Consider the following 144,179-nt stretch of genomic DNA (forward strand, 5'->3'; position numbering starts at 1 on the left):
CGATGTCACGACGGATGATTTTTATTAACTCCCCAGATCCCTTGAAGGTTGGGGCAAAGCAGGCTACCTTCCGGCATATCAATTCCGCACGTTACTCGGTGTTTTGTCTTTTCCCCCACACGAGAGAAGGGTGATGGGTAAAGATGGCCCAAGGGAACGAAGAGAGCCAACAGTCTGGCACAGGCGGAAAGAGCAAAGCCCAAACGCAAACGCTGGGACTTCGGGCGCGGGGCCTGAGGGGCCTGTGTGCACCGGCCGTACGCCCGGGTTAACGCTTTGGGCGCCCGGGAGGGGTCCCCGCTGTCCGCGGGCCCGGAGCTGGGGCGTCCGGCCCTCGCGGGGAGGCGGCGGGCGCCCCTCTCCTCGGGGGGAACGAGCTGGGAGGCGCTCCGGGCGTCGGGCGCGTGCGTCACGGCGCGGGACGGGCTTCGGGTCCGGTACCGAGTGCAGGGACGCGGCGAGAAGCCGTTCACATGTCCGCTGACGAAGGGTCAGCCTTCAGCTGCGTCCCCGGAGCGCTCGCCCTCCCGCGCCCGCCGGCCCTGCCCCTGGGCCCGGAGGGGCGCGCGTCGTAGGTGGCTCGGGCGGCGCCCCAGGTGAAAGGCGCCCGCGTCCGCCTGCGGCAGTCCGCGCTCTGCAGCCTCCACGGTCGCGGGAGCGGCCCGACCCCGCGCCGGCACAGCAGCTGTGACTGACGTTGTTACCGCCCCGCACGCCCCAGCCACCCCCTCGTCCCCCCGCCACCCCCCGCCCCGATACGTCATGGAAACAAGGACGTCAGAACCTCCCAGCCAATCGCGCGCAGCGGCAGAAGGAAAGGCGCTTGAGAGAGGGGGCGGGGGCAGCGGCGAGCCCGGGCGCTCGGCGAAGGAAGAGAGGGAGGGGCGGGCGGAGGCGTGAGCCCCGGCCCCGCACTCCAGCCGCCCTTTCCAGACCCCGCGGCAAGTTCTAATCGCCGGGCGCGCGCTCGCCGGCCGGGGGCGCGCTCGCCGGGTCCTCCCCTTAAACACCCCCTCCGCGCCGCTCGGATCCCAGTCCCTTTCCAAGCCGCGCTACTACCGCGTGCGCGCGCGCGCCCGCCCGCCCCCAGGCTCCCCGCGGGCCGCGTCACGTGACCGCGCCCAGCCAAGGCGGCAGCGGCGGCGGCGCGAGCTCCGGCGGCGGCGGCGGCGGTGGCAGCGGCAGCGGGAGCAGCTGCGCCGCCAGCGTGGAGCGGGAGGCGTGTGGGTGTGAAGAGAAAGGAGCGCCAGACCGGAACGGGTGAGAGTTCTCTTCCCCTGCCTACTCCGACAAGCTTGCGGGCCACCCGGTGCAAACGGGGCTCATGCCCTAAGCTGCGCGCAGCCCCCTCGTGCTCGGCCGTCCGCCCGGTGGCCGCGGGCCCCGCCCCTAGCGCGCCTGGCTGCGGTGCTCTCCGAGGGGTCTGCACCCCGCCCGCCCGCCGCCGCTGTTGCGGATGGCGGCGTGAGACTGGCGGAGCTGCCCGTGCCGAGCGCGGCGCGCCCTGTGTGCGGCTTTGCGGAGCCTAGGAGGCGGGTCCTGCGGGGACGCGGGCGGCCACTCGGCGGCTGCCGGGCTCTGGGCGGGGGCCGAGCCGGGTGCCGCCTCCTGCTCCGCCGCCTCTTCACTGTGCAGCGTGAGTAGGGAGCCCCGGCTGGTGGACGCCGAGCCTCTAGGCTCCGCAGCAGCCTCATCTTCGAGGTGCAACCGCACCTCCGTGTGGCGCGCCGAGCCCTGCGAGCCGGCTGCGGACGCGCCAAGGACCGAGCCCCAATTCTCTACGCTTCCCGCTGCCCCCCACCCAACCCCCGGCCCCCCTGCAGCCTCCCCTTCCTTTCCTCCTTTGGAAAATGGTTCCTGCTGCCGGGCGAGGTGAGTGGCTGCCGCCGTCCGCCCTCGGCAGGGGCGATGGGGCAGGTCACCTGCGGAAGGCCGGGCGGAACACGGGGGTCGGGGCGTCGCGGAGGGGGTCCTGACAGCTGGGTGCCCCGCGGATTGCAGCGGCTTCAGCGGGTTCGGGAGAAGTTGGCGGGGCGTTCGGGGGTCCTCTTGCAGGTTGTCTCCTGCCGCGCCCGCACCGGGAAATCGTAAAGGTGAGCGGGTTATTGGGAGTGCGCCTCAGCGCCGGCCGGAGTCCCGCCCAGGACCCGAGGGACCGGGCTCGTTGGGGCTTCGTCGGTCTACCCGCAGCTCTTCTCCGAGCCTCCTCGGCAGAGCGGTAGCTCATCCCGTCGCCAGTCGCCCCCGCCCGGCTCGTGGTGACCTTGAGGGCAGCGGTGCCAGGCACTCTTTCCCCTCGCCCCGAGGGGGTCACCCCTTTATTCCCCGGCTTCGACCCCACTGGGTCTCCGACGGGAACCCCTCGTTGGCCCCTGTCCGGGGCTGGTTGGTTGATTCGTATCGCACCGGACGGTGATTTCCCCGGGAGTTGGAGAGCCGTCTCGCCTTTCTCCTGGCGTCTCCTGTTTTCCTCTACCCTCCTCTCCTGGATGTTCCCGGTTGCTTCCGATTCACGTTTTTCGATTTAGTTTGGGGGGGAGGGAGACACGCTGTGTTCTCCACTCCCTTTTGGAAAGGGTCAGTGAGAAAGAACCGCATTCCGATTGCGGGGTTGGGGGCGTATGCTCCCTTTATTCCGTGCTGCGGGAGAACCCTGTGGCTAAGCTAGTTAGCGACCCCTGCCTGGTTCTGCGCCGCGGCCACTAGGCAGGTTGGTCTCTGTGCGCATTTCATTCACCAGTTTTCTGCGGGACTCGCGGCGCTGGAAAGTGTGCTCGCTCGCATCCTGTGCGGTGCGGCGAACTTGACGCCGAGGGCAGGGGGCGCTCGGGGTGGGCTGAGGGATCTCTCAGTCCGCGACGGGCTGGACCCTCCTCCGCAGGCGTATTTTTACCTTTCCCTGGGGTTAGATCGCAGCAGACAGCCCCTGTGGCTGCAATGCATTCCACTTTTCTGGGTTTATTAATAATCTAATGGCTCCTGTTGGTATCGATTGCTGTTCCTGATAAGTTATGGATTTTTTTTCATACGCGTGTAGGTATACGCTTGTCTCTGGACTGTCTGTCTTTCAACATGGAAGCCTTTGTTGTGTTTAACCTCCTCCACCTGAGGACAGCCTTATTTTAAAACAAAGCTCTTGTACAGCGTGGGTGTATTTTATAATAAGAGGTACTTGTAAGGATCTGCTTTGTATGAGGCTCTCCTCGGGCAGGGAGGGTGTGTAACCCTTTGGATGGTGGCCCACGTGAGTGAATGGAGGGCCTTCACCGCTTGCCCTGCCGCTAGCCTTCCCCAGACTCCCTGTCCTTGTGTGTGGCACAGGCGGATTGGGGGAATTAGAGGGATTGGAGGAGAGTCTCTTTTTGTATTTGGACTTTGGGCTGGGTCCCCCTCCTCTTCTGTTTTCTTTTTCGACCTGGTGAGTTCAAATTTTAAGTAAACAGAAACATTTTCTTTAAAGGGGGCCTTTGAAAACTAGTATATAAAATGGGCTTGTGTAGCCATGATTTCAGGGGGACGTTTTACTTTCTACCTTGCTTTGGATGAGACAGTTAAATTGCTGTAATTAAGGGTGGATCTCTGTCCTGATTTTGGCTTGGGTGTAACTGCTAAGATCTTTGAAAAGTAAGTGTTATTGCCTACCATATAGTCTGCAAAAGTGAGTCACAATCGGGTGAGTTGAGGACAGAGCGCCACCTTTAATTTAAAATTTCATGATTTTGTTTTATTAAAATGGTGAAAATTCAGAGTACGCCTTCTTGATTTTTATTGCAGTTGTCTTTACTGGCACCCTCATTTAGATGTATAAGGTGATTTTGTCTTCATTTTTCTGTAATTCCTCACTCTTTTAGGGGGGATTTCTGCAATTATATGGGAAATCATGACTTTCAAATTGAAGCTTGGGGTTTAATGTAGGATTCTGGAATGAGGCAAGAAACTAGTTTTGATTTGTGCTTATGATAAAATCATAGGAGTAATAATATCTGGACACTTAGGGAAAGAAATAAAAGTAATAGCTGCAGTGTAAGTGACAGCGAGCCATTGCCACCAAATAAGGGTACCTATCAGCATAATAGTAGTCTTTTTTTTTTTTTAACTTGTGTGCTATTAACATTCTAGAGTAAATATGTAAAATTATTAACCTTTGCTTGAATAAGGTATAGTGATTCTTTTTCTTATTCATCTTCCAACAGCTTGCCTTTTATGGTTTTACTGAGAGTTGCAATTATTTGTTTTTAAATAATACAAATGAGGACTTGCAGCAGGACTTACATTCAAAGTTAGTAAAGACCATGTTGGAAAAAAGTGGTTTCTATATGTGGCTCCTCTCAAATGTATCACATATAAAAATAAATGGAGTTTTTAATGCTTAGAAACCAAATGCTGTAGTGACAGTTGAATTGGTGAGATTTCCTTCCCTTGTCCACTTGCTCCCTCCTGTCCTCCTCCTCCTCAAATAAAAAAATTAAGGAACCCTATCTCTTTAAGCACAGAAGAAACAAAGATTTAGCTCTCAAGTAATGAGTAAATTACTATGTGGATATTACCAAATATAGTTTTAATTATAAACCACAAGCTGTTACTGCCCTTCTATCTGCATTTAAGTTTCAACACTTGTGATTCCTTCACAAACTACTATAAAACATGAGCTACTGAGCTATAGATACATTTTATTAAGTTAAAACTGAACAAATCTGCTTGAGGTGAAAGGTGGTTTATGCTTTTTCAATCTGTGGAATATGGCCCCAGGTTAAAGGACATTATTTGAGCAATTAAGTTGATGTATGCAGAGTAATTGTACATTGTTATACACACTTTGATAGAATCCTTGATTTGGGGATTTCATTTGTCTGACAGACACATTAACTTCATTTTGGATGAAACAGTCTCTTACCATGTTAATTGAGTTGTATAGGTCTACAGGTTTTAGGAGTAGTGTCTAATTACAGCTCTTGCTGGTCTTTTTCAATACTAGCAAAAAAGAGTATTTTCCCTTTTCTTTCCCCTTATGTTTTTACACATACATGCAGTCGAAACTGGTTGTTTTCACTTTTTAATTTTGGAATTTTTTAATGAGGAAAAAATAGGAGTAAAGATCAGGAAGTAGAAACTTAAGAATTATATTTTTGCAGTTTGGGTAAGAATATTTACTCATCTAGTTAGAAAAGAGTAATTATTTTCCAGTAGGTGTCATGATATAGAAGGGTACTGAGAGCAGCTTACTTTGGAACTTACAGAATCTGAGATAACATAGAAGGAAAATGATAAAATAGTTATGGGAGTAATTTTCAAAAAAAAGAAATAACTTTTAAAGAGATTTATTTTTCAGCTTTCATAAATGTTTCGTATACAAACATATACATTGTTTTATTAAAATTTATTAGGGAAATTGTAAAATACATGAAAGTATAGAGAATGAAAGCTGACCAGTCGTGACAATTATCAACTCATGGCCTAGTTAATACCATTTATACCTTGAAACAAGAAATGGATGTTATAAATGGCAACATAGGACAGGTAACCGCATTGATTTCTTATGTTTTATACTTAAAATTTACAGAATATACAAATAGTATTCTATATTTAATTGAATCTGAAGGGTCAGTTTTTATGTTCTTCATTGTGTCCATAATACTCTATTTTGTAGCAGGCAACTACAGACTGACTCTCTCAAATTTTGGTCTCTAAATAATGCCTTTTGATTTATAAAGTGCCTTACAATATTTCAGAATGTATTTACATACTATATGATTTGATTCTCACAACATATGATCCTGTGAGATACTGAGTAAACAGTTACCTCCCCCACGTCACCCCCAAGGTAAAATGATTTGTCTAGTCCTAAGGTCATATAGCCACCAGATTAGCCAGAACTAGACTTTAGGTGGCTTCTGGTTTTTGCTCCATTGCTCTTTCCATTATACATGTTTATATAAGTTTGTTAAAGTTACAGAAATTTATGAAAATCAGTTCCTGACCAGAGTAAATTTTGTAGTAGAATATAAACAGATTTATTTGGGTTTAGCTTTATAGTTTAATCATTGCTTATATTTGGTATAATGTAAATAGTTCATACCCTGATTTACTTAACAGCTGAGTAAATGAAATTGAACATATTTGAAATACTGTGCTTTAATTTAGCAGTTTTGTTTTCAAAGACCCATTGGTCTCTGAAATTATTTAGGCATGTCTTAAATCTTGAGTTAAAAGTAAAATGGCCTATAAGTTTCATCTTTTAATTCCTGCTATAATATTTTTGTGTACTTGTTTTTCTTCCACAACATGTTTATTATCTAAATCTTTTTGAAATACTAATCTGTGAGTGAAATTTAGTTTAAAATGGTCTCAAGCCAGGAGATTTTAGTTCTTGAAATCCAAAACCTTACTATAAATCTCACAAGGAAGGTAGTGGTTCTCCAGCATCAGTGTGCATGATCACCTGGGGGAGTTATTGAAAGTGCAGATTCCCTGGCATTGCCTCTGCAATTCTGATTCAGCAGGTTTGGGGTGGGGCCTAGTAGTCTGCATTTTGAAAAACATTGATGTTGAACTTATAACTAGGTTAAAATTATATTATATGGTAGAGATGCTTTTATAAATTAGGACATCATTGATTTATTTGACTTTGAATATAGTCGAATTAGTGTTTTTAAATAGTTTTGACTATTATAACGGTTTGATTTATGGACTTGGTTTTGTGACAATTGTAAAATTGATAAATTGAAATTATTTCTGTTATAGGTGTGCATTGTCTTCTTTCAGGAGAAGGTCCACCTGTGGTTATTTACTGTTACTTATTAAGCACTGTATGAACTCTTAGAGAATGTTCTTTTTTTGTTTTCATGCCTCAGTGTCTGCCATTTCCAAATGACTTCAACTTGGGAGCTTATTTTTGTAAAAGTAATGCATACTGTGTCAGTACAGTACTGTATATTTATGCTGTAGTCTAGCTGTTATTTTTTGTTAGCAGGAAAGACATTGGTTGTTCCTTCAAACTAAAAGTACATAAATTGGTGAATAAGTAGTGGTTCTTATTAGCTTCAGTTAACAAGCAGCAATTCCTTCAAAAACAGCAGGTTAGTGCCTAGTAATCTTTAAAGACTATTGATATAAGACTAATTGATAATTTCCCATTCTGTGCATTAGAACAGAAGTTACTGCTATTCCACTTAAATGTAGTGGAATACATTTGTTATAAACTGATCTGACTTTTTGAATTGTTTTATCTAATGGTATATACCACATATGGGTTATTTCCTACTTAAGACCAGTTTTAAAAGGCAGTTGTTTTTGCTTCATTTATAATAAATGAATACTTATATTTATAAATACTTATATTTACTATATTATTATATTTACTATGTTATTATTAGTAGTATATTTATAATAATATAGTAAATAGTTGCATCTGTATTTTAAACACATTTTATAACGAAATTAATTTCAAAGCAGTTTCAACTCAAGACTGCTTTTTTTGTTTGTTCCAAAAACTTAGGTTTGTTGGCTAGGCTTTGGGATATTTTTAGGAATCATGGGTTATAATTACAAATGATTATAGAAATCTAAACTAATAAAGCTTCTGGCAGTGGGATCCAAATAAACTATGGGTAAACTTTTCACCATATTCTTTTAAAGTTTTTTTGTTGTTTTTTTTTTAAGTTTTTTCTAGGACAGTGTTACCTATTCTATCTAAACAGTATGCAGTGTTCTTAGTTACCTCTTTAGTAAGAATATTATTTGGTATTTCTAAGTATAGTAACTCCCAACAAGATGGTTTCTCAGAATCTTGGATACCCGCTTTGTGTTAATATTACTGTCACCGGGGCCTCTGGGGGAAGGAATAAGGATAGTTTTGAATGGACCAGTGCTTGCTTACGCTGTGAAATCTGAGATTATACTGCTTGACTGTGAACTGGTGTAACTACTGTAAAGACCTGATAAATTTAAGAGTAAAGGTTATTATTTTTTGAAAAGTAGATATTAAAAAGGATTTGATTTTTAAAAAATGCTTTTTAAATAAGTTGGTTATTAACAATGTAGGTTTATTGTTCATTGTATTAACTCAGTGATTTCACTCCCAGGAGGATTTTAAACAATCTTTTACTCTCAAAATTCTCAGATCTGCTGCTTTAATCTACCTTTCTTATTTGTGCCAGGTTTTTTGTGTGTTTTTTTTTTTTGGTAGCTTTCCTGCTGTCATTTCTTCACTAAAACTTTCAGTGGTTCCTCATTTTTCTCTTTATCAACATACAGCTTTACTCTGAAGGTCTTTTATAAAACAGCCCAGTGTTTTCTAAAGTGTGTTTTAGAACACTGGTTCTAAGAAATATTCATAGGGGCTTCATAGCAGGAGAGGGGCAAAATCCAAATCCAAGACATGCTGGTTCATGCATTTTTCCCCTTTGGCACTTTGCCCATCCTTTGATACGCTAATAATAGACTCAGTCTATCTAAATATATTTAGTGTTTTGCTCCCCTATTTCACAGCATCCTTTTTTTTTCCCATTGCTTTTCAGAGAGAGTGGAAAGAAGGGAAGAAGGAAAGGAGAGAAAGAGAAACATTGATGTGAGAGAGACACATTGATTGGTTGCCTCCCACATTCGCCCCAACTAGGGCAGGCGATTGAGCCCAACACCAAGGTATGTGCCCTTTACTGGAATCGAACTCGGGACACTTCAGTCAGCGGGCTGACGCTCTAGCCACTGAGCCAAACAGCTAGTGCCACAACATCCCTTTTAGTCCGACATCTCACCTGATACTTTTCTGTATTACCTAACCAGGATCACCACTTTGCACACCTCCACACAGAACACAGTATGAATCATGCTTCCTGGAGTACTGCTGACTGCGTGCTACATGACAGTCATATAATCTGGCAGTGTCCTACATACATCCTCCTCATTCCCTTTGCTGTGACTTTATGTGTGTTCTTTCTATCACCTGATAGGAGGACCCTCCCTCTTCTTGTCCATGTAAATGTTTCCATCCTTCTAAATTCAGCATTAGTTTACCTTTCCCAGTCATCATTCATTAATTTTTTTGTTTGTCTGAATTTTTCTACATTTATGGTCTAGATCATACACTTCCCATCTATTATATATCCTTTTGTTTTGTTTAGCAGTGTTTAATCAGTATTTTTTTGGCATATCGGTTTAGGACTTAGACATTGTATAGCTTGCATTGTTAATGTAAAGCAGATGAGGTTAAGGAATTTTTCTTGGAGAATTTCTAAAGCCTTTTTGCCTTTGAAATTTTAACTTTACTCGGATTCATAGGACAACCTGTTTTACTTCTGGAGAACAGTACATTTCATAGAATGTTGCTAGTATAATAGAATTTAGCTTCTGTATAGGAAGTTTTTTCCATTTCTGAATTTCAGTGTAGTGAGTAATTTGTCCACTTTAGAATTTATTCTGATACTATTCATTATAATAGCCAAAATTTATATCTTAAGATGTACACTTTCACTATTTCCTTGCCTTGTGACATCTTTTCCCTTCATCAGGATTGATGTTCTTAAGATGTGCTTGTTAGATCTGTAATCCATTAGCACATCGCAGGATGTGAAAATACCATAATTTGAAGCATATATTATGGTTTAAAACTTAAAGTATGATATTCTTGTAGTTGCTGTTCATTGATAGGAATACCATGGAGCTAAGTTCTAAAATGTCTGTTTCCTGCAGGTTGTGATTTTTTTGAGTTCTTTCCCATGAACTGAGGGTGAACTGTTGGTTAGCTCATGACCTGGTGCAGAATCACTATAGGCATCAGGAAGAAGTGTTAGGTATATGGTCGCTTAAAGCATGTGATGTGGTTTTGCTTCTAACTGCCTTCCTTAGGTCCAGAAAGGAAAGCCTGTACTTTATCATTTCTTATTGAATGCTTATGTAATTTCAAACATTTAATGATTTATGTAGATTTAGTACATAAATTATGAGTTGTAATTTTAAACATGTAAGTAATGTTTATGAAAGTTTAGTATGTAAGCCGTTATAGTAAAAAAAAAAAATGCTTGAAAAGGTTGTTCTACAGAGATTATTTTTCAGTGATTAGCATAGCTGAAACCATATAGGTGCACTGCTGTTGAATGTTCTCCCAACCCTTTTAAATTTTATAGACCTAATTGTTGATTGGGTATTATAGATGGAATTCTAAGACTTGCTCTTTCTTTAACATTCAATAATAACCATAATAATATTGTTGATTGAGAGAGGAATGTAGAGTGGTTTGGGTAGTGAAAAAATAAAAAGAAATCTGAAGGCAGACATTAGTGGAACCAGCAGAAGTGAAATGGGTTAGAGCACGATCTTTTCCTATTGGGTTTTGATCTTTTCTTGTTTCGACACACAAGAATGATTGGCATATACTCTGTGCTACCTTGCTAATACCTAGAATTATGCAAGATTTTAAGTTTCTTTGCTGTAATTCTTTCCTTTTCTTTTCTACCTATACCCCAAATCAAATGAGTGATACTTGAACTATGCTGACTCACAAACTTCAGGTGCTTACTTTGGACAGTCCTGACAACTAATACTGTGGTGGAGAACTGCTGAGTTAAAGGGCACCAGTGCTAATAGGAGGGCTGAAAACAAGGGAGGTCAGTCTGTGAAGTGGGAAGGTGATGACGCATCAGGAAAAGGAGATCCTGTAGCATCAAACCCTCTGGATGTCAGGTATCAGAAAAACAAACATCAGTCATTCCCTGCATGCACAATGGATTTAGGGTAAAGTTTAAATTCACCTGCCTTTGACCTTAAACTCCTCTATTTTTATAAATGTAATTGAGCACTGGAACATACCCGATTCTCTTTTGCCTCTGGACCCCTTGCCACAGCATTCCTTTAGCTAATAGGAATGCCCACCTTTCTCAGAGCCTGTGTGTCTTTATGGTATTCCTATGTGTGACTGAACCTAAAACTTCTGATTTTGGTTTTTACTCTGTATTGTTATCTTAAGTTCTCTCCAGATTTAAATTGGAGTTTGATTCTCACCACTAAAAAGCCAAATGACCTTGGGTAAGTCACTTGGTTTCTTTGTTACTGCCCCCCAAAGTACAAAATATAAGTCAGGGAGTTTTATTAATATTCTTTCTTGGAAGATGGACTTAAAAAAAAATTGTATGGACATAGTAGGTCTTCTTCACACACCCCCCCCCCCCCGAAATTTTCAACCATTTAATTATTTTATGTTTGCCTTCTAGTACTGTCTTTTAACTAGCTTGTCATTTGATATTTAATCTTGTGGTATGCTGTGTGTCATTCATGAAGATAATTTAGCTTTTCAATAAATGTATTTATCTAAGATTTCCACTTAAAGAAGTGGCATGTAACTGGCATTTAACTCTGCTCCTTGCCAAAAGTATACTCAAGTGAGACTAAGTGGAGTTTACATATTTATGTTAAGATTCCCCACCTTCTTCCCTTCCTGAGCTTTCAGAATGTTGGCCAGAATTTGTCTTCTCTGAGGACTCTGACCAGCAAGAGGGAAAGGACCTAAAGATTCTGACATTGGCTCTATGTTTGTGTGGCTCAATGGTTGAGCGTCGACCCATGAACCAAGAGGTCATATGTTTGATTCCCTGTGAGGGCACTTGCCCGGGTTGTGGGCTCTATCCCCAGTGGGCCCCATCCCCAGTGGAGGGCATGCAGGAGTGATCGATGTTTCTCTCTATCCCTCTCCCTTCCTTTCTCTCTAAAAATCAATAAAAACATATTAAAAAGTATATATATTTTTGTAGGCGTGTCTTTACAATTGACCATATTTTAAAATTTCACCCCCATCATTAATTTCCTGGCTTCCCTTTGAGGACCTTGGTATTTGACTGAATTTCTTCCTCTTGCTTTCTTTGAAGGAAGTAGAATCTCCGAGGGAGACAACAGTCATCTCTTAAAAGATGTTAGAATTCAGAAGGGGGCCCGGCTGGGCGTGGCTCAGCAGTTGAGCGTCGACCTGGGATCCAGGCGATCAGGGTTCGATTCCCGGCCAGGGCACATGCCCGGGTTGCGGGCTGCAGCCGATCAATGACTTTCATCATTGATGTTTCTGTCTCTCTCTCTCTCCCTCTCCTTTCCTCTCTCTGAAATCAATAAAGATATATATTAAAAAAAAAAAACAAAAACACAGAAGGGGGAAAAAAATTTCATGCCAAGGTGCTGTGAAAAATAGACTAACTCTAAAACACACTTGTTACTTTGACCAGGTAAAGAGGATTTAAAATTATTGAAAATTTAAAATTAACACCTGTGTATCTACTTTTTACCTGTTAGGTACTATTCTAAGCAACTTACAGATATTAACCTGTTTAAATAAGTGGATTTTGTGGAATTTGGGGGAGAGATATATTCTCTACTAAAAAAGATGAAAAGGGTTATTAATGATTTTAAAGGGAACTACAAAATACATTGACTTACATAATCTTTTTACCAATTTAAAGTGTAACAATACCGATTATTAATGTTTGGAAAATAGAGAACAATGTAAAAATGAAACAAAATCACTCATAATCCTATCTCTGAAAAAATAGCTTTAACATTCTGATTTGTTTTTTATCTCTTAAAAAATGTAGTGACATGCTTGAGATAACGTAGGTATAAGTGTGTACTTTAAAAAAGCATTATATCATTTTCTTATGTCATTAAATTTTTTTCCTCAATATCATTTTAATGAGTGTAATATTTCATCCTGCGGCTCTTCCTTTGTTGAATGTTTGGGTTTTGAATTTTTTTCTTATGTTAGTAATCCTCCAGTGATCATCTTAATTTGTGGATGTTTATCTTCATTCATCATTGTTTCCTTTTAAATTACTGGGTTAAGGGATTTGGGTAGTTTGTTATCTTTTGATTAAAATTTTCTGCCAGCCTCTTTTCTGTGGGGATTCTTTGTCTTTTGCTGTGTGTACAGTCAGGCTGCTCATTTCTAGGTTTCTGCCTTACTTTCTCAAATTATAGTACATATAAAAATTTGTATTTTGCTGTTGTTTATGTGTTTGATACCTCAAAATGAGATGTTTAGTTTGAGAACGGACTGTTAATCTTTCAGTCGCTTGCCCCTCCCCTTGCACAATGCCTTATACCTGTGAGGTTCTTAAAGCTCTTGAACGAGCATCTTGTGTCCAGTCTTGAATTTGAATCTACTTACATTGGACTCCAGCATAACACTTGTTTTGTCTCTCCTAGAAACTGTAATATGTTTGAGGTATTTTTATCACAAGCACTGTTTCTTTTTAACTTCAGCTGAATAATTTGTCAGCTGAATGATAACTATTGAAGATGAAAATATTTTGTTATAACTAGGCTATATAAATTTAAGTCTTTCTGAAACAATTCTACCATCCTTGCTTTTAAAGGGTAGGATAGACTTTACTAAAGTGCAATCAAATACTAAGAAGGCCATAGAAATGGAAGTTACTTTTATTTCAAAATGAGTAAACAACTTTTCTAAAATATGTCTTTACCAGTTAATATATCTTCTTTTTTATAGAGGAGACAACTCTACAAAAATTCAACATACAAACTTTTAAATGCAAATGTATGTTAAGAAGTAATCTAAAAAATAAAGGTCTGTATTGTATGTGAAATAAAACTTTGAAGTTTTAGGAAGGTGTCCTAACATACTTTTCCTATGACATTGTATCTGAATTTTATTAATCCTCAGACTCTGAGTGGAAAACTTAAGATTTTGGATAAATATGTTCCTTCAAAAAATGTTTCTGTGATCACTGTGCTAGACAGGAACAATTGTGACCTGCCAAGAAGAGAGGCTGTTATGCAGAGCTTCAAGTCGGCCTCAGTCAGTGTGTCCAGTGTTCCTTCTCAGTTTCTTTTTTTGTGCAGTGATTCATCAGGTGCTGTATGCTTCCAAGGAACCAATGTAAGTGTGTGCACATGTCCCCTTCCTGGTCTTTGATCTCGCCTATAATGAAAGGGGATATATTGTTTCCAGCTATTCTTAAACATAGAAGAAAGGCATTTTGGAGTCAGCTGTCAAACTTTCAAATCTCAGTAGTTTAGCTACCATGGTATCTTGATAATGATCTCTGTCCTTCTGTCACTATTACTTTTGAAGGATTTTTTCTAAGTTGCTCTGAGCTCTGCTGTGTATCCGCCTACAGTCAAGGTACAGAGCCAGGCTGTGAGTCCTGAGTGGCATCAAAGTCTTGGACTTACCCATGCTGTGTCTTCTTTCTTGATGTATACCTGTAGATTAAAATTGAATGTTTCCCCAGGCAGAGGCTATATTGGTGAAGGTCTTTGTACTGAAAGAAGAGAAAACTCCTTTGAGAAGATTCTTTGGCCATGTCTTTCCAGTATTCAGTACTAGGTAGCCCCCTATAAGGCAGGTGCCACAGGAAGTTGAAAGGAAGAAATTTCAAATGGTTTGGTGGGTCTAGAGAGATTATAGTTTAACCTGAAGGTGCAAATGTACACAAAGTTTGGAGTCATCATCCAAAGTCACTAGATTGTAGTGGTATTGAGGACTTGAAGATGATAGCTATAAAAGTGTGTTATATAGGGGAGGAAAAGTAGCACAGATTATATAGTTAATTGAATGTAAATTTAAATTTAGTTAGTAGATATACATCTATATATATGAATTTTAAATGCCCAAAGGCGTGTTTTTCCTCTCAGGGACTGCCTCTTAATTAATTAGAAGAGTTGTAGGTGTAAAAGAATAAAATGTCCCAAAATATCTGTACCATGACGTTCCTCTAATGCTGATGTCAGTGAATAATGGCCTTGTTGTGGAGTGCAACTTAGTGGACTAGTTGCCATCTGGAACACCTATGAAATGGGAAGGGATTAAAAGGAAGGAGACTAGCAGAATGGGGAGAGGTGTGGGATAATTTCTTTCCTAGCCTGAAGCCTATTATTTATCTAGTTTCCTGAACCATGTAAAACAAGTAGAGAACCTGGAAATTGGCAGAAAAAGCCCTCTTAGAAGCCAGGAGTCCATGCATCTTTTGAGGCACTCTCAGTGCCTCACTCCACTTTAAGTGTTTTATTTGTTGTGTTTACTAGTATTTTAAATACATTTCTATAGAATTTCGATAACTGGCGTCCCAGCACACTGCAAATGAGACCAAATTTGGAGAAACTGGAAAGGTTGTTCAGAGGCAAGCATAAGTATTACAAGAAAGAATTGAAAGTTGACATCTTGACAGTGAAAAAGGAGGTTTTTAAAATCTAAAATAGGAATTCACAATACTTAACGGAAAATTTGGTTTGAAAACTAGCTCCATGCTGCTCTTCCCAGCTGGAGTATCCTCGTCTGGACTAGTCATCATGAAAACTCCTTCATGAAGCCCTCTCAACCTCTCCAGAAAGTAAGCTGCTTCTCTGGCACTTACTTATTAATTAATGCGTGTCCAGTTAGACACCGAGTCCCCTGTGCTTCCCTGTCTCTGCTGTCAGTCACGGTGGTCACCTGGAGTCATACCCAGAGTTCTTACTGTGTTACAGACATGCCAGACCTGCTCATTAGTCTGTGACGTACTTTATTCATCATACTCCCTTTGCCTGAATTCCCCACATAACAAAATACTGCTCTTCCTTCAAGACACTTTAAAAGTCAGTTCTTCGATGAGGTGTTCCCCAGCTTCCCTAGGCAGGGTCGCTTCTGTGTATGTTGCCGTCGCTTTATGTTAAGGCAGCGTTTTCTTGATTCTGAAACATCTATTAGGAAATAAATTATTGATTTAATAATAGTTGTGAGGAGTAAAATGAAAAATTAGATATACATACAGAAGCAGTTTTGCTAACTGACAGAGGCATCTCATAGGCACTTTCTCCAACATAGAAAAATCTTGAGTTCCAAGGCTTTCTTAGTTTTAAGTCATCCAGATCATTTTGGCCAGTGATAAGGAATGACAGCATGGTAGGTAACATGTTGCTTTTTATAACCTTTGTTCTATGAGCTTTACCTCCTTAACACAATTGACCTTTGAAACTTAGTCAAGTATGAAGGTTTTGTTTGCATTTCCTGTTGCTTAAACTCAGTTTTATAAGTTGTCTTTTTAAAATTTTCTTATCCTTAGTATAATAGTAACTCTAAGTGCTAATGCATAAAAAGGAAACGCCATCCTTTTTTAGTTGAAAATGCTGTGATTTTCCAAGAGGTGGCAAATCCTGTTCCCTTTAATTGCTTTGTCTGGCATGTGACAGGCAATTTGTGTATAAACTAGCTTTTGGTTTCGGTGTTACTTCTTAATTATAGACTTTTGAAAGATTCTTTAAGAAAAAATTAGGGATTCAAATTCCTATCAACTCAACGTGGAAAAAAATGGTGGAATTTCCTATTTTATGGGCTAAAAATGCTGAGAAATGGGAAGAATGATTCCTGCAGTATATTTAAGCCAGGAAAATATGGTATTTCTAAAATAACATTTATCATCTTATATTTATGTTTGCAAGTCCATCCTCCTAGAGAGAAAGTTCTTCAAGAGTGAGATCTAGGTTGGTAGAAGTTATATCCCCAGGACCTGGCATATTGTGGGTCTTAAAAAAATGAATAGTAATCCTGAGTGGTTACTTGCTGGTTTAATTATGTTTGACTTTTTTTTAATTGTCCAAGCTAATTTTGTGTATGTTGTTGGAAGATTTTTGTGTAAAGTATTTAAAATAAAATTTTCATCTCTATAGGGATAAGCTTCAGCTTATGGCAAAAATCTCATAACCCCAGTTCTGTATATAATGTGCTTTCCACATGGAGAAGAGTTTGAGTATTACACTAGTAACAGTCACAGACTTCAGATCATTGTGTTAGTTAAAATGGATTTGGCTTAGTGGCTTTGATATTTGAGGTCATGAGGATAAGAACCTGTTTTTTTTTTTTAATAGTTGGAAGGCATGCTGTCAGAGGCATGTTGCATGTGACAGTTGATATTATTTATTCTGCATATTACCTCTCCAAATAAGATTAAGGCTTCTTTCTCTGTATGTAGAGAAAATGAGTCAGTTCGCTTGCCCCCGTGCTGAGTGGTGGAGAAGGGAGGTAGAAGGGAGGTGGGTCCGGCTCTCTTAACTCCCTAGTCCACTGCTCTTTCTGCTATAGTACAGTGCTGAGTCTCTGACATGTTATCAGCAGTTTAAAGTAATGCCAAGAGCTAGATTTCTTTTTCTTTTTCTTTTCTTGGAATTAAATGGTCTTGAATGGTTCCTGAATTGCTTTCCTACTCACCTAAAGTTTGAGGGAAAATGTACAAGAGGCTAAGGGTTTAGTTTACTCTTATTGACTCTAAATATTGACTGCAAAAAGCCAAATGGGAAGATGGTGCCACACATTTAAGTGGCAGACACTGAAGACTTGATATTATCCTGATCTTAAAGGGAGAATTTATGCTACTAGAGATTTTAGGAGGAAATAGTAATTCTTGATGAAATGGGACATTTGTGATGATATCTTGGGGGGGAAGTTAAGGTCTGTAGTAGTAAACCATAACCCTCAAGATCCAAGAAAGCACTCATGTCAAAACTAATAAGTGGTAAATAATAAATAGTAAAATCCATGTCTATTAATTTTTAAAAAGCATAATTCTGTTGAATTCATCCCACAAGATTGAACAACTCATTTGGGCCTAGGATGTTGACATTCTGAATTAACTGAGGGGACTGTGTTATAAAATAATGCATTTCATGATGCTTGCCTATGATAAAAACAACAGTTTATATAATCTTTTTTTTTTTTTTTTTACCAATGTCCCTATAACATATAGTGTGTGAGCCATCCACTTATTAATGAGACTTACTTACAGAATTACTCTTGATGATATATTTTCAAAAAAGTGAAGATTTGCTGTCATTGAGGATATTTTCTTTTCTTTTTAAAATGTCTTTATTGATTTCAGAGAAAGGAAGGGAGAGAGAGAGAGAGAAACATCAATGATGAGAGAGTCATTGATCGGCTGTCCCCTGCATGCCCCCTACTGGGAATTGAGCCCACAACTCGGGCATGTGCCCTGACGGGGAATCAAACCATGATCTCCTGGATCATAGGTTGATGCTCAACTGCTGAACCATGCCGGCTGGGGGAAGATATTTTCTTTGAAAAGTGCCCAAGCACTAAAGAAAATTTCAAAATAGGAGTGCTTGAGATGTTTTCAGCAGTGGCAGCCTTATTAGAATGAGCTAATGTAATGTGCAAAAATAAATACTTCTAGGCTTTATATGTTCTGATATATATTCGGAAATATTGGTTGTTTATAGTCATACTGCATAGAAAGCAGTGTTTAGGACAGACTCTCAGTAATGCTTTTTAGAAATAATCCAAGTATCCAGAAAGTTCATAACTGGAGTTTCTGTACCTTTTATGCTTAAACCATAGAAAGTCAAGCAGTTGATATAAATTTATTTCAAAAAGTGAATTCCAGGTTTGTGATAGGATTAGAACGAATTCAGTGCAGACCATCACAACTTCTGTGTTTATACTGTTCTGTAATGACACTTAATATTTAGAAAACACTTGTTAAACTTCTGTATACATAACGTTTTGTGTACTGTGTGGCTGTGGGGAAGGGTAGGAGATGAAGAAGAGAATACAAAAGAAATATCTCCGTAAATAGTTTGTTGTTAGGTAAGATAGATGAATGTATGTACTAACTAAAGCAAATTAAAAATAGGTGAGGATTGAGAAACCATATTGAGATTTGGAATAAGGCAGCCTCTGAGCAAAAACTGGGAATTTGATGTTTTTAAGTTCCATCTTACAAGGCTGAAGGTTGGTTATTAGTTCTGTTGGTCTGTAGCCAGGAAGAGGCAGGGGGCAGATGGTAGGGGCTATTTTATAACTCATTTCCAGTGTTCTGTAAGTGTGTAAGTTGGGAGACCAGAGTGGGGTGAAGCTTAGCTGTTAGAAAATCCAGTTTCCTTCTGAATCAAAGAAAATTTAAATTATATTTAGTGTTTAAACTACTTTTTAAAAATGTCTTTCTTTGGAAACTGGTAATATATAATAATAGTAAATCAGGACTGGAGTTGCCAGATTTAGCAAATAAAAATACAGGACACCCAGTTAAATTGAATTTCAGATAAACAGTGAATAAAAGTGTATCCCAAATATGGAATAGGACGTACTTACACTAAAAAAAGAAAGTTAATTGAATGAAACCTAGATCTAACTGAATGGCCTGTATTTTATTTGGCAGCCCTGTGAGGACCTGACAAGACAGCCAATAATGGAGTCAATCTTTTGTCTAAATTGGAAAACAGGAAGTTGAAACCATATATAGGTTTTAAAAAGGTTGCCAATATTGAAAACAAAGTTTTAGAGCATCTTTCTGTTTATTGCCAATCATAACAGATAGGGAGGTTGTTAGGTTCAGGGTGGAAACAGCTGAAGTCAATACAGTGAACCAAGGTTCTGAATCATGAACGAGAACTTGATACTGAATCTAAATTGTGACTCAGCTTCAGGCTTTTTCGTGTATATTCTGGTAGAGGAGACCATAAACAGAAGATACCCATGGATGGGGAACACTGATGTTTTTGCACTTGGACTGGGATAAGTAATGAGGACAACGTTTTGAGGGTGGACAAGAATTTTAGAGCTGGAAGATCTTAGAGATAAACCTGGTCCATCTCTCTCTCCTATAGATGAGAAAACAGACCTGGGGACACTGCTACTTGCCCAAGATCATACAGTGAGAATGAAAACCCAGCTCTGACTCCCATCTTAGTGCTCATTCTACTGTTCAGTGTTTAGCTTTCCTAAACTTTGACAGAAATAATATTCAGTCAACAAAATATTTGACTGCCAGCTTAACGTTGTGCCAAGTATAGTTTCAGGTATTATGTCAGGTGCTGTGGTAAGATTGGTTAAAGCAGTTAGTTTCTGTTACTTATAAATGGAAATTTATTGTCTTTCCATTTATTTATTGTAAATGGTTGATGCTAAATGAGCAAGACTTTTAGAATAAAATGGTTTCATTAATGTGTGTAGTCCAGAAGTAGAACTGACTCCTGATCTCTGTAGCTCACTTTCCTGTTCTGCGGTTTGTAATAGTTGTGCAAAAATTTATATGGGTCTCCAGCTATTTTATAACCTAAAACATTTGTGCAACTGATAGGCTTTAATTGGTCCTTTAAAATTCACTCGGTTGTCCTCTCTAATGGAGAGTAACACTGATGAGACCTCTGTGGTTGTATGAGGAGAGTGTTCTTATATCTTGGGCTTTTTTTTTTTTTTTTTCTTTTTTCCCCCTCAAACGTCTAACTTAGCATTCTGCATATGACTAAGTTGATGGAGAGCATGATTTTGTATATATTGTATGAGTTTTGCTTCCTTATTTTGACATCTTTAAGCGGTCCTGAAATAGATATGTGAGGCATATTTGGTTTAATTTAAACATGGGAAAAGCAAAAATTGTCACTAGTAAAATCTAGCAACTGAAATTGCTGGGTGAATAATGTTTATTCCAGTCGCTATTGATCTTTTACTCAGTATATTAGTATTTTTCCCTTTTAGCAAATAGAGTGTATGGGATAAAACTTAATGTTTTTTTTACTCAGGTTCCCCAGTTTTATAATTTTTACCATTAATTCTTTATCAGATGATGTACAGTAAGAGGAAGAATGAGATAACTTTATATTTTTCCAGTAATGTTTGGAATGTGCTTTTAAAACTGATCTCATTTATAAACTTGACTGCCTCTTTAACTTGGAGTCAAAAATTTCTAATTAAATAAACATCCAGGTTATGGTCTAGTTAATTAGTTTTATATCATTTTATTATTATTTTTTTCTTAAATGTATGCTAGTTAATTAAATGCAATTTATTTTTTTTATTATTTTTTAAAATATATCTTTATTGATTTCAGAGAGAGGAAAGGAGAGGGAGAGAGAGAGAGAGAGAGAGATAGAAACATCAATGATGAGAGAGTCATTGATCGGCTGCCTAGCCCGCAATCTGGGCACGTGTCCTGACCAGGAACTGAACCCAGATCTCCTGGATCCCAGGTCGACGCTGAACCTCTGAGCCAGGCTCGGCCAGGCAGTTTTATATCATTTGAAAACGGATTTTGTGTGGTAGTTTCTTTGTAAGAAAGTTATATTTTCAGTATTATTTAAATAAGAAAAGTACTAGGTGATTAGTTTGGCAGTGTAAGTTGAAAGAGGCTAATTATTTGTATTTCTAGAAAACGTAAGTAACCCATAAGGGTGTTATGTTAAATTAATTATAGATACATGGTAGAGACAGGATCATATTTTTTTTTGCATTAATACCTAGTTGTTGTTTCTTAGTGTGTATGTGGCCACTGCAGTGGTAAATACTGTCAGTTTAGCTAATGTAAATTTGATATATGAATCTATGCATTCACACACGCCACACACTTGGCGTATGTAAGCCTTCTCAATCATGTAGTTTCATTTTGAGATTGAACACAAATAGGCCATGCACTGCTGTGAGCATAGTGAAGCATGTGGAAATGGCCTGTCTGCAGAGTGCTCTTGGGCTGGTTAGGTTGTTCAGGAATAGGATTGGCTGGCTAATATTTATTAATACGTTAGCATTTTTAATGAAGACAGCGCTCAGTGTAGCACTATTTTTGCTAAAATTTCTTTTTACCTTTTTTGGAAGGCTTAATGATGTGCTCCACTACATTAGGTTAAAGGGAAAATATGATTTTTATTAACTTATTAAATATAATTTTTATTAACTATGAACTAAAGTAAAAGTGAGTGCGCTCAAAAGCTATTAGTTATCTGCATTTTTGTATTAGGAGAGAATAGTGAATAAAAAGTTTGAGAAAGGAGTGTAGTCTTTGCTTAGACACAGTAAAGAGTAGACCAAAGTCAGATTTGAGGATGGATTTGTAGATATTGGAAGCAGCACCATCTTTTTTTGGAAATAGATTTCTAACAGGTTAATCAGGATAGACTTCTGGATGATCTTCTCAGGGGAGTGGGGTATAAAATAACACTTCCTTTGTCATCTAAAATGGGTAGAAGATTGGCGAAGAATGAGTTTTTCAGATGGAAATTTCAGAGAATTTTCTTTTAACAATGGCCAGCATTTTCATTTCATACCTAGGGAGAGAAAACATTAAAATTAAATACTGCTTGAGGTAAAAGGGAATATATTAGTCTGCTAGAGCCATCCTAACAAAATACCAGAGGTTGGATGGCTTAAACAACAAAAATTTATTTTCTTAGTTATGGATGCTGGAAGTCCAAGGTCAAGATGTTTTCTCCTGAGGCCTATTGGATGCCCACTGTTATAACCTCATGTAACCCTAATTACCTCTTTAAAAAGTCCTATCTTCAAAGACAGTCACATTGGGGGTTAGAGCTTCAGTTTATGAATTTTGAGGAGCCACAATTCAGTCCATAACAGGAAAGCAAAGAAATTCACTCTAAAGTATAATTTTAGTCAAATAGAACATGATTTTCAAACTTGAGCATGCATTAGAATCACCTGGAAGGCTTGTTAAAACACATTGCTGGGTCATACTCGCAGAGGTTCTAATTTAAGAGGTCTGGAGTAGGTCTGATAATTTGCATTTCTAACACTCTCCAAGGTACGTTGATGCTGCTAAGTCTGGGGACCATACTTTGAGAATCACTGATGTCATATTGCCTGTTTTGATTGAGAGAAGTTGCTGAAGAATGCCCCTGAAATGGGGGAAATTCTTTCATGGGGGATGGGAGTGATGAGAGGGACCAAAGTGGGAAATGGAAGATGTCGTGGGAATGTTGAGGAAATACTGGTATTGCTTACTGGCCTGTGTTTACTCTCAGTTAAGTGAGTTAAAGAGACATTTTGATTGGAGGTTGAAAGCAAGCATTTCTGTTTGTAATGGGAGGAAACTTTTGACTTTAGACTTTGTTATTAAGGAATTTAATTCCCAGAATACTTTTCACATCCTTCAAATCTTTGTTGAATGTCCCCTTCTTGGTGAGGCATTTCCTGACTATTGTATTAAATTGCATCTATGAGTTAGAAGACTTTGTCCCAAGAAAAGAGGGCAAACTGCAGAGGCTACAGTGAAAAATATCAATTAGGTAGAGTGGTGCCTGAAGCTTAGAAGCTAATGTTTACTTAGTTTAAATGGACTTCTGGGGTAAAGTGTAGGCAGTGAGTAAATTGGGTTGTGCCCCAAAAGTTCAATTTTCTTGATTTAAAACTGGAAACAAATTTTTTTCATAGAAATAGAACTATAAACAATTGGTCAACAAAATCAAAAAATGAAGCTAAGTCACTAGTTACACTAGCCTGAGTTCAGGGAATTCCCATTACATTAATGTGGGATAGCAGAGAAAGAGAGAAAGAGAGGGAGGAGGGCCAAGTTCCCTTGTTAGTGAACATAAAGTGAACATCTGTATTAGGTGCTCAAGAATAACTAACATTTTTAAAAAGTGCCCTTCTTTTGGTGTAGCTGATTTTATTAGCTGGGTATTGAAACAGTCCTAATTCATTTTGTCGTCATGTGCTAGTGACCAGTATTTCCTTCCTCCTCAGAGAATCTTGTACGTATTTTAAGAAGCGTGTAGATGTGTGTATGTTATTGATATATGTGTGTATATGTTTCAAATATATAAATATATATATGAAATTGTGAATTCATACTGACAGCTTTCATTCCAGTCCAGCTTTCTCACATTCCCTTTTTCTGTCTTTGCTTCCACGGTGAGAACCGTAGCTCACAACATTAACACTTTTAATTCTTTGCTTAGCCTAGAGTATACATAATATAGTTTGACAACTTCTACATCCATGCCTCTATGACAGAGGTACTAAGAGAAGTGTAAGGTTTGTTTACACTCATTCTCCCCCTTCCTAATCCCCCCCCACTAAGTCTATGTAGTAAAAATAATACACTGTGTCTAAAAGTTACTTGCACTGGGTTCTACCTCACCCCCCTAATAAAGTGCTCATTTTATTCCTTTGAAATACAGTTGGATTCGTTTGCTTATGTTGGATTCCGTTTTACCCCCTTTCCCCCAACCCTTTTTGTTTCAATTTTATATTTTGAATACCTAGAAAACTAGTGTGCTTCCAGAAGTCAAAACTACGTGTAAAAAATACATGCTTAGGATGGTCAGTTCTTTCCATTCAACCCTCCCACCTCTGCTCTTTTCACAAGTCATCAGTTTTCTTGTTTTCTGGTTAATTCTTTCTGTGTTTCTTTTCCCCCAAATGAACAGACTTATGTATGTTTTCTTGTTTCTTTCTTACACAAAAAATAGTGTATGTTTTGTACTCTGCTTGTTTCCCTAATATATCCTGAAAATCCTTCCATATTGGCTTGTAGACATCATCAACATTCTTTTAAATAGCTAGGTGGTGTTCTGCTGAATGTGCAACCACTCTCCTCTGTTTGCACATTTAAGTAGTTTCCAGCATTTTGAAGTGATAAATAATGTGGCAATGAATAATTTTGTGCATATGTATTTCCCTGTTAGGATATATTTTCAAAGTAAATTCGTGGAAGTGAGATTGTTGAGATGAAGAATAAATTAATAGTGTTTTTATTGGCTATTGTCAGATTCCTTTCTATAGGGGTTCACCATGTTCTGGTTATCTATTGCTGTTTAACAAATCACCCCAAAGTTAATTTTGTAATACAATTCTTGAATTATAGTCTTAGATTCTAGATTAGAAATTTGGGTAGGGGACAGTAGGGTGGCATGCTCCTCAGTGCCTGCAGCTTCCACTGGGAAGTCTCAAATGGTTGGGAGGTGACGAGAACAGTTAGGAGCTAGAATTATACAGGGTGGGGCAAAAGTAGGTTTACAGCTGTATTCGAAAATGTTTATTCTTGTATTATTATTAATTATTGTATTAGTTTCCATAGGGACTGTAAACCTACTTTTACTGCACCCTGTATGGCAGGCTGTACCGAGACGACTAAAGTTGGGCTCAGTTTGGACTGTCAACCAGAACCATATACACATGGTCTCTCAGTGTAGCTTGGGCTTCTTCACAGAATTGGCAACTTCGGTTCTGAGAGGGCTCATCAGGAGAATGAGCATTTCAGGACAACCAGGCAGAAGCTATACAACCTTTTATGACTTAGCTTGAAGTCCCATAGTGTTGTTTCTGTGGTACTGTTGGGGGAAGCCAGTCACAAGTTTGCCCAGATTCAAGGTTAGGGACATAGACCGTCTCCACCTCTCCACAGGACTGGTGTCAAAAACTTTGCAGTTATGCTTTAAAACTGCCACATAACATTTTGCATAAATTGCTTAAGGAATGGATTTGTTTCCCCAAGGCCTCACTGTAAGCAGTACATTTTCCAACTTTTGGGTTTTTGTTAATGTCTTTGGTGAGACGGTACTTCACCACAGTTTTAATTTTCTTTTTCTTATAAATGACGTTGAATATCTTTCCTGCTTTTTTAAGTGCTATTTTTATATTTTTGTGAATTGTCTGTGACTTGTGCTCATTTTTCTATAGGCTATTTTGTCCTTTCCCCTTCCACTTAAAAATTTTCTTCAATACAGTAGGGAAAGTAGCCCCTTTTCTGGGATGTTGCTCATACTTTTCCATATTTGTTATTTATGTCTTGACTTTGCTTACGTTGTATTTTACCATGTAGAAGTTTAATTTTGTGGTCAAATTTATTAATCTTATTTAATGCCTTCAAATTTTAGGTCATAGTAAGAAAACTTCTCCTTACATTTCAATTACAGAGGGTTTCACCTATATTTTCTTTTAATTTTTATATTCATTTCTGTGATCCATTTGGAATTTATTTTTATGTGGTCTTAGATCTTCTAGATCTAATTTTATGTAGTCTAAATAACTGTTCAGTTGTCCCAACACAATTTATGAAAAAGCCCATCCTTGCTTACCCTCCCTCTTAAGTATTTTGAGTTATTACCATTATCATATGCTACTTTCAATATGTAGTTGGGTCTATTTCTGGACTTTCTATTCTAGTCCATTGGTCTTTTCACATATCAGCACCACAGTGTTTTATTCATAGGGGCTTTCCAGTATGTTTTAATATTTGGTAGGGCTAATCTTCCCATCATAGCTCTTCCTTTGCTGTGGTTTCCTGGCTATTCTTGTATGTTTAGTTTTCCATGTAAACTTAAATATCAACTTGTCTAGTTCTAGGGGGAAAAAAGCTTGTTCTTATTTGGATTGCATGAATTTACAAATTGCCTCAGGGAAAACTGACCTCTTGATGATGTTGATATGTCCTAATCCTGAACAAAGAACTGTCTCTCCATTTGTTCAGGTCTGCATTATTGTCCTTCAAGAGTGTTTACAGGATTTTCTTATATACATTTTGAACATTTAAGTTTATTCCTAGGTGGATATTAAGATGGAGTTTTCCATTACATCTTCTAATTGGTTATTAGTTGTGTATATAAAGGCCATTGATTTTTTATGTTAATTTTAACCTTGTGACTTGTTTCATTAAGTTAGTTTTCATTGATTCTCTTGGTTCTAGAGTCTTAAGTTTTTTGACATGTAATGTCATCTGTACAGATTATTTTACTTTTCTGCAGTTCTTACATCTCTAGTTGTTTTCTTTTGTCTAATTCACTGACTAGTACCTATATTTTTATTTATTTATTTATTTATTTATTTATTTATTTTTAAAGTTGGGAAGTCTTTTTTTTTTTAATATATCTTTATTGATTTCAGAGAGAGGAAGGGAAAGGGAGAGAGAGAAAGAGAAACATCAATGATGAGTCATTGATCAGCTGCCTCCTTCGGGCCTCTGGCTGGGGATGGAGCCCGCAACCCGGGCATGTGCCCTGGTCGGGAATCGAACGGGATCTCCTGGGTCCTAGGTCAGTGCTCAACCACTGAGCCACGCCCCGCTGGGCAGGCTGGTATCTTTAGAATGATGCTAAATAGTAATGAACATGGTGGACATTCCTTTCTTGTTTCTGACCTGCCTCTTGTGTTTCCCATTAAGATACTGACTTTAGGATTGAGATAGGTAGGTACATGTAATTTATCATATTAAGCATTCATTTCTATTTTCTAATTTTCTGATGTTGGACTATCCTTGTGTTCCTGGTATAACTATCACTTTATCATGCTGTATTTTTTAAAGATGGTATTGGAACCTGTTCACTGAAATCCTAAATAAAACATTAGAATTAATTTTCAAAATTAATATTGGTCTGCCATTTTAATCTGTCTTTATTAGGTTTCGTTATTGATATTATAGTTGCTCCATAAGAAACTTGAAAGTTTTATTTTTTATTCTCTGAAACAGTTTATGTAGATTAGGGCTGTGGCCTTCAAAGGTTTGGTAGAATTCCTTCAGGAAACCCTCTGGACCCGGTGCTCTTTTGTGGAGGTTTTTCTTTTGTGATGTTTTCATTTCTTCGTCTCTGCTATGGTCAGTTTTGGTAAGCTGTATTCTCTTAAGAAATTACCCATTTCATGTAGGTTTTAAGATTTATTTACATAGAGGTTTTCAATCTGTTTTTTGAAATTTTCATTGTTATTTCCTCTTTTGTCGTTTTATTTGTAATTGTGCATTCTTTCTACTTTTGTCAGTGCTATATGTAAGATGTACATTCTGTTCCTTTAACTATGTTTCCACTTTTGTCTTAGTTTCACAGTTAAATATATTGAATGCTCACCATTAGTCCTTTTACTAAAGTTTCCCAGTTATCTTTTGGTCCAAGGGCATCTTGTAAATTTTCAGCAACATTTGCATATGTAGTATTCCTGAGTCCTTGTAAATGCAGAACTGTTTTTTCCCCCTATAGACTTGATATTTGAAGGAAAGCTTTGTTCCTACATTCTTAAATTTCTTGAAAATGCTGTTCTTTGGTTGTCTTTTTAAAATATATATATATTGCTTCTGAAGTCTAGTTTTACTACTTTTTAAAGCTCTTTTTTTCTCTAAGGATTTTTCCCTTTGTCTTGAAACACTAGTAATTTTACTAAGACGTATCATTAAGTAGATTGTTCTGGGTTAAGTTTCCCAGGTATACACAGTGAACCAAATATGGTGGTTTAGATTTTCTCTCATTCCTGGAAAGATTTTTTGAATTATAATTTTAAGTAGTAATTCTGTTCCATTGTATTGTTTTCTTAAAGGACTCCAGTTATACAATGCTGCATCTCTTGCATGTGTTAACATTTCAGATGTTTTCTTCTGACCCTTTTTACTCCGTTCTTTATCTCATTTTCATTCCCCTATTTGTTTTTTCCCCTTTCTTCAATGTCTCTTTGGATTTTCACTCAAATCCATTCTCCCTTGAGCATTTTGTAATTTATTCTTAATTTCAAAAATGGTTTTGTCTTTTTCTTCTCTCACTCCGTCTCTAAGATTGACCAGTTCCCATTGCCTTTCTTACTGGATTTTTATTCATTTCTGTTTTTAGTTTTTGAATTTTTGGTTCTAGTTTTTATCTCCAAATACTTGCTTGAGGTTATTTAATTCAGTTTGAAGTGTTGCTTTACCATTTTCATTGTTTTTGGTGTGTGTTATCATTGTTTTGTGAGAAGAATGTTCATCGGCTGAAATGTTGTGATTTGCGTTTTGTTTTCTTCTTCCAGGAGCTTTATGGAATTGGGTTGATTCCCCTGCCCCCTCTTCCTAGGCATTTTGTGGACAAGGTTCTTAGTTGATAAATGTCTCCTGTCAAAATAGCAAAGTACTTTTTTTTTTTTGAATGGCCGATGGCAGTAGTGAAGGCAGTTAGGCAGGAATTTGTTATTTTTTCTCTTTGATTTCTGCAATATCCTTAATTTTTCCTTCTTTTCCTTCACTGCAGTATCTCCAAGGGGCTCACCTCCCTTCTCTATTGATCTGTGTTTCCCTGGGAAGCATTTGTTGTTCCCTTTTAATCTCCTTCTGTGCAGCTGATGTTGTGAATTACCAAATTCCAGTGTTTAGTTTTGATACCTGACCTGATGTTGGACTTTCTTTTTCTGTGAGTGGTTTCTCTCTGTGCTTCATCTGTGTCATCTGGTCCCCTCCTCTTTTTCATAGAGTCTCTCAGGCTTCTCCTCTCCTGTGCTATGGACCCCCAATTTTATAGAGGCAGTGGGAGCTCTGGATTTTGGTGTTTATTTCTCTACTTAAAGGTAACTTGACGTTTGTGGTATTCTGCCTCCTAGTAATACCAGAGGTCATCCGTGGTTTTATTTGCATTCTTTGTGATTTTATATTTTGGAGAGAGAGAGATTGGGATTCAGGCTTCTACCATTATCCTCCTGACTCAGAAGTTCCAGAGGAGCTTTTAAAATTAACATTCTTAGATCCTAGCCCTGGAGACTCTGATTCTGTTGGTATAGACTGTAGAGTGAAGCCTAGGACTCTTTTTTTTTTTTTTTTAAAGCTCTTTAGATGATTTGGATACAGAGCTGGTTTGGGGAACTACTTGCCTCAGGCCAGAGACCAGCAAACTTTTTCTGTAAACAGTTCAGATAGTAAATGTTTTAGGCTTTCATGAGCGTATATACTCTTTGTTGTATTTTTTTTTTTCTTAACTCTTTAAAACTGTTTTAAAAACCATTCTTAGTCTTAGGTCTTACCAGAAACAGTCTGGATGATTTTGGCTAACTGCCACCACCGAACATCTTCAAATGCCTTTTTCTGAGCTTGGCTTGAAAGTGTGTGTAATGCTCACCTTTTTCTGAGAGAGTGAAACAAGGAATGTTTTTAATGCCTTAAGCAATTTTGGATCTACTCAGGAGTATGAACCAAGGCATAGTGTGAGGTCGAAGCCAAGGAAGCCTGGAAGTACCTATGAAATGGGAATTGTAAATGGAAGTGTTACTGGTTAGCTGCTTCAACAGAAGAACTTTATGACTCCTGGAGTTATTTGCTTAAGTCTTAAAAATGTATACCAAATTTATTTTGACTTTTTGCACAGCTCATACTGAGCTTTCTTGGCAGTATACAGGTTCAGTTCCTTCTTAAGGCAATTCTTGATTTGTGTTAATAAGACAGATGCAAAATAGCTTCCTATTTCCCATGGCCAGAGGGGATGTTCTTAGTCTTAAAGCTGTTATCATATTGTCCAAATGTGCTGGAGAAGGTGTGTGAAATCTTACTGTATGGATGCCCGTCCTTACCACTTCTGGTTCCGCAACAGATTTTAAACAGGCTTTAGAGCATAAGGAGCAAATAAATGTTTTTGGAAGGATAAGTAACATGAATAACAGTATAGAGGTGAGAAAGGAGTAAGGCTTAATTAGCAGGCTCATTAGATATTGAGCCGTCTCTGAATGTTACTGACCAGTTCTTCTTTCTCTACCCACTAGAAGTAAACATGAAAATGGAGGTCAGATGGCCACGTAAAAAAAATGACCTTTAAAAACTTTTAGAGTCACACCATTTAAATCCTTCTGTATTACATGAAGGGATTGATTTCCACGGTGGAATCACTATGGTTTTAAGCATGGGTTTTTGGGGGTTTGTTTGTTTTTAAGGCACTATGTTAGTCACCTTTATTTTTGGTCACAAGTCAAGTCATCCTGTTTATCTTCATTATTCACGGATGTGGTCAGTGTTTAAAAGTCCTTTATACAGACTCTTACTTTGTGCGGGAGGGAGGGGCAGTTAATAGGTTAGTAATTTCGCTTGATGCAGTGTCCTTGACTGCCTCCACAGTTTTGGAGATGTTATGATTTTCATTTTCTTGCCTAACAACAACAAAAAGACAGAAGTAGATGCAGTTTCATTCCCTCTCCCCACTCCGGTTCATTTTCACAGAAGCCAGAATAAACATAAAGCACAAATCAGGCAATATCACGTGTGATTAATATTCAAACTCCTTGCCATGCCTACAGGACCTTCAGTGTCTGGCCCTTTCCAACTCTCTCAGCTCACCCTTCATTGGTCTCTGCCTTGTACACAGTGCCCTAGCTGCTTTGGCCTTCTTTCTATCCCAACCTTGGACTTTCCTGTTACCTCCACTAGGATTGCTCTGCCTCCGCATCTTCTTGAGGATGCTTCTTTGTCATTTTTGAGTCCTCACTAAAATACCCTGCACATTCACTAAAATAGTGCCCTTCCCTTGCACACTGTCTTTCTTTCAGGTCTTTATCATTCTTAGAAAATAGATGGAAGCGAGATGATAAGTGGAATTCAAGGTTCATTAGGGCAGGAACATGATCATGTTTGCCACTGAGTTCTGGCTTCCTAAACACTCATTTTGAGGAATGAATGGAAGTGTTTGCCAGTCTGTATGATTTTTATTTCAATTATAATCCCTTTCATTATTGATAAAATATGAATAGTGGTATAACTAACCTACCCTACTCCCCTTTGCTCTGTGGAAGATAAGGGCTAATTCAGCTGAGCTTGGAAATATTCATGGTGATACCCCTTACGTGCTCTTTGCTCTCCCTGATCCATGGTGGTTGTGGGAGTGAAGTTTTTCAAAGCAAGAACGCCTCAGCATTAAGGTTATGCACATAAGAGTGTCTCTGTAACTATAACTGGGAAAGTTGTCTATAAATGCAAAACAGGAGGATGGTTTTTGTGCTTTTCCATAGAGCATGGAAATTTAGATTTCTGTAGAAGTGACTGTACCTTGAAGTTGCCTTAGCCATTGACCCCCACACAAAGGGAGCTCTTTTTTGGTGCATTCAGTCTTGCACTCAACCTCCCTCTCCCCCATTCGGAATGACTATGTAATCAAGACGTTCTAAAACTGGCCAGGTTTCCTCAATATCAAAGATCTAACAAATAATGCTTTTCCTTAATTAGTTTCTTCGGGAAACTTTGAAGACCCACTGCTGCCTTCTTCCTTCCTTGCTTATTTAACGCAATGTTAATGCAGGCAGGCTTACGTTAAGTTTGCAGTGAACTAAAAGCCCTAGATTTTTATTTTTTGGAAGATTTCTCCATTTTGTACTTATTTTGGTTAACCCCCTTAAGAAATCTAAATGGAGGGTTTAGTATGTATAAAACTTCATCGTGTTTTTTTGTTTGCTTGTTTTTGGTCCCACTGATTGGACATGTCATCTCCCCTATCTGGTATATGCGATCTCTCCTTAGTTGTGGCATTTGAAAATTGTGTCTTTTATATTTTCATTTAGGTTTTTGAGAGAAGAACAATGAACAGGTTGGGCTATAATTTGATTGGTAGTCCACTCGTGATGAATGACGAGCCATGCCTGACTTTCTGATACCGTAGAGGAGGAAAAATGAACACTAGTGTGGTTTGGTACTAGGAGCAGAAAGCAAGTGCAGAAAGAGTTGAAAAAACCGGGTCAGGAAGTGTAAGTAGCATTACTTCCAGTACAGTTTTCCTTTGAAGGTAGTGGAGCAGGATGCACAGAGAGTACATTTGTTCCATGGCATTTTCAGTCTTAAAATGGGTAAAGCATAAGTTTCATTCTTGAGCTCAGTCCTGTGTTCTATGGAAAAATTATGGTGAATCAGATATTGCCATTAGTGAGTTAGGAAGATATTTGAAGGACAGATTAATCTCAGCTGGAAACTATCCCTTAAAATGTTCATTAGTCAGACTAGCACTATGATTGGTTTATTTTTTGCCGTGGTTTTGTTTCTGAGAGAATGACTTCTGGAATTTTTTTTTTTATTCCTAGTGGATACTGGTTCCTAAAGAGCTTTCTTCTTTGATTTGAAACTGTAAAAAAAAAAAAAGAAAAAAAAAAGCTCACTTTTTATTTTGTTTTTGTTCTGTAATAATAATAAACGGCTGCTTTATAAATCTGGGAATTACTACAATTGTTTTAAAAACGTGAATTTAGAAGGGTAATTATCTTGTAAGATTGTGGGAGCCAGAAAGTTTTGTTTTGCTTTATACGAATGTGGCAATAGCTATGAAACAAAAATAAGCTGCATCTATTTGCAATTCTTATACCCTTAGTTAAGTAAAAGTGGTGTCTTCACTTAGAGAAGGTTGTATTCCCCAGCTTTGCATGCCACTCTGTTATCTTTTTAATGTGAATAACACCCACAACAAAAATAGCAACAGTAGAAACACTCTTCTCATTTAAAAATTGAAACATAGTAAATGCTTATTTTGGGGGCCTTTTCTAGGAGAACATTATAAGTTTTAAATGAGTATTCCAAGTCATGTGCAGTTATATCTGCTGCTGCCACACGAAGTCCAACAAAACATAACACCAGTAAATCTGCCAACCATCAGCAGTATAAATGGTGTCTGTCATTCTTTTGCAATGCTTTTATATGATTCTGGGCATCCAAGTGAATTCAGGAAATATTTATTGTTGAGAGTAAATTGAAAAAATTGGTTTTAGCCCTTTTGATTTGTAGTCCTAAGAGCTCCTGCAGTTGGATAGAGGAGACTGAGGGGCTTTCCTTCATTGCTGCACTTCTTTTCCTATGCACTTCAGTGCCCACCCCAGCTTGGAACTGCCTTAAAAGTTAACACCTTTCTACTAATTAACCCCTTCCCCATCATGAGGAAACATTTGGATGACAATAAATCTCTGAGGTTGTCAAAATACTTCTCTGCCTTAAATAGATGTGTTAAGTATTCTTTAAGTAACTTTATTTTTCAAGAACCTTTCATTGTTTGTTCTGAAATAATTATACCTAAAAATAAATCCTGATAAATTAGGGCTTTAAGTTAGAAAAAAGCAGCATCTCCCCCCAAAAGATATACAGCACATATACTGCCAGAATTGTGATGGATTCTGGAGCAGCCTGGAAAGGACCCTTTTCTTACGCTCTGTTTATTATAGTGGTAACTAATAGTTGAATCATGTGAAATGTTTTGAAGATCATGAACTTGGTTGTGGGCGCCACTTTTCTGGATAGTAAAAGCACTTCATTGCTCTATTGTAAGTTATGTAACAGCAGTATTGGGGAGGGTACAAATTTCACATAATGAGTTTTAGTAAATATTGATGGTAATGAAAATTCCTGATGTGTTAAACACAGGATCCTTCAGAATTAAAATTCCCAGAGAATTTTAGTTGTATGTTTTGAATTTTCAAGGAGATGAACACCCCAGGTCAGGTACCACGCCTTCCTGTACATATGTGCAAAAGCTGTTAGGCCAGAGTGGTGAGAAGCAAACCACAGTGCCTGTGTGTGAATCCCAGCTCCGTCCTAATAGCTTTTGTGATCTTGGACAAATTACTTAACCTGCTTTACTTTGGTTTCCTCAACTGTAAAATGGAGATCAATAGTTCCAATCTCATAGGGCCACAGTGAACTAAAACACCTTGGAAATGTTAGTTAATATTGTTACCATCATTATCATAATCATTCAACTTTATGTAAAATTGACACACAGTGCAGTCTATGCAGTAAACATTCATAGTTGAGAGGTTTTTCTTTTACATTTGGCAATAAGCCAAAGAGGTAGTATTCTGTGGTGTGTTTGCCATCATAGGCACAATTTCAAAGAATTTGCTTTTAACACTACCATGTGGTCAAAGGTTCCCCGCTGACCTATCCCTGTCTTCCCCCAAATATCCTCTGTTCATTTTGCATTTTCTGGCCAATTCCAAAAGGCTCTAATGAGACATACCGTTTTGAACCCTGTGTGGGCTTGATGCCCCCACCTTTTCTTTCCTTCTTACTGAACTATGATTAATAACCAAAGGTTAAAAAAGAATGAGCTGATGTATACTTACCTCAATTGTAATTAAATAGTTGTATAATTAGTAGTTCCATATATGTATATATCTCCTCCAGGAGCATCTAAGTTCTTGGAAGACAGGGATGATTCTGTCTCTCCAACACCTAGCACTCAGATACAACTTGAATGAGGCAGTAATGTTTCAGACACCTGTTCTTTTCATGCCAACATCAGTCAGGGATTACAAGTAAGTGTACAGGGATGATGGTCTTCACCTCTTCTGAAACCTTGGCTCATTGACAGAGGTGCACAATTTACAGATATAGAGTCAAAAAACAAGCAAACTTTAATGCTTGAATAAATGAGGACCTAGCTATAAGCTGTTTGTTACCTGCTCTGTACCTCCTGATTATATTTTAAAGAGGGTGGTGACCCAGTGTTGGGCATTACACCCACTGTGCCACTGTTGTTACTTACACCGTATTTGCACTACCCACATTTCTGATTCATTTAAAAGTCCCCAGTCATGGCCGATATTTATGAGACCATTGCTGGTGTTATGAAAGAGATGGATATCCTTAAGCTTTGAATTAAAATTTGCCATAATAAAGAACAAATTTCAAGTAACTCAGGGAGAAGTGCTGGATGCTTATGAAAGACACATTATTCAAGATGTCACATTCATTCTCTTTTAATCCTCATGACAGCCTTGAGGGTTGATGGCAACACATCTCATATTTATTATGTGACATGATTTATGACTCTTATGTATGACAGGGTCTGACATTTGGTGTTTCAGAGAGAATAGAAAGGATGAATATGTTAGGATTGGAAAGGACAAGGAACTTAGGTACAGATTGATATTGGGGGCAGAGTGAGGAATCAGAGGTGGTTTTTGAGTTTAACTGGTTGTTACTTTCACTAAAATAAGGAAGAATAGAGCAGTGTTTACTAAAGTATTCTGTGAAACACTGGTTCCAGGAGATATTAATAGGTGCCCCATGGAAAAAAAAAGAGTAGTTAAAAATAAGTTCAGGAAATGCTACATATAATATTTCCCTCTTGTAGATTCACAAATGTGCAAGGCTATGAAAAGTCTCTGACCGAAGAAACCTGTTTACTGTGCTGACCTTTTTAATACCATAACTACCAACATACTGTGAGGCCTTCTCGAGGACACCAGTTTGAAAAAGGCTGGTCTAGAGGAATTTGGGGATTGGTTACAGGAATAGAGTTTTGGGGTTTGAGCTTGAGGTTAGAACTAAAAATTAAATTGCCATCAAGGTTTTGGAGATGAGAGAGAAATGAGGCTTGGAAGTATAGTTTTGTAGGTAAGCTAAGTGGAAGCAAGAGACAAAACTTGGAAAAGAAAATACCAATACCCAGTTATAATCCTGAACCCAGGACTATTGAACTGCTTGTGGGTCTTTCAGATAAAAGCGCACAGCTTTTCAAAACCTCAAGTGTATGCAAAAATCATACTAGTCTCTATATGAGCCACAGCAGTCAGATAATGAGAAGTACAGGTAGTGTTTATAAATACAAATCTAGAGCCATAACTGTGAGTGCTGGTGAGATAAGAGTAGAGGACTCCGGACTTCACTGATTAGATGTAGAGGCAGAAAGTGTGTGTGTGGGGGGGGGGGGGGTTACAGGGGGCAGTTAGAGACACAGGAAGGAATGCTGAGAGAGAAAGAGAGATAAAACTAGAAATTGCACAAGGGAGGAGTGTTTCACCAAATAGGCAGCCACCGGTGTTAGATAAATGAATATAAGATCATTGGGCTCCACTTCTCTATTTTGTACATAAGGAAAATGAGACTGAGGAAGACGAGAGAGTCCTGTGCTCAGGATGAAAAATGTTAGCACAGCAGAGTCAGGATTAGCGTCTCCCTCCTTGTTGCCTCTTTGTACTCTAGAGATTTCAAAAAAGAAGAGACTGCTCATGACGATGGTGAGGCACGTCCTCTCGTGGGGGAAAGAGGATTGGCTGTCCCCCCCTCGCAGGATAGGGACTGCATGCCTCCGTAGATTTACCATGGTAGAGTCTGAGACTTGCAGGCTCCGAAACCCGGTTCATCTGCACTCTCATAATGTTTTTGGGGTCAGGCTTGTGTTGTCAAAGCTTGTGAGATTGATGTAAGAATCAGAATTGTCAATTTATTAATTTACAGGGTGGGGGGAAACTACCTTGGGGAACAGACTCTTAAGTCCTGGCTAGCACATTCTCTTCCCCATGGATTTGCCACATGGGGAACCACATTATAATTAGAAGGTTGCTTAGCGAGTATGTAGGCAGAACAAGTGGTATAATATGTTTGGAATGTGTAATGGAGTCAGGCTTCTCTTAACCTCTCAAAGACCAATTACTTCATCTGGCATTTGGAGGCACCTTGTTCATAGGGTGTTGGAGGATTAGGTGGAATGACCTGTGTACAGTGTATTATAAATTGCTCAGCACATTATCTGACAGAAGTGTCCTAGTCTGATAACTACTCTCAGTGTTATAATTCTTCACAGTTAGGATACCTAGCACTTCACCGTAGCTTGATACACTCCCTTACCCTTAAACATTTCATGAATGAGAAAAAACAGATTTTTTTTTTTTTTTTTTTCCTGTTTTACTTGTCCTTTGGCTGTGCTTGATCAGCCCGTTTTTTACTGTTAAGTGGGTAAGTTCTCCATCAAGCCTATGTCAGATCTTGAGTCCTGGGTACCATTTTTTTTTTTTTTAGGATGTCCGTTGTGGATGTTCTGCTCAATCAATTATAGCAGGTTGAACCATATGAAATTGCTGATATTCTACTGGTTTTTATCTACAAGAATAACGGTGTCATATGGTTTACTCTTAATATACTGATTTTAAAATTTAATTTCTCCCAGATGGTCCCAGCATTTTCTGTTATGAGAGACTAAGTCTGTTGGTGAGTTCTGAAGCTTTTCCTTTAAATGCAAAGGGCTGCTCCATTATACTTTCCCTGTGATCAGGTTCTGAGAAGGTTCTGCTGTTGTATGTGTACTTGTATCTTTCCTGTAGTACAGTGATTTTCAACTCATGTGCCACACGAATTTTTAATACATTCAATACCTGACTCTCTTTTCCCTTAGATTGCCAAATAAAAAAATAACAGCAGCCAAAACAACAATAGCCATCTGGTATGATTGAATCAAAATTATACCAATTTTTGTCAGGTTAAAAAATATATATTTTCTGGTGTGCCGCAGGATTTTAGTAATTGGTTTATGTGTGCCATGAGATTAAAAACGTTGAAAATCGCTGATGTGGTTTGGCATTTTTTTCTCTTCTGTTTACATTTAAACTCCTGTTTGCTCAGGCCACTATTGAACATACAAATGATTATTTGTACTTCCTTGGTCAGTAATTTGCATGGTGCATTTTAAAAATTAAGATGAGCCCGGCCAGGCGTGGCTCAGCAGTTGAGCATCGACCTAGGATCCAAGCAATCAGGGTTCGATTCCCGGTCAGGGCACATGCCTGGGTTGCGGGTTCGATCAATGACTCTCTCATCATTGATGTTTCTATCTCTCTCCCTCTCCTTTCCTCTCTCTGAGATCAATAAAGATATATTTAAAAAATAAAAAATAAAAAATTAAGATGATTAAGCCAGTGTTTGCTGCTTAGTATACATTTTGCCTGTGATAGCCTGGATCATAGGCATTAACTTTAAAATGTTTGCAGTTTTGGTAAGGGTATTGTGGGTCAGTACCAGAGTTGACAAATTCTTTCATTGCACTAGAATTTCATTGTAATGCTGATAAGTCAAAGGTCAGAATGCCTAACAGTTGAAGAGAAATACTTCAGTTTTAATTTGTGCGAATGACACCCAAGGTATTTAGGAAAAAAGAAAATCTGTAGGCTACTCTAACAAATTAGCTCTTTTCTCCCACTTTTTTTCTGGTTCTTGTCCATTTATGGTATGTGAATTCTGTGTGGTTATAACAATTGGATAGATTATATTTCTGTGTTTTCACCCTGCACATTGTGTCACAAAGAGTTTTGCAGGTTGAGCTTTAGTTTTCTTATTATTTGTAAGTCTCTAAGAATCTTCAACAGTTAATCTATATATTTTATTGATTTTAGTGAGAAGGGAAGGGGGAGAGAGAAACACCAATTGGTTGCCTCCCATATGTGCCCTGACCAGGGATGGAACCCCACAACCTTGGCGTGTGCCCTGACCAGGAATCAAGCCTGCAACCTTCTGGCGTACAGGACGATGCTCCAACCAACTCAGCCACACTAGTCAGGGCAATCGTCCAAATTTTAAGTAGACCAATCTAGTTATAGATCAGTTGTTACAAAGTTCTGAATGTGTGGTACAGTCTTCTTGCTTTTCCATTCTTAAATACTATTAGGTGTCATATATAAGGAACATCACATTCAAATATTGAATTAAAAGTCTTTGTTTATTTAACATAAATGTATTCTGAGCTTTGCATATTAATAGGCTAACAAGTATTAATATAGTGTATGCTAAATATGACAGTTTACTGGAAACTAATTAAAAATGTTACTGCTAATTGTAACAAGTAAATGACTAAAGTTTATTGAGTGCTTGCTTTTAAGTGCCAGTTACTAAAATATTGGGATGATATTAAGACATTTCATATATTAATTTATGTAAAAAGTTATGAGGTAAATGATGTTATTCCTATTTTACAAGTGAGGAAGCTGAAACACTGTAAGGTCACTGAGCTGGTACTGCAAAGTGCTGGAATGAAATCTAAGAAGTTATGGACCTTCCATCATCAGAGTTATGATTAGGTGGTGAGCCAGGCATCCTCTCGAGTGCTGAAAGAATCTCTGCTTCTCTAGAATTGACAGTCTCTTTTGCTGGCACCTGAGATGGGACTTGCTAAAGGACACTGTCTTCAGTTCAGTTCGGCTACCCTTTATTGAGCAGTTCCTGTGGGCAAGTGCTGTTGCTTTAGTGGCCATCAGGACATAAAGAAATGAGCAAGACCATCCTGCTCTCAGAGCTTACAGTTTAATCAGGAAGAGAGCTAGGTGTACAAGTACTGTAATGCAGCAGTGGCTCAAACAGACTATAGAAGCCCAGAGAAATAGACTAATTCCATGTCATGGGGTCAGAGTGGAGGGGGCATTTTAACTGTTCCTTTAAGGAGAAGTGAGTAGGAAAGGTGTAATAAACCAACTTTCATTAGGGGAAATGACATTAGGAGACTTATTTGAAACTAGTCCAAAGAAAAAGGAGATGGGGAGCCTGAGAGCAATACTGAAACAAATGGATGAGAGGAGGGATGCAATTTGTTGCCTGGCACCCGTGCTGAAACTGTCTTCTATTCAAGACCTCTGCAGAGGGGAGATGCTTACAGGCTAGGTGCTGCCCGGTGTCTTTCATCGTTTTGAAAGTAATCCTTCCTTCTAATCACCTTCCTCATTCCTTCATTTTACTTTCTGCAGTTGCTACAAAAAGAAATTCGACATGTTCTGTCTTTCTCAAATGATGGTATAAGTCTCTCATTAGTTTTATAAGATGATTTAAATCATCTGTATTAAAAAAATTATCAGAAAGAATTGAGATGTCAAGGGCTTTTGAAAACTGCGTGTTTTCTCCCTCTCAGTCCTATGTTCTGGAGTTTTATTTATGTGTATGCCTGTTTATTTTTCTGTTAGGGGAGTTCGAGGCTTTCAAATACATTAAGCTTTCACAGTTTAAACTTGACTGTTACCCATTTTTATTCTAGTGAACAGTTGAGCAATCTCAGCCTCTGCAAGAGCTATAAAAGCAACACAATTGTAGGTACTGCCCTCAGGAAGCTTAAGTTGTATTTGAGGAGAGAACACAAGCTTTTAAGAAAGCTTCTACAGAGACAAATTGATGTTTCCTGTGCTACCTTCTTGTTTTCCGCCTCTTCCCACCTGTGCCCTCCTCCACTTCAGTTTAGGTGTGTCCTAGGCAGTGAAGCCTTTCTCAAAGCCACATACCCATTTAACAGTCTATCCTTTCTTCACTAAACCTTTGGTGATGATCTCTATAATACTTAATTGTATTTGTTTGTATACTTGTCCTCTCCCTCATTTAAGCTGTGAGCTCCTTGAAGAAAGAGCTGTGGACTCAAGGCTTACTCATACAGGGTATCCCCCAAACATGTATACACACTTTAACAGCTGATAACTCACTTAATTTTCACCCCATTCAGGTTTAACTGATTTGAAATAATAGGTGAAGCCAGACTAAACTTTGAACAAAGAAAATTTATCCATTAGACTTTTTTATGGGGATACATAAAAGATAAAGTTTATGGTACAGAACCAGCAGCAGTTGACGAATTGAGGACGCACAAATACTGAACGAAATGACTCTTGGTGTTTGCAATCCCATTGCTTCGTGTTAATCAGCAGTGCGTGGACCAGAACAGTCATCAGTTTGAAAATGGGCATTGACCAAAAAAAATTACTCATTTCTGTAAATTTTTTTAAATTTTGAAAATGAACTGTATGCTAATAAACATTGACTTTATAATTATTCGAAGTGTGTCTTCATTTTTGGGGGGCACCCTATATGATAGAAATTTCAGAGAAGAACAACAGGTTTGGGAGGGACATTGATACGTTTAATATTGAGTTTGCTGTGCTGCAAGATATTCCAGTGGAGATGTCTGTTAACAGTTGAAAACATGGGCCTGGAGCTTGATCAAGGCATTAGATGTAGGTCACAATGTGGTATGAGCTGCCAAGACAGAGGCTGCAGGGAAGAGATTGATAACCTCATTTAGGGTGTGGAGAGATTTAAAAAAGCCAAGGAATGTGGGCTGACAAGGATTGGTTCAATACCTCTGAGAACTAAGTAAGTGATATAATGGGTAAGAGGAAAGAATACTGTCAGATGACCAGTAGTGTATAGGATCACCAGAGGGACTCTTCAGGAGTGTGAGGATGGGTCCAGTCAACCAGGGGTCAAGGTGAGAATGGGCGGTAAGAAGCTTTGAGGATAGATTTTATAAAAAGGTGTGGGTAAAGGAGGTGGGAAAGGATAACTAGTTAACAAAATCCAGGAGAGGCTTATTTTTTGTGGGGTGGAGGGAACAGTCTCTAAGTGGTAGAATGTATCTGAATATTGTTTAAGTGAAGTAAAGGAACCAGTATGAAGTGCCGGTAGCTTGTATGGTAGTCAGGGAAATTGAGGCCTCGAGGTGTACTTGAGTAGCTGGGTAAAGATGAGGGTAATTTAGGAAACTTGGAACAGTGAAAGGAACACACTAGTAAGTGAGAGATGTGTTAGTGGATCGTTTATGACGGAAAAATTTCTAATGGAACTAAGAACTCAGTTTTAAACATTCGATCATCATGGTTCAACCAGATGATGTCTCTCTTCAGGGGTGGCAGATTAACCAGGTGGGCTTAGTAGGAAGATGAAAGAGCGGGTGAGACAGGAGAGCAAAACGAGTTGCTGACCATTGGGAAGTTAGCTTTTTTTTAGGGAGGCAAGTGGAATCGGAGGGGCCTTGACTGCCTTTGAACCTGCAGGTCAGAATGTATGCCCAGGAATCCGTGTAAGTGAAGAGAAACAAAGGGAAATAAGGGGGGTGCCAGAAAGGAAATCTTGACAAAAGAACAGTTATGTGTGGCTCTACCCTGGAAGAGCTGTCACAGGGTACAAAATCAAAATCTTGGAATGAAGGTCAGGAACTGTGGGACAGCAGAGTGTTCGAAGGATCGTCAGCACGGTGGGATGAAGTGGTTACGCCTCAGCACCTCCCCTGGTGCCCCTGTTCTTTGCACTTTGGTGAGTTCACTATAAATCAGAGTCTTGCCTCGGTAGCCTCTTAAAGCACAGCTTACCTTATTTTCTCTCAAACGGTATAAAGAAAGAAAAAGGAGAGAAACAAGCTCTGCATTCAGTTGTTTAAGTATCAAAAGAAATAACCCCTGAAATCTAGAGTTTTTAACTAAGAAGACAGAAAACTCATGTTAGAGTTATCGGTAAGAGTTACGCCTCCGTAAATATCACCAGCTTTACTTTTGTGAGTTCGTTCAGTGACATAATGAGCATCCTGTTTCCTTAAGCATTGAAGTGCAGGTTCTTGTGAACTGACAGGATAGAAGCTCTTAAGAACTGAGTAGGCTGACAGAGCAGCTGGTGTGATACTCAAGTGTTCGTGTTGCCTTCTAGCTCCTGAACAGAAGGGGGAAAAACAACACTGTTTTAATTTAGAAATCTCTTCCTTGACTATAGCTGACATTCTCAAAACCAGTGAGCCTAGGAAATGATAGAACATTTCGTAATACGTTCTTATATTTGGTGTTAAGCTGCACAAGGATTATATAAAATTAATTTTCTTTATTTTTGAGCTTTTTAAAGGCTTTTCTTTTACTGGGAGGCTGTTGTTATTAGGATGAAAGTTTCTAAAATGCCTAAATAGAATAATATAATAGAAGGAAAACAAAGGGTAGTTTATTTGGGGGGGAGAGCAGAAGGAGGGCATCTAAATTGTTTTCAGTTAAATGTGTTAAAATTGAATACTTTCAGGCATCAAAATTCATTTTCCATATGTTTAAAATGTAGTCATATGAGCCTCCACATTTCTTACTTTAAAAGAAGGAAATAATTTGCAGTATCTGTATAATATAAGGTTTTTAAGTACAAAAATATTAATGTACTTGATATTAAAAATCAAAACAAATTAAAGTAACATCTCTATTTTGAGAATGTGATCTGCTTTCAATTATTCACGAAGATTAGGAACAGCATAGTAACCATGAGTAATTTGCTAATGTTGTCAGGAAATTTTGGATTAAGGTGATAATCCAACAGTCTGTTCCTTAGAGTTCAGGGCACACTTTTTATCTACAATAGGTGTTCTCCGGACCTACTGAGTTGAAACTCTGGGGGTGGTGCCCAAACAGTCTGTGTTTTGAGAAGCCCTTCAGGTGATTCTGATGCAAGCTGAAGTTGGAGAACCACTAATCTGTGTAGTAGGTAGACTTTGTACATAAATCTAGTATGGGCCCCAGCACTTCTAAATTTATCGTGGTTGTGGTAAATTCAGAGGGATTGTGCTTTTTGACTCTGTAACTACAACCTTGCAAAGTTAGGACAACCTTTCAAGAGATACAGGTAACACCAATGTTTGAAATAAGATGATTCTGACCAACTTTACCGTAAAGCAAAAATAAAATGTCTGTGGTGAACTTCAAGGTAATCTGTGTTTGGGATCATTTACCTTAAAATTTTATCACATACTCTGCTTACTTAAGTACTTTGTTGGCATACACAAATATCTATGCTGGAAATGACAGTTATCAAAAGCAAGAGTAATTGTCTTACAGCCCTAGGGAGGAGTCGGAGTCACCAACTTCTAGAACCTGTTCTGCTTTGGGCTGACATATTTCTTTATAAACTAAAGGTTCTGGGGAATAGGAGCTGTGTGTGGGGAGCTAGGATAAAGAAACCGCGTGGTTTAATTCACACTTTCACTAAGCCAGGCTGCTATAGTGTGGTTTCTTCATTTCAATTAAATTGTGACATTCTAAAATATTAGAGAATCAGGAAAAAAATGAGCCTTGTAGAGGCACATGCAAATAAATTTTCGCTATCATCTGTAAACTGATCTCATGCTGGCTGACTAAAAACAGATGAAAACAATTGTGGTCACGATTATAGTGCCACCCAACCCCTCCCCACTGACTCCCTTGACAATTATTCAAGAAGAGGAACAAGCAGTGGAAAATGAGAACAAGCAGCCAGAGATGGCAGTGTGCTGGGAACAAGAGTCAAGCATCAGAGAAATTAAGGCGGCAGAACGTCTCAAGAGTGAGGGAGTGGTTAGCAGTAGCAAAGGTTGCCTGCAGGTCAGGTAAGAGGGCCTGAATATGTCCATTTGATACAGAAACAAGAGGGGTCAGTCTGAAGACTAGTTTCAGTGCAGCACAGGAGAGAAGAAGCTAAGTTGAAATGGGTTTATCTGTGAGTTGGAGATAAAGTAGAAATAGCAAATTTCAGAGAGGATGATAACTGCCTTAACTGGGTAAGATTTTTATTTATTATTTAGACCTAATTGCTCACTTTATTATGATTGATGTGGTATCATTTTAATTTAGGATGGGTAAGCCTAACAAATTATCTCTCAAGTAAATGTATCATTTCCTCCAGAGTTTATGAAACTCAGCATTGTTACTTTGTATAGCCTCAAGAATCTAGGACCCTGGTTAAAAACCATTGTCATATAATTCATTTGAAAGTCTGAAATATCTTTTAACTTCTATTTTCTAAAGGGATTTAAAGGAAAGTTAAGTTTATGTATCTTGCACAACAAGGTTGTTTGAAAACTCCTTGAATGCTATGACATTCTCTTAACTCACTATGCTCCTAGCATATTATTTTAAACATAGGATTATGAGGTTTGGGTTTGCTCTGTTGTTTCTGTTGTCATTGTTTACTATTGTAAACCTGTCTTTCATATTGGTTTTTGGTGTAAGCTTCAAAAAGGAACATTTCTATTCAATAAACATTAAACCTACTATATTCCAGACAGTGCTGTGGGTTAAAAATAAATGACACAAATCCTACCTTGAGATCACAGTTCAATGGGGGAAGACAGAGAGGTAAACAAGTCATTGCAACTGTGTGATAAAAGCTATACAGTAGATCAGCAATTTTCCTTTTTTTTTTTTTTTAAATATATCTTTATTGATTTCAGAGAGAGGAAAGGAGAGGGAGGGAGGGAGAGAGAGAAATATCAATGATGAGAGAGTCATTGATCGGCTGCCTCCTGCACACCCCCGACTGGGGATCGAGCCCGCAACCTGGGCATGTGCCCTGACTGGGAATCGAACCCTGATCGCCTGGATCCTAGGTCGATGCTCAACCACTGAGCCACGCCTGGCCGGGCAGCAATTTTCAATCTTTTTCATCTCACAGCACACATAAACTAATTACTACAAGTCTGTCACACACCAAAAAATGCATTTTTATGCTGATCTGACCAAAAAAAATAGGTATAATTTTAATTCATTCACACTGGATGGCTATTGTTTTGTTGGCTGTTGTGATTTTTTTAATTTGACAGTTTAAGGGAAGAGAGGTCAGTGCCCCTGACTGAAGAGTCTGGTATTACATGTTTTAAAACTTGTGGTAACACTGCATGAGAATCGCTACAGTAGAGGAACAAATTGGTGCCTCCACTATTCTGCTTTTTTCCCACCCTGAGAGATTTGCTGAAGTGGTCATCTGAATTTATTACTGACAGCCTCTGTAACTTAACTTGCCCTTCGAAGTATTGTATTTAGTTTCTGCCTCTGAAAGCGTCTAGTATGTGATAAAGGTAGCTTACTGAGGGGAGTGGGACTAATTTTCGTCCACCCAGGCCCAGCAAATAGTATTCATGATCCTCTGAGACTAGTCAGGCATTGTAGACAGTGCTTATTTTTCTGCTTTAATAGTTCTATAAAACTGAAATCCTGTTTGGTGAATTTAATCTTCTTTCTATGTATCATTCTTATTCACCTGATAAAAATTACTTTTCTAAACAAGCTTTATAGTGCTTATACTTTTTCATATGGCATGTGCGCTTTTTTTTAAAGCCCTACTTAAAAAGTGAAAGATGTGAGTTCAGAGTAATATTAAAATTGAGTTATTTATTGGTTCTTTGAAATGTTTTAATGAAATAATTTGTTTATGTTTAACAAAACTTGATAAATTTCCTACCATTCATTGATATACATAATATTAGATCATCTGCTTTTTCTGCCATTAGTGTCTGGTTTTACACTCCAGTACTCATATTTAGTGGCTTATAGTACATTTTTATTAAAAATTATTTTAATATTCAAAGATTTAAAAATTATAAGATGTGAATCCAGGTATAAGGTCTTTTTTTTTTAATCTGCAGAAAGTCACTATATAAGAACATTGAAATATAATAGTATCTCCTGCTAAGATGTAGAGATAAAAGGTGGATAAGGCGTAGTTTTGCCTTTAAATAAATTTTCAATATAATGGGTCTAAATCTAGGCTTAGTTATGTAATAGTTGTACTGTCCAACCTCCACAGGGGTCATTTAAGGTGACGAGTTTCAGGTTGTCCACACTTACTGTCACTGCTAGCACCTAGTCCAGTGAGGTGAGCTGGATTTCTTAATTTATGAGAGAGTGCTTTCTCAATAAAATACCAGTAGCAGCCACCGTGACACAGCTATGAAGACGAATTTTCCTCTTCTCACAACTGCTTGTCTGCAAAGGAAGTTGACTTAATTTTAATGTTAAAAGGAAAAAGAAAGAAACTAATAAAATGGAGATTTCTTGGGTATTCTCTTTTAAAAGCTGCAGTCAAAACTAATTTGTAGCTTTTGGTCCATCAAATCATACATCTATCAGCTAGGGTGTTGGTGTCCATTTGAAGTACAGTGCCAGCTATTTCCCTGATTGTAAAGGGCCTTGAAACCTATACATTGTTACAACTTATCCCATGATTTAAATGTTCATCTTTTGCTCTTCTTTTTAATGATTTGTGAGTATTTAATGCTTGCTTTCTTTTATTATAAGCATTTTTATTCTTTTGGAAGCAGATGATTATGAGTGTTTGGTTTCAGTGGCTATAAAATGAGCAACTGAATATTATCTCCAATGTCCCCTTTAGCTGTCAAATTCTGTGATTCTTTCCTATGTAACCATTTTTTAACAGAATGATGCCTTTTTAAAATTTGTTTATGTTTAATATTTTGATTTAGAAACTTTTAAACAGGTATTTTCTTAAGTGAATTAAAAAAAAGCTGTCTTTAGGGGATTTAAAAAACAACTCAGATCCATACTTTGTGCTCCTATAGAATCAGCCATGGATTAAGAAATTTTGTAAATACTAATTTTTTATTTTATTTTACTGAGGCATGTAATAGAGCTAGTAAATAGAAATTTGGCTTAACACCATTATTTCAGTACATCAAATGAAAATCCAAAGACCTTTTATTGAGCTGTTACAGTTTGCATGTCTTAAAAGAACTGTTTGAATTTTCTTGGGAGAGAAGATGTGAAGTCAGAAGTAACTTCATACAGTAAAGTAGTTACAAAATCTATAAACATTAGAACATTGAGTAAGATTTGGGTCTGCAACTTTTTATGTTAGTTATGAATTTTCATTCTGAATTGGGAGTGATTTGAAAAAAATCAGTATTACTTAGAAATCTTTTGTTGACTCAGAGGACATTTTAAGGGACTAATGAAAGTTTAAGCGAAAGGATTGGTTTCTTACAAGTAAATTACTTTTGATTTATAACCAGTTTGTTTAAATTTAGGGTTGAAATTAATCAAATGACTTTCCTAAGCTTATGACCACAATTACTGCATCTTCAAATTAGATGGTATATTTCAATCTTAGATACAGGAAAGTAACTTTTCTTCTCTGGGGTATTTTGTCTCTGAAGTAACCTTACCTAAAGGCTAAACAGGGTCAATGGAAGGGGGTGCTGAACAGTAAGTCAGCTGTATACATGTATAAAGCATGCTTACTGCAGATTAGGACCAATGGTGTTACCTTTTAAAATAGGAATGGATTTTTAAAAATTGTCACAAAAAGGGCATGGGCTGTCTTCCGGTATCACACACTCTTCATACATTCATTTAGTATCTTGATCAGCTCCAGGGATAGGGAGTTCTCACTGATTGAAGGATCCTCTATGAGTCAGGGGTCTCCAGAGAAACAAAACCAATAGGAAATATTTACATATACTGATGATTTATTATGAGGAATTGACTCAGGCAGTTATAGAGGCTGAGAATTCCCATTATCTGTCTGCCTGCCATCTGCAGACTAAGGATCCAGAAAAACCAATGGTTCAGTTCAGTCCAAGTCTGAAGGCCTGGAAACCAATGGTGTAATTCCCAGCCTGAGGGCAGGAGATGGATGTCTCAGTTCCAGCCTTCAGGCAGAGAATGAGTGTGAATTCCCCTTTCTTGTTCTGTTCAGGCCCTAAATGGATGGAATGATGCCAGCCCGCACTGGAGTGTGAGCAACCTGCTTTACTTAGTCCACCTATTCACTTGCTGATCTCATACAGAAATATCCTCTCAGGCACGACATGAAGTAATATACAGGGTGTCCCAAAAAATGTACACACACACTTTGAATAATTATAAAGGCAGTGTTTATTAAAATACATTTCATTTTCAAAATTGAGCTATCAGCTGTTAAAGGGTGTATACATTTTTTTGGGACACCCTGTATAGCCAAATATCTGGTTATCCCATAATCCAGCCATATTGACATAAAGTTAACTGTTATAAACCCATTTCAGTTTTGGATAACTTGTTCCAGAGTTCTTCCTTACCCAAAATCTGCCTCTCTGTAACTTTCATTTCCTTCTGTTCACTTTTATATATTATAAAATTTCAAATATTTGACTGTATCTCCCGTAAGTCATTCCTCCCATAGCCTCATTCCTTCCAGTTCTTCAGTGGAATGGTTTCCTGGTTCTTCAACATATTCTTTATTATTAGTTATTTCATGGTAATTCAGACCTGACCAATGCAAAGTTTAGTGGGCCTGTTATCTGGAATACAAATAAAAGTTGGTGTCTCTCCTTCATTAGTCTTGTTGATATATTCAGTCATCATATGCTTTATCTGTTTAGCAGAGCTTAATTTATATCAGACTGTCATCAGGATTATCTTTTCCTCTAGGTTTAGAAATATTTCTGTGAACATTTTTCATCTGAAATGGCTTGGGAGACCCCCCCTTATGGAGGGATATTCTCTGTAGAATGTACCTGTAAATATTCTCAAATAGCAAAACAAAAAAATAGATAACATGTATTTACCATTTACTGTGTGCTAGGCGAAGTTCAAATAGTTTTACAGGGTGTCACAAAAAAATTTATACACACTTGAACAACTAATACTGTTTGAAAATGAAATGTATTTTAGTAAACACTTTATAATTATTCAAAGTGTGTGTATACATTTTTGGGGGGCACCCTATAAACACATTTAATGAGGTGTGTATTTACTGTTGTGTCTTTATTTTGTAGATGAACCTGTAACATTATATTAGGTGTCTCTGTCCAAGGCAAAGTAGAATACGTCTGTTACCTCCCTTTGTTAAATGTTAGACTCTTGTCATTACTGCCTCAGACAGCTTTGGGGATGGGTGGGGAAAGCACTTACATCCAGTTAAGTAACATTGAAGTAATGCATACTGGGCTTTGAGCAAAATGAACCTTTGTCTTTGAATATATACTGTTCATTTCTTATATGTCGTATTTCTACTGTTAAGTTTTTGTAATTAAATGGAGAAACAATACTTTGTACCAATTAAGTTTAGCCTCTTATTGCCACCTTTCTTTCTGGATCCCAATTCTGTCATCTAACATATTCGCTGACTCACCCAGCTTCATGTCATCTACAGATTGGAGAAATACAACTTCTGTGTTTTCAAGTCACTAAAGTTTAGAACAGTCAGGAATTTGGAATCCAGTGATGCATTAAAAACCACCGTCTAGGTTGTTTCTCTTGTTCAAACACACTTAGTTATATTAGTATATATTTTCTACCTTGCCTGCAGATGCTATATATATAATATAATATTAATAATCTATATAATATTAATAATCATTTTGAGAGTTCCATGTTTCACCTCGTAATTTTTAACTATTTCTATTCATTTTGGGATTAATATGTGATTTTGTTGTTCTATCATTGTTGAGCTAGCCCCTCCATCCTGTTATTGATCTATAAGTCAAGTGACCTTTTGAATTCGAGAAGGAATTGAAATTGTATTATTTAACAAAGCTGTCTTTTTATGAGCCCCACTCATCACTAGGACCTCATAATCATCCTCTCGTTGTCTTTTGTGGCCTTGCCTATGCACTGTAAAGCTTATGTGTCCGTTGGAATCTATCTTAGTCGTCTTTGTTGAAGACGGTAACTATCTTTGCCTAACTCTAGTCTTAAATCACCTCTGTCTTTTGCCATAATCCCTCAAGACTCCCAGCAGTGGTTTGATCAGAGAAGTCATCTAGGGATTCTGGGATAAGGTATGTAGGCCAACAGGCCTGTGCGGAGTAGCTGTGTGTTTTATTTAACATCCCCCTCTTTCGGGGCCTCGGTTTCCACTTAACATTTCTTCTTAAACTTTTCAAATGAAAGGTCAGAATCTTTCAGAGGACAAAGAGAAGCAGAAAAGATGTTCTACTTTGTGTTGTATCTCAGTCCCAAATAGTGTGTCTCTTTCTGATTGTCATGTTGTAGCTAGCACGGGAAAGGCAAAACTTTTTTGTTGTTCTTAGCATTTTTGTCAGTCCACTACTTAGGTGAATGGAAGAGTGAAAAGTAGGTAGAGAGGAAAATAGTGGATGGAAGGGGCTATAGACAATCTAGAAATAGACAACACCCTGATATATAATTGGTAGGTCATCTGTAATTCAAATAGTCACTTTTGGCAAGTGGTTCATTTGCATTTGGTGCTTTGCCCTGGATTTCCCTTTCTTTAAACAGTGGGGGAACTGAACTTGATTGGTAATCGTGTACTTATTAAAGCTCTATGGGTTGGAAAGTGATAGAAAACCCAGCTCCAAAAAGGAATTTATTGACAAATTACTGAGAAGATCGGGAATAGGTCAGATTTTAGGCATTGATTTTCCAAGGGCTCAGGTGAACCAGCACCTACAGGTACACTTCTGCCCTCTCATCCATTCTGCTCCTTCCCTTGTGGAGGCCTTTTACATCTCAGACCTAACTTTTTAGTAGGAAGAAACCAGCGGCTTGCCCTAGAGTCACAGCAGAGCTCACATTGCCATCTATTGGCCCTTGAGTCATTCCTGAACCAGGGGATGTCTGGATATGGGCATGGACTACCTTCAGAGTTGGGAAGGGCAGATCTCTAAGCAAGAAGTGGGGCTATTGCTGAAAAAATGGGAAAGAACACTGAGGTGGGACATAGGAATCAACTACAGTGTCTCTTGAATTCTGATTTTATTATATAAAGTGGCACATTTGGTATTATTTATTTGACCATTTCTTGACCAACAAAAACTTCCATTTCAACCTACGTGGAGACTTAAAGTGGAGACAGTAGAGTGGAAGGGGCATGGCTTTTGAGTCACAGATAGAGATTCAGATCCTAGCTCTATTAAGTATTAGCTCTATTATGTATCCTTATTGTTGAGAAATTTCAGGGCACCCAATAAATAAAACCCCTTTCTCCTGCTTAAATTCTCTCAAGAGAAAAGACGAAGATTGGCACATTGGAATAAAAATATTAGTTTTATTGTAGACAAAAGCCGAAATGAAGGACTTGGTTTTTGTGTCACAGCAGTGAGGTTCTAATATTGAACCTAGAACTAAACAGTTAGTTATTCACCCCCACCCCAGGCACTTTAAACAATAGGTTTTTTTTTAAACCTAGGTATCTTCCCCTAATAACTCAGACCAGAATGCATGAGTCCTGCGGACATCTATCTCCCAAGAGGAGGCCGAGAGATGGAGTTAACATATGTCCAGTTGCTCTCAGAAAATCTATCAGGAAGCTCATGTCACCTCAGTAGTAACTGGTGGGGTCAGAGGCCAGAAAATGTTGAGGAAAATTTCCCTTTGTGGAAACCAGAGGAATATCACATACATATCCCCAACACACAGATTTATGAATCTTAATTATTTTGTCTCTAAATAATTTATAGGATTGGTGTGATGGTCTGATGCCAATGAATTTTGGGTGTGAAAACTCAGGGAGATTATCAAATAACCACCCCCTCCAGTTTTTAAAATTGGATTATTATAATAATTGATGTGTGCGTAGGAGGAAACCCATTTTGCCTAGGAGACCAGTAAAATTGGTAATAATTGGGCAAGGATAAGGGTTTGTGAAGTGGGAGGAAGCAGGCAATGAAAGAATGTCTTACAGAATCCATAACTATCATATGCCTGCAAATTAAACCCAAGGCAGGCAGAATTTTTCTCCACCAGCCGTCCTCAACCAGCTGGTATGAATTTACAGTTTTTAGCCCAATCTCCAATCCAGTGGTTCTCACAGTGTGCTTCCTGGACCAGTAGTGTCAGTATCACCTGGGACTTTGTTAGAAAAGCAAATTATGGAGCCTGCTCTAATCCTGAAACTAAAGCTCTGGAGGTGGGGCCCAGGGATCTATATTTTAACAAGCTCTCTAGGTGATGTTGATGAGTACTACAAACATCCCCAATAACAACAGCTGAAGATTAATCACACTGGCCAGTAATCTTTTCAGGTTCCTAATCATGAAACATTTATTTAACGGGGCGTGAAGTTGGATAGATTAAAATAGAGGTTAGGCTTGAATGCCAAACAGGCATGAGCAATAGGACGATATTTTCATCCTATGGGTTTAGATATAGTGGCATGATGCCTACTTGAAAAATAAAATGTAGCAGCAAAATGAATTGGATGTAGCAGATATTAGAATGAGAGAGAACCTGGGGGGTAGTGATTATAATTTATGTAGAGGGAAGAGTCTTTTCAAGGGAAAGGTTAACCCAACTCAGTAACTGACTAAAGCTGGAGTGGATGGAATCAAAGAGGATTTAAAATCTCAACCCCAGGTAATTAGGATAATGGTGATTGAGGGAGGGAGCTCTCTAATGTGGGAATAAAGTGAATCCATGGTCAGACATGTTAACTTTGAAGTGATTGTTTAAAGGATATAGATGGAAAAAAAAGAGTTGAGAGCTCATCTTTAAGTAGTATAGAGTAAGAGGAGAACTTGAAAATGTTTTGAAGACAATTAAAGTAATGCCTCCATTCTTTCCTCAAATGCTTATTCAATGTCTGCCATGTGCCCTGGCACAGTTCTAGGTTCTCAGGATATAGTAATAGACAAACCCTGCCTACAGAACTAAGACCATAGATGGAAGAAGACAAAAAAAGTAAAAAACAATAAATGAACAAGGTAATATCAGATAATACTATGGGCCAGCAAAGAAAATAAAGTAACAGTCAGTAAAGAGTGACTAAGGAATTGAAAATTTCTGTAGATAGCTGGTCAAGGGAAGACCAGAGGTACATGTGGCAAAAATCATGGTGGAAGATAATTTTAGGAAGCCAAAAGATGGTGGTGTCGTAAAGTGGCCAAGAGAATTGTAGGAAAGGATATTAGGGGGTTTGTTGAGCTTTTTGCCCTTTCAGGGCCTATCCTATATGAAATGTTTGGAGAGGAGGTCTGTGTATTAGAAGGAACATAGACTAGAGACATCCCAGTTCATCCATTTCAGGCATTTGTGAGCTGTGTAAAAACTCCTCAATTTCTTTGAGGCTTGCTCTTCTTAAAAGAGTAATGAGTAATGAATTGTGGGATTAAATTGTGATGATTAAATGAGAATGAATTTAAAGCTACTAGCCATAGTGCTTGGAACATAAGTACTTAATGGTAACTGTTAATAACAGTAATGCTGAACGAAACATAAAATTCAGTAATATGAAATTCAGTTTTGTTTAGTAACATGATATACAATTTTTTTTAGAAGTTATACTTTGATCTTTTATTATGCAAAGCATTTTAAAGGCATGAGATTACAGATAAAAAAATATTTTTATAATTAAATGATGTGCTTTGATTAGCTTACCTGATGACATTCGCTTACATACACAGTATTCTAAGATGGATTTTAATAACTTATATTTTCTTTTTACAGATGTGTACATCTCGTGATTGATGTGAAGAAACTAGTCATGGGCCAAAGGTCAAGATACTTCTCTGGGAAATGCTGATGCTGCTTTACAAAGTCATACAATGAGTGTTTAATAAGGATTTTCACATTTAAAAGATTTTCATCTTGGAAATATATCAAGTGAAAATTAGAATCTTTTGGGAAACATTTTCCTCCTAAACAATTGTACTTGTAATGGGCGACATGGCAAACAACTCTGTTTCATATACTGGAGTAAAAAACTCTTTGAAGGAAGCTAATTATGATGGAGACTTTGGAACTACGCTCTCAGAACTGCGGTCTCTCATGGAGCTCAGGTCTACAGATGCTTTACGAAAAATACAGGAAAGCTATGGAGATGTCTATGGAATTTGTACCAGGTTGAAAACATCTCCCAATGAAGGTGAGTTTCATTGCATTTGATTTTAGTTCCTTGTGCCGAGAATACCGTATACTTGGCTCATAAATGAACATGCTTATATTGTCTTGGCTATTTGTACGATTATACCATCATTTTAGTGACATTAAGGGTGAATTAACTTAAATTGGCACAGTTAAAGTAACTTTAGATCAAAAAATAATGTTGCAAATTATTTACTATATTTTTGGTTGACAGGAGGAAATCGTTTATATTGTTGTACATATTATTGCTGCTTGTTTATGAGAGCAAGATTGCTTTTCCCCTTGAGCTAATAGCATGGAACCAGGCTTGGTAACCCTCAGGGCATTCAGTGGAAATAAGCCCTGCTCACTATTCTTCATTTTGCGAGGTGACTTAAAATAGTTGTCTCTGCCAATAGCTAACTGAGTTGTTTTTAACCTAAACTTTAATAATTAGTTCAGATGGTCCTAAAGCAAATGGAGTAGATTAGATAGCAGTTTTTGACCAGGCAGGCATTTCCTTTGATTAAAAATAGTTTTCAATCTTGGAATTATGTTTAGTTTCCCTATGTTCACAGAAGCCTTTGGTTTTTCATTATTCTTGATTTGTAGTAAGTTTCATTGCATTATGGTCTTTGAAATGGTTTGAGGAGGATGGCCTTTTATTCATAGATCATGTTGAACATAAAATTAATGTCAGGTAGTTTCAAGTTGCAAAGGACGAGGGAGAATACATGAAGATGAATGTTTGATGGAGACTACAATGTATTTTAGTAAGGATGGGAAATTATTAATGCTGAAACCTAAAGCATGTTAGTATATATATTTTATTACAAAGCCAATTCTAAAGAAATTATGCCAGAGGTGTTTTTCTTAACTTTTTTTATGAAACATCTAATGCCATCCTACTACTTGTGATAAAATTTAAAATAACAGCAAAAAGTTATTTCCAAAATCGTTAAAGAATTTTAAATCACATTAAAATAATTTTTTTAATGTTTATATAATTTTATGTGAATTGCTCATTGCCCACTGGTGGGTCGTTCCTTTGCTTTCTCTGAAGTAGCATGGTCTTGAGGAAGACAGCATCAGTATGCATCTTATCCTAAAAGGGCTTTCTCCATCACTTGGAGAACCACTAAAAACATGAACTCTTTTAGTTATATCTTCAGTATGCTCTAGCATCTTAAGGTAGCTGGGATCCCTGTTGTTGATGTAAATTCAGGGTATCAGGAACAGAGCCTTAGATAAATATTAACAGATAGTAATTTGGCAAAATTTGGAGTTCATTATGCAAACCCACTTTAAAATGTTACCTAGCTTTAGATCACCTTGGAGATTTGCACATTAATACGCTGTTCTCATTCATTAATTCAACCATGTGTACTTATTACATTTTAAAAATATTTAGTTAACATTTTAATTAAAACAAATATATGTGTTATACATATTTCATTCCAAAATATGTTAAATATTTCAGTAAGTAGAAATGTTTTTGAGCATGTGAACCATAAGTGCTAAAAATGCCAACAGTGACTTTGAATTTAATCTAAAACCTAATTATTGGATGTTTCATGATCACCAAATTGATAGGAGGCATTAACATTAAAAAGCCCTCAACATAACAACATGGTTTGTTTATAAAAATGATATCGAACTTCAGTTTCAAATCTGTATTTAACTGCACTTCCCCCAAACATGTCTTTGTATTCCTCTGATATTAATTAAAATCCTGTCTTCTAATAATAACTACTCCTCCATGATGTGTTCTTATTTTTATAGGCATGATTTTCATTAGATTGCATTGGAGTTTCTTTTGTGCCATTATTTTGGGCAGTACTCCTTACATCAATTTTGATTTAATTAGTGAAGTTTATTAAGTTAACTGAAAATGTTGGATCTAGTACTTTTTTAAAATTTGAGGAAGGGATGGTCTAGTACCCTTTTGACAACATTATGGAAGCTGTGAGTAATCTCTAGAAATTGTCACTTAACCCTCAACATTTTGTGTGCATTGTTGCTGCTTTATGCTCTTAAATAAATGTATGCAATATTTTTCCTTCTTTTATTCTTAGAAAATTCTTGCTCCTCTTCCTAGTATTGTGAATTTAATTTTTGTTAAAGTTTGTGCAAACTGTTGTCTTCACTGTTTATATATAGTGTGTTATTTTAAATTTCTTTTAGAGAACGTGAAAAAGGCCATTTTAAGCATTATATTTGTATTTACATTTGTAGGAATAAGAATAGCAGCAGCCTAATAAGAGTATTATTTCCAAAGTAATAGTTTTAGTTTAACTTAGAAATATTTTACTCAGAAAGCTAATGAACATTTTATCACTGATCAACTGGACAAATGAAAATAAAGGAATCATCAGGGATAATCTGCTAGGAGTTTATCTGCCCAAGAAAATGGTCTAGACACCAAATACTTATAGTCAGGGAAAGTAAGATTAAAACAGTTCTTCAAAGTACATGAATTTTGGTTAGGTAAGTTTATCTTTCGCTTTAGTTCTTTCATTCATTAATTCATTTTTCGACACATTCGTTCATCAGAACTAGATTGTTAATTGTCATATATTTTATATATTCCCTAAAAAAAGATTTAGTGTTGGCAGTTTTAATAGTAAGGTAATTTAACTGTATAATTAAATCACATCTCAATTTCAGAGATGTTAATAAATTATAAGAATATGTGCATCTTCAAATTGCTGGGATACTGTATTCATCAGATATCTGTTATGTGGCAGGTACATTTTTTAGGCTCTGAGCATATATTCATTAATAAAACAAAAATTCATGTCTTACTTTTGCATGGGGGAGACAAAAATCACAAGACAACTAAATGAAATGTGTAGTGTGATAGTGATACGTGCTTTAGAGAAAAATGAGCGAAGGAAAATTGGAAATATTGAGGTCGTCAATATTAGATTGCTGTAAAGTCTGGAGGAACACTTTAAGACATTTTTTAGGAACAACAAAAATGATAGGTAACACGTATCACATTTTGTGCCTGATTGGTTGTTAGCATTTACAAATATTAACTCATCTTCTCAGCCAAAGAACCCACAACACGAAAAGGTTACATGACTTGACCTCACGTCTCAGCATTTCATAAGCCCAGCGCAGGGATTCATACCTTGACATTCTGTCTACAGAGAACATGCTTTTAACTGCTCTGTTTTATTTCCTGTTTTAAAAGTTCAGCTCATCTTAAGAATATTGAGAAAGTACCTTTGCTCTTTCCTCCCAACAAGCATTTTCTGATAGCAGGAATTACATGATGGAAAAAGGTTGATTTTAAGTTCCTGTTTATCACTCAGTCATTAAAATACCTACGTCCTGTTCAGAAAGTTGTATTTGTGTACTCCCTCATTTGGCCTATTAATTTATTGCTTGTTTTCTAGCAGAGTGGTCCTTTAGCTTGATTTGAAGCCTACTCTACGTGCCCTGATCAGTAGGAAGTGTTTTGGGCCAGAAGTGATTTTCTTTTCTTTTTCACTCTTTTCTCTCCCTCTTATCTGCTGCTAGTGCTCCTCATTGACTGGACCAACTGAAAGCAGGGGAGCTCTATTTATGCAGCCTGTACAAGTCAGCTTCCAGGTAGAGAAGGGTGGGACTTGACTGGAGGGCAGGTGGAGGGCGTAGACTACAACCCAGCACCGCACACTGCATGGGAAGGTCTTTGCAATATTTTTTCAAATCTTTAATAAACCTAAAGTCTTGTGTCTGGAGACAAGAAAAGACAGCACATAGAGCCAGATGTAATTTTCAAATTCAAAACTTCCCAGTGGTTCTGATTAACCATCTTTACCCTTAAAAGAATTAGAACTATAAATTTCAAGATTAACAGGGATTGAGACTTGTAACTTCATATTTTTAGCTTTTTCTATGAGAGCAAGGACCTATCTTGTCCTTAGAATCCAAGAGTTTTATGCCAAAATAACCTGCTAATAACATCCCAATTGCATGAAATTACCATTACAGTTTTTTGTTCTGTCACTTTATTGTTTTCCTACATTACTTTATTACTCCTATTCTAAACTGTATTTCTTGATCTTTTTATTTTTACACTAGCTTTTGGTATTTTTTCCATTTTAATGTGTTCCTGTTATCCATATTATATTTTATATTGAGTGATAGACTAGAGACTCTTAAATGATAAGATTTCTAGAATTCATATCCTGGCCCTGCTATCATGTTTATCATTCAGTTATACTGCAGTAAACAAAGGGTAAAAATGAATTTATAAAAATTAGACAGGTACTGAGTGGTATTCTGTAAGAGGCATGGCTTCGTGGAGTTGTGAAGAGCAAGAAAGCAAATGAGACTCTAAGCTTTTTAATGGTGGCTGCTAAAATTAGGTAGAAGAGAAAGAAGCAAAGTAAATAAGAAAAGGAAACAGAAAGAAACAGAAGGTATGTGGTAGGAACCAGAGTCGAGTCAGCAGCAATTGTCCATTGCTGACTAATGTTTCCATGTTTCAGATGGCAGTTTATGTTTGCACTCATAGAAGTAACGCTGTTAGTTATGCTGTGTAATGTAGTAAAACTAACATTCACACATGAAAATCTATTGTAACTCTAAAAAAGTCAGCCCTTTGCCCAGAATAAGTCGTTATTGACCTATTGGCAGCTACAAGAATGCTCTGAAGCCCTGATGTATGTGCTTGGTTATGCAGGTTGGCACAGCCCTTGCAGGCATTCAGCAAGGATTTGCATGGCTGTGTATGTCAGCCATGGATGCTTTCATACATGTATAGAGTTACTAACAAGGGTTTTATGTTGATGATTCTGCATGACCTTGTCCTAGAAATGTATTGCTGCTGTAGTAGAAGTAGAGAATTACATAGTTACTACCTGCTCAGGTCACTAATTTTCATTGCTTATGACTCTCTTGAAGATAGTTTTAATACTGACTACTCCTCTAACTTTGTAGCATACATATTATTTTATAAAGTTGTACTCAAAGGGCCTGAAGCAGCATAGTTTTAGAGTTTTTTTAAGTTTAGTTTTCTGAGTATAATGGACCAATTTCCTTCTCAGAATATTCTGTTCTGGCTTTTATAGCATTATGCTCTTAGGGTTCTCTTTCTTCACATCTGGCCAAATCTCATCAGCTCCTATGCTTTTCTTTAGATGTTGGCAGGCCTCAGGTTCTGTTCACCTGACATGCTTTTCTTCATCTACACACTCCCTGGGTGATGCCACCCACTCCTAAGTCTTCACATGTCATCTGGATGCTGGTGATTCTCACATCTGTAGCTACTATTTAAGTTTTTCTCCCAAGCTTCGAGGCTGAAAGCTCGGTTCTTTTTAGACACCTTTATTTTCTCAACCTTTTCCTTCTGAAAGCATGCTTTTCTTTTTCCCCCTTCCAGTGAAACCATTATCCACCTTGTGAGGCGGCCCCTGGACCTTGACAGGTATCTTTCACCCACTCTTAACTCATGTAGTTAACAAGACTTGAAAATTCTAACTCCTCACGTTGTCTTAACTCAAAGGTGTCTGCTTCTCTACAGCCCACTACCCTGTTCGAGGCCCGTCTTCTCTTGTGGTAATTCAGGTAACAGCATCCCCACTGGTGTCTTTTCTGTCTCCTTCATGCTGCCTGTCACTTTCCTGCTGAAAGCTGGCAGTGGCTTCACGTTGCCCTCAGAATGAAGCTCAGCCTTCTCTCTTAGGTTAACAAGTCTCATTGGGATCTGACTCCTGCTTACCTCTCTGACCTTACCTCTTTGCAAATCTGTTCCTCTTCTCCTCAGTGTTTGGGCATAGCAAAGTTTTCAGTTTTCTTAACTACCATTGTGCCAAGGTCACTCTTGTTTCTGGGCCTCTTACATACTATCCTAGTCTCTTCATCTGAAATGCTTTACCTCATCCTTCCTATGACTATTTAGCTCTTAATCGTTCTTAAGGTCTCAAGTTAGATATCTTAGAATTCCCTTATTCACCCCAAGCCCCTGAATTTTGGATTCCAGTTCCCTTTGTGAACTCCTATAACATCCTCACCACTTCCATCCTAAAACTCATCACACCGGGTTGTGATTAACTGGTTACTTGTCAGTCTGCCCCACCAAAATGTGAGTTCCTTGAGGGCAGGGGCCCAGAGAAAGGCTATTTGGCTCAGTTCCCTTTGTGTGCTTAGTGCCTGGCTTGTGGTAGATGGGCATTCGGGAACAAATGTGTAAGTTTGACTTTAGACCAGTGATTCTGAAATTTTTGTTTTGTTTTGTTAATCATCACCCGAGGGTATTTTTTCCATTGATTTTAGAGAGAGGGAAAAGGAGGGGACGTGGGGAGAGAGAGAGAATCATCTGTGTGAGAGAGACACATTGGTTGTTTCCACATGCACCCCAACCGGAGCTGGGGATCGAACCTGCAACCCAGTTACGTGCCCTTGACTGGGTATCAAACCAGGGACCCTTCGGTACACAGGCCCATGCTCTAACCATTGAGCAAACTGGCCGTCTGGTTCTGAAATTTTGAGAGGGGTCTCCTTTACTTTTGAAATTGGGAATATTAGTCTGTTTCCCAAGAAGAATGCACATAAAAATAAATTTTCACATGTTTATGTTTTCCTGTGGCCCTCAAGTCAGAGCAGCGCATACATACAAACAGGACATAATTTCAAGTACAGGATGCGATGAGACTGCAGTGTGTGCAGTGTATTAGCCATGGTTTTCAGTTCAGCCTACGTGTTTACTGCATTCCAGCACTCTCCCCCCTTCATTTCCTAAATTGAGACATCATTTTATTAGTCCCAGCAGTTGGGATGCTACATTTTGTTATAAAACATTAAGCTATTGATATAATTTTCATTTTATTCCATATTATGCCCTTCTCAAATATATAACAATACTGTTAAGCCATTATGTATTTATAAATAAATACAGGCTTTTTTTTTTTTTTTTTAATCCCACAATGGTGTATCCAGAACCCAAAAGCATATAACTCTGAGACTGCTTTTGATGGTGGATTTTTTTAGCGAAGCTCACTGGACCATAAAGAGATCAATGCAACGCCTGCCCTTGGCCTCATTGCCGCTAACACCGCAATCGGTTGAGCCAACAGGACTAGGCAGAAGATTTCTCGTTATGTTTATTCATAACTTGTTCTAAATAATTTTATATCATATGTACTCTATTTTTATAACTCAGACCACGTAGTCTCATTACCAGCCCCACCAGCTTAGCTATATCTCTTCCCCGCGAACGTTGCTTTCTCTCCCCTCACCGTGGCAGCCTCTCCTGCACCTGTCGCAGACTGACACCCATGCCCTGGCTCCTGCTCCCTCTTGCCTCTTTAAAGGCTTTACTTGAGCACTAGTCTGTGTCTCTTGTATCACCAGTGTCTCTACTTTATCATTTCCCTGGGTAAATAATTTGCTTTAATATCCATCACTCATCTTTGAAAAAGCAAAACAGGGTTGTATTGACTCATTTTAATTCACCTTTACTGCTTTATTTCTTCTCCCCATTGCGTCCTACTCCTGGAAAAAGTTATCGATACTCATTGTTTCCACGTGCGCATTTTCATGCTCTGTTCAGGTCTTATCAGACTTTCTTTACGTACCACTCCACTGGAATATTCCTTATCAAGGTCACCAGCCTCTGTCCAGTGAGAGCCAGTTGCCCAGCCTGTGTTCATCTTACTCAGCCTTTGTCTAGTCAGCTCCGTTACCTTCTGCTTTTAGAAGACTATTTTCTGGACTTCCCTACTGTTGCAGGAACCTGTCTCTGCGTCATGCACCCTTCCCTACCCTTCTGTTTCTTCTTAGTTGGTTTTAGCTTCTCTTTCTCTGTCTGACCGTCAGATGCTGCCTTGTTCCAAGGCTCTTGCCTCAGCCCTGTTCTCTTCTTGTCTACTTACTCTAGCTTTCCAGGAGCTCTCATTGGGCCGTGACTCCAGAATCATCTCTATATTGGTGCCTCTGGCTTAGATCTCTCCCTGAGTTCCAAATATGAATAGTCAGCTGTCTACTAGACATTTTTGCCTCTGTGTTTAATGGGCATCTCATGTGTAAACCTGTAAAACAGAACCATTAACTCCTTTCCCCCCCCCCTTTTCCCAACCAGTTCTGCAGTTCCCAAAGCCTGCTCTTTCTTAGTAAACGTCTCTCCAATCTATCCGGTTAACTACGTGGACCAAAACAAAAAATTCTAGATGAGATTCTTTATTCTCTCTCTCTCCTCCACACCCTACCCTTCTACAAGTTTTGTCTGATCTGATCTTGCAAGATTGGTGGCAGATCCAGTCACTCTGCGTCTGCTTCTAAAACCCAGATGCAAGCCATCATCTCTTTCTACTGCGACAGCCTCCCACATGGTCTTTTCCCCCCACTCTTGCACTCTTCAGTGTATCCTTCACACAGCTATTTAAATGAGATTTTTGTGACTTCCGTTGTACTTAGAATAAATGCCAGTCCTCTCTCCATATTACTTTGTCTTTGTCTCCCTCTAGTATAATATAAGCTTGCTGAACGTAGGACTTGTGCTGTTCACACTGACTCTTGAGCGTGGAGAACAGTCCTTGGAAGTAGTAGATGTTCACCCACTGTCTGTTGGTAACAGACCATGGTTACAGGATTCTTAACTTCATTATATTTAGATTATGTAAGATTATTTTATATTAATAGAAATTAATTGCCCCCAAATGGAGTTAAAATCTGAGGTGTTAACTTTGTAACTTGTCTTCCCCTTTTCTTAACTCTATTACCCTGTCATTTATGATTTACATACTGCATGCCTGTCCTTTGGTCCTTCAAAACAACCTTGTAAATTATACCAACAACTATTAATGCTCCCCCTCAACCCCCAAAGAGGTAAGTGACTTGCACAAGATTTCAGTAGGTGAACTGGATCCTAGGTCTTCTAATTCCTTAGCCATACAACTTGATTGGTACAGTGACCTAGGTACTTGTGTGTGTGGTGGTATTATGGAAGGATTATAATAATCTTTAGGACCAGCTGCTTTTTTCCTTCCCAGATTCCCTCCAGGATACATTTTTAAGCTATCTTTAGCTCTACGGCTGTTCTTTTCAGCATGAACATAAAATATTGGCCCCTATTATAACCAATATAAGTTTTCGATGAATTATTTTTATAGTTACAGTGGTGATATTTAAAACTACCTGGTGGTGTGTATGTAATTAATCGTGAGCTCTGTTAAGTGTGAGCTAAACTGATAGAACATTGCAGTATCTTCAAACAAATTTCTTAGGAACCATTGAAGACTGGCAGGAGGAGAACTAGCAGTCTTTTATTTGCTAGTAAGGGCGTTAAAATATAAGGCAAACAACCCACTATCTGATGTCATCCTTTCATAAAAGAAAGGACATTAATTTGAAAAGCAGTAAGCACATCATCTCAGAATAGTATCTCAATGTATAGTTCTTTAAAAAAAATAACTTTTGTTTTGTGGAAAACCTCACTGCATTGATTTTCCTCTCCAATTAAACCACAGACATGGTTAACATTGTCGCAGCCCCGTGTGATTGGGCAGCACTGCTCTAGCCTGACGGAAGTGTGGCTTCCGAAGTATAGTTTGCGAGCGTCTTCTCTCATAACGCCTTTCCCCCTAATAGCAGTTGCTGCGGCCCTTCACTGCCTTTCTTTGCCTAGAGCTCCTTGGCAGCTTTCAGTAGATGACTTTTGTCATCAGAAACCTAGGCTTTCTGAGCTGCCCTGTGTGGACCAGCTTTGTTAGAGCTGCTTGTGAAAACATGCTCTGGAATATTTTTGGTACCTTTAACAAATAATTCCTTTAAAATCTACGTGTTTATTTCTCATTGTGTGTTCTAGCAGCGTACTTTTTGTTCTCTCTGCTCCTTTCCGCCTGCCTCTGCGTTGGGATGAGTAGCTAAGCCACTCAGAGCCCAGAGCCTCCCAGTAATCAGCTGTTTTCCTGTCCGACTTTGATGTTCTCTTAGAATGAGCTCTTGCCCCCCAAAAAAGAGTTGAAGTTAATCAAATTAGTTATAAATTTAAATTTGTGGTGATCCTTTAAAAGCCATATCACCCTGTTATCTCCACCCCCTTCTTTGGTATTCTTAAACAAACGAAGGGAAAATGTTGTTTTCCCCACAGTAATGTACGTGTGTACATACTTTGCATGAGCAAATTTGGATATATCTAGGTTTGACGGGATCAGCAGGTTAAATCAGAGGAGGACTTGTTTGATCGGGTGAAGGAAAGGCAAAACCGATGTTCACCCAACTCTCTCTTAACCTCTTCCCCCGTAGCTTTCTAATTCCACACCGTAGGCATAGTATTATTTCTCTTACAGTGACAGTAGGTGCAGTCAATATTTCTTTCATTGGAAATAAATCCTGAAAGTAAAACTTGAAATAAAGGTCATCCTAAGTCTCCTGTTTTTTGTGACTTGCAAATCTTTTATCAATCCAAGCATAACAGACATTTTGGTGAGAAATGTTAAGAGTGTGTGATAGATTAACTTGCCATTGTTCTTCAGTAAATATAAGTGAAATATCAAAGACGTTCGCTGGTTAAGTTAACCAGGATGCAATAAGTAAAGCAAAATAAATATCTTTATATAGTTCCTCATTTTTGGAGGGGAAATCATTGTAAGTAAAGGTCATGGAAATGTTTAATTCCAACAAAAAAGTGATCAAAGTGTCATCTCAGTTCTGGTCTCTAGCAGTCTATAAGGTGCAGTAAGATAGCATGGTAAAAAATAAGCATTTTGGAAAAGTGAAAATTCCCAATCTAATTTTGAGTTATCTACTTAAACTGTTCTTTTAAAGCGCTGCACGTGTTTGCATTGATTTAAAACCTGAACATCACTAATGAACAAAAAATAAAGCCACTTTGACAGGGTCTTATGAATTGGAATCTAGAGTTTAAAAAAATGTGTTTTTAATAAAGTAGATATTTTCATTTGTAAGTAGTAAAATTGTTCACTGAAATTTTGTTTCTTTTTATCAGGTTTAAGTGGAAACCCTGCAGATATAGAAAGAAGAGAAGCAGTGTTTGGAAGGAATTTTATACCTCCTAAAAAGCCAAAAACCTTTCTTCAGTTAGTATGGGAAGCATTACAAGATGTCACTTTAATTATATTAGAAATTGCAGCCATAGTATCACTGGGCCTTTCTTTTTATCAACCTCCAGAAGGGGATAATGCACGTAAGTAAATTGGGGAGGAAAAAGAAGACTTTTATGTGTGATTTTAAGTTGAGCTCATTAGCTTACCTAATACATAATAATAATGGCAGACCAGCATTTATTGACTGTTTGCTATGTTCTAGACACCATTCTATTAGTGCCTTTAGTAGTTCTTTAAATATATTACCTCGGATAATTTTCACAGTAACCCTATGACATAGATAGTTTCACCTCCATTTTACAGTGAGACACAGGCTGAATAACCTGCCCATATGTGCATACTGTGTGTCTGGCAAGGAGCTAAGCCATATATATGATGTGGTCTGTGCCATCATGGTTTTTAAGTTTTTTTAGAACCCTATTGTGGAATAATTTTTCATTTAGGAGGTTTTTGGAAAGTCATTATGAACACACAATTATATTCTCTTCCCCAATCCATTACCTTTGAAGTTCTTAAAATGTGTTGTTACGTTCGTGATTTGGGTAATTTACTTGCCATTCTAGAAATGTTTCTACTACAAAGTATCCTGGCCAGTGGAAAAGCACATTATAGAATGGTGGACCTAGGTTAACTTGTAGCTATACATGGTTTTTTTCTCCCACCTTTCTATGGCCTTCATTTCTCTTTTAACACATTGTATGCGGGAAACGTATTTGTACGTTTTACGTTGACTGGTAGTAGAGCGCTCCATAAAAACTACCCACAAACAATGTGTTAAATTCCTCCTCCTCCATTTAAAAAATGTATTTTAAAAATGGGTATTTCTGACAATACATTCTACTATTGCTAGGAATCCTTGCTTGGGTTTTGGTCAGTATATTTAAGTAGCTATAAAGTGAACCAATGATATTTTATATATGAGAAGAGTTATTCACCAAAATATTTTTGTTTGTGAAAGCTTCATTTTATGCTTTTCAAGTTATGAAGATTTGAATATATATTTTTGCTAACTCTAAAAGTTGTCTTAGGTAATCATTTAAATAATTATTTCAAAGGTGTGCTTAGAGCTCATGTGAAACCTTGTTTTTTTCCTTTGAAGAAAGTTGCTCACAGAATGAGCCAGTTTATCTGAGCTCAGTGCAGATCAGGGTTTCTCAGCAGCAACACTGTTGATATTTACACTGAAACATTCTTTTTGCCATGTTCATTATAGCACCTCCCAAGATCACACAATCAGAAAGGTGTCCAGACATTGCCCTGTATCCCATAGGGGGCAAAACTGCCTGTGGTTGAGAATAACTGATATAGCTAAGAAAGGATTTAGACATTGTTCTTGTAGTATTAAGCCAAATTATTTTTAAAACTTTTTTTTAATTTAAAAAACTTTTGTTTATTTTTATTAAATAATATAATAAAATAGGACATATTTTGCTATGGAAGTATTAGGGAGAAAATGACAACTCAGAGGAAATAATGCTCAGTGAAAATCCCACTTTTTAGAGATTACTGCTATGCCATTTTGAAAGATATCCTTCCATATATAATTTTTTTTAATCCCCACCCGAGGATTTATTTTCCATTGCTTTTCAGAAAGAGTGGAAAGGGAAGAGAGAGCGAGCGAGAGAGAGAGAGAAACATCAATGTGAAAGAGACACATTGATTGGTTGCCTCCCACACATGCCCCTAGCAGGCCGGGGATCAAACCTGCAACCACGAGGTACGCACCCTTGGCTGGAATTGAACCCAGGACCCTTCTGTCTGAGGGCCGATGCTCTGACCACCGAGCCAAACCATAGGGCCTTCCATATTTTAAAAATGTTTCTGTGTAGATGTGTCTGTGTCTATGAGTGGGTAGACGTGAGGATGTGTAAATGTATGTCTTTTTATCTGAAAAGGAAGGTCATACCATGTTTAGCAACATATAGCTATAAAGTCAGTAGTTGTTCCCTTTACCCAGCTCTCATTATAGAGTACTAGGAGTTGGTATTCTAGAACTGAGTTAGCAGATTATTTAAAACTTTTTACTTTTAACATTTGTTTTCCAAGACTATAGGAAAATTAAAGAAAAATATTTTCAACAGGCCTGGATTTTGTTACAAATAAGGTCAGGACAAATCTTCGTGGAAGTGGGACTGCTTCATTCGTAGGCTGTAGTGGGCAGGCCCTTTCCCAGATCTGCTTGAGGAGGTACCGGTATAGATCCAACTGCGGAGATAGTCGAGTTGTCAGTGTCAGAAGGCCCTTTAAAGAGACTCAGAATCTACTAGAAGGTGTTAATAAAACGGATAAAGATATGTTTGCTCCATGGTGAGAAGCTCTTCAGTGTTTGTACTTTATTCTTTTTAACATTTATTAATGTACTTCATGTATCTTTTATCATATTGTGTTTTAACGCTAAGTCGTAGCACTTTGCTTAAAAGGAAATCCGTTAATTATAAATCTACAGTTATAGAAATCTAAATGATCAAATCTTCTTACTGATACAGTTTGGTGTAAAAAGAAGCACTGAAACCACATCATAAATAAATCTTTAGTCACCAGTGTGTGTACTACTAGTGGTTCTCAAACTCTTTGGTCACAGGGTCCCTTTACACTCCTAAAGTGTTGAGGATTCCAAGTGCTTCGATTTTGTGCATTACATCTGTAGATATTTACGGTATTCTGAATTACAACTGAGAAATTTAAAAATATTTATCAGTGCATTTTAAAATAACTAAGTAATATAATAAATAATTATAATTACTATGTTTAATTGTTTTTAATAAGTTTTAAATGAAGTACTAAAAAGAGTAGTGGTGTATTTTTGTTTTATTTTATCTCCTTAATGTCTGCTTAATTGAAGGTAACTGAATTCTCCTCTGCTGCTTTAGTCATTGAATCATATTAGCACATGGAATGCAATCTTTGGGAAATCCCACTGCCCATTCATGAAATACACAGCAAATTTTCTGTGAATATTCACATGGTCCTTTCTATTTCATTCCTAGTTGGTCATACTCTCACCTCTGTCTTCTCCCCCTTGTCTGTCCCACGTAACTCTCCCAGATTAATCTTTAGTCAGCACCTCCTTGGTGTTCATGCTCACTATCCCAGAATACACTTTAATCATTTCTAGTATTGTTCATTTACTCGCTCTGTCCTTCTGAATCATCTTTTTCCTGTTTGCCTGTCCTAAGAGAACTATTGATTTTTCAGAGATTTCAGCTCAACCCTCAGTTAAGAAAGAACTTACATAGGAAGGCAGGAGAACCTATGCCTTCATGTGAATTTATAAATAACCGAAGTAAGCTTTCAAGAAACACGACAGACCTTTACTACCTTTCTATTTCGTGTTCTGTTTCATTTTTTCAAAATGTTGGTCATGAGCCACTAAATTGATTTTAGACTCATGATAAATTACAGCCCAAGATCCGAGAAGCATCGGACTTGACTTTTTCTGTTCCATTCCTCGCTCTTCACCATTACTGACTCTACAGTGTTGAGGTTTTTGTTTTATTTTTTTCGTTCTCTATCTCTTTTCAAACTCTTTTCTGCCATAGAGCCTTTGTACTGACTTAAATCTGTCCCTGGAGTGCTGTTCGTGTTGATCATTAGGCTCCTAGCTCAAATGTCACGGACACTTCAGAGGGGCCTTCTCTGTTCATCGAACCACAGTTAGCCCTCTTCATGTGGAAGCACGTCACCCTGTTTTATTTTCTTCGTGGCACTTAGGATGTCTGATAGAAATTATTTGTGTTTTATTATCTGGCTTCTTAAGACTTCCTTCTCACCTGCCAGTCTAAGTCTGGGTTCTGTGAGGAAAGAGAGCTTGTATGTCTTACTGCTATATCCCTAGCTCCCAAAATAGTGTCTGGCACCTAGAGTAGGGGCTCCTCAAATAGCTGAATTAATGAGTAGCACTTAACTTTTTTTTTTTTTTACTTTTTTTATCCCCACCCAAGGATATGTTTTTATTGATCTTTGAGAGAGGAAGGGGGAGAGAGACATACACATCGATGTGAGAAACATCAGTCAGTTGCCTTCTGTACACACCCTGACCCGTGATTGAACCTGTCATTTGGGTATGTGCCCTGACCGGGAATTGAACCTGCGACCTTCCCGTATTATATGGGACTGTGCGCTCCACCCAACTGAGCCACACCGGCCAGGGCACTTGACTTAACTTTCATGTTACAAAAGCCAACATTTGATATCATACTCCAGTAAAATTAATGTAGTAAATAAGCATGATTCATGGGCAGCACATAATACTTTTCATGGGTGTCTCGCCCACCATGTGTAATTATTCATTAGCATTTACATTGGCTGAGTGCACAGGGTGTCTCAGCCACTGCTCTGCCTACTTTACCAATGTCCTCTCGTTGAATTCTCATGACAACACTGGGCTAGGTGGTGTTATCCTAATGGGACATATGAAGAAACCAAGTCTCTGAAATAAGTAACTTGCTGTAGGGTCGGGATCTAAAGAGTGCCTCCCTGTCCTGAGGTTGAGAATCTTCGGAGGCAGGGAACTTGAAATGGACATAGTAAGCATTTTTGTCATTATGGAGTGCTTTGAGTTCAGTGAGGTGTTTAGAGTTACACATAAAATTAACTAGGTATATAAAGATCGTAATTAACTTACTATGTGCTATTACCGTCAATTCAGAATCCTTTTTGATGAGCATTTTCTTTGTTTCCAAATAGTTTGTGGAGAAGTTTCTGTTGGAGAGGAAGAAGGTGAAGGTGAAACTGGTTGGATTGAAGGAGCTGCAATCCTCTTGTCAGTAGTATGTGTGGTATTAGTGACAGCTTTCAATGACTGGAGTAAGGAGAAACAGTTCAGAGGCTTGCAGAGTCGAATTGAACAAGAACAGAAGTTCACAGTCATCAGGGGTGGTCAGGTCATTCAGATACCTGTAGCCGACATTATTGTTGGAGATATCGCTCAAGTAAAATATGGTAAGTAAAAAAAAAAAAAAATTAGATCTGACACTAGATGTAAAATTAATCTTGTTCACAGTTTAGCATATTATTGTGTTTTGTTTTAGGGGATCTCCTTCCAGCTGATGGCATACTTATTCAAGGCAATGATCTTAAAATTGATGAAAGCTCTTTGACTGGGGAATCTGATCATGTTAGGAAATCTTTAGATAAGGATCCCTTACTTCTATCAGGTATGAATTTCTTTTCTAATTAACTTTTTTTTCCCTTACAAACTGTATACCGTTGTCAGCAAACAGTTTCCCTAAGGGCCAGTAATGTGAAGAGGATTATAGGTTTTATACTGGCCTAATCTCTATAATCATTAGTGATTTTTTTTTTTTTAAGTTGTCAAAACATTAGAGATCTTTGAATCCAGAGCTTTATTTTACAAATGAGGAAACTGAGTCCAAAAAAATCAAGAGATTTGCAGGTCAGTGTTAGCTAATGTTAATGTAACTATAAAACTAAAATATGGCCTGTTGAAGTATAAAATTGAAGGATGTGTTTAAAGCAAATTAATGAATTCTCTTTGCTGGCCTGTTTTTGCTGACATATTTTTGTTTTGTTTTTTAAAGAACTGATAAAAATCTTTAAACTTTACCTAATCCATCCCATTCCCGCATTAGATTACTGAGGATGGAGTCTGAAACATAAACCGTTGCTCAAAGATGATATGAGTAATTAACAGTAAGTCTAGGAGCAGCATCACATCTACTAGGCGGGATTAAATTTGCACATGGTTAAGACGTGTTCTGAGAATGGAAGAAGGAAGGATTTATATGGGTTAGAGTACTCTGAAAAGGGGAGGAGGTGGTTGTCTACTTGGGAGGTTCTTATAACAGCCTGACTGTGATAGCTTGACCCAAGGTTAATTGGAAATGAAATGGAAGGGAATGATGGGAAAAATTAGAAGCTGACTTCTGAAATACAGAAGATTGAATTATACTAGAGTTTGGAGGAAGCAAGTTGTTTTTTCTTTGTCTTCTGTTACCATTTTCAGATGTTAATGAAATGCTAACACTTTATATACATTGTGAGGAGATTCCTGCTGATTTAACTATTTGATAACTTGGCAGCTATAATTTTTCAGTTCTCTGTGAATTTTATATTTCAGTTGGATTAACATGGTTTTACTGAAACCAAAGTCAAACCTCTGACAGAGGTCAGTAAAGTTAGAATCACAATTTTGGGGCACATACCTAAGTTTAACTGATACCTTTTTAAGATATGGAAATATATGCCAAAAAAGCATATTGCAGAATATCACACCACTAAAAATCAGAGTAATTACCCCTGGCTGGTGTGGCTCAGTTGGTTGGGCATTGGCCTGTGCACAAGGAGGTTGCTGGTTTGTTTCCCAGTCAGGGACACTTTCCAGGGTTTCAGGCTCGATCCTGGGGGTGTTTCACTCTCACATTGATGTGTCTCTCTCTCCCTCTCCCTTCCTCTCTCTAAAAATCAATAAACTATCCAAAAAATCAGAGTAATTAACATGTATGTACATTTATAAACACCATTATAAATAGGGTAAAAGTTTCTATTGTAATATAGGCAATGTTTCTTTGAAAAAATCTTGAGATTTGTGTGCCTTCAGTATCCTATACCACTAAGAACATTCGTACTTTGAGTTTTTCTTTATATTGATGTGCTTGTGATTTATTCCAAATAGACAGAAATATTTTGGATGTATAAGGATAGTATACTTATGTGTAATGTATACTTACTTTACTTTTTCTTTGCTGTGCTTCTAAGAAATGGTATTTAATGTCAACCAAATAAATTCTATAATCTTTCCAAAGGAAAGGGAAGCCATGTAATCCTACCTTACCTCCATAGACTAAATGGGCCATGATATTTGGTGAACTAAAATAGCCTCCTCTTGCCTTTTTGCCATTTATACTTCATAGACTTTTATGTACATCTAGCTTATTTACCTGGTGCTTAGCTCTTCAGGTTGACATCCTTTAACTGAACTTTGGTCCTTTCCTGTTTTCACAGAAATGGCTGGTAAGTTTATGTAGACTCAGGTTCCTAACACACCAAATATACCAAGAGAACTCTATAAATTTTCCATGCTTAAGAAAATATAGAAATAACTTTGTAGAGTCCCTTATCGCAGTATGGGTGGGAAAGTTTTTCTGCATTTATTTCCTTAGTCCAAAAATGTACCAAAAAACATGAAATGCATTTATTTTTAAATTTATTCTCATGATGCCATCTCTCACTGCTGTTCTTGGCTTCTTAAATTTAGATCTTTAAAAGCAGTTTTTTTGTTAGCAGTGGAGATATTACCAGAACAAAAACTGGTTATTTTGAGCATATTAACTGCCAACAAATGTATGACTACCTGTGGTAAGGAAGAACAGAACATAAAAAATTGAAATCTGCCGAAAGCCAGTGTTATTAAAAGAAACAAACTGTCTTTTACATATAATGCTAACCCAGTAAATATTGTTTAACTGTCCTGAATTTCATTTATTGTTTCCCTTGCATTTTCATGGGCAAAGAAACTAATTAGTGAAATATTCAGAATATAGATTTTTAAAGCAAGAAAATCAAAGGCCTAAAAATTCATATTGGGTAAGTTACTCCCTAATTAATAGCCAAGTATGAATTCTTAAGTACTGAAGTGAGTACATATGCTTTATGATCTTACTTAGCAAATACCCTTTGAGCATTGACTTGTTACATAAGATGGGGGTAGGTGCCATAGACCCTGTCCTCCAGGTGGCCATGAACTAGGAATTCAAATAAATACATGATGACTGTCAAGATTTGAGTGTTTAAAAAAACCACACAAACAAGTGAAGTTTTGGGAGCTACTTAAAATTCACCAAAATATTTGAGTAGAGAGATGGGAAGCCTTTTAACGAACGATAAAAGGTGCAGAGATGTGGCTGTACAAGCTGGAGAACTGTAAGCAAATTTATCGGCATTACATTGTAAAAAGATTATGTCCTCTGACAGAGCTGGGTTGATTGTTTCCCTTGCCACCTAATACTTGTGTAACCTTGGGCAAGTTTTCTAGAAAATAAGAATAAAAATGCCTGCCATCTCTGGACAGTGTTGTAAGGGACAGTCAGTATTCCCCTGTCTGCCCCCCAGCTTTCTGTACTAGAATTTTATACTGAAGTAGCGGGCGAAAGGTTTGAGCAGTTGGTTGCTCTCAAGATGAAGGTGTTGCACTTAGTCCAGTGGGCAGTGTGGCATCAGAAGTTTTTGAGCCATGAGAAGCTTAGGACAAAAATCGCATTTTAGGAAGATTAAAACTGACTTTGGGATGAACTGTAAAGATAGATTAGATAAAAGGCTATTGCACTAACCTCGGCAGGCTGGGATTGGGGTCGGGGTTAGGCAGCGGCTATGGGGTTGGGTGTGGGAAATGTGACATCTGTTGCTGTGGAATCCCTTTGGTGATAAGCATATTTCTTTTATAAGCAATGTATTTCTCAGAAAAATGTCCTGATGATGATGTGGTAATTTTTAAAAATTGAGCATTTATTGAACCCCTACAAATTCCAGGCACTGTGCTAAGCACTTTGAGTTTACAGGCTTGAGTCTCATTGTAGATCACTTACACCCATTTTATAGCCGAGGAATTAAGATGTTATAATTTGCCTAATATCACATGATAAATGAGTGGCCAAGTTGAGCATTAACATCAGATATGAGTGATTACAGAGTTAAAACCCTACGCATAAGAATTTAGGTTTTATTTAATGTCTTATTTATTGAGTTTATTTTATTGACCCTTAAGGATATTGAAAGACAATGTTACTGAAGTTTGAAATTTTAAAAAACAAGTTTTCTGTTGTAGGTACTCATGTAATGGAAGGCTCTGGAAGAATGGTAGTTACTGCCGTAGGTATCAATTCTCAAACTGGAATTATCTTTACCTTACTTGGAGCTGGAGGCGAAGAAGAAGAGAAGAAAGATGAGAAGAAAAAGGAAAAGAAAAGTAAGAATGGCCATGTGCTATAGGAGTTGGTATTTGGAAACACGCAGCTGAATTGTAAGAACTGGTACAGAGCATACACTTCTTCCTTGAGGTTGATACGAAAAATTCTACAAGTTACACAGTTACCTAATACTGTCCTTTCAAGTGGTAGAGTTGCTGGAGGGAAAGTTTCTCTTTTAGATTAAATAGTCCATGGAGGGCTTTTAGTAAGCGAATGCCTCAGTCCCCTTTGCCATGGGTAAATTTATCACCTCCTCGGACACTTCTGTTGACTTTATTCTGTGTAGTCTCCTTGGCATCATACCGGAAAAATGATTTAGTCTCTCGCTTCCTATTTGCTTGTTTTTTCTGCTCCTTTAGTAGTAGCTTTCTCCGCCAGCCTCATTCACTTGGTCTCATTGAGCTTTGAATATTTTTCAAGTTTTCTACTATGCAGATTTTTCAGTCTGTGTTTATGTAGTTGTTTTTGGGACATAAGGCCAAGACTTGACTTTGACACCTATTGTGTTTGCCGTATTATATTCAGCTCATCACTAGTTATGAAGACCTTTATTTTGACCCATTGTATGTGCTGTCTCTCCAAGTGATCTATCGTCAACAAACTTGATAACCGTAGTTCCTCTACAAGGATCTTATAGGAAACTCCATTGTACATAGGGAGACAACTCGGAATCACTTAGATGGGCAGCATGGTACTTTTTTGAAAAAAAAAAGTCCTCCCCTCACCCTGCTTCTGTATCTGCTGTATCACACTTTTCTTCTACTCAGGATCACTCCCAAGTTTTTCCCCCCTTTAAGTTGACAGCAGTTTACTGTGGTTTAACCACTTAGATTTATTTAATTTTACTTATAGTAGTAAGAAAGAACATATTTCTCTCACACACATAAGTATTTCGAGATCTTCTAACATGTCGTACTAAAATCTTGGTTCTAACTACAGTAGTGTTTTAAATATTTAGGTGTTTTCTTTGGGTTTTGTGTTTAGCTGTAAAACCTTAATTTCAAACAAAAATGTGTTTGCAAGTTCTGTGCTTCGAGTGAGGATAGCAGGCTCCACATTCTAGGTTTTTCCTGTCCCTCGCCACAGACCTCCCATGTGCCTCCTTAGGTTTCTTATGGAAGACTGGAGGGCAATTTAAAAACCAGTAGTAATGATAACCATTTATTGAATGCTTTATATGCATTATCTCATTAATCCTCAACTTCATAAGATGTAAAGACTATTCATCTTTTTCCTGATGAGTAAACAGAGGCGAATAGAGTCATGTAACTTGCTGTAGGTCAAAGATCTAGTAAGTTGCAGATCAAACCCATTTGTCTCGCTCAGGAGTCTGTGCTTTTAACCATACACTGTGCTGCATCCTGATATAAAGGAATGTAGTCAGAGGCCCTGTTAAAAGAGAAAGGGAAGTTTGCGTCAGGACTTTGTTCTTACTGACTCCACAGTGTCTTTTCCAGTAAGCACGCTTTTTTATACCTTATAGCCTTGTTTTTCTTAATCCAGTCAAGGGAATTCCCAGGATTTAATATCTAACTCATGGTCTACCATTTTTGATCCTTGGATGGTTTTTGTTGTTGTTCTTGTTATTGTTGTGTGTGTTTTTTTAATAGAACCAGACACCATGTTTTCGCCTGTGGACTTCCAGCCCTCCTCCCAGTCAGAAGCAGTCTAGGCCAGGGCGGTCTGTCTCCGTTCCCTTGGTAGTCTGGAATGTGGCTCGCTCTCTGGTCTCTCTCCAGGCTTGAGGTCACTGAAAGTAGCTAGGTGTTCCCTTACTATCTCCTCATTTATCTTGAGCCTCTGTTCCACCTTGACCATATTTGTTCCTCATTTTCCAATTTAAAGATAGTTCTCATTGATAGAGCGGAAGTTGGAATAAAAATAGACTGAATGATTCTGCTTTCTCTTTGTCATTTCTAATATCCTCCTGCCTCCTTCCAAACAATAAACCCATTCCCTCCTTGATGACTGTTGCTACAGACATTCTCATCTTTCTCTTTTCTCCAAATCTAAGCCAGTTATTGTAATTATCTCAACTGATCGTACACTCACCTTCTAGTTTTACTTAGTTGCCTCCGCTGTCTTTTATGCACACTGTTTTTGTTCCCATGCCTATCAAAGCGCTCCTGCTTACTGTGTTTCTACGACATTTCTCCCTCTTTCTCTACCCTTGTCCTTTCTGCTTTCTTAGGATTATATCTATTTAGTTTGAAAACCTCTTGTATTATATTTGGGTTTATTTCAGCGTAAAAGAGTCAAGTCTTCTGGAAATACCAAACAAGTATAGACTATGCCAAAATTATTTTGGAGTATCCCCTATGGTTAAGATTCAAGGAGTGATTGACCCAGTCGGTCATTACAAGCCAGACCCTTTGTAATCTGTACACGCACACAAACACACATACCGTTGTATAGCGGTGCTGTTGTGGAAATGTGAACTACCTTTGCATAATTTAGCATGGCTGTATTAATTTCTCTTGGAAAGCTTTAATTCCCATTTTGTTCCTACAGATAAGAAACAAGATGGAGCTATTGAGAATCGCAACAAAGGTAAATTCAGGAGAATGAAAGTACAGTTAGCTTCTTTTCATTATATCCAAAAACATATCTACTGTGTGCTGTAGTCATCCAAAAGTGGGAGACACACATAGCAGGAAAATCAGCAGTATATATTAACTTGGGTCAAACTCTCTCCCTGTTAGTGCCTTAGTCAGGCTGCCTTTACAGCGTTAGTGGGATTTCAGTTGTGATTTGTGATAGGAAGTGTAGGAAAATCCAGATGTCGGTAACTTTCACCTTAAACATTTTGGGTATTATAACATTGGTTACTGTATCATTACTAGCAAAAATGCATAAGAAATAAAATACATAACATAAATATTTTTACATCCATTGAAGAGGCTGTGCACATAGGTATTTCTCTGTGTGTAAGGTGATACATAATGTTCTGCATTATGGTCATAAATTATATGGAAGGGACTTGTGCTGTTTGGAGTTAAGTCTCATGGTCTAACACAACACAGGGGAAGAGAAATGATTTGGTATTTAGTTCTTAGTTTAAGGACCCTCGTTTTCCTTCCTGTACCCCATCCGTACTACGTAGCACACCGTTCCCAAGTCTGCTACGGAGTTTCACAACCAAGTCTCACTGTTGTCTTATTTTCTCTGGGTAGACATACACACACGTGCACACACAAAGCTGGATGTTTAAATCTTTTCTAGTTTCCAAAAGAAAACTGATTTTTATCAAAACTTGCTTCGCCACGTCAAGTTGGGTGTGCCTTTAAAATGTAGTGAAATTACATTTGCTCTTAAATGTAGCAAAAGCCCAGGATGGTGCAGCCATGGAAATGCAGCCCTTGAAGAGTGAAGATGGTGGCGATGGTGATGAAAAAGACAAAAAGAAAGCAAATTTGCCAAAAAAGGAAAAATCTGTTTTACAAGGAAAACTTACAAAGCTGGCTGTTCAGATTGGCAAAGCAGGTATGATATATAAAGGAAAAGAGGTGTTTTGTTTTAAAATACATTAACTGCCTTCTTAAAAATCACCTTTTGACGTACTTAAGGCTGGAAAATTGTTGCTTTGTGAGTGGAAATGGAGTTAAAAATATTTTCAGATTTATCCACAGTGTACCAGGCCTTTTGAGTTACTGTAGATCCTCATCATTGCAGCTTAGAGGGCAGTGCCTTCTGTCAACTAGCTGATACGTGGTCGAGGTAGGATTAACGCCCAAGTCTGCCCAGTCCGCAAGCCCATGCTCTTATCTCCGAATTTTTTGGACCAAGAGAGAGGACTAGCAGTGAGGTGACTCCATGCAGATTACCCAACGATATTTTAATAAAAAGAAATTTTACCACACATTTTGTTCATCTTTTTACTGTTTATGAAAAATTTGCGTATGCATTTTTCTAAAAGTTATAGTTTAGTAAATTAAACGGATTAGAGCAACATCCTCGTAAGGCTGAAATTACTAAATTGTTGCCATTACTAGGAAACACATGTTGAGCAAGCCACTCTACTTGAAAAAAAAAAAAAAAAAAAAAAACTTAGAAACAGAGCATGCCCTCCAGCAGTAGCACCTTTCTGAATCAGCATATATTATTAAAATCACTAAAATTGCGTGATCCTATTACTTCTTAGGATTATGTTGGAAAAAGTTAAGTTTCTGCTCTGTCCTCAGGAAGCTTATCATCTAATAGCAAATATTTGCTTTTTTGTAATAAATAAGGCAAATGGTATCACTGACTCTATAGTGTTGGGGAGAAGGGTGAGTTTAAGATAGTGATGGTGGGTGTTTAGTAAGCATTCAATTGGGTTATTAGACCCAGGTATGTGGACTTGCCTTATTTTTTAATACTTATTGATAAGAGGCTAATTAACCCACAAAATAGAGAGGCAAATGATTCGTACATAATACACAACTAACTCTTGTTTGTGTAAGTTAATGAAGAGTAAGGATAGACTAAAAAATAATTCATATAATTTCTTTTAATAAAAAGGGTAGGGTTTGAATATTTCATTTCAAGTCTCCTCATTCATCAGATTCTTACTGGATTCTCTTTCAGCAACAGGTAAGTTTCCAGCATGTGAAGTTTATGCTGGGCTTTTGGTATTTTCTTGTTACTCCCTATTATTTTGTCTTTGGTAGAAGACTGAAGATACAGTTAAGTCTAGGAAAGAATCAGAAACACTTTTCTCCCAGTTCTCCTGGGGACAGGGCTATACTTGGAACATATATGACAATGTCAAGTGCAAAAAAGGTTAACAGTTTCCCAGAGAAGTTAAAATAAGTATTACCAAATCAGTTATAATTCTTCCAGTGGCCAATTTGTAACTGACAGCGGGTAGTGTGTCTGGAATATTTAAATAATTACATTTTTCTTTTCTTTGTATACTGAAAGGTTTGTTGATGTCTGCCATCACAGTTATCATTCTAGTATTATATTTTGTAATTGATACATTCTGGGTTCAGAAGAGACCGTGGCTTGCTGAGTGCACACCGATTTACATACAATATTTTGTGAAGTTCTTCATTATTGGAGTTACGGTTTTAGTGGTTGCCGTGCCAGAAGGTCTTCCACTTGCGGTGACTATCTCACTGGCTTACTCGGTCAAGGTAAGTAGACGTGGGTAAGGAGACACACTGAGTTTAAAGCCCCCACTGGTGTAGGGAATGCACGTCTGGTTCCTCTTGTTTCTGATTCTGAAAGGAAGAGAATTTCATAAGTTTATACTTGTTTGCTTTAGAAATGCTGTCATTGATTCCCTCTCTGTTAAAGACCCCTGCACATAGAGACCTGTGCATTTCTTGGAGGACAGCGTTGCCACAAAACTAAGTACAACTCTGCTAGACAAGCTTCTGGATTAATTGTCATTGTATAGTAGTTATCAAGTCATGTCCCCTCCTTTTTCTCAATTGTAAGGTTAAGAATGTCATTTACCTGTGATATAAGAGCAAAGGAAGGTTCCCTCCATTCCAACCTTCTATCTAAAGCCTCCTTGTTGCCACTCTTACTCCCGTTATCTCACAGTCCAGCCTTCACAGGGTAGGCAGACTCATGTTTCTAAAAAGGTAATTCAAACCATATTATTTCCTTGCATAAAACTTCAGTGGCTTTTTATGACACTAAGAATAAAATCCCAGCTCCTTCCCATAGCCAGAGGTGTTAATCTCCTACCTCTTCCTCCTCCTGATCTACTTCACCAGTCTTCCTGCTGTTTTTAAATATCCCAACCATGTTCCCCCCTCAGAGCCCACTTGTTCCTTCCTGCGAATCATCTGCTCTCTTACTCGACTCAGGTCTCTTCAGATGTCACCTTCTCTGACTACTCGACTTACAGTAGCTCAGTCCTTCTTGTTTTCCAAGTAGAATGCTATAAAATGCGCTTTGGTTTTCCTAACTGCTGTTTAGCTAAAGTAATAATCTCTTTGAAGATTATTGATTAATTTTGATCAATTTTATACTTTATATGGAAAAGGTGATTTAAAAAGGTTTAGCTTGGACAATTTTGGTCTTTCAAAATGGCTTTGTAAGTAAAATTATACTTACTGGAAGAATGCTGCCCTTGTCAATTTCTGTTGTTAATTAGCAGTTCTCCTTAAGTAGCATTGATGACATTGAGCGATATGAAGTAATTAGTCATAGCTTCTGCTCTAGCACGCCTGTCCCCAGTATTCCCAAGTACTTTACAATAGACCTGTCATGATAAGAATATTTTCTATTACTGTTTGAGGTGTTTTTTTCAGATATTTAACATTTTTTTTTTGTTTCAAAAAGTAAGATGGTTGGTAAATGTATCGGTGATGATGAAATACAACATAATTATCTATTTGTCCTTTTTTGATGTTTTAAGATAATTATAAATAATTGGGATAAACAATTTAGACACATTGATCAGTCATTTTACCGTTACTATCATTAGTTCATTTTGAATAGTCGTTAATGATACCAAATTTTCAGTTGATAAAAAAGATACAAGCAGGATTGATTTGTGTTCCCTCAGTAGAGAATGAGGACATTTTAACCCTTTGCGGTCGTATTAAATTTGGACATGGGTGTCGTACTGGTCGGAATTAATTTCCATTGAAAGAGCAGTGATACATAACATGCAAGATTATGAAGGATAAACAAGAGAAATTATGAACTGATACATGAGTGAATAGAGTTAAGATTCGTACTGTTCCTTGCTGTGGTGGCTGAGAGCAGACATACGACCGGAACGGTAAAAAAGCTTTGGTGGCTGAGAGTAGACAAACGACCACAAAGGGTTAACTACTGTTCCTTAAGCTTTTATTAAACATTTAGCTTAAATGTTACCAACTATTGTTTCTTTCACTGAGGTGTAGCCTTTATAGATCCTCTGCTAGTGCTTTGCAAAATTGAACACATTTTCTTTACTGTAGGAAGAGCTTCATTCTTTTAATCTATAATATTCAAATCACAAGTAATTTGGGAGGTACACATCTTTCCCATATTTATTTCTTCAAGGAACCAGGGTTTTTTTTGGCAGTATGTTGCATAGTAGTAGTGAAAAAACTTACTTTTAATCCATTCCACATATGTTTTGAGAATTAATTATCAAGCACTGTATTTTAACTTAATTACCTTTTGGGGGCTATTTATGTTTCTTAATTTTTTTAGAAACTGTCTTTTTTGTTCTTGTAAATAAGAGAGAGATGACCTGAAGGGCAAGAATACCAAGTGCAACAGCGTATGGGAAAGATAAAAATGACCCATTCTGGTTTTGGGATACTAACTCAGTCTATCAGTCCAAAAAAAATCAAGCAACTACATGCCCACAACCTGTATATTTTAATTGATACAAGCTACTTTTTCCTTGGTGATCGATAAGAACCTTTTGTTTTCTACTTTATAAAGTGACTTAATCCTTAAACATAATATACTATCACAGTGCTCTAAGTACCTCTGTACTTAGAGAACAGATTGTCATTGCTCTTGTAATGCTTGTAATGCGAGAACACTTCGCAGAAGCTGTCTGAGGCGGCGTAGACTCAGTGTGATTTGCAGATGCGTGCAGGTGTCTGTTTTCATTTACTAGATTGTTATGCAGTCGTCAAATTATTGAAACCTCAGAACGCTTATTTGAATAGGTCACATATACTAAAATTCTTCCAGTATTAAATTGTTGGCTCTTACTCTATAATCTGTATTTAGCTGGAGTTTTTGTTCTGATTTTAAAGCAGTTATAATTTTAATGTAACAAGGCTATTGGTTTTATATGTAGCTTAACTAGATTTTTTTTGTCACTGTAGAAAATGATGAAAGATAATAACTTAGTAAGGCATCTGGATGCTTGTGAAACCATGGGAAATGCCACAGCCATTTGCTCAGATAAAACAGGAACATTGACAATGAACAGAATGACAGTTGTTCAAGCTTACATAAATGAAAAACATTATAAAAAGGTCCCTGAACCAGAAGCTATTCCACCAAATATCTTGTCCTATCTTGTAACAGGAATTTCTGTGAATTGTGCTTATACATCAAAAATACTGGTAGGTTTCTTTAATAAATTATACATGAAAATTGATTTTTTAAATTTGGAATTAGATTGTATGTAACTCGTTAGACCTACCTTTACTATATAAAAATTGAAGAACTGAATTGTGTTGTTTTTAAAAGGCTTATATCCATATAATGTATATGTTTCTTTGATACAATTTGTGTTGCAAGTAAGATCTGTTGGCCAACAGATACATTTTGTTTACTTGTAATTTTCTCCTCCTATATTTTTAATTTCCTGTATTTAGAAACTCTCAAGCCTAATAACCAGAACAAGTTCTTAATTTTAAATTCTTATTAAGCTCATTTTGTGAAAGACCAGGCTATCTTACTTTTATAGACAAAACTAATAAGACTTTTGCAGAAAGTCAACTTTCAATTTTCTAGAGAAAATTTTGAGGCCAGATGCAACTTAAAGTAATGTTTTCCATATGCTTGCTATATGTTCTTTTTGGTTTCTCAGTAGATCCTACCTGTAAAGTGATGCTTAGATCTTTTGGAACTAGCTCAGTAAAGTAATTCTAGACTTAAACTATCTTAGAGTAAAATATTTTCAACTTTGCAAGATTTAAAAGTCTTATTTATAACATAAAGCATGAAATTATTTCACTTGATATTGTTCTAGTGATTTATGGATGAAGACCATGAACAACATTAATATTGCAAGTCATTTAGTGAAAATGTGCATGAATTGGATTATTGGACTGGGAAGTAATGGGGATCTTGGTTCTAGATCTAGCTTTGCCTTTTACTAGCTTCAAGCCTGAGCTTTACTTTCTTTAATTGTTAAGTAAAGACAGTCACATCTGCCCTTAATACTGTCATGATGATTATATGAGGTGAAAATTGTGAAAAATACTATGAAAAAATAAAGCCTTTATATATATTTAAGGCAACAGGGCTTTATTTTAATACATCAACTTTTATTTCAAGCCATAAAAATTTGTAAAGTAGATCTAATTTTGAATTATTTAATATAAATATTGAGTGAAAACAGGAAGAGAAAATGAGAGAAATAAAAGTTAAGTCCCACTACATGTCAGGAACCAACTTTAAATTTCACATGTCTTATTTAATTATTAGGTCATAAGTGCTCCTGTTTTTCAGATGCTGAAACCAAGGACCACAGCTAGTGGGTAACTTGCCGAAAGTTCCCACAGCTAGTAACGGGCAGGGCTGAGATTGGAATCCATGTCATTCTCATCCCAGAGCTCCTTTCTACTTCATCTTGCTGTGCTCCTTTCTGAAATGCTTATATTAATAGAAGTTTCCTGTGTCATTTGTTTTACAATGTTGCATTCTGTTTTATGTAATAAATTAAACTGTCATAGAGAAACAAGATGATACTAGCTAGCTTCTAAACCTTTTTCTCTTACAGCCACCAGAGAAAGAGGGTGGATTACCTCGTCATGTTGGTAATAAAACTGAATGTGCCTTGTTGGGATTTCTTTTGGATTTAAAACGGGATTATCAGGATGTTAGAAATGAAATACCAGAAGAAGCACTGTACAAAGTCTACACCTTCAATTCTGTTAGGAAGTCCATGAGTACTGTCCTAAAAAATTCAGATGGAAGTTATCGAATATTCAGCAAGGGTGCATCTGAGATAATTCTGAAAAAGTAAGAGTGAAATGCTTAGATGAATAAATTGCTAACTACAGTTTCTTTATGGAATACCTACTATGTTGTTATTGTTGCTATGTTCCTTTTTGTGAATATGAGGCATTTGATGACACCTCAGAGCTTTTTAGTAAATTTTAATGGTATCCAAATATTTGCCCATGGTATTCTTCCATTTTTATATTCCAGTTTCTTTTATTTCTTAGTATTTTGCTACAGGGAAATAAGCCCATTACATTCAGTCTGGTAGGTTTAATAAAGTAAACTTGATATTTGTTTTTAGACATGTTGATTTCATTGTTATATAGGATCATGAAAAATCAGCCTCCTATAAAGAAAAACTGAAGTTTTTATATTCAGCACTGCATTGAAGACAGCAGACTCAATATGTGATAAATGAATGATACGTTTGTTTTTTAAATAGCAAAGCATTACAACTAGATCTTGAGAATTCTCCTTTTATATCAGGATGAGGTTTTATCATACCTATGCTGCAGTGGTGTCACATTTAAATATCTCCTTTCATTTTGAATGGTAATCTTTCTTTTTTACTGTCCTTATACAGATAAGTAGCTTCAATTTTAATATTAAATGTTTATAATTTCTCTAATGTTTATGTGCTATTATAGGTATTAAAATTATTTGTTTCTTTAATTGCAGTAAGAACTTTAAAAAAATTAAGAGCAATTTTGGAAATATAGAATGCACTTGAAATTATAACATTTACAGTATTTCCACTTTTAATTTGCTTTCACATGGACTATATATAAGCTGTTATCTTAATGAATACTGGACGGATTGTGGTCTAATAGGCTTAAGAGACAAGTATAAAATTAATGCTAAGGCAGCATATGACAAGCGGGAAAGTTTTAGGATGAAAGATTCTACTACGAAAGATAGGTTTTGGTGTGAAATGAGAGCATCGGGGTGAAAGGAAGCCGTGTCCGAGGAAAGGAGGCGGGTAGCAGGCCCGTGGCAGGGGATAGCTGGTGGTGTGGCTCGGCTGAGGGCATGGGCCATTGCGGCACACAGGCCGCCTAGCGCTTCCTTCGCCCTTCGCAGGAGGCTTGGTTGTCTGATTTCAGCGTGGAAGGTTACATTTTGCTGGGTAGCAGATGGAATACAGGGGAGATTTTTTAAATCAAGAACCAGTCAGGCTTTGATGCCTCTCCACAACTCACTAGCTTTGGGATTTTAGGCAAATTCTTTCCTTAGCTTTCATTTTTCCCCACTGAAAAAGAGGGTGATAACTACCAACTCTGTAACAGTGAAATGAAACAATGCATATAAAACATAGCATGGAGTCTGATATATAGTATGTGTATAGTAACTGTTTCCAAAGCGATGCTTACATTTTGTTGTAGAGGCTCTTAAACCTTAGGCTGAGCAATTAAAACTTAGTTAAGTGAGCCAGATAATGTGACTGAAGTGTGTTTTTCATCAGATAGTGGAATGATCAAAGCTGTCGTTGAAGATAATTCTTGCATCAGGAAATAAGGTGGGTTGGGGGGGACAGGATGGGCTGGAGACAGATGTCAAAAGGCTGTTGCAATACTTAGTTCTAGCGCAAAGAGTGAGGCGGAAGCCACTAGCAGCGGGAAGAGAAAGGAGAGGCACATCCTAAACACTGTTCAGAGAACAAATATATAGGACTTAATGAAGGAATATTATACAGATGAGAAAAAAGGACTCAGGTGAGATTTTAGATTTATAGCAGGCCTTCGAATAACATAGTTTCATCCACCATCATTTGTTACAAAGTTGGTGAGATACCGTAGGAACTTAATCTTTATTTGTATCATTAGCCTGTGGTAAGATTTGTTTCCTTATACATCATTTCACTTAAAGTCACAGAACCTGCCTTCGATGTTCAAGTGAGGACTTACTGTATGTTGAAATTATTGGGGTGCTGTTGACGTCTGTTCGATGGGCAGTGAGGAGGCAGCTTTTAGGCTTCCAGGCAGTAAGATTAAGAAACTGATACCGCTCCTGAGTGGGACGATGGAGAGCTTTGGAAAACGAAACGGAAAATGTAGATTTGGAAATCACCTGCCTAGAAGCTGGAGGAGGTGGCATCATCAAGGGGGAGGAGCAGAGAGAGGCTGTGTGAAAATAAACTTTGAAAAGGGAAGTCTACAGTGTGACCTTATTTACCACATCATCAAAAGGTTGTGGTTAGTGCTACTGACAATAAAACTATTTTGACATTATCTCTCATTCTAATAGAATGCTTATTTTAAAATAAGCTATTTTTTTTTTTTCTTTCATGGTTAAAACAGTATAGGTGATGATACTGTGTCTCAGGTAAGGGATTGATTGAACTTGGCTCTTTACTTCAAAATAATAAAATATTTGTGAAATTTTTATTAATCATTATTATTGTCTAAGTCTGTACCCAAATGGATAGGCACATATAGTTTATTCCCCTCTGTCAATAGGGTTCTTTGTGAAAATGTAAAAGCTCTGCATTTCCAAAAGAGACGGTTTAGATAATTAGAGTAACTGATGAAGTGGAGCACTATCAAAGGAGAACCATAAAAATTAGAACTGTCTGTTTTGTAAAGGGGAGAGTGAAAGTGAGGATGATTTACGTAAAAATACAACACATGTAATGCCCTAAATTCTAGATACCACACCCCACGATTTCTAGCCTTTCCAGCTCCCTTAAATGGCATTAACCATTATTTCTGTTCATTACTGATGTTTGGATTCACCATTTCCTTTTAGGTGTTTCAAAATCTTGAGTGCTAATGGTGAGGCAAAAGTGTTCCGACCAAGGGACCGTGATGATATTATAAAAACCGTGATTGAGCCGATGGCGTCAGAAGGCTTGAGAACCATATGTCTTGCGTTCAGAGATTTCCCAGCCGGAGAAGCAGAACCAGAGTGGGATAATGAGAACGATATTGTCACCGGGCTCACGTGCATTGCTGTCGTGGGGATTGAAGACCCAGTGAGACCCGAGGTGGTGAAGCGTCCTGTGCTCTGCATGTGCAGAATATCTGACTATAGTGGCCCTAGGCACTGACTGTGATCACTCTCCTAGTAAAATTCTTAGTGTTTACAATTTTACTTTTTGTTATGTGATCCCAAGATAAGTGAAATAATAGTGTTTGTGATGCAATACTATTTATAGTTTATCTTCCCTTTTTTTGTTTTTGTTTTACCCTTTATAGTTTCGACAGCTTCTATTTGAGATGCTATGTTTGTAACACCATAACCTAGCGTAGTCCCTTCAGCGGAGTAGGTTTTCCAGTTTATATTAAGTTAAATAACAGATACCATTAAGTTCTTTGTTTTCAGGCTCTAGACCAGCATTGTCCAGCTGAACTCTGTGATGATAGGAATGTACTATATGTTGTTCAGTACAGTAGCCACTGGCCACCTGTGACTACTGAGTTCTTGATGTGTGGCTAATACAACTGAAAAACTGAGTTTTTTTAATTTTATTTGATGTAAATTTAAACATTTCACTACCATATTGGACAGCATGCAGCTCTAGACTTAGCTTTTCTTCTCTACATTTTTTTTTTTTCTTAAGTTCATCGAGCAACTTCTGTGTCCAGTACTAGGATACTGGAGACATAAAGATTTTTGAGATCTGATCTCTGGCCTTCAAGAAGTCACTCTTCTGAGTGGGGATGGACAAACATAGGATAATTATCATCCAAGTGTTAGTATGTTGTTAGATATACAGAGAGCATGTTATATGAGCACGGAGCATGATCCCTCAACCTAGTCTAAAGTAATAGCATCTTTTGAGTTCTGTGGGCCAGATACTAGGCCAAGTGTTTTACATGTATTATTTCTTTTAATGTTCACCTCTCTGAATTATTATTACTCTCATGTGACAGGTTGAAAAGGAGTTAAGATATGTCGAGGCAAACTTTAGACCCTAGAGCTTAATTGTGTTTAAATCCTGGCTCAGTCTAAAACACATATGCTTAAAAGACCACTGTGCTATATTAAGCACGGGAGTGGTCAAGTGAAACTTCCTAGAGGTTAATTACCTGTTCTGAGTCTTAGAGGATGAGGCGGTATTAAGCTAAACCAAGAGAGAGAGAGCAGTAAGCACGTTCTGAGCGAAGAAACCCCCAGTGCGTAGTCGCAGGCGCTCTTTTAGAACTGGAAATACTACAGTAAACAGGATTGCCATGAAGCGTACATTCTAGAGAAGTACTATAGCCAGACGAAATTATAGATGTGCCAAGTGAAAATACATTCTGCGAGACTTGGTCCCTGCCCGCGTAGGCCTGCCATTCTGGGTGGCGTGGGGGGGAGGGCATTCGTAGGACAAATACACGTGTCAGAGCTGTAAAGGATGACAGCACAGGGTGGTGAAATAAGGTCACAGGGAGGCCACCTGAAGAATCTCTGAGGATGTGACATCTGAGCTGAGATCTGATGGCTGAACGTGAACCAGCACATGGATAGTGGCAAGAAGAGAATTCCGGGCAAATGGAACAAAATATGTAGAGGCCTCAAGATGAGAAAGTATTTATTTCAAAGATGGAAAGGAGGCCAGTGTGGCCAACTGTGGACAAGAAGGGCCGATGAGATTACCTCTGGCCTTCCTGGGCAATAAGGGTTCTGAATTTTATTCCAGAACTAAAAGAAATTCAGGCTGGGAAGTGACAGGATTCATATTGTTAAAATACTCTTTCGGGTACTGGGTAAGGCATGAACTAGAAAGAAAGACGGGTAGAAGCAGGGAAGCCAGTAAGTCATTGCAGTAATTCCAGGCGAGAGATGATTGTGGCTTAGAGCTACGGTTGTGGCCAGAGAGAGGGAAAGAAGGGGTGATTTCAGAGTACAGGGGTATACTGTTTTTAACATTGTTGACGTGTCTGCAACTTCCAAATATATGTCAAGTAGGCATTTGGACCTAGGAGCCTGAAAGTGGTCTAGCCTGAAGCATTCACATTTGAGGTTAAAGGAGGTCTCCTGAGGAAAGGATGTAGGTAAAGAGGCTTTAAGACTGCTGTGTCTCCACAGTTAGACACCTTCTAGAAGGGGGAGTCCGTCTCTAACTTGCTTGACTGGGTGGGTGGAGATAGTAAGCAGCATATTTAGAGATCAAGATACATTCAGTTTGGGGTTTTGGAGTTTCAAATGCTTATGAAACATCAAAGTGGATCATTTATTGCCAACTTGGTCAGAGGAAAACCACTCAGTGTTTTAGGCGTTGACTTATGGCTTAAATCTTATCTAAAAGGTAACATTAAATCAGGGCTTCTGCAACTTTTGTCCCTTGGAAAATGTGTTACTATTATTTTGTTCTTGGCATTGAGGTTGATGGAGAGTTTTATCTTTTTAAAACATGTAAGTGGTGCTTACTTTTTCCAGTATCACAAAATCAGAGGGATACTTTTGTATTAAAATGAGACAGTGTAATATGAAACAGCTTTCTCCAAGTATTCTGCACTGTGCAGCTCTGATGTAGAGAATCTTGATTAATTAGATTATCTGGGACAAATCCAGCTTAATTGCATATACATGGGTACTTGAACAAGGTACTTAGCTTCTCTTCAGTTTCTTATCTGTAAAAGTGGAGGTAGTTTGTGAGTTTTAAGTGGAAGTGTTTGGTGGTTAGTGGGCAATTAATAAATGCTAGTTTGCCATTCTTAAATATTATTTGCCACATAGTTTTAACCTGAGACCAGCTTCTTCCTCTTACTCATTGCCCCCCTCTTCCAAGTGATCTCAGGATTCCACCTGATCACCGAGGCCTTAGATGTACAAATTTGGGTTACATTTTATCTCAAATAAGATATCAAGATATACATTACATTTATACAGCAGACCAGCATTTTCAAGATCAAACACTGATTTATTGATTTATTTTTTAATAATCTGGGCAGGCTCTGTCCTTTCACTCACCTCTGTGCCACCAGCACCTAACATACTGCCTGGCATTCGGTCAGTATTAAAGTGAATGCAAAAGGTGTTTCTCGCGAATGATTTGAATGACTAAGAGTTGACTGAATGGAGGGATATACTTTTATATTGTAAATCCTAAAACTTATAGATACATATTTACTTACGTTGTAATTCAATTACATACATGTTTTAAAACACAATGGTCCCATAGTACCCTGGCTAGAATATGCTCCTCCCTGGAAAATACCTAAGGATGACTATTTCCCAGAGATATTTAATTCAGTAGTTCAACAAATACTAAGCTCCTGTTATATGCCAGGGACTTATTTGTTAAATGAATGAAGGGCATTGTGCTAGGCATTGGTGATGCAAGCATAAGAAGGCAAGGGTTCTATCCTCAAGAAGCTCATTGACTTGCTGAAAATTTAGGTAAACAAATAACTATAATAAGATGTAATGCGCTGTAATAGAGGTATGTATAATACAGTTCTGTCTAGGTAGGCCATGAAAGCTCCCAGAGACGTTACACTTAAACTGCATTTACAATAGAAGTCATAAACAGCTTACAGGCCAAATTAAGCCTTCAGTCACATGTGTGTGTTTAAAACATTAAACATTGAGGGAGCACACACAAACCTGGGTTATCGCTGTCCTTTAAAATTGTGGGTTCTGTCATCAGTGGGAGCTCATTTCCCCATGGTAAAAATAGGCTAGGTCTGAGTAGCTTTTATTAGGCATTCCTCTCAGAGTTTGTCACTTTCAGCATGTTTTGCTCTATGTTACCTCTTGTAGCCCTGTTTTATGTACCTGCATTTGCATTTTCAACCTCTGCTCTGGTGGGATCAGTGTGGATTTTCTGGTTAGAGAAGAGCAGGAAAGGTTTTCTAAGCAAAGAGAATTGCAGAAACAGGCACAGAAATAATACGGAGATCATTCATCTGTCAAGTTATATATAATAGAGAAAAGTTTTAGATAAATTGAGAAGAGCATTCTGAGGCTCAAGTGTGATACTCTGTTATACTGAGAACTTTATGGTTTATAACATAACAGTAGGGGAGTCATCATATATTTCTAAGTATATTAAGTATATTAGAAAAAAAACTGTCGAGTATGTCATGTTTTAAAGAAGGAACAAATAGACGGATATGAATTAAAAAGCTATTGCAATAGCTCTGGCATCAAGCACTGGGAAAAAGGTAAAATCTATTGCCCTTCAGGGTGTATAGGGTAAGGGAGGTGGAAGAAGTCAGGTGACCCTTAGGTTTCTGTTAGATAATAGGTTTAGAAAACAAAATTTGGACACCCAAATTTTGGATACCCACTTTTCTCGTGAAACTGAATCTAGCTCTCACAACAAGGTAGGGGAAAGATAATAGATTTGAAAGTTGCTAGCATGTAGGTGGTTGTTGAAGATAGAGTAGGTGAGCTACCCATAACCTAAAGAACCCCAACATTTACTCTGCTTTTTTATGGATGGGCAGTAAGACTAGAAAGGTAGGAAGCCATCCAGAGAACTACCCGATAGTTGCCAGGGAGAAAGGTGCTTTAAAAGCCTTTAGTAAATAAATAATGCAAACAGATTAAGTTGGATGACAACTGAAAATGAAGCCTGAACTAGGGCTCTGGCAGTAGAAGAGAAATATTGAATATTGAGGTGTAATTAAAGTTGTCATTTATGGGACTATGAGGTAATGCATATTTGTTTACTGGGATTTTTTTTCTTCTGGAAATACTAATTTTCTTTTGTAAGAGAAATTTTTTTTTCCATTTAAACTAGGTACCAGATGCAATAAAGAAATGTCAGAGAGCTGGAATTACTGTGCGGATGGTCACTGGTGATAATATTAATACAGCTCGGGCTATTGCCAGCAAATGTGGTATTTTACATCCTGGGGAAGATTTCCTATGTATAGAAGGTAAAGATTTCAACAGAAGAATACGAAATGAAAAAGGAGAGGTATGGGTTTTTATTTTTTACATATTTTTAATGTATTAGACATTCCATTTGACAAATGCATACTGAATATGCACTGTGTAGGAGGCATTACATATGAGTAAATGCAGCTGGCACCTCAGCAAGCAGAACATGAGCATTTTAGGAAATAAAGGGTACAAATTCATGAGCGCTCATTTTTCTTAAGTTTAGCCACGTGTCAGAAATAAAATGTATAAGGGAGTAATAGGAGATGACTTTGGAAAGGTCAGTATGGGACATATTTTAGGAGACCCCAAACTCTGAGCTTTTCATGCTGAGTTAAGGAGCTTCCATTTTCATAGGCAGTGGGGAGATTTTTAAAATTTGATCTTATAATGATATATATAGCATGCTTCTCAAACTTGAGTGTGCATCAGAGTTACCTGGAAACCTTTTTAAAACACACTGATAGGTACGCCCCACCCAGAGTATTTAATTAGATAAAACTGGAGCCTTCCTCAATAATTTGCATTTCTAACTAGTTCCCAGGAATAGCTGGTGCTGCTAGGCTGTTAACCACAACTCTGAGAACCACTGATACATATTCTAGATAACTAATTTGGAATTATGAAACTAGGTTTGGGCACATATTAACTTTGACAAAAATTTATAGATTGAGCAAGAGCGGATAGACAAGATTTGGCCAAAGCTTCGAGTACTTGCAAGATCATCTCCTACTGACAAACATACACTGGTTAAAGGTGAGTAGATTTTATTGTTATTTCACAATATCTTAATATAGAAATAGGCTTTGCTTCCTGAAATAGTAATAGATGATGAATATTAGGTCGAATCATGGATACCATCTTTTCCAATAAAATCTAAATACATTTCCTTTTGATCCTTGAGAGCAATGTGTTAATCTTCAGTGATTAAAACAGGATATTGCTCCTACTGTAACCTTTGTTTCTGGAGTTGCTCCTTGCCTGTATCTCAGCAGTTTCCATTGCTCTGTGTTTGCTTAATTATTTATTTTTAACCTTGAGTCTGTAAAACTCGCTTGTCCTGACATTCTGCAAAATCACCTTATTAATTAAAGAGAATGTTTTTACAGCCCAAATATTTACTTTTATTTCAGGTATAATCGACAGCACTGTCTCAGAACAACGTCAGGTTGTAGCAGTAACTGGTGATGGTACAAATGATGGTCCAGCACTGAAGAAAGCGGATGTTGGATTTGCAATGGTAGGAACTTACCTATTCAGGTGTAATTTACTGGCTGGGCTTTTTGTTTGGTTGGTTGGTTTTTTGTTGTTGTTTTTTACTAAATTTCAATTGATTTTAGATACTGTCTCAAGATTAGTTGGAGGAATAATATATAAGCCTAAATTGATTTATAAGTCTAATTAGTTTATACACTAACTTTATTTGATGCAGTGAAATCTGGCTGGAAGATGAGTTCTTTTGAACAATTATAATAAGCTCATACATTTACCTTGTGCTCTGTATATGAGTGTTGGTCATCTCATCTGAACCTTGCAACAGTTCCCTTCAGTATGAGACAAGCTCAGAACAGTTACATATATTAAAATTAAAAGAATAATTGAGCATCTTCCACAAAACTGAAGATGTCTCCTAAGAATACCTGAGTGTCATTTTATATTTAATATATGTAATCTTACCCAGCCGGGCGTGGCTCAGCAGTTGACCGCCGACCTAGGATCCAGGCGATCAGGGTTCAATTCCCGGTCAGGGCACAGGCCCGGGTTGCGGGCTCGATCCCCAGTTGGGGGTGTGCAGGAGGCAGCCGATCAATGACTCTCATCATTGATGTTTCTAGCTCACTCTCTCCCTTCCTCTCTCTGAAATCAATAAAGATATATTTTAAAAATAAATAAATAAATAAATAAATAAATAAATAAATAAATAAATAAATAAATAAATAAATGTAATCTTTTTTTATAGGAAAAAATCTGCTTCCTCTTTCCCCAAGTTCTCAGTTTACATTTGACTGTTTAAAGCACTAGAAAATTAAATTGTTCATTATTATATTGTACTGATGCTTCCATTCTGTAGCTATAGTCCTGGTGAAGCATTTACTATAACGTGGATATCATGAAATACATATGCTACATAAATGTTTAATGATTGAAATTAGGTTGTTACATCTTTGAATCTATTTCTTCCGGTTTTTCAGTGTTGAAATGAATCTTTGTACCCTCAGTGCCATAGAAAATTTAAGCATTTTATTTAATTTTAATTTAGTTTTATTTTCTTTTTGGATAATACAACTTCATAATAATTCTCAAATCCAAAAAAAATTGAAAACTGAAATTTCTTTTCTAAATTTATAGCAGACTGATTTGACTGCAAAACTTTCCTGACCTGATGTGAGAATGTTATTTGTCCAACTTAATATGAACATTCATAGCCGTTGTAGAGCTATTAATGTGTTTTGTGGGGTGCTGACACCCTCTGGGGGAATTTGCGATAGAAGTTTTGTGCCTCATTCTCTTTTTAAAATACAAGAGGCTGAATTCTGAAACACGGTCTGGCCCCAAAGGTTTCAGATAAGAGGATATTTATGTGTACCAGTGTTTATTTGCATAATTTGTCCTGGTATTTTGAGGCTAGAATAGGGTTTTAGCAGAACTACCCCCATGGTGGCAGTCTTCCAACAGGAGTGAGCAAGGTGGAAAAAGGAAGGTATATGGATAAAGTGCTCTCAGCCATTGGATGTGAACCCAAAGATCCCTACCCTACCCTACCCTACCCTACCCATCTCAAACTTACTGTGGTGGATAGGACATTGGTATGAACTTCAGAAGAAGAGTAGCTGAAGGCATAAGGAATATTTAAATATTTACTTAAGTGCTGTTCCAACAGGCTTGTTGGCTGTAGGCAAACAGGATCATTCACTTTAGGGATATAGGATCACTCACTGCTGCTCTTGAGAACTGAGCAGGATTCACCTGGCCAGCTGACCAGGAAGGCATTTATGTACAATGCATTTAAAAATTTTTTTTTAATTTTCTTCCCAGGACTTAAGTATTTAAGGCAGATACTAAGAGCTTTAAAATAATACAGGTGGATTTAGTGATATAAACAAAAACACAGTACAACCGCTGCTTTGTTTGATTTTTTTAAGCCCTGAAAATTTCATGCCCATTGTGTCAACCTTTTTTTTCAAAAAGGTAGCACAACAAAAAGGTCTAAATTTATTTTTAAAATACAGAGAAAGAATAATTGCTTAGTGGTGGGATTTGAAAGCACTTTTGCTCAAGCTTGAATTTAACTTTGATTGTGTATTTGTTCAGTTCTTCAATTTTATATTTTAAAACTGAAAGACAAAATTATATATCTTAGGCTTTTATTAGATACCAACAAGAAATTGCTATTGATTGGTCCTTTCTAAACTTGTCTCTTATTTTTCAGGTAGAAAATAGCATTTTAGAACCCTATCTACCTATTCTCTCTAGATATATCTAGATATACCTATAGCTATATATATGTACATATATGTATACATACATACATACACACACTATGCATATACACACTGTATATAGTTGTCAAATTTAACCTTAAAATAAACTTTACGATGATAAAAAAAAATTTCTGAAAGGACTCTAATGTGAGTACATTATTGGCTTGCAAAAAAGTCTGACATTTTCCCCTATTTAACTATTCCCCTTTGAATTCCTTTAGATAGCAAGCCTCCACAGTACAATCAAAATATGATTGCATTATTTTTATTATTATACAGTAGTCCACCCTTATTTGTAATTTTGTTTTCCTTAGTTTCAGTTACCCATGGTCAACCTCAGACCTGAAATTTTAAAAGGAAAATTCCCGAAATAAACAATTCATAAGTTTTAATTGTGCGATTTTCTGGGTGTTAAAATCTTGCACCTGTCTGTTCTGTCCTGCCCAGGACATGAATCATCCTTTTTTTCCAGTGTCTCTACCCTGTATGTGCTACCAGCCCGTCAGTCACTTAGTAGCTGTCTGGGTTGTCAGATCCACTGTCCTGGTATCACAGTGCTTGTGTTCAAGTCACCCTTATTTTACTTAGTAATGGCTCTAAAGTGCAAGAGTAGTGATGCTGGCAACTAGGATATGCCGAAGAGAAGCCGTAAATTGCTCCTTTAAGTGAGAATGTGGAAGTTCCTGACACAATAAGGAGAAAACATTGTATGCGGACATCACACACATCATTTGATCTCATCGTGTAGGCATTCTGTCAGCTCATAGCATCACAAGAAGAAGGGTTAATATAGTACAAGAAGATATTTTGAGAGAGGGAGACCACATTGATATGACTTCTATTATAGTATATTGCTATAATTATTCTATTTTATTAGTTATTGTTAATCTCTTACTGTGTCTAATTTATAAATTAAACTTTATTATAGGTAAGTATGTATGTATAGAAAAAACATAGTATGTACAGAGGTTGGTACTATCCAAAGTTTCAGGCTTCCACTGGGGGTTTGGAACAGATCCCCCGTGGATGGGGGGTGGGGGGTGCTACTGTATATATTTTTCTTACCAAAATCCAGTTAATGATGTATACAGATATTTCTGATGTAAAAGACTAAATGCAGTGCTGTTTTTCTATGACCAGATACATCTATGGTAATAGTAAGATTTCCCCAAAGGTAGTTAAAATGTTGTCTTTTTAAATTTTGGATTAATAAAGGATCCATTTATTTATTTTCCAAATATTAAGAAGCTGTTTTCAGTATTCCGGTCCAGAAACATTAGCGGTGAGTCGTTGCTGCCTTCTAAAGGTTCAGCACACGAAGTAATCAGCATAGTGGCAGCCAGTGAAGGAGTAAACACAGCACACTGAGTGCCTCGAGGAAGACGTCCTCAATTCTGGCAGTAAGACTGGGAAAGGTTCTCTGAAAGAGGTGCCATTTGAGCTGAGGGAGGGAGAAGAGCATGTAGAAAAGGACAGTGAGGAGACCCTCAGTGAATTACAGCTACGGTCACGCGCCGCTTGAAGACGGGGATGCGGTCTGAGAATGCGTCGTTCGGCCATTCTGTCCTTGTGCCAACATCGTGGGGTGCACTTCCACAAACCGAGGTGGTATAGCTTGCTGCACACCTAGGCTCTGTGGCATTACCTGTTGCTCCTAAGCTCCGAGCCCATACAGCATGTTACTGTACAAAACAACATGAGAGTAAATCAAGGACAAGAAAAAATGATGTAGTCGAGAGACGTCGTAAACACCAGATGTATGAGGCTGCTGCTGGAGTAACGTGACATACAGTTTTGTAGCAAACTTGTTTTTATAAGTAGAAACAGTACACTCTAAAATAATGATAAAAAATCTGGAGTAGTAAGTACATAAACCAGTAAATAGTCATTTATTATCATCAAGTATTCTGTATGGTACATAACTGTATGTGCTGTACTTCTAAGCAACTGGCCCCACAGGTTTGTTTGCAGCAGCATCACAACCAGCATATGAGTAATGTGTGCATATGACGTTACAACCGCTGCAGTGTCACTAGGCAATAGAAATTTTTTCAGCTCCGTTATAATTTTAGGGGACCACAGTCATATATTCGTTCGTTAACCAAAACATTTTTATACAGCTTATGACTCTAGTTTTAACATACACAGAAGAGGGTTTGATGATGGGATAATGGGATATGAACAGGATTAACTGGGGACCCCACCTGATAAAGGCCTGGAATGTTTTCTTTCCAAGCTGACATCTGATGGAGTAAAATTAGTTTGGAGACACATTGCATGTTAGCATACAGCTTGGAGAAGCTCATAAAAAAGCTATTTACCTTTTTTTTCTTTTTTAATGAAAAGTTTCCCCAAATTTTTGATTGTGGAACTAGTTTTTCTTAGTTTATTTTTCAATTATAGTTGATATACAATATTAGTTTCAGGTGTACAACATAGTGACTAGACCTTTACAAAGTGATTCCCCTGGTAAGTCTCGTACCCATATAACTTGTACCTAGTCATTACAGTGTTATTGACTATTCCCTATGCTGCCATTTATATCCCCATGACTATTTTAATAACTGGAAATCTTGAAGGATTTTGAACAAAGGAGTGATGAGATTTGCATTTGTAAAAGACAGGAGAGTGATTAGAGGCATGGACACTTCTTGGGCTTAGATGTGTTCAATATGTTGCACATTAAAAGTAAAATACTCAGATTCGAGCTAGAGACTAAAATTTTAAATTGAAATTGTTCCTTCATTGAATATTTCAAGTAGTAAAGCTTGATTTGAACTGTGCTTTTGTGTTTCCTAAAACAATATATGCCTAGCATTTAAAAAGTCAGATAGTTCTGTAAGACTTAGTACCTAGGTCCCCTTCCACATATCATGTCTTCTAGCTCATTTTTTGACTAAAGAAAACCAGCTACTTTAACTGTTTACCTCCATATATCTCAATGACATGATTATAATGCATTTTATTTACTTTTTAATAAAAAGCATTTGCTGTTGACTTTTTATTAGGGAACAGAAGGATTAGCACTTTCACGTGTATACATACACAGGCACACACACTACGTCCACCCCAGTGCTCATCCATGCACACTACCTGCCCTGTTATTCTGCCGTCAGAGTTATATTACTATTTTGGATTGATCAATATAGTTATTTTTATTTCTTTGCACAACTTTTTGTATTTCCTGTAAATTGTCTTTTTCATTCTCTTTCTTCGTTTTATTTTTGCTTAGTTTTTCTTTGTACTTAACAATAATGCATCATCAAATTCTTCTTGACATCTGGCACTTATACTCCTGTTTCCTCTACACAGTTTCTTCTTTGTGGAATATTCCCCCTGATTTTGGACTTCTTGGACGTATTATCTTGTCTTTTTCCTGTTTACCATACCTTTGTTGTCCTGCCTTATTTCCAGGGCTATTTCCTCAACTTGTTTTTTCATTTATGTGAGTCATATTTAATTTCCAAGCGTTGTTTTAGATCTCTGAGTTTTTGTTCTTGTTTTAACATCCTGTTCTTATTTCACTGATGTGCCTTTTACCTTTCTAAAGATTTGATTTTTTTTTTTAATGAGCTTTTGTTTCTGCAGAGTCTATCTCCACTTTCCTTTTGGTTTAGTCTCTGTCTTTCATGTTAGTACTTTCCTAAGATGTCCTGTTTGCTAGTAAAGTTGAAAAGCTGGAAAGTCTTGGGCCTATAGGTGGGATTTGGCAACCAGGAGCTTCTCTGTAAAGGTGTCTGGCTTAGCCATTTCACTTCTTAGGGTACCTTGAATTGCAGTATTTTTAGGTCTTTCTCTTAAGATGATCAGATTTCCCAGAAAAGAATCTTTAAATCTGCTACCTAGAGAGCAATCCTGAATACTGGTATCCTGGGAAACAGGTAGAGAAGGAAAGAAGATAGTCTTAACATTCATTAAACAGAGTTACTCTGAACACTCCCCCCATCCCCTTTTTTTTTTAATTCTCATCCAAGGGTATTTTTTTCCATTGCTTTTCAGAGAGAGTGGAAGGGAGAGAGAGAAACAAACATCGATTGGTTGCCTCCCACACTCACCCCAACCGGGGCTGGGGATCAAGCCTGCAACCGAGGTACATGCCCTTGGCTGGAATCGAACCTGCAACCCTTCAGTCCAAGGACCGATGCTCTAACCATTGACCCAAACCGGCGAGGGCTCCCCCCCCCTTTTTAAATATGTTTTTATAGATTTCAGAGAGAAGAAGCTAGAGGGAAAGAGAGAAATATCTGTCCACTGCCTCTTGCTTACTCTGTACTAGGGATCGAGCCTGCAATCCAGTGAATTGCCCTGACCAGAATCATACCTCTGACCTCCTGGTACACGGGATTACGCTCAACCAACTGAGCCACACCAGCCACGTTCCCCTTTTTTTCAGTGTCGCACCCTGTACTCAACAGTGCCTAGTACCCTTCAGTCCAGACATTCTCTGTCATACTCCCTCTAGTAAATTAGCAGGCAGTCTTTTGCCGTGTCAGAGGGAGTGGCAGATTGCCTGGTTGCGTGAATGTGAGAAGGGGCTTTAAGTATCTAGCTTTCTTTTCACTTTGTTACTAACATATAGCACACATACAGAAAAGTACCTGAGTCGTAAGTACACAACTGCTGGATTATCACAGGGAACAGACCTGGTCTATGCAGGGCAAGAAATAGAATATTACCTATACCCCAGGCAGGCACCTCAATCACACTCACTTCTAGTTACTGCCCTGCCTCTCTGCAAAGATAACCAGTATTCTGAAGATTACTTTAGTCTGTTTTTGAACTTTGTGCATAGGAATCATTTGAGTCCAGCTTCCGTTATTTATTATTATGCTTGCGAGGTTCATCTGTGTTGTTGTAACTAGTATAGTTCACTCTTTTTTAATTAATCGTGACATTAACCCATTCCATTCTACTGTTGACGGACACTGTTGTTCTTAGTTTGGACCTTCTAAGTACTTCTTCAGTGTCTTCCATAGACTTTCGAGAAATCCTCCTATTTTTTTCACTCCTTCACCCCTGCTGCCAGTTCTCCCTGGTGCTGCCAGGTCCTGAGCTTATGCAGGAGAGGTCTGTGGTGCAAAAAAAAGGCTATGTCTCTGCTTCCCCTACTGTTGGCTTTGGATTCTGTTTTCTGGGGGTCTGCTAATGTTACTTAATTTTGGCTATCTGCTTATCAGCCTCTTAAGATTTCCTTGCAGTATCTTCTTTCCACTAACTTAGTCTTTGTGAGTTTTTATTTTTTTAATATATCTTTTTGTGTGACTTTTGGAAGGAAGTGGGGTAATCCCTCTGTCCATTCCTCTTTTTTTTAACCCAATTTAAACTTTATTTTCAACCCCTTTTTTTTATTTTTGACTTCTCTTAAGATAGAATTTCTGAGAGATATCTTAGAATAACTATATTACCTACTCTTACAATATTTTTTTTGTTTTTTGTTCAAAATATTACAGATGTCCCTTTTTCTCCCCAGTGATCCATTCCACCCTGCCTACCCTTCTCCCCAGTCCCTCTCTACACCATTGTCCATGTCCTTGGGCTGTGCATATATGCATATAAATTCTTTGGTTAATCTCTCCCCCTCCACTCACCTGCCCCCCTTCATCCCTCTGAGATTCGTCAGTCTGATCCATGCTTCTGTGTCATTGAATCAGTTCTGTTCATCATTTTCTTAAGTTCCTTAGATTCCACATATAAGTGAGAACATGTGATGTTTGTCTTTCTCTTCCTGGCTTATTTCGCTTAGCATAATATTCTCCAGGTCCATCCATACTGTCCCAAACAGTACGAGACCCTTCTTCTTTACAGCTGCATAGTATTCCATGGTGTAAGTGTCCCACAGCTTTTTTTTCCACTCATCTACTGATGGGTTACAATAAATTTAAGTCAATAATTATTAAGTATAATGGTGAGTTTTTTGTTGATCAATTGAATATTACCCTTCTGAATATTTAAAAGTTATATATTTTAAATCTTTAGTCTAATTTACATAATTTTTTAATAGGGCATCGCTGGAACTGATGTGGCTAAAGAAGCGTCTGATATCATTCTCACAGATGACAACTTTACAAGCATTGTTAAAGCAGTTATGTGGGGACGAAATGTCTATGACAGCATCTCAAAATTCCTTCAGTTCCAGCTCACTGTTAATGTCGTAGCAGTGATTGTTGCTTTCACAGGCGCCTGTATTACTCAAGTAGGTGGACAGTTTGTTCATTAAAACTTGCTTATTTTAAAGCAAATATGTGTGTAATGTGCCTTGTAAAAGCACTTAAATAATTAAATAAGCTAAAGCTTAATATTTTAGGTTAATTAATATAAAAGTGCAATCCAGTTCTATTCTTTAAGTTTTTAAATACAAAAGGCTTCCTGAGAATTACTGAGTCCCTGAATAGTTGTGAATGTGTATATTAAGAAACGTGTCTTTTCTAGGACTCGCCGCTTAAGGCTGTGCAGATGCTGTGGGTTAACCTCATCATGGACACGCTCGCCTCCCTGGCTCTGGCAACCGAGCCCCCCACGGAGTCCCTCCTGCTTCGGAAACCTTATGGTAGAAATAAACCTCTCATCTCACGCACGATGATGAAGAACATTTTGGGTCATGCATTCTATCAACTTGTAGTAGTCTTTACGCTCTTGTTTGCTGGTAAGAATTCAGTGCCTGATAAAGCTTCAGTTGATTCTATTCCAAGCTAATATTTCAGATGATCGTTGAATGTTACAAAGTTTTCAAGAACATACGTCATTCTCTTTGACTTCTCATTTACCTTTAATTTCTCCTCCTCATCAGTGGATGCTTAGTAAATTTTGGAAGGCAGTATGAGAGCTAGTACGGGGAAGTAAAAAGAGCCCTGATTGCTTGTCCTGGCTGTGCCCCTAATTTAGACAGGTGATCTAGAGTATGTCACAGTAGTTATGGGGCCCTCAGTTTGCTCATCTCTAAAACAAGAGAAAACCAGATAATCCCAGGTCCCTTCCAACTCGTTCTGTGCTGTCATTTGGGATCAAATGAAAGTCTGGCTAGGTTTTATTACTGCATACCTCCTTGAAAGTGTTAAGTGATTTTATATGATCATTACAAAATAATAATTTTTCATTCTTTCAGGAGAAAAGTTTTTTGATATTGATAGTGGAAGAAACGCTCCTCTGCATGCTCCTCCTTCGGAACATTACACTATTGTTTTTAATACATTTGTGCTGATGCAACTTTTCAACGAAATAAATGCCCGGAAAATTCATGGTGAAAGAAATGTGTTTGAAGGAATCTTTAATAATATCATCTTCTGCTCAATTGTTTTAGGCACTTTTGTGGTACAGGTGGGTAATTGGAAAAGATAGTTTCAAATCTGATTATTCTGTGGGAGATTGCAGGTGAACAGGTGGCTTTTTCCAGAAATTACGTGACTGCCATGTGTGGGGCTTCTGTGTATTGCTTTGATGACATTTAAAAAGAGTTCTAAATATCATAACTCGAGCAAAAAACTGCCCTGTCCTGAAATTCTACATGTGAGAAGAAGATGTTAAGCTAATACTACTTTAATTGCCCTCTGGGTTCTGTGATTGTGGCTACCTCACAATCACTCAGATTCTGATCGTTTCATTCTGCATCATTTCAAAACTGTTACCATTCTGACGCTGTTCAAGGTAACTTTTACAGTTTACCTTCTAGGCTTGCTTAATTGCTTCTAGCAAGTAATAGCAGGTGTGTTTCTACAGTTGAGTTTATATGCTAAAATAATAAAAGGTTTTGAAATGAATGTTTTAGATTCCATATGATTCTGAATGGCTGCATTCTGAGTTGGACATGTCAGTTTTTCATTTTGTAATATTGTCAAAACGAGGCAGAAGAGAGTGGAGAATGGGGTATGAGGAGTGGGGTTGGGAACGAATTGAAGGACTGAAAATGTTCCCATTATTATAGAAGTCAGTCTTAAAACAAAACTAATGATCACTGTGCACGTGGTGATTTTATATAACTGTATTATAGCTATGTTTTTATATCATCTTGTATTCCGTGGTACACTTCTGTAAAAATGATTGTGTAGTAGGATCCGAAATCAAAACAGGTAAATGAATGATACATGATCACACTAGGAAGTCAGTAAACAGGATAAAATTTCAAATTAAAAAGTGAGCTTTTTTTTAACAGTTTATTCAACCTATACCTTGTATACTGTAGATACCGAAACCAAAACCCTTGACTTACTTATTTCTGTAAAAACTATTTCTGTTAGCTTTGCATTTCTATAAATTTTAGGAGAAATATTGCTTACTTGCTATGTAGTTTCTGAAAGTGTTTTATTTAGATTTTACAAAAATCATTGTTCATGACATGCTCAAGTTTTAGCTTTTTCTTGCTACAGAATTGAGGTTTATGTGATCTGTTATTAAAATATGGGGATTACAAAAATTTAACTGCTATCTCTGTATCAAGCAATTCTGGTAACTTAGTTCCCGACAAAGGTTGATATACTTAAAACAGTTAATGTAAGGTGTCATTCTTCAATGCCTTATGAACACTCCAGTGCTACTGAAAGTGTGGTCGGAAACAGTATGAGGATATTATCTCCTTGATCATGGGAACTGTCTTTTTTTTTTTTTTTTTAATTTCTAGTAAGCATAATTTAAACATGAAATAATACCTGCATTTACATTTTTGGACAGAGGGATTTTACTTTATTTCATTTGTCTTATTTTCAGCTGTGAATATTATACAGATCACCATCAGAATAATGGATGTTTAGCTTAAAATTTAGAGGACATAAATTTGGGTAATTTTTTGAAGTATATGAATTGTAAAATGTAAAAGATTTAAATAAACTTACTCTTGATTATTCCTCCAGATAATAATTGTGCAATTTGGTGGAAAGCCTTTCAGTTGTTCAGAACTTTCGGTAGAACAGTGGCTATGGTCAGTATTCCTAGGAATGGGAACGTTACTCTGGGGCCAGGTAAAAACATCATCATCTTTTGTTTAAACCTTAAATGATTTTTAAAAGAAATTTCTAGTGTGTATTTTCTTAAAGCAGTTCTCTACTTGATTCTAAGTAGTTACCATTTTAGGGCAAAAAGGGCATTTAGGGATATGGTTTTTTAAAATGTAATATTTGCTTTAATATGTCTCTTGCTGTTTATTATGATTATGCCTATATAATAAAACACTTTAAATTTCTTACATATTTTTTTAACTTGTTTTTTAGAGCAAGTTTTACAACGGTGCTTTAATTATGCATTTATAACTGGTTAGGATTCTAATATCTGTATCTTTTGCTCTATGGCCTGTTTTTGCATGTTTAGAATACTTTTACAAAAATATAAAACATTATGTGCCTTAGATTATATCATTTTTCATGTAATGTAATCCAGAATGTAGCATAGGAAAAATCTTGAATTTCAGTTTGCATAGAGAATGTTTCCATAAAAATAATGGTATTGGGAAAAACAGGCCATAAAATGACATTTTAGATTATTTGGATCGAATGGCTCTAACAGCATATATACATAAAATACAGTGCCTGAAAATGAGATATACCCCATTTTTATTGTAGGCAGCTGACTTGCAGGTGCATGTCATTATTTTTAAAAGATAAGTGATAATGGTGTGTATGTTGTTCATTTTAAGCCCATTACCATTACTGTAAAACTAACCGATAAATAATCTATACTAACGTTTTCATAAACGAAGGTTAACATAATGTTAAGGTGTGTAACTTGTGTGAACTAATTTATTGTTCTTCTGCAAGTCAATCAAAACCAAACATCCAGGTTTTTCTTGAAGTTAATCTTTTATCTCTCCGTTTTTTTACATTGTGTTTCTAAGTTCTGAGGTTTCTCTTACTCATTTTGAACACCTGATTAATAGAGATTTTCTTTTAAGCATGATCCATATTTGGTCCACCTTTCTTTTTGACTACCATTCTAATTATTTTACAATGTTCTCTCATGGGGAGAACAGGACCCCACAATCTCCCCCCCAAATCTGGCTGATTTAGGAAGAGGAAATTCAGTATAGCATACATACCCAACCGGCATCAGTTACCGTCTCTGGTTGACACTGTCTATTGAATTTAAGTGTGCGATGGTAGAAAGCACTGATTCGGGTGGTCAGGGGACCTAGGGTCTTAGTCACTCCATGAGCAAGTCTCTTCTCCTCTTCTCGGGTCTCTGAGCCCGTGTCACCTCTGTGAAGTGAGGTGGTTGGACTAGGAATTCTCTAAGCAGTTCTGATTCTGACCACAGGCTTTTTCCCCCCTGATAAGCCCATCTTCCTTGAGGAATGGCTGTTAACATCTATAAGTTCATAAGCATTTGTTTGTGGTTTTGTATCCTTTGTTTTCTGGGGCATCTGTTTCTGTTTGGTGTCATTATCAATCCGTGTTAACCCAATTTTTTAAGTAGTTTGTTTTATAAAACTAAATACATTTAATAAGCAAAAACTATTAGTTTACAGAACACTATTTTTAGTTTAACCTTGAAGATTTTTGGAATTTGGGTATGTTTTTTTCTCATTGAATTCTTACAGCACTGATGAAATACAAATTTGTCTTACATCCAGTAAGACTACCTGCCATTTTATTTTATTTGAAATAAATATAACTAATATGAGTTCAAGTAAATGTATATATGTCGTAGTATGGTTTTAAAATTTACTGTCATGAATGTCCTAAAGTGCAAAAAATGTAATCAGGTTATTTCCATTCGGGAAAACTTTTTTACTCTTCAAACTTAAGTCTTTTGTGCAGCCAAGAAGAATATTTTTTGTCTTTAGAAAGAAAGCCTCTGAGGGACAGGATCTCATTGCTTCTTGGTGAAGTTAGTTGGTTACACTCGCACCTTTTCATACCCTTTGTAGTAAAGCTGATCAGTTTAATTGTACTTGATAGGATTTATTTCAAGTTCTTTCCCCTGTGTTGTAGCTTATTTCAACAATTCCAACTAGCCGTTTAAAATTCCTAAAAGAAGCTGGTCATGGAACACAAAAGGAAGAAATACCTGAGGAAGAGTTAGCAGAAGACGTGGAAGAGATCGATCACGCCGAAAGGGAGTTGCGGCGTGGCCAGATCTTGTGGTTTAGAGGTCTGAACAGAATCCAGACGCAGGTATGGGCCTGGAGAGAGGTAGGAGAGGGGATGGGAATGGGAGCCAGCCAAGGGCTTTTGGACCTGGGGAGGAGGTGTGAGCACACTCCTTAACTTCCTTCCTAGCCTTCCCAACCCACAAAACTTATTTCTTTTGAAAAATAATTGTGGTACCTGGAATGAGTGAAAGTTTTAACTGATCATGAAAGAATGTGTCTATATGCCCCTAAGCTTCTTTTTTCCTAGCTTCCCCCCCCCCCCCCCTTCATCACAAAATACTACTCTTGCCTATTTATCTGCTCTGTAAAAAGTGCCTTTTTTCTTTACTTTTTGTATGTTGATAGATGGAATGGTCCTTTCTCTTGTTCTCTCTCTCTCTTGCTGAGCAAGCTGTCACAATCTCTGATTCCTTGCAGATGGATGTAGTGAATGCTTTCCAGAGTGGAAGTACCATTCAGGGGGCTCTAAGGCGGCAACCCTCCATCGCCAGCCAGCATCATGATGTAACAAATATTTCTACCCCTACACATGTAGTGTTTTCCTCTTCTACTGCTTCTACTACTGTGGGGTGTGAGTGTGTGTTCCTAAGTGCATGAAATTAACATTTCCTACTTCACACACCTAACGTTTCTCATTTTCTCCTTAATGTTTAAATTCATTGTTCAGGCTTTTCATAAAGCTTTCTTTTCGTAAAGTGGATTGAGACCTCAAAGTGTTGTCATTGTTGTTGTTTTATTTCTTAGAGGGCTAGATAACAGGTGGAACAATTGCAACCAAAGATTAGATATGAAATCTGTGAGCTTGTCTTTAATATGGGGAATAAAATTGTAGCTTAGAATTTGTGAAACTACTATAAATTTTTGAGTATATGCCTTTAAACATGTTCATATTGCATGGTGCCCAGAAGCATGTTATTTTAAAGTGATCTGATTGTGTTTTTAAAGCTAAAAATGAATTGAGCATTTTGACTTTCACCTTGTTGAGGCTGGAAAGTAAGTTAGAAGGAAAGTTCTCAATATACAGCCAGTTGTTTGCCTTCTTAGCCTAGATAGACATTGTGGCCTTGTTTTGGACTTTTTTTTTCTTTTGGGGTGTGTGTGTGTTTGTATAAGCTTCAGAGCTCCATGGTATTTATGGGTGTGTTTTTCATTTGTATAATCAATTTAATTTAAAATTGTATACTAGATAAGAAATAATCTGTTATTTTAAGTTTTCCAAAGAAGTAGGGAAAGTGTATTATTGATTAATTATTGAGCCATTTCATGTCATGCTTTCCATTAACTGACGAGAATAACAAATTTCCTTACAGGTTTTTAGTAAATGGCAAACTGCCCAAAAGCTTTATAACCTGTACCATCCTTACTGTGATAGAGTCTTGATTTTGTGGTGGATTCTCAGTATGTTGGAGGCACTAAAGATATACGTCCACCCACCCCCAGAGTCAGCTGAGATACCCGAGGTTAATCTTCTTTTGGGGAGAGACCTGTCTTTACTATTTGGCCTTTAGCCAGTTAAGGACTGAAGGAACCTTGGGGAGCTGGAGAGAGGATAGTTGAGGGAGAAAACAATGATGTTTCACAGAGGACTCTTTATTCAGTGCCTTTTTGTTCACTGTTTGCTGAAGTAATTTTCATTTGTTAATCTTGACAGGGTTGTAAAACAGGCAGAACAGGAACTATTCCCCGTTTTACTTTGAGAACTGACCTGGCGCTTAAATGACTTGTTCGTGGCTAATACGCAGAGGCAGCGTGATGTAGAGCAAAGAGCAGACAGGTGCTCTAAGGCCAGACTGACCCAGGGATGTTAGCCAGGGCATTACATTTACACATGTGGACAGATAGGAATCTTTCTTTTAAAAACTACCCTGAGGCCGGCCGGTGTGGCTCAGTGGTTGCGCGCCGCCCCATGCACCAAGAGGTCTCCCATTCCCGTCCCGGTCGGGGCACGAGACAGGTTTGCGGGCTTCATCCCCAGTAGGGGGCGTACAGAAGCCAGCCCATCCATGTATCCATGTTTCTCTTCTATTGCTGTTTCTATTTCTCTATCCCTTCTCCCTCTCCCTTCCTCTCTTCTAAAAAACAATAAAAAAAAATATTTTAAAAAATACCCTGAGCCCTGGCCCATGTGGCTCAGTTGGGTGGGCGTCATCCCATGCACCGAAAGGGTGCTGATTTCATCCCAGTAGGGGGTGTGCAGGAGGCAGCCAGTCGATGTTGCACTCTCACAAATATGTTTCTCTCTTCTCCCTTCCCCTCTCTCCAAAAATCAATAAACTACTCATGTATATGTGTATATATATGAATGTGTGTGTGTGTTCTCACCCGAGGATATTTTTTCCATTGATTTTTGCGTGTGAGAGAGAGTAGAAGGGAGAATGGGGGAAAGAGAGAGACATCGATGTGAGAGAGACACACCAATTGATTGCCTCCCCCACTAGCCTGGACTGGGGCCAGGGATCGGACCTGCATCCCAGCTTCGTACACTTGACTGAGAATCGAACCCACAATCTTTCATTGCGAGGGCCAGTGCTCTAACCACTGAGATATACCCGCCAGGGTTCAATAAACTATTTTAAAAAATAAATAAATAAATAAAAACACACCTAGCCCTGATACTACCTACCTGAAAGAAATGGTATGTGTAATGGCCCGGCCTTATGCCTAGGACAATAGCTAATGTCAGTTGCATCCCTCCCTCCCTGTATCTGTGGATTTCACATTATTTCTGGCTCTTGAGAACTGATTACAACTCATCTCTTCATCTGCCGTTAAGTGTTCCACGTGTAAAAAGCCTACCATATGCCAGGGCTGTACTAGAACCTTGAGACATTGCAGTCTAGTAAGGAAAACAAACAAGTACTTGGGAATTACTACATGGAAATAGAACACAGAAATATTATAATAGGGTCCTTAACATACCCTGGGAAGCCAGGGAAAATTACCTGAAGGAAATGACTCCTGAGCTGATTCCTGATAGAATTCACTCAGTTGGGGAAAGCAGGCCTCAGTGACATAGCTTGGTACTAAAAGATTAATAAAATGTAAGGATTTATGGAGCTGGAATGAATGGTAAGGATCTGTTTATATCCTGTAAGAAGCATCCAAAATGAGACTTTGATCCTGAAAGACTTCCCTGCACTCAAAATTTTAAATTTGAAAAATTTCCAACAAAAAGACAAGTTGAAAGATTAATACATGAATAATACTTTTTATCTGGATTTACCACTTCTTAATATTTCATGGCATCTGCTTTATTTATCTATATATTAATATATACTTGAGCCATTTGAAAGTGGCAAGATACGATGACATTTCATCTCTGAATTCTTCAGCATGTACCTCCTAAAAATAAGTCTCCTGCATAATCATTCTGTATTACCACATCAAGAAATTTAACAGTAATACCATTTTATCTAGTATACAGTCCATATTCAGATTTCTCCAGTTACCCCCTAAATGTCCTTTATAACTTTTATTGAGCCAGGATTCAAGAAAGGATTATCTCTAGTCTCCTTTCATCTAGGTCTATTTTTTCTACCTTTATTTTTCAGGACATTGACTTTTTTGAAGAATCCAGGCCAATTGTCTTATAAAGTGTACAACATTCTGAATTTCTTTGTTTCCTCATGAGTAGCTTCATGTTAAACTTTTCTGACAAGTTTACATGCCAGGGTGGCATGTACCTTTATTTTTATTTCAACAAAATTTTAAATTATTGACTTTTTATTTGGAGGGGTGTCACATGACTTTAGGTATACGATATTTACTATATTTTTCTGTATAATTGTATTCCAGGCCTTATGTTAAATATCAGATCAGTCACCAACTTTATTTTAAGACGTACTGACCTATACCTGCCTCTTTACCAGGCTCTTTTCTGATGCACAAATATGAGTGAGGCCTCTGAGTTGCTGGGCCCGTGTGGCCCGGTGATAAAGGTGTACTTCAGGGTGACGAGGGCAGGTTTGTAGTTATTGCTTCATCAAGGTTTGAGATGTTTATTTCTTTATTCTGTGTTCTGTGTTCTTGGAACATATGGAGGTGTTGAGGGCTGGTGTATATTCTTGTTCATGATGTTATCATTGTACACTAACCGTTGCGGCCATTATATTGCTGTCACCATGAATTTCTTTTAACCTTGCTGGGGAAGCTTTGTGTTAGGTGGTTGTACAGAGCACCAGCCAATACATAGAATTACTTATTAGTGTTAATATATGTAAGGAAAGGTTCAATTTCCTCACTGTGTTCCTGCCCTAATATAGAATAGTCTTAGAAATGTCTGTGGACATCAGACTTCTTTGACTGTTCCTTGGAACCTTTGCTTTGCTGAATGGAAAAAATAATGGTCCATTTTGACTTTGACTTGAAACATCTCTGGAGAGATCTTTCCCCCTCAGTTATTAATCAGAGGTTTACTCCTAAAGATCTCTAAAGAAAACATTTATAGTTTATCTTTCTTTCTAAATTATATCATTCTAATGTCAGTGTTCACAATTAGTAAGTTCCTTGGCTGAATCAATAGTTAAACTCCTGGAAAGGAGAAATTGAGAGGAAATTTGGTCTGCTAGGTGAAGGGTTGATAAACTGTAGCCTGGGGGCCAAATGTGGCCTGTGGCCTGTTTTGAAAATAAATTTTTATTGGAACAGAGTTGTGCTCAGTCATTTAAATATCGTCTGGGGTAGTTTTGCAGTACACTGGCAGAGTTAAGTAGTTGCATCAGAGACCATATGGCTCACAAAAACTATATTTACCCTCTGGTTTTTTACAGAAAATGTTTGCCAACCTCCATTCCAGATAAATGAAACGTTACACAAGTGGGTCTTACTTAGAGAAAATTTGATGTGCAAATACCCAACTTTGGAAAACAACCTAGAATTTCTTGTTGCATAGTATCTTTTCTTTTACCATTACAATTCTTTGTTAGTATACATGATAATGAATATAAATTTCAGAACTGGGCAATCTGTTGTAGAAGGTAAGATATGTCAGGTAGTGACTAAAATAGTCTCATGTTTTAGACCTAACCTTGTATATCATGAATTTACTCTAAAAAAAATTTTTGACACAAGGATTATTGAATTTTTCTTAATTTAAATAATTTTAGGAGTTATAATTTTGATTTGTATTGTAGGTCTCAGTAAATATTAAAGGAATTGTTAAACAGTAAGGCTTGGATTGTCAAGAATGGTAGTTAAGGTTACTTCTCTTTTGTTTAAATTGAATTCTTTATAGTATTAAAATAATTCCCTACCTACCTAAAGTATTGTGTACACAGCTGTGCTTTTTAGTTACTCAGAATTACTATTGTACTGTGAGAATTGTACATTTAGAAGGTAATAGAGATCACAGCAAGTGTGGGTTAGCTGAACTGCCTTCCTTCGAGAGTGCTTTTTTATGTATGTTCTTCATGAGTAGAAAGTAAAGCAAGTCTGGCTCAGTGACCCCTGGTTAATCTAGATTTCATTGTGTGTATCTAATAGGGGAACTGTTCCTTGAAATTGCATTGCTTTGGAGCGATTCTGAGCTGTCCTTTTACATGTCCTGTCATCGTGTGGCTAAGTAGCGAAGTCAGAGAAAGACAGCATTGACCTCAAGCTTAGGAAGTATTTTATTCTAGTGAAGTTAACTACAAAGTTAATGTCCACATGTTCTCTTACTCACTTTCAAAGAACCTGGAATTGGGAGTTCAGGAAACTTGATTCCAAGACATTTTGATACTGCTCAGGGTGATGTGAGAAGTCGGCCACCCATTCTCCTAGTTGCTCATTTTCACCATTTGTAGAGTGGTTCAGAGAAAATGTGTACATACAACTGACTGCTCTTCACACTCGCCCATCGTAGAGCTTTGCCGACTCCTACATCTCTAACTTAAGCTCATACCTTTCTCCTGAGCGCTGGCTTTTTTCACTTGGATGTTCTGCAGCTCCACAAATTTAACATCTTCCAAATATTGATTTATTTCCCCCTTGATTTTTTACTATTCCCCTCTACCCACACCGGTCAAAACAAAACACAACTTAACTGTTTCTCTAGCTCTTATTAGCAGCATTGTCCGCAACCAAGTCAAGTAAGTAACTTCAGGGTCATTTTACACCTTAGTAAATGGGGAACAAGAGCAATAAAGGAAATTAAAATGTAGTTGCTGCTAATAGTCTGTCGAATGAAGGGACTGAAGTTATAAACACATGAATAGAACAGACTTATAAACTAGCACATGATAAAGTAGCACCACAAGTAGAGTAGATACTTGCAGTTCAAAGTGTGAATTACGGACTGGGAGCTTGTTAAAAACTCAGGACCTTGGACCCCTACTGAGGGGCCCAAGAATCTGCATTTTAACAAATCCCAGGTGCTCCTGTGCACACTGAATTTTGAGACGTCCTGACATTGATACTTGGGAGATAACCCTGTTCTGAGTGTGTATATGTACGGACTCATTTAATCTCCATAACAACCCCATACGTTTGGTGCCACTGTTATTTCCCATTTTATAGTTGAGGAAATCTGCTTGCCTAGGGTTCCGTGGCTAGTCGGTGGCAGAGCTGGAACCCACACCCCAGGTGGCCTTTTACGCCTGGCTGCCTCGGTCGGCTGTGCTGTACTCCTCTGTGAAGGGCTGAGCGAACAAGTTGTAAAGCAGCGCGCACAGCACCTAGTAAAGCAGGAGAACTCGGAGGAGAGGTGAGGCTTTAATCAGAACTGAGCATTTGTCGTCGCACACGTGAGGATCCCCTTCTCTTTATGGCTGCATAATCTTCCACTGTGTAAATATACCGCATTTTCCTTATGCACTCACCTGTCAGTGGGCATTTGAAGTTATTTCCATGTCTTGACGATTGTGGGCAATGCTGTGCAAGGAACACAGGAGTACAGGTATCTCTTCAAGATTCTGATTTTTGTTTCTTTGGATAAGTTCTCAGAAGTGAGATCTAAAATAGTGAGATTCATAGAAGCAGAGAGTAGAATGGTGGTTACCAGAGGGTAGGGGGAAATGGGGAGATGTTGGCCAAGGGGTCCAAAGTTTCAGCTATGCAAGATGAGTAAGTTCTGGAGACCTAATGCACAGCATGGTGACTGCTGGACTGTATCACTGACCCTTGCCGAGAGGGCGGAATCCTGACTGTTCTCACCGCACACAGATGGTGACTGAGGTGATGGACATGCTAAGACATCTAAATGAGAAGATGCGTTCAGCCCTGGCCAGTGTGGCTCAGTGATTAGTGTCGACCTGTGCACCAAAGGTCTCTGGTTCGATTTCAGGTCAAGGGCGCGGACCTGGGTTGCAGGTTCGATCCCCAGCCCTAGTCTGGGTGCGTGCAGAGGCGACCAGTCGATGTGTCTCTCTCACATAGACGTCTCTCTCTCTTTCTCCTTCCCCTTCCTATCCCCCCCCTCCCTTCCACTCTCTAAAAATCAGTGGTAAAATATCCTTGGGTGAGGAGTCACACAAAAAATAAATACCTTCAAACATCTTTTTGAAAAAATTTATTAATTTTTTATTGTTTTATGAGATGACGTTAGTGACTATGTTTTTTATCTGGAATGTCGTCGTCAGTTACTTCTCTTATGGTGACGTCTTCATTAAACAGGATTCATTAGAATCAAAGCAAAAGCAACACTATTTAAACTGATGTGTACTAGCTGTTCAACTGTTTAGATTTCGTCCACCTGTTTTTGAAAGTCTGTATGACACTGAGTTAATGAGACCTAATGTCAGTGTTGTGTGGTGATATTTTTTTAATTTGCCCATTTTTTTTTATCCATGCAGCAGATTTCTGAGAAATATGTTGAGAGGCAAAAATATTAGAAAACTTTGTGTCTTCTACTTGGAAACTATTTCACATATGAATCCCATAGGGTTTTTTGGTGTGTGTTTTTTAAGTCAGTTTTTCCAGTGAATTATAGTATTTAAATTGATTTTAAGTTTTAACCTATTATAGAGAAAAACACTATAACACTTTATAGACAAATGGCATATACTCAAATATTTATAGCTGTTTAATGGCATTTTATAGATATTTATTTGGGCTTTGTCTTTATTTTATGTTATGCCCCATGGGAATAGTGGGGTAGATGTGAGTTCATTGTTGCATTCGGCTAATATTTGCTTGGCTTTTTCATAGTTGATGACACCCTAATTCCTAGCATGATAAATAATAACCCTCTGTGCTTGACTTTGTTTAACTTATTTGAATTGTTTTCAAAATCACTTTTTTTTTTTTTTTTTTAAATCAGCTGAAGCTTGTGTATGGTTAAGTTTTTGTTGTTTGTTTCTTGTTTGATTTTGTTTTCTTAGGGGGAAAAATCCTATAAAATGGCTATTAAATTTTAGCCAGTGACAATGATACTTTCTTAGTATTACTTCAAATTCTATATCTCTTAATTCTTAGAGTATGCGGTTTTGTTGTTCTGTAGTGTCCTACTAAAATTCATTTTTTTACAGTGTATTGCAAGTTCCACTGCATTACATGCAAATATGATTCACTCATACCTAGCTGTTTGTGGATTCAAACTCATAAATGCACCACCTTTCAGCTAAGCTAATAGCCTACTGACATTTTTCTGTTTTCTGATATTTACAGATTCGAGTGGTGAATGCATTTCGTAGTTCTTTATATGAAGGGTTAGAAAAACCGGAATCAAGAAGTTCGATTCACAACTTTATGACACATCCTGAGTTTAGGATAGAAGATTCAGAGCCTCATATCCCCCTTATCGATGACACTGATGCTGAAGACGATGCTCCTACAAAACGTAACTCCAGTCCTCCACCCTCTCCCAACAAAAATAACAATGCTGTTGACAGCGGGATTTACCTTACAATAGAAATGAACAAGTCTGCTACCTCTTCATCCCCAGGAAGCCCACTACATAGTTTGGAAACATCACTCTGATTGTAAGCGGAATGTTAACACACTAGCTGCATTGTAAAGAAACAAATTGAAACTGGGTCTTTTCACATATTGTGACGGACAAGATCGTATTCTTGTCTTTGGACTTCAACAGAAGACACACTTGTACGAATGTAGATTTATTTTTTTAAAAAAACGCAAAGCTTTCTGCCAGACTGAGGGTGCTTTTTGGGGGGTGGGAGAAATGAACTGACAGATAAACAGTAACTCGTCATAAGTTGACCTGTGGATCATCAGTAGTACCTGAGAATGGTCCTGAACAGTGTATTAGCAGAGCTTTAGTTTATCTCAATCCTGGATGGGAGAGAGGGAGGAGTAAAGCTGGGCAAGCAAAGAGCCCTGGATCATAGAATCGATACTTTAATTTCTGCTGTTGGCTGTTAATAATTTGGATTATTTATGTTTATAAATGATACAGATCTGTTTACAAGGTTTGTAGATACTTTTTTTGTTCCTGTTCATAGATGGGAAGCTTCCTTATAACTGATGCAGAGAAAAATTAGTCCTTCAAATACTGCTCTATTTTCAGGAAAAAAAAAAAAGGGTGTTTCTATTGAAACTGTACTAAATTTTTGCCTACAATTTACCTTGTTAAATATTGTAGATAAATTGCTAATACTAATAGCCAAATAGATAACACTAATGCTTTGTTTAAAAAAACAAACAAAAACAAAACAAAACAAAAAAACATGAGCAGTGGTGTTCTAATAAAGTTATGACATCTGTCCTAATTAGTTTCTTAAATACATTTACTACTTAATGGTTTTGAAACAACTGTTTAATTTTTAAAATTTTTGAAAACTTGCTAATAACCTTTTGTTCAGAATTTAGTAGATTGTTTAATGTGGGACATCAAGTGCATAATGAAAGATGCTTGAAATGCTTTTGTTGTTTCAGGCAGGTCCAATTAAATCAAGCTATCAAACTACAAGAGAACCTTAGCCCATTTTGTTTCTGTCTAACCATGTTAGTTCAGTGATGTCTTGGTGAACTGTGAGTGAACTGTATTGATTTTTCTAATAAATCCTTAGAAACCTTCATACAGCATGAGGGCTGTTGGCATTTTGAAAAAGGTTAATAAGTAGAAGCATACATGTTTTCCTTTTGTTTTTGAAACTTGTTTGTAAGCATAAATAAATCTGCCCTTTTATTAAATAAATTCACGGCAATGTTTTTTTAAAAGGCATTTCAGCTTCTTGACTCAATTCTGCATATATGGTGCATCACTCTGTTCTCTTTAACACGATTCGAGTAAGTTTCAAGATGGTAACAGCCTCATGAGGTACTGCTTCAGTTCCTTGGTGATAATCTATTAGAACCAGATTAAGAAAATGATCACAATTTCACCATTCAACATATTCATTGAATTCAGTTTGTCTAAAATAGTCTCACAATTTTAAAAAAACAATGATCATCATTGTCTTTGATACATTTATTTTCATTCTTAAGTGGCCAAATAACAGATGAGGTAAATGAGATTATATGAAAAGGTGAAAAAGTTCCATATATTCAGATATAATAATTAACCACATGCTGGAATGCCCATTTCTAAGCCAATTGGATTCTTTAAGTCTTTTCTTTCTTTGTTCTACCTTCCCTTTTTTGCCTCTGTCTTTACCTTTTAGGAACTGACATTGTGTTAGGGCCCAGATTTCACCACATATACAACCCTCAGGCTGACATAAAGTTTCTGAGGACGACTACAACATCTGACCCAGCAAAGAAACATTTAGATGATGGTGCTTGATATTTTTGGTGGGTGGGGGAAAATCTTTCTCTCCATCAGTCCTTTGCAGTAATCCTCTGCAAGTCTTAGAAACGCATTGGCTCTGTCAGCATATGTACATTTTTTCATCAGGTATTTACAGCGAATCATACTGTAAAAAGAGGTAGCATGATCTGCTGGAAAGCCTACCGGACTAGGAGTCAAGACCTGGTTTCTAGTGTCGGTTTTGCCATTAACGTGCTGCATGACCTTGGGAAAGTCATTAACCCTAAATGAGGGTGGTGGACTAGACTCTCTCGAAGAACCCTTTCAACTCTAAAAATTGACCCTATCAACTGGAGAAGCCTGCAAGGCATAGGGAATAGAGAAAAGGGAAATACTTTCAGTTTTCTTTTTTATTTTGGTTATGCTTAAATATGAATGTAATTACCAAAAGATTTAGACGTGCATGTGCTTCGGAGGATTTGTATTGAGCTTTTACAGTATTCATTTTTCAACTCAAGGCAATGGCTTTTTACACCAACTCTAATCCATACACGGGTCTTACGACATCCATGAAGTAGTAGCAAGACATGCTTAGTGTGTATTTCTCTCTTTGAGACACTGTAATTTCAACCAGAAATTCCCAGAGCATTATGTAAGTAGGGGAAAAAATGCAAGCAAGCTGTTAAAGATCTTGGATCCCATTATATAGTATGTATAGCTGAAGTCAGCATCTGTAATTCAGTCACGTTTTCTCTTTTACCCTCTAACCAAAAAGTTGTTTAATTTTGCATCCCAAATGTTTTTAATCTTTGTATATTTTTAAAAAATCCTTTCTCCTCCTCATTGCCTTTTTTGTGGTTGTAAATAGACTTACTTGCACTTTGAAGATGAGTTACTCCTTGTCATCTTACAAATATGTGATATGGTAATTTTCATAACAGATGTCAGTTTTGAACCAAGACATGGTGATTTGTTTATAAGAAGAAAAAAAAAAAAAAACTGGCTTCATTTCTGTGAAATTGCTCTTTGAAAATTTCTTTTTACACATGTAAGCCAACTGAGATACCGTGGCGGTGTTGATTTCTTTCGATGATGCTTACCATCTATTTTAGCCACTGAGCCTTTTATTATTTGTCTATTTGTAAAGTTTATTTGTCTTAACTCATTTAATAAATATACTGTTTATCTGTTTCTGAATGGGGACTGAACTTTTTGAATATTTAAATTAATCAGAACATATTGTAGAATTATTTTTTTCTACTTGAAATTTTAGAAATTTAATTGATGAAAATTCTATAATGTACTTGAAATGTGATGGTTGTGTTACAGTGAATCAGTGTCCCAATATGCATGATCTCGGCCCCCAGAATGAAAGTGGGCATATTGTTCTTACTCTCCTACCTGCCATTTTTAATCCTTGTACACAGATCATTTCTGCAGTCCATGGGAGTGTACTGTTTGGTTTATAAAAGTTGAGCTTTCCACATTAACCATACGAGTGTAAGTTTTCCTTAAATAATGCACACTTGTCAATAGCAATTATCTGGACTCTGGTAACAGAATTAATTATATTGCCCTTACTTGGTTTTTGTAATAAATTGTTAACATAAATTAGCAACTTTGTTGAAACACTGAGTGAACTTTAAATGATTATGAATACCATATTTTTCTATTAGTAAAAATTATTAGTAAATTGAGTATATGTAAATACCATATTTATTGACATGTTTTTCATTTTATCAAATTAGGTTTTATATATGTATCCTGTATTACAGTTGAGTTTTAAATTAAGTTCCCTTTGTAAAGTTAACTGAACAAGAAAGGGGAGTTTAAGTCTTTGCTTGTTGACATTTGTCCTTCCCTGTGTTTTTAGAGCAGGCATGTCACATTGCAGCTGCCTTCCAGACTGATGCCCACACCTCATAGCAACCTTTCTCTTTTAGTTCTAGTGTTACACTTGTTTGTGGACCCCCAAAACATACTTTCATTAGCATAATTATGCCATCTAACTAAAATAATTTTTGAAAGATCCTTGAAAGTAATCTTTTAGAATAAGCATTCTAAAGATTTAAATAATGTCCCATGCAGTAAGGGAGGTTGTGGTTGGTTCTGTATTTCCCATAGAGTGTGACAAAAGGAAATTATTTTTATCCTTATAATATAATTTCCTTTTCAACAGATTAATAGTTTTATCCCTTAAATTCTCAATTGAGAGTTTACTTTTATGCTTTTTGTGTTAAGAACTACTACTATTAACATTTTCTCTGTTTGTTAGAAAAACACTTCAGCTGACACATGAATATACTAAATGTAAGCATGTTTAATCTATACTCTCTGAATTCGTTGTTGTCATTGAACAATATAATATTAATGATTCCAAAGTAGGGAATTAAAGTAAGAAACGTGCACATGTGCTTTTACAGTATCAGTCTTTGGCACAATTTCCTTAAAACCAGCACCATATCCTAGAAAAGCGAGTTCCCAAATCGGTAACACACATCCAGGTGTGAGGTCCCCTAAAATTCTCTTAATTTAAATCAGAGTTCCAAGGACCACACAGTTTCCAAATTACTTTTCGGATTATTAAATATAAGTACTGGTCCTTCCCTTAGCTACTAAAATGAATATTGTCAGGACATAGTATTTATGGAGTACCTGCTATATGCTAAGCATTTTACATGGATTATGTAAATAATAACCCTGTGTACTGATGATGCCGCTTTACATATGGGGAAACTGAGGCTTAAAGAGCTTAAGCAACTTGCTCTAGCTCATGTGGTGAACTGGGATTCACACTTACAAAGACCTCGAGAGCCCAAGCTGGTGGCTATTGGTCTTTATTGCAGTACTACGGCCTTGTTAACCTGAGTGAGGTCTCAATGCCTAAAAATTGTGCTTAACTTTTAAGAGCTCCTTTGCCGTTTCTCTTTTCTGATACCAAATGCTTCAGAGATGATCTTAAAAATTTTCATAAGCTTCCTGCAGGACAGCTCAAGAGATTGAGGTAAAGAGTCACCGACTAAGATGTATAACCCAAGGTTTTCTTACGATGAGACCTCCTCTAGCTGAAGAGTCCAAGATAAGCTCAGTAGAATGGCGTTTTTAAATGGCATACTTTGGTTAGAGACTTTTGTGATTTAATACTTTTAAGATAATCTATTACTTTAATAGATCATTGCTTTATATCCTAAGTAATTTGGAATGAAAATAAACTTACCACATTAATGAGATATTCTGCATTTTTTATTCTTAAAATTTGTGAAACTAAAGAATGGGATGCTTTACATATTTTGAGGAATTACTTTGCCAGCAGTATTTAACTTGATGAAAATTTTTACTGCTGTAATATTTAGCCTAAGGGAGTGACTCTATTGCACACTGGGTTTTAAATTAACAATTTTTAAAATCCAATTGCAGTCGTTATTTCACTACTGTTTTAATAACATTTTATATTAATGTTTATGGTTTGTGAATAGTCGGCCTCCCTTACAGTCTATAAAAATGAGATACTTGCTGATTTTTATAATCTTGATGATAACATTTATCTTAGTGAAGATAAAATGTTTTAAAACATTGTTTTTCTGCCGTGGCCAGCGTGACTCGGTGATTAGAGCATCAGCCCGCAGCCCAGAGAATGGCAGGCTCATCTCCCAGTCAAGGGCACGTACCTGGGTTGCAGGTTCAATCCCTGCCCTAGTTGGGGCACATGCAGAAGGCACCCGACCAGTGTGTCTCACATCGATGCCTCTGTCTCTCTGCCTCTCTCTCCCTCCCTCCCTTCCCACTTCTACTCTCTCTAAAAATCAATGGGGGGAAAATCTTCACATGAGGATTAACAACAACAAAAACATTATCTCTCTGTAAGGCTGCTCTTGAAATACTATTTAATCTAAGACATACCTTAATGAGTAGCTTGAGAATGTGCAGAAAAACAGGAACAAGACCTCAGGGAGACCAGTGGTATCCAAGGTTAGGAATTCAAATTAGGATGCTTTTAATTTATCTAGTATTCTAAAATTTTTAACCATAAGCCCACTCTTTCAGTTAGCTTCAAACTCTCTGAGAAGGATAAGTCTGTAGCATCTAAAATCATTTATCTTTCACTTTCTCACTGTTAAGGACTTAGAATGAGTAGTAGGTCTTGACATCTGAAGTGTGGTGGAAAAGTGTGAATTATAGCAGTGAAGCCACACAAAGTTTCTGGAGTCTGGGACTCCTAAGAACACTGCCCTAGTGTCTATTCCCCCTTTTTCTGTCCCCCAAATTAACTGCCTTTATTTTTTTATTTTCTTCATTGATTTCAGAGAGAGGAGGGGAGAGGGAGAGAGAGAGATAGAAACATCAATGATGAGAGAGAGTCATTGATCGGCTGCCTCGTGCACACCTCCTGCAGGAGATCGAGCCCACAACCCGGGCATGTGCCTGACTGGGAATCGAACCTCGATCTCCTGGATCCTAGGTCAATGTTCAACCGCTGAGCCACGCCCGGCCAGGCTTAACTGCTTTTATGTTCTTTATCTGCATCTCCTACTCTCCACTTACTCATTCAACAAGTACTTGGTACCTGTCATGGGGATTCATCTAGACTCAGGAGAACCAAGAAAGGCCCCTCCTCTCAAGGAGTTTGTGCTGGTAGGTGGGAGAGACGGGCCTATTTCAGGTGGTAGGAGGCGATGCTATGTTACATGGTGTGGTCAGGGAAGCCTCAGATACGGTGACATTAAGCAGAAACCTGAAGAAGCCAACTGCTCAGTTGTCTGAAAGAGTCTCGCAGTAGATACGGCAGGTTAGGAACAGCAAGGAGGCCACGTAGCTGGAGCGGAGTGAACCAGGGGGAGAGTAGTAGGAAATAAGCTGGGAGACAGACTGGGAGGCCTGGCCTGGCCTTAAAGTTATAGGCCTTGGCGACAACTTTGGCTCGTGATGGGAAGCCAATGGGGGATTTTGAGCAGAGCAGCCACATCATCGGACCTTTGAAAAGATCATTGGCTACTCTACTGAGCGAGAAAACTGGAAATTAGGGAGCCAGTTAGGAAGCTTGTGGACCCCTTATTTCCTTTATCTGTTTTAATTTTATGCTTGTCCTGTTCCAGATAACACAAGGCTGGCGATATTTTTACAGCCAAACTCAAGAACCTGCATATTATTTTATTTGCTTTAGCCTATATGCAGTTTCCCATGTGGGTCGCAGCATTCATTTTTACTGTTACTCAGCGACATAGTCACAAATAGAAGATGGCCATTTCTTAGCTGGTCAGCCTCTTAAGATTACAGTTTGGCATCTCCTCCAAACTATCTTTTTTCTTGCTTTGTAGAAGCTCTTTACACCTCCTAATATTATTATTATTATTTTTAATACACCTATTGATTTCAGAGAAAGGAAGGGAAAGGGGTAGAGAGAGAAACATCAGTGATGAGAGTCATTGATCCACTGCCTCCTGCACCCCCCCCCCCTTGGAGATCGAGCCCGTAACCCTGGCATATGCCCTGACCGGGAATCAAACCACAATCTCCTGGATCCTAGGTCGATGCTCAACCACTGAACCACACTGGCCGGGCTAACCTTACTGTTTATACCAAGTGTGACCGCTAGTCTCTATTCCTCGGGATCCCTGAGTCTTTTTTAGCCTACCTTTGCCGACTCCATGTTAACCAAGGCACCCAGTTGGCTGCCTCACTCCTGCTCTGCCATTTACCTAGCTGGCTTTGCCTCCTTGATGTTTCACTCCTTTGGTGCCTAAACCCAAACTCCCTTCAACTACGTACCTGTCCTCAGCTTCAGAGCCTGCTGGTGACCAAAATTCAAGCTCATTTACTGACGCTTCTCACTGATGCTCACACCGACCTTTAATTCATCTCTTTCTTTTCGGGGTCCTTCCTTCCTGCGTTTATTCCAAATCTACATTTTTGTCAGAGCCAGGATTCAAGATGTCCATTGACTCTAGAACACGCCTTTTCCATTCTGCCTCTCGCAGTCAGCCAAAGCGGTATTCCCTTTCACACATTTTAGCCGACATCTCTCTCCAGGTATTGGTTCTGCGTCCCAAAGAACAGGATTTTGCCTTTATCTGTGTTGAACTGTTCCCGTCAGCTCATGGCTCCGACCCCTAACCTTCCGTCTAGTTTACTCTCCGCCCCTCTGGGCTGGATGCGGCCCGGGCCCGGTGCGCTTGCCGCCTCTGTGGAAACAGTTCACAGCAACGGGGGGGGGCTTGAAGCCAGACAGGCGGCCCGCCACACCCAGCCTTCCTCCTCACTGCCGCCCGTGGCCCTGACGCCTGGTTGGCCCAGTCGTGCAGCTGGCTAGGGATCGCCTAAGGAAGCGCGTCGTCGTCCTGCACTCGACGGCCGTCCGACGGCGAAGCAGAGGCCGTGGCGTTGGAACGCTGCCCGCCAGCTCCTGTTCCGCTGCAGACCTTGCCTCGGTCTCAGGGCCCCTCGTGGATCTCGTTCGCACTGGTAGGTCTGCAGCCTGTTCCCTCTATCGCAGGCCCTTAGCTGTTCTCTCCGCATCGCACCACCATCTGCCCAACACAAGGTTCCGCAATCACCACTATGCCCGCGCCGTCCCTCTTCAGAGAACAACAGATGAGTGAATAAGTAGCAAACAAACAGAAAGCCCCAAACCGCTGAATGGCTCTCTGCTTCTTAGCCCTTGGCCACACGTCGCTGTCGCCGGCCCACGGCAGGGCCGCCAGCACGCAGAGGCTCTGCGCGCACCCTCCCCGGGAGCCTGGTGGAAGGCCTCCCTGCGCCCGCGCCCTCCCCGGGGGCCTGGTGGAAGGCCTCCCTGCGCCCGCGCCCTCCCCGGGAGCCTGGTGGAAGGCCTCCCTGCGCCCGCGCCCTCCCCGGGAGTCTGGTGGAAGGCCTCCCTGCGCGCGCCCTCCCCGGGGGCCTGGTGGAAGGCCTCCCTGCGCCCGCGCCCTCCCCGGGGGCCTGGTGGAAGGCCTCCCTGCGCCCGCGCCCTCCCCGGGGGCCTGGTGGAAGGCCTCCCTGCGCCCGCGCCCTCCCCGGGGGCCTGGTGGAAGGCCTCCCTGCGCCCGCGCCCTCCCCGGGGGCCTGGTGGAAGGCCTCCCTGCGCCCGCGCCCTCCCCGGGAGCCTGGTGGAAGGCCTCCCTGCGCGCGCGCCCTCCCCGGGGGTCTGGTGGAAGGCCTCCCTGCGCGCGCCCTCCCCGGGAGCCTGATGGAAGGCCTCCCTGCGCCCGCGCCCTCCCCGGGGGCCTGGTGGAAGGCCTCCCTGCGCCCGCGCCCTCCCCGGGAGCCTGGTGGAAGGCCTCCCTGCGCCCGCGCCCTCCCCGGGAGTCTGGTGGAAGGCCTCCCTGCGCGCGCCCTCCCCGGGGGCCTGGTGGAAGGCCTCCCTGCGCCCGCGCCCTCCCCGGGGGCCTGGTGGAAGGCCTCCCTGCGCCCGCGCCCTCCCCGGGGGCCTGGTGGAAGGCCTCCCTGCGCCCGCGACCTCTCCGGGGCGCGCACCGCGTGGCCTCCCTGCACCCTCAGCCCCGTGGTGAAGGGCCCTTTTTTCGGAGGAGAATCGCCTCTGGGGGGAGAGGGCCGAGGCTCCAGGAGCGGGTTCGGCTCGGGGAGGCAGCGTCCTGTCGGAGGGCATGTGCCTGCGAGCCAGGGCCCGGGCTGGCTCCCGCCGGCCTTGCGCCAGCTCTGTGCCTTGAGGCCGCCTTCGCCTCAGCAGGCCTGTGGGTACAGGTTCTGCCCGGGTGGACGTTGGGGTGAACGCGGAAAGGGAAGGCTCTTTAACAGCGACACAGGGCAGTGAAGGCGGCGCTGCGGCACCAGAAGCAATCCTGCGCCGAGCTGCTCCTGCCCCGCCCCAGGAAATGCGTCTAAACAGAACACTTCAGAGTTGAAAAGGCCCTTAGGGCCCAGCTCACTCAAACACCCAGGGCTTTATGACGATTACCCTGGGGACTTACCTCATTAGAAATAATAGTTTGCTTCCGGTTCTTTTTTTTTTTCTGTGTATTTGGGCAATAAACATTTTCGCTTTTAGAAAGTAGGTGGCTGGCTTGCCTCTCGCACATCTGTGAGGTGATCAGATGAGTGACTCGGTCGCTCAGGGTTTTTTACTGTTATTTAGTTGATTACCACTAATGGCTTGGGACTGTTACCTAGTTTTAATTGCTTTTTTTGTTCCTGGTCATATCAGTGTTCCCGTAACAGACCATGGGATAAATCAGTATTTTCTAAACTTGACTGCACATTGGAGTCACCTGGGAAGCTTTAAAACATGCTGCTGTATGGATATCGAGTCACCATGATGTGCACCTGAAACAAGCAAGATAGGGTGTGCCAGAGGGAAACGCCAGCTCCAGACCCCCCCAGGCACTGCGGCTGGGCTGTGGCCTGGGCATCGGGACTTTGAAAACTTCACAGATGATTCTAATATGCAGCCAAAGTTTGGGAAACAGGGAAGCGTTGAAAACTACAATGCTAAAGTGCAAGACACTAATGAGTAAAAAGTAATAATTTTGTAGATTTGTCCATCAAGATGATGTCCAGTACTAGAAGTTCTGTTTACTTGGACAAAATGCTTTTAAAAAATCAGGTTGTCTTTAATACTTTAAAAGTCAATGTTTTAAAAAGTATGCAGGTGATTATATTAAATTCAGAGGGTTTTAAAATTTCACTGTGGTTAAAAGTTATTCTGAAATACATTTTTGTGTAAATGTGCTTACTAATAGATGAAAATGGCTTTATCGCATTGTTTGAAAAACAAATTACAACCAATTTTAAAATAAGCTAGCTGATTTTGTGAAAGCAAAAAGAGGATTTCAGATATCAGGTCACTAAAGTTTACTTGCTTTTGAAATTCTATTCTATATTTACAGGTACAGTCTCAAAATCTAGCAACATGCGATTTCAAAATGGAGTCTTAGCATATTATGCTTTTTTCATAGTTGAAAGTAAACAGCAAATAGTTGACAGGTAAATGTCATATTGGATGATGACATTAAAATATATCCAAATATTTATAATACAATATTTAAGAGTATAATTCTTTAACATTTTACATAAAATTACCTTATCTCATATCCAGAAAAAATTACTAATTGAATTTTTGTTCTATTTCTAACAAAATTTCTAAGTTAAATTAGGCAAAAAAGTTGGCTCCAGTCACCCATTTAGTTAATTCCTAAAAGATCCCGTAACGTTACCCGATTGGTGGTCTATCCGTATGCTTGAATATTTCCAGCAATAGTTACAATGCACATACTAACATTTACTGAGCCTCTATTCTGGGTCACTCTCTATCCTAAACTACCTCAGTAAATCATTACAACTCTACCTCCCTCCTTTTTCCTTTGTCTTTATTGTTGAAAGTATTACAGATGTCCCCTTTTTTCCCCCATTGATCCCTCCAGACTGCATGAGCCCCACCCCCAGGCCTTCTCCATACCAATGACTGTGTCCATGGGTTATGCATATAAGCATATAAGTTCTTTGATTAATCTCTCCCCACCCACTCCCCCCATCCTCACCTTCCCTCTGAGATCCCTCAATCTGTTCCATGCTTCTATGTCTCTGGGTCCATTTTGTTCATCAGTTTATAAAGTTCTTTAGATTCCACATATAAGTGAGATCATGTGATGTTTGTCTTTCTCTGTCTGGCTTATTTCACTTAGCGTAATACTCTCCAGTTCCCTCCATGCTGTCCCAAAGGATAAGAGATCCTTCTTCTTTACAGCTGCATAGTATTCCATGGTATACATGTACCACAGCTTTTCTATCCACTCATCTACTGATGGGACTTGCGCTGTTTCCAGATCTTAGCTGTTGTAAATTACGCTTCTGTGAACATAGGGGTGCATAAGTTCTTTAACCCCCTTTTATAATAAAGAGGAAACTTTCCTATGACCCCACAGCTAGTTAGTATGATCTGGATTCAAATCCAGAACTACTGGTCAACAACCCACTCGTGACCATTCCATCAGCTTGGTTCAGTCGTTCCAAGTGCATGAATTGCGATCAGATCAGCCCAGTTTATGGAGGTTTTCAGATACCTCAAGGCAGCTGGCATGTCCTCCACAACCCCAAACTCCCTCCCCATCTTTTCCATGCTTATCATCTCGTTTCTACAACTGTTCTTCATAGTAGGGTGACCATACGTCCCAGGTTGCCTGGGATAATCTGTGTACAAACCTGCTATACCTCAAAAGTGTTCTAAACTGAATGATAGAAATGGTACATTTCAACTTGCACCAGCATCCTGGGCTCTTTCCTCAAATGTGTTTAGATCCCCCTGTGTCTGCAGCCTACAGCTGTTGTTTTGAAATTGTGGTATTTGGGGTTCCACTGCTATGACAAGTGGAAAGTTGAGAAAAAGGGGGAAAAAGATATAGATCTATATTTTGTCATATGATAGATGACAAAGGGACCCCAAAGTGTACCCTGATAATAGAGGTAGCTCTCAACGTTCAGTTTGTCCATCTCAGTCTCCTCAGGTTTCTAGCTGAGAAGAGAGCTGTAATCTGTTGTGCAGTTTTGCAAACTGAGCTGTCTCAGGGAACCCTAACTTCTTTCCACCCAAGAGATCGGGACCTGGCCACTGATTCAGAGGTGATTGCTTAAATATCTTAAATCTATGTAGCTGATCTGAGTGCCCACTTAAGGCTCAAAGGAGCCCTGGGGCTTTGCCTACCAGATGCACATTCTGAGTGAGACTTCCCTTTGAGGGAAGCATCCAATAAAACAACACATAGGCCATCAATTAATGATTTTAAATGAATGAAATCAGAGTTCTAAATGCTTCCCTACATGATTTTTTTTAAATGTTTTCTATTACAGTTTATATTCAATATTATTTTAGTTTCAGGTGTGCAGCATAGTGGTTAGACAAGTCATGTACTTCACAAAGTGATCCCCCAATATTTCCAGTATCACCTGGCACCATACACAGTTGTTACAATATTATTGACTATCTTCCCTATGCTGTACTTAACATCCCCATGACTATTGTGTAACTACCCGTCCGTACTTCTCAGTCCCTTCACCTGTCTCACCCAGTTCCCCAACCCCCTCCCCCTGGCAACCACCAGTCTGCTCTCCGTATCTATGAGTCGGCTTCAGTTTTGTTTGTTCGTTTATTTTGTTCTTTAGATTCTACATATAAGTGAAATCATATGGTATTTGTCTTGACTGACATTTCACTTAGCATAATACTCTCTTCTCCTACGTGATTTTAATAGCAATTCAAGTGTTTAATAATAGAAGCTTGTTTACATATAATTATAGCATATCTTCATGATAGAATAATAATCATTAAGAATGTTTTTTGCAAAGAGTTTAAAAATCATACATATTTTTATAGCCTTTTTTATTTTTATTTTATTTATTTATTTTTAAATATATCTTTATTGATCTCAGAGAGAGGAAAGGTGAGAGAGAGAGAGAGAAACATCAATGCTGAGAGAGTCATTGATCGAGCCCGCAACCTGGGCATGTGCCCTGACCGGGAATCGAACCCCGGTCACCTGGATCCCAGGTTGACGCTCAACCGCTGAGCCATGCCCAGCCCGGCTAGCCTGCTTTTTTAATGCAGTACAATACTGTAAATGTTTTCATGTCAATATTTTAGACTTAATTCTATAGAGATTTTGTTGTGTGGCTAAGACATATTATTTGATACCTATGAGCCTTACTTCATCCTGTAAAATTGGGATAATGGCGTATTTACCTACCGCTCAGGGTTACTGTGATGATCAAATGAGGCAAAAAATCAGAAAGTTCTAGCACAGAACACAGCCTATGAAATGAACTCAGTGAATACTCTGTGGGTTATGATAGCAAGAACTTTTACTAAAGGGGAATTATTAGCAAATTGTTTAATATGTGCTGATCTGAGTATAATGAGGGAGACAAAATAGATCAGGTGTTGTAAACTGGTAGCCTGTGAGCCCTAATTTGATCCGTTGATAAGTGTCGTTTGGCCACATAATAGTGGCTCATATGATGTTATGTTTTTAATTGATTGCCTGCATTGACGATTAGGTTTCATTAAAAATATCCAAATTGTTGGCATCTAGCAACATTACACCCTTATTCTCATGTTGTAACAATAGCTTAGTGCTTTACCTGCCCTCTCCACTTTGCCACAGTCCCCACCATTCCGTATGGCTCCACACCACTCTCATTTACTAGTGTTGGTGACCATTTCTTACTGCTTCTCTCAGAGTAAAACTAAGGGAAGTGAAATCTTTTTATTGCTATTAAATGTGGGGTAATGTAAGATTGACTAATAAGGAATCACTTTCAAGAAAAATTCTTCTCACTCTGGTCTTTTTCTCTCTTATATGTTACCTGACTAACTTCATAGGCATTTGTGTGGAACCCACAGCCTCTCCTAAAATTCTAGAGATAAAAGGAATAGCACCTTGGACTAGCTAGTCATATATTTTCTTCATTTTGTAGATGAGTGAGTTAGGAACCCTGAAGATTATGACTTGCCCAAGGTTCTTGTTAGAAACAGAGTTGAGGCTAAATCTAGAGGTAGGGTATTGTCTCTCTGTACTCATTAGGCTTTTAAAAGCTTCATGACTTTTGTTTTAATTTTTAAATAATGGAAATCAGTGTCAATTCTCTTTAGTTTAAACAAGCCCTCCAACACCTTTTGCCTCTACAAAACATATGTAATTCATGTCTTTCGAAATGTAAATTTCTAGCATTTTCAGATAATTTCAAGAAATTAGCTTTCATTTGGCTGTACTGTTTGTAGCAAATTTAAAGAGACCATCTGAAAGGTATTGTATTTTGCATTTTTTTCCAGAACAGAGAATCTGATACAATGTGTCCTTTGAAAGCCCTACAGCCTTTAAACATGCCTAGGGAGGCAGTTTTATGTTGTAGGGTGTAGCTTTAGTCTGGCATATCAGGAAACAATTGTGCAGTGCCCCTTGATCACCTGTGGAACCCGAAGGTGCATGAAATGAAAGAATGAATAAATAAATACTAGATAAGATTCTTTTAACTATTAATCTCAAGTTTCCTCACCAAAACATTACTTAATACAAATAACAAATGACTGAATTAAATCACTGTATTTTTGTGCTCTTCCCTTTCCCCTCTCCAGTTTCTGGAAAGGGAAACAGCTCAACAGAGTTGGAAAGCAGATGACAGGGGTGATTCACAACTGGATCTTTACTAAATAAATGAGGCATTATTAGTTTGTGTAAAGACATAAAGCTCCTGTCTTAGCCGGTTCACTCAGTGGTTAGAGTGTCAGCCTGCAGGCTGAAGGTGTCCTGGGTTTGATCCAGGCCAAGGGCACAGACCCCGGTTGCAGGCTCGGTCCTGACCCTGGTGGAGGCAACCAATGTGTGTCTCTCACATCAGTGTTTCTCCCTCTCTCCCTTCTCCTTTCTCTGAAAAGCAATGGAAAAATATCCTCCAGTGAGGATTAAAAAACCCCCCAAAACATAAAACTCTTTTGAGATTTATCATGTGACTAATTGAGTTGATTTGAAGATAGAACAAAAGAATATAGCTAGTAGATTTAGGAAGAAAACAGCTTTTTTACACTTTTCCCTTTTGAAACATTACCTTTTATCATTGGATTAGATATGGGAGATTTCAGATTATATTTGTTATGAAACATTCCCAAATATAAATAGCTTTGGTTTTTATTTCAGGTTATAAGAATACTCCATGCTCATTATTAAAAAAGAAAAATATCTAATGACAAAGAAAACTACCCTTAACTCCATCACCCAGACTTAAAATATTTAGAATTTTTATTCTATAAGTTAATATCACTGCTCATGTCTTCAGAACTGTCCATAATTAGGGTGCTAGATATAAAAATAAAAAAAAAAAAAGTTTGATGGATTTAAGAACAGCCTGATGCAATCCAAACTATAGAGGGGACACACCTGAAAAGAAAAAACTCCCCAGGTATGAAGATGTAAGGCATGGCCCATCAATCTCAGTGACCAGGCCAGCTGAAGGGAAGACAGCAGAGGAGCTGAGAGAGAAAGTGAATGTGAACAGAGCTTTGTGATTAAAGGCCCCGGCTGCTATTAGGTAAAGGCTGTTTCCCAAAGAGGACTTGGCGTGGAGCACCGGTGGCCCAGGCCGCTCTTCCCTGGAACCCTCTTAAGTTGAGACAAGGACATTTCAGAGAAGCAGCGTCTCCATCTGTCAGAGGGAGGAGCTGAGGCTGATATGGGAACGATTCTAATAATGTGATGAGTGCACCAATGACCTCAAACATGGAGTGTTGAAGGATTAACTCCAACAGCATGGGAACCCGGGTTAAAGACGCTTAACAGAGAAATCCCCCATCAAGAAACTGGGAGATGGACAGGGCCCTGCGAGCTCAGAGAGACGGAGACAGTCCCTACGGAGAAAACAGCTGGCACAGAGAGGAGAGATGCAGGTTATCTCCGTGACCTAAAGCTCATCCGGTAAGTAAGAGTTCTGAATTCACCACTCTCTAAGGTTAATTGAATTATAGATGTTTAAAATATATTAAAATCTCTCTAGAACAGGATTGTCTTAACTAACTAGATTCTTTGAGATGTGGGATTGTATTGCTTTTAAATACGCAAAGGCATTCAGATGAGAATAGCCGTTGGGTAGGTTATTATTGGAAACTGACAATGAAACACTGGCTTATCAATGTGTGCTTCTAGCATGCTCTGTCCTAGTATTTAAACCTTTCCCGTTACAATCGCGATTATGCTATGAATTTGCTAAACTCATCTTCCTTTTGCTTCCATCTAAAGCAGAATAAGTCCTGAATTGAATATTTATGCACTGTTTTGTGCAAAAAAAATTTTTTTAGTTACCGAAATGAGTCTCCTCTTTAGTAAGTGATATACCTAGTAAATATTTTCTCGTGGTTTGATTTGGTGACGGAAAGGATAAGACAGTTTAAAGATAAATATTTTTAAAGTTATATCTTCACTGCCAACTGTACAGTTTCATGTCCAGATCTAACAGAATTAGAAAAAATAAATTCTCTTTCTTATGCCAACAGAACTAATACCGTGAAGTTGAATCATCACAAAACTAAAATAGTTCCATGGCTTCTTTGATCTAAGCCTTCTAACTGTACAGTACATTTTACCGTGTACTCAGTTCTATGGAATGTGGAGGCAGCATCTGATTTAATATTTTCTATCCAGGCTGTTTACTTTGTAGTAAAACACTCTTCAGAAACATTTTCGTCTCCCCCCATGTTTTCCATCCAAGGCTGTCAGTTCCTATTTAGAAAGGTTAATTGAGACTTTTCTCCAAGCCTCTGATACAGAAGCAGCTTTTGCTGGCCTTAATAGTTTTCTTTGAATTTGCTGCCAGGTCTGATTCTACATGTAAATATTTGCCTGAGTTGGTTAAAAGAAATTTATTTTCACAAGAGTGGGGGGAGAGAGGTTACTGTAATATAATTTATGATATGAGAAGACAAACTTTCATTTCTGTAGACCTCTTCTTGGACGTTGTCAGATTTGCCGATGTCTTCATTGCCGCTCTCCCTTTGACCTTCGTCTCCTTTGGAACTGCTGAGTCAACCAAGAAATGATGCAGCACGTTTGCAGGAGCCCACGCTGTTTTAATGAACTCCCCTTCATGTTACAGGGGAGGGTGGGTCGACTGGGCCTTTGCCTTTAACTCTTGAAACGTGAACATCTTCTTAAGACCCAGCAACTTACTTTGAGCAACTTACTTTAGACGGCTGACATGTTCCTTCTTACCTCTCCAAAAAGCAGAGCCTGCCTTGGAATATAGTAGAAATAACCCACCAAGAAGAAATAGTTTGTGAGCTCAAGAGCTTGCTGCTCCTGGTGGCTTTTGCTGGCCTCCTGCCGGGAGGCAAGAAAGCTCGTCTCTTGTCACCACCTCACTTCCTCTTTCCAGCCAGAGGTGCCCGACCCGCTACAGACAGGAGGAAGGGACCTGACAGCCGGCCCTGTGCTCCCTGGCCTGTGCCTGCCCTGCCCAGTGGGGACATGCCAGTGACACATAGGCAACTTTACATTTTCTAGTAGCCACATAAAAAAAGGAAAAAGAAACTAATGAAATCATTTTAATAGTATATTTCCCAACATACCCAAAGTATTATCATTATGCAATCAGTAGAAACAAGATATCTTGTTTCTTATGAACAAGCTATTTTACATTCTTTTTTAAACTATGTCTTCAAAATCTGTTGTTTATTTCACACTTGGAACATATCTCGATGCAGGCATTAAATTTTCATTGGAAATAGGTTTTCGGTTATTTAGGTTTCATAAAATTAACAACTGAAAAGATAGATTTACAAGGTGTTCCAAGTATACTAAAAAATTGTGTTTGAATAACTGAACCAAGTATCCATTTTTTTAAATTTATTAAAATTAAATTGAAGTCCTATTTTTTAGGCATGCTAGCCCCCATTTCAAGGGCTTCATAGCCACGTGGCTGGTGACTACCGTGTTGACAGCACAGAATTGTAACCTTGCTACTTAAAGCATGGTCCACAAAATGACAGCATCAGCATCACCTGGGGTTTTATTAAAAATGCAGAATCTCAGGCCCCACCCAGATCTACTGAACCAGAATGTACATTTTAAGAAGATCCCCAGGTCATTCACACACACAAGATAGTTTGGGACACAGTGATCTATTTAACACACCAGGAAAAAATTGGTATTATTCACTCGTTTTACAGATGGGTATATTGAGGCTCAGAGAGGTTATATAATGTGCCTAACATTAGAGCTCAAGTGTGGGAGGTGAAATCCAAACTCAAATCCTGCCCCTTTGTAAACCCACACACTTTCTAATATTTATCACTCAAAGCATGAACATGTACTACTAATGCTATAAAAGTTAATTTTAAATTGTGCTCAGAGAGCATTTTAAAAAGCATTAAATACAAAGTTTGAAAATGTGTCCCTCTTCCATTCTCTTTTGATTTTCCTAATAAGGTTGAGTACGAAGTCTCTGGTTGATGCTATTATGTTTTCAACAGCTAACGCCTGCTAAAATCGAGCCCCAGCCCCAGCCCCTTCAGCCAAGTCGCCAGCTAGGTCTTCAGAGCTTTGCTTCGTTACATTGTATTTTTTCCTGCTTTTACCTTCTATGTATGTAAGCCAGATGCTGCCGGCTTTCCGTTTGCAGCTGTGAGACATAAAGTAGAAGCGTTTAAGGAAGAGGGACTGGTGGTAAGTGTGAGTCCAGGAGTGAGGTGGCCACACGGGGTGAGAACCGCTGAGCAGGGCGAAGCTGCCTCCCAAGGGGCAGCGCCAACAGCAGCCCAAGCCCCGGGGACTCTGTGAGGCACCAACATACTGTGCACCCTGGTTGCTGGTGCCCCTTGACAGCGCTTCACACTCGCTCCTGCTCTTTTCTCCGTGCGTGTGATGGACATCGGTGCTGTCTGACCGCTGGCTCGGCTGCCCAGCACTCCCTGCCTCCCAGCCCAGCCCAGGAACCAGCAAGATCCCCTCCCACCGCCTCAGCCTGGCAGCAAGGCCGCGAGCACAGGCCGGGCTCTGCCACGGATGCTCGGCTCCTCCACGGTCGAGAAGGAGCCTGGACGGCAAGGCGGCTGCAGTGGCTGCACTGAGGCCTCGTGGTGGCCGTGATGTCCGTTGCAGGATTCAGTGGGGACAGCAGGAATGCCCTGACCGGGCTTTGACCTGATTCAGGGCCCAGGCTCCCTTAGCAACACTCCATTTTCTAAGTGTGACTGTTTTCCGCTTTCCCACGGCATCTGTGGGTCACACAGCATCATTCCCAAGCTGCCCCTTCCTCCTGTGGTAACCAGGGTTGGTTTCTGTGTTTTGCAAATATAACCATGATTGTTAGGGCGGGTTATTTGATTGTCCATCAAACCCCCTAGACTACCAAGTCCCATGAGAGGAGAGTCAGCATCTGCTGGTTCACATCTCGAGATCCCTGGGGCCTGTCCCATTGTTTCAAACAAGGTTGGTTCTCAATATATTGAATGAATGAGTGTTGAGCACATAGGAGATGCCAATAAACAGTGTCAAAAGCCATGCTTTTACTTTCTCAACGTCAAAGAAAAATTAATAATAATACTTAAATTAAAAGTAATACTTGACTTCACAAACTGATTCACCCAAAATTTCATCCCTGGGTTTTGTTAAGCTTGGTTTTCTAACTATGAATTATTAGAGAAGCTTAAACAGAACAGAGCACAAAGGTAAAAGTTAGTTTCTAGTTTTATGTAATGCTTTCAAAATTAAAGGAAATAAATTATCTGAAAAATAACATATTCAGAGCCATTGGCAGCATGCTTCACCCATGAATATCACGCATATCTGAAATAGGAACGTCAGTCACAGAATTTTCAGAAGTTAGCATGTGGCCTGCTGAACTGCAAAGCTGTGCGAAGCATTTACCAGCATTATTAAGCCTGGCAGCAACCCAGGAGGCACCTACTTTTGAGGCCCCTTTCCAGCTGAGGAAACTGAGGCACAGCAGAGAAACTAAGTAATTTGCCTAAGGTCAAAGAGCTAACAAGAATCACATAGCTAAAGACCTAGGGTTTAAACTCCACAAAACTTAAGGTTTTAAGCACCATGCTCTACTTGTGGCCTGACAGATTTGTGGCATATATTTGTAACAAAGACTCTGGCTCCATTTTTGATGTTTGACAGCTGACAGCTTTTAGGTCCCGCCCCTGCCCCTTCTCCTTTTCACTCCGCACCCCGAGCAAGCCTGTGTGGAAGCCAGGACCTTCCTCCCCTTGGTGCCGGTAGGGAGGCTCACCTCCTTCCAACCCCACGTCCTAACGGTACACGCGCAAAAGCCACTCAGGGCTCCCTTCTCTCCAGCCATTTCCAGCCCAGCTGGGTGACCTCGAAAGCCTCAGTGTGTGAGTCACCATCTCTTCACATTCTCTCGGGGTTCGTGTGGCACATCTATTAACATCCAGATACTTTGGGGGCGGGGGTGTTGATCCCGCCCTCCATGGAACAACCACAAGACAATATTCAGTGTCAGCACGGTGCCTTGTCATAGGAAGCCAGAAACCTTCTTTGAAGGCCATTATAAGAAAAAAAAACAAACTATGAAACTCATCACTGCATTTATTGCACAAAGAACTTTATTTATTGCCGTGCCTAATTTCTGTGAATGTTACTGGCAGGGGTGGTACTTTTTCCTTCCTCCTCACTCCAAGCTTACCTATGTTTTTCCCTAGAAAATGTCCAACTCAGGGGAGTAAGAATTGATTATCTGAATATATTGATTTATGAATATATTTTATATTCATAAAATTAAATTTTTACAAGGGCAGGGTAACCGGTATAAAAGTTAGCCCTCGAATATGACGCTTTTCTGTTCTTTGCCCGCTGAGACATTCAGTTCAGTGACCCTACAGGCTGTACATTGTCTTTCACCCCTCGACGCGTCTCACTCTCCTCCCTTTTCAGCTAAATTCCGTAGTCAGTCGTTACAGTCACTCCTTTGCTTATATCCCCACCTCCTGTCTCACAATACCCGGGTTCGACCTACCTCTGCCTACTGGCACCTGCCCTAGAAGTGCATGGAGATAACAGCCGTTCTGACCGACCTCACTTTGCACTGAAGACAGCCGCCCTCAGGTGGCCCCACGGTGCCAACAGCGCCTCGGGGTGCACTCCTCTCCCACGCTGTAACGTGCCCATTCTACAGCTCTTCTCTTTCCTCACGTCTCTAACACATCCTCCCACGTTCTCACTCTCAGCTGATGACCTGGCTTTGTACTTCACTGGAAAAATGGAATTAATAGTAGAGAATTTTAACGGACCCCTCAACACCGCGTGAGCTTGCCGGTACCCGAGCCCACCGCTCTGCCTCCCTGCCAGGGAACTACACGTGCCCACACCCTGCGCACCAGGCCCAGGGCCCCTCACCTGTGCAAGGAAACTGCCTCGCCACCCCTCTCTTAAACCACCAGCCTTTTTCTTTTTTAAACTGTCTTATTCCGATGGGAATGTAAACTTTCCCCTGAACGCACTGGCTACACCACCATTCTTTTACTACTTTGCAGCAAAACTCCTCAAAGAGAGGGCTGTGCTCTCTGCAGTCCCCTCCTCCCAGGCTCGCTCAAAGGCACCCCCTCAGCCTTTCGGGCCTGCGATTCCGCCCAAACGGCTCTTGTCAAGAAAAATGAACGCCCCCCACGATGCGCAATCCGGGGGTCAGGTCCTGGATCCTCACCTTACTGAGCTGAGTGGCCTCGTTAGACAGTTGATGACTCTCCCCCATGACACTCTTTCTTCACTTGCTTTCCAGACACCACCCGCGCTTGGGGTTTACTGCACTTTGTCACCCCCTTTCAGCCTCTTTGGTTTCTTCTTAATGTTGGGGTGCCCTAGCTCCTGATTCGCTTCTATATTTGTACTCGTTTTCTCAGTGGTCTCATTACGAGCTGAAATGCAAATCTCTACACAATCACATCCAAATGGCTCTTTCCCGAGAAGAAAACGAGACGGCGCGTAGGTAACGCCCCACCCGCCGCCTCCGCAACCACATCAAAATCACAACTAACATACAGAACCACCGTCACCCAGAGCCTCCTGAAACCTGGCTGCACAGAAGCCCCACAGCCAGGGAGCTGAAGAAGCACCAAGACCAGGAGGAGGGGCGGAGACGCGGGCGGGTCGGGGCTGAATCCCGGAGACGCGGCCACGGGCCCACACCCGGTGCCACTGTTTAAACCCGGGAGGGAATCTCGGCGGTGGGGGTTTCCCAGAGGAGCGAGGGGTCCCAGCCCCACAGCAGGCCCCCAGCCCAGGCTCCAGGGCCGGGAAGAGATGTCCCCACAACTCCGGGCTGTGGAAACAGCGGGGACTGTCCCTGAGGGTCGCGGAGGCTGCAGGAGCCCCAGCAGCTCCTCCTAAAGGGCCCGGCACGGACTCACTCGGACGCTCCCTCTGAGCCCAGCGCCGGGCAGCAGCCTGAAAGGACCCGGGACACTCGGGGGGAACTAACCTGCCTGAGATCCGGGCGAGAGCTGGAGGGGCGGCTTCCTCCCAGGGAGAAGGGCTGGCGGAGGCCATTGTTCCTTTGGCGAGTCCTCCCCGCACACAGCGGGCAGGCAGGCGCCATGTTTGAATCGCCAGCACCTGACTCTCACCTTTGGCCCCGCCCCGTGATTCCCGGAGGCCCCGCCCTCCACACCTGCAGCTCATCCAGGCCATTTCCAGGGGCTTTTCTGTGCAAGTGGCCTCTCAAGCCTCATGCTTAGGACTTTCCTAAAATCTCTCAGACAAGCAGAGCAGCCCCCATACAGCTTGATAAGCAGCCCCAGGCCTGGCACTAGCAGCAGCTGCATTGGCTCATAGCTTGGCCTCTCCTGGGCACCTCCAAGCCCAGCACAAGTAGCAGCCAACTACGGTTTGCTGTGTAGCTCAGGCTGGGTGGCCCTGGGCAAGGCACTGCCAGAGGCTGACTTTGCACCTCCTGGGAGGCCCCAGAGACAGTGCACCTGGTGGTCAGACTTGACCACCCTGGATTACAACCCTACCACAGCCACGAGTGACACACTCAGGGGGTGCACTTGGTGACCACCAAAGCTCCACTGAAGTAAATTCTGATCCATAGGGGTGTCTCCAGTACAGCAGCTCTCTGACTGTCGTTGCAGCTGGTCCTCACAGCTGATTGGCCTGGGGGTCAGTTCCTCCCAGGGATGCCAACAGCAACCAAGGCTCAACTACAACAGGTCAGAGCACACAGCCCACAGAGGGGAGCACCTAGAAGGCCCAGCTCAGGTGACTGGGGAGGCTGAGCTACTGGACACTACAGGACACCTACTACACAAAGTCACTCTACAAATTCCAGAAGACATAGCAGCTCTACCTAATACATAGAAACAAACACCTGGAAACAGCCAAAATGTGGAGGCAAAGAAATATGTCACAAAGGAAAGAACAGAAGAAATCTCTAGAAGAGGAACTAAATGAAATAGATCCAAGCAAGCTAACAGATACAGAGTTCAGAATTTTGTTTATAAGGATGTTTAAGCAGACTTAGGGAAATAACTGAGAAAGTCGATAACATAATAAAGTACCAATTTGAAATGAAGGCTACACAAACTGAAACGAAGAATAATCTACATGGAATCAACAGTAGAGTAGAGGACGCTGAGAATCAAATCAGCAATTTGGAACATGAGGAAACAAAAAGCACCCAACCAGAAGAGCAAAAAGAAAAAAGAATCCAGAAATATGAAAATAGTATAAGGAGCCTCTGGGGCAACTTCAAGAGGCCCAACATTCATACATTCGTATTATCGGGGTGGGTGCCAGAAGGGGAAGAAAGAGACCAAGAAATTGAAAACCTATTTGAAAAAATAATTACAGAAAACTTCCCCTACCTGGGGAAAGAAATAGACTTACAAGTCCAAGAAGCACAGAGGGTCCCAAACAAGAGGAACCCAAAGAGGCCCACAGCAAGACACATCATAATTAAAATGCCAAAGGTTAAAGACAAAGAGAGAATCTTAAAAGCAGCAAGAGAAAAGCAATTAGTTACCTACAAGGGAGTACCCATTCGACTGTCAGCTGATTTCTCAACAGAAACTTTGCAGGCCAGAAGGGAGTGGCAAGAAACATTCAAAGTGATGAAAAACATGGAACTACAACCAAGATTGCTCTACCCAGCAAAGCTATCATTTAGAATTGAAGGTCAAATAAAGAGCTTCATAGATAAGAAAAAGCTAAAGGAGTTCATCACCACCAGACCAGCACTACAGGAAAAGTTGAAGGGTCTTCTTTAAGAAGAAGCTAATGAACAAAAGAACCTGATGAACTAAATAGATCCAAAGACCCTGAAGCATGCAACAGACGATCATATTTCAGAGGAAAGAGGGAAGGGGAGTGGAGGGTGGGAAGAGATTAACCAAAGAAGTTATATGCATATATGCATAACCCATGGACACAGTCAATAATGGGGTGAAGGCCTGGGGAAGGGGTGGGAGTGAAATGGAGGGGGTCAATTGGGGGGGGGAAATGGGACACCTGTAATATTCTCAACAATAAAAATAAATTTAAAAAATAATAATAATAAAAGAAAAGGGCAAAGGACTTGAATAGAACACTTCTCCAAAGAGGACATACAGATGGCCAAGAGACACATGGGAAAATGCTCAACATTGATAATCATCAGAGAGATGCAAATTAAAACCACAATGAGGTATCACTTCACACCTGTCAGAATGGCTCCCATCAACAAATCAACAAACGACTCCTGCTGGCGAGGGTGTGGAGAAAGGGGAACCCTAGTACACTGCTGGTGGGAATGCAGACTGGAGCAGCCACTGTGGAAAAGAGTATGGAGGTTCCTCAAAAAATTAAAAATGGAGCTGCCTTTTGACCCAGTGATCCCATTTCTAGGAACATATCCTAAGAATCCCGAAGCACTAATCAGAAAGAATATATGCACCCCTATGTTCATAGCAATGCAATTTACAATAGCTAAGATCTGGAAACAGCCCAGGTGCCCATCAGTAGATGAGTGGATAAAAAAGCTGTGGGACATTTACACCATGGAATACTATGCAGCTGTAAAGAAGAAGGATCTTTCCGGGGCGGCTGTGGCTCCGACCTAGGATCCAGGAGATTGCGGTTTGATTCCCAGTCAGGACAAACGCCTGGGTTTCGGGCTCGATCCCCAGTATGGAGCGTGCAGGAGGCAGCCAATCAATGACTCATCATTGATGTTTCTATCTCTCTCTGTCCCTCTCCCTTCCTCTCTCTGAAATCAATAAAGATATATTAAAAACAACAACAAAAAAACCCCACACAAATGGATATTTCCCACCCAGACTTCTTTCTTGGACTTCAGATTTGTACCCCCAAGGCTTACTTGACACCTCTACTTTCATGTCTAATAGACATCTGGAAGTCAACATTTCCAAAAATAAGCTCCCAATCTTTCCCCCATCCAAGGTCATCTCTGATGCCAAAATCATCTCTGAAGTTTCTCAGGCCAAACTTTGAAGTCATCCTTAATTTTCCTCTCTTATATCTGTGTCCAGTCCAGCGGGAAATTCTGTTAGCTTTAGCTTCAGGAGATGTTTGGAATCCAGCCACTCCATACAACCTTCACCGCTGTGACCATGCTCCAAGCCACCATCGCTTGTGCGCATTACTGGAATAGCATCCTGACTGGTTCCCCTCCTTCCACCCTTGCCCCCTGAAGTGATTTCTCAACAGAGTAGCCATTGTAATTTTTAAATATAAGTCAGATGGTGTGATCACTCCATACCCTGCAATGTCTGTTCGCTCAAATCCTCACAATGGACATTTCTCCTGCAAATACCACATGGCTGACTCCCTCGCCTCCTCTAAGTCTTTGCTCAGATTTTGCCTTCTCATTAAGATACCCTGACCACCTGCGATAGCTTGTGATTTCCAAATATGGCCATAACAATATATCATCTGGACACTCTCCTTACAACATCTCCTTTTCACTCCTCCATTAAAACATGGAGTGTTTGTCCTTCCCCTTTGCACCTGGCTGGATCTTTGTGACTCTCTCAACCATGAAGAGACACTATGTGACCTGAGGCGAGGTCATAAAGGGTGATACAATACCATTCGACAATAAAAGGAACCAGGGCTCTTTGTAGAAATGACTGACTTTAGGGTACAAGGTAGGGGACATACAACTGATCCTGGAAACATGTTATAAAACCAGAATGTAAGGAAGTGCTAAAAATAACAAACCTAAAAGATGGGGTAATGTTAAAGGGACACAGGAACTAAACTAAAGGACCCCCCCAATGCCCAAATCTGGGAGAAAATGAGTATAAAATAAATATACATGAGTCCTTGCTGGCATAAATACATAAATGAGGGAGGAGAGACAGATCTTCCATACAGGAAATTCAAAATAATACATGTAGATACTACAGTCTCACTTTTGAGCATCAGTTAGATGAATGACTTGTTTCCAAAGAGTAGAATATGAAAAGGGAAAAAATGGCAATTTGTGGAGAAATATTGCAAACACGACCTTAACCAGGTGATCCAAGCTACCATCATTACCAGTGATGGCAAAATGGATGCCATGCCCCCCCAGGTGTGATGTGTTGAGAAGGGTACTTCAACTCTGTGGTATGCTTTCCAAAAACCCATCCCCTCAGTCTACTCATGAGAAAAAATATCAGAAAAATCCAATTTGAGGCACATTTTGCAAAAAGCTGACTAGTACCCCTCAAAACTGCCAAGGTCATGATCAATAAGACTGAGAAGCTATCATAACCGGAGGAGACCAAGGAGACATAAAAATAAATGCACTGTGGGATCCTGGATTGAATCCTGGAACAGAAAAAAAAAAAAAAAGACATTAATGGAAAAACTAGTGAAATAAAATTTAGAGTTTGATGTATAGTTATGAACCAGTTAGCTTCTTAATGTTAACAGATTGTACCACAGGAAGGAAAGATGGTAACATTCGAGAAAACGGAAACTAGATGAGGGATGCACAGAAACTCTGTAGTTTCTTTGTATCTTTACTATAAACCTAAAATTATTCAAAAATATAGTTTATTTAGCCCAGCCGGGCGTGGCTCAGCGGTTGAGCATCGACCTGGGATCCAGGCGATCGGGGTTCAATTCCAGGTCAGGGCACATGCCTGGGCTGCAGGCTGGATCAATGACTCTCTCATCATTGATGTTTCTGTCTCTCTCTCTCCCTCTCCTTTCCTCTCTCTGAAATCAATAAAGATATATTTAAAAAAACAAACAAACAAAAAGAACAACAAAAAAACACAAAAATATAGTTTATTTAAAAATTAAAAGGCAATGCACCTTCTGCCTGGTACCTCTCTCTCTCTATCTTTATCTCTATCTCTGTCTATCTGTCTCTATCTCTGTCACATCTCTATCTCTCCATCTTTATCTATCTATCTCTTGGGCCACTTGCTCTTCTTGGACCCAGCTGTCATGCTGTAAGACATCCGGTGCACACGGAGGAGCCTGGTGTAGGTGTTCCAGCTGACAGTCCACCCACAGTCCCAATGGCAACATCAACCACCAGACAAGTGTGTGAGGAAGCCCCTGAGATGATTCCAGCCCCAGCCACCATCCGACTGCAACAGTGTGGGAAGCTCTGAGTGGTAACTGTCTAGCTGACCCCAGCCAACCCTCCGAATTCCGAGAGACAACAGTAATAAGAGACTGTTACCGTTTTATGCCACCACGTTTGAGGTGATTTATTATGCAGCTAGCCTCATCCCACTTCCAGGGTTAGCTATGCCCTGTTCTTTCTCCCACTCCATGCAGGAGAGGAGGCAAGCAGGCTCAGAAAATTTCGGAGACCTGACTCCCTTTTATAGTCACACCTACATGTGCATTTCTAGGAGAAGATGGGAGACCTGACCTCTGCTTCAAGACTTAACTTCAAGCCAAAAGTGGGGTTTTTTACCAGATAGCTTTGAGTGGTGAGTGAGCATCTTTAATCAGGTAATAACTTGATTCTGCTATTTTTCTTTGTGTATATAGGGTCCCGAAGAATGAGCTCTGAGGCAGTATTGACAGGGTCACATTCAAGCATTTCTGGGTTGTTGTATAATACAATAGAACTCCTTACCCCTTTACAAATTTGGGGGGAGAGGGGAATATCTCCCTGGAGTCTCAATACCAGGAATCACTATGTGTTTCAGAGCAGTAGGTTTGCTTTTGCCTTTTGGACACTGAGAACCAGGGTAGTGATCACCCATCGGCTGGTAGGAATTTCCAAACTGGGTTTGCAGCCCACTGCTAGCAAGTGGACCGCAACTCGTGGATTCTGTATACCCCCTTCTTCTGGCTTCATCTTTATTTCCTATTGTATAGTATCCCCACTTAACCTCTGTGTTTTCTCATAAACAGCTTCATATTCCTTTTGGAAAGAGGGTATAAATAAAATAGATATACAAATACATAGTAAGTGCCTCTCACAGAATTAATGTTCCATAGATGGGTTTCCTTGGTCTTTGCCTAGTACTTAGCTTTCCTGAGAATATTAGATTTCTGCAGCCCTCTCTGTTCTGTGCTGATGGATTCCAAATAAAGGGAGGTGGGAGCAGAATGACCTCTACTGAATCCCTTTCACCCATTGCAATCTATTTTAAATAAGAGGTGGGCTCTAGCTGGGTT

At 38.9% G+C, this 144,179-nt stretch overlaps 1 protein-coding gene across 5 annotated transcripts; it reads left to right on the forward strand.

Moving 5' to 3' along the window:
• Positions 1–827: 827 nt before the first annotated feature.
• ATP2B1 (ATPase plasma membrane Ca2+ transporting 1) lies at positions 828–118,288 on the forward strand. 5 transcript variants are annotated; one of them, XM_081128616.1, is made up of 22 exons: positions 828–1,260; positions 54,089–54,506; positions 65,427–65,624; positions 70,231–70,485; positions 70,575–70,700; positions 74,327–74,467; positions 76,980–77,018; positions 77,790–77,951; positions 79,371–79,585; positions 82,244–82,486; positions 83,872–84,113; positions 86,841–87,078; positions 91,771–91,950; positions 92,582–92,669; positions 93,047–93,153; positions 101,397–101,588; positions 101,825–102,038; positions 102,498–102,709; positions 104,236–104,343; positions 106,309–106,491; positions 106,887–107,040; positions 115,053–118,288. In XM_081128616.1, exons 2-22 carry the CDS (start codon positions 54,299–54,301, stop codon positions 115,076–115,078), a joined length of 3,531 nt encoding a protein of 1,176 aa, XP_080984742.1. In that variant the 5' UTR covers positions 828–1,260; positions 54,089–54,298; the 3' UTR covers positions 115,079–118,288. The 5 variants fall into 5 exon arrangements, with proteins under 5 accessions (XP_080984742.1, XP_080984739.1, XP_080984741.1 ...); XM_081128613.1 differs by having other exon boundaries at positions 106,887–106,973; XM_081128617.1 differs by having other exon boundaries at positions 1,154–1,872.
• Positions 118,289–144,179: the final 25,891 nt, after the last annotated feature.

Source organism: Miniopterus schreibersii, assembly GCF_964146895.1.
Source record: "Miniopterus schreibersii genome assembly, chromosome: 2".
Classification (NCBI taxonomy): Eukaryota; Metazoa; Chordata; class Mammalia; order Chiroptera; family Miniopteridae; genus Miniopterus; species Miniopterus schreibersii.

Bases quoted from the DNA above. Each gene is read 5' to 3' on its own strand.
- ATP2B1 (XM_081128613.1), top strand. From the start codon at position 54,299: ATGGGCGACATGGCAAACAACTCTGTTTCATATACTGGAGTAAAAAAC. The intron at 77,019-77,789 runs GTAAATTCAGGA...TCTTAAATGTAG, and splicing joins TATTGAGAATCGCAACAAAG to CAAAAGCCCAGGATGGTGCA. The intron at 92,670-93,046 runs GTGAGTAGATTT...CTTTTATTTCAG, and splicing joins CAAACATACACTGGTTAAAG to GTATAATCGACAGCACTGTC.